The 130,527-nt window shown below is 37.7% G+C and overlaps 2 protein-coding genes across 2 annotated transcripts; both read left to right on the top strand.

Moving 5' to 3' along the window:
• The first annotated feature begins 28,176 nt into the window (after positions 1 to 28,176).
• Positions 28,177 to 114,509, top strand: LOC306862949 (myosin-IIIa-like). Its single transcript, XM_079406060.1, has 37 exons — positions 28,177 to 28,307; positions 33,191 to 33,374; positions 34,528 to 34,662; positions 46,837 to 46,941; positions 47,032 to 47,131; positions 61,366 to 61,442; positions 62,976 to 63,121; positions 69,072 to 69,137; positions 69,453 to 69,608; positions 71,657 to 71,756; positions 72,411 to 72,527; positions 72,873 to 72,977; positions 73,845 to 73,928; positions 74,318 to 74,520; positions 75,139 to 75,237; positions 75,336 to 75,450; positions 85,553 to 85,679; positions 86,872 to 87,088; positions 89,227 to 89,374; positions 91,488 to 91,641; positions 92,196 to 92,284; positions 93,915 to 94,044; positions 95,731 to 95,816; positions 97,674 to 97,715; positions 99,502 to 99,573; positions 99,737 to 99,817; positions 99,903 to 100,108; positions 100,539 to 100,650; positions 100,726 to 100,888; positions 100,965 to 101,051; positions 101,138 to 101,261; positions 102,981 to 104,106; positions 105,606 to 105,750; positions 109,049 to 109,140; positions 109,958 to 109,998; positions 113,209 to 113,394; positions 113,615 to 114,509. Coding segments are annotated over exons 1-37 (5,337 nt in total). The 5' UTR covers positions 28,177 to 28,305; the 3' UTR covers positions 113,730 to 114,509.
• Positions 114,510 to 115,360: 851 nt separating this feature from the next.
• On the top strand, positions 115,361 to 128,703 carry LOC306863636 (glutamate decarboxylase 2-like). The gene is made up of 16 exons (XM_079407126.1): positions 115,361 to 115,980; positions 116,243 to 116,305; positions 116,553 to 116,696; positions 117,188 to 117,421; positions 117,997 to 118,087; positions 118,709 to 118,821; positions 119,275 to 119,390; positions 119,998 to 120,077; positions 120,189 to 120,243; positions 120,366 to 120,482; positions 121,675 to 121,739; positions 122,345 to 122,423; positions 122,619 to 122,768; positions 123,311 to 123,418; positions 124,544 to 124,633; positions 127,304 to 128,703. Exons 1-16 carry the CDS (start codon positions 115,908 to 115,910, stop codon positions 127,475 to 127,477), a joined length of 1,752 nt encoding a protein of 583 aa, XP_079263252.1. The 5' UTR covers positions 115,361 to 115,907; the 3' UTR covers positions 127,478 to 128,703.
• Positions 128,704 to 130,527: the final 1,824 nt, after the last annotated feature.

Genomic DNA, 130,527 nt, shown 5'->3' with positions numbered 1-130,527 from the left:
AACCGCTCCATGATCCTGTTAATGGTCTTCGGAGGGCATAATCGCGCCCTTTGCAAGAAGAAGGGATAAGCAAATGCCATAGTCTTTATTTTCTCTCTCGGTTTGACCCTTTCGATAAGCCTGGTTAATGATGCGGCGATGGGCTCACCTGTTCAGCCACAAAGGAAACGTTTTTTTTTTTTTTTTTTTTTTAGGAAACATTTGGGTTTTTAGAGCATGTGTAAGTGCTGTGAGAGTATGTGCTCTGTGAGCCAAAGGAGATATTGAAAAGAAAACTACAGCATTACATTTTCTGTAGAAAATATGAGTGGTGCAAAATCCGCTATTCTGAGAGGGTGTTGCTATGTGGTTGCTAGGTGAGCCCATTGTCATGTCTCCATGATGTGTTATTTCCTAGATATGGTTTAGTTCCGTCCTTAAAGGGGTCATCGGATGCCCATTTTCCACAAGTTGATATGATTCTTTAGGGTCTTAATGAAAAGTATATAACATACTTTGGTTAAAATTTCTCAGTGGTAGTGCAAAAAAACACCTTTTTTACCCTGTCAAAATCAGCTCTATTTTGAGCAAGCCATTCTAGTCCATGTAGCTTTAAATGCTAATGAGCTGTGCTGACCCCGCCCCTCTCTTCTGTGGGGTGACAAGCAGTACTGTTTACTTTAGCCGCGAAACATTATTAGGAAAGGCGATTTGCAAAGATTCATTAAAAAAAAACCTTATACTCACTTCTTCTGTAGATGAGGCTGGATCACAAATGATTTGCGCGAACATAGACGCATTTAGGTAGATTGGGATCGGCGCACTCCCTTCAATAATGAAAGTAATGTTAATCCTCTGTGTCTTCAGCGGCTCAGATGTCGGGAGTAAATGACGACTGCTTTATTCATTATTACATCCAGCAACAAAACACCTCAATCACTTAATTGGAGACATTCTCGTCTTCCCCAGCACCAGTTGACACAATGGCAGACAGCTCTCAGCTCACTCAGGGCGGGCCTAAGGTAAGACGGTCTTGTCAATCAACTATCGCGGGAGCGGCCTGTACAGAACTACGTCATTCTGACAGGAATCTCAGAGCAGCCTGATTTGAGAAAGAGGATTTTAAAATAGGGATTTAAAAAAAAAACACTGGGTGGATTTTCATCATTATAGGATGGATGTGTACACACATTTTTGTTCAAACAACTTGTAAAGTGAATTTTGCATCCAGTGACCCCTTTAAGTGTAGGTTTCGCATTGACAAAAGTGAGCCACAAGCAGCAAAATGGAAAAAGGTCTCAATTTTTTTCATTTCAACTCCAATGCTAGAGGTCCAGAAAAACATGCCACCCCAATACAGACATTTTGATTGAAAATAATTTTGATTATTCTTAATTAATAGTGTTTGCTTAGACACATCATTGTCCTTTTGCTCATACTTAGGGTTAGATATTCTTTTCAAATCACTAACCTTGAGTACTAAACTTTTATGTGTAAATTGTCCTGTGATGTTGGTGCTACAGACATGAATGTTGTGTCAAATAATGCAGAGGTTTGCTATTACATTTCTGAGTGATCATGGTTGACAATAAAACTGGTGGAAAAAATGCCATAGACCAGGGGTGCCCAATCATGTTCCTGGAGATCTACTATCCAGTAATACTTCAATTCAATCACAAGAAGACAAGGGAGACACATTCCTGTTCACACCTGGGGCTTCATGTATAAAACTCTCCATAGATTTCATCCTAAAATTGTACGTACTAGATTTTGCGTACGCACGCTTTTATAAATCTGAAAACTTTTGTGCGTATGCAAAATCTAGCTTTTGTGCGTACATACACTTTTAGGATGAAATCTACGGAGAGTTTTATACATGAAGCCCCAGGTGTAAACGGGAATGTGTCTCCCTTGTCTTCTTGTGATTGAATTGACCAAAATAATATCAGGTGTAAACGGCTTTCAGATTTATAAAAGCATGCGTATGCCAGAACATACACAAAAATCCCTTTATAAATCCCAGTCAGGGGAAGATTGTGCGTATGTACATCTCCACCCCGTCTCCTCCCAGAAATCACCATATATGGAGCTTACAGCATGATACATGAGGCCCCTGGTGTTTAAATCCATCTCTTTAATCCATTTTTGACCACTTCTGTCCTGATTTTAAGGGGAGGATCTATGAGTGAGTATGTGCTTTTTCTGATCTTTCGATCTAACATTGTAAAATAAGCTTGAACAGTTTACATAAGAATGTGAAAGGAGACAATGGAAAACAGTATGAAGACCAGAAGTCAAACGCTTTGGGTTTTTTAGAATTAGGACTGGTGAGAGAACATTGACATTTTTTCACCGTTATTCCAAAGTTACAAAATTTAATTCCTGTCTGGCAAACACGCTTCAACAACATGTCCCGCAATGTTTCATAATTAGGTCACTAGGCAGAGAGGAGGCGGTTTTTGATGGCTGTTCGAAAGCATTTGATTATAGTGTCCACACTGAGAGCAATCCAATCAAATGTGTTTTCAACTACCTATGGAAGCTATCAAAAGTGGACAAGCTCAAAATGTTTTACACCATGTTTACACCTGTATTTAGCATCGTCCACTTGTAATCGGATCAACCAAAATGCATCTTAATAGCAGGGCCTTAAACGCCGCAGGAAGTTACATATCTGAGAACAGGATTGGGCACACCTGCCACAGACCCACAGGCTTTCACTGAAGGGAGGTCTAGGATCCCTGCTTCTGAAGTTTAGCTCCAACACACCTGCAAGTTCGTACAGCGGTGGTGGCAAATTTGTTCCCTGAGATCCACTTTCCCATAGAGCTTAGCTCCAACCAATTAAAATAACCAAACACACCTGGACAATCTAATCAATGTCTTCAGGATTACTGGAAAGCTACAGGCAGCTGAGTTTGATCGGGGTTGGACATAAACGAGAGGATCCAACTGGATCTCGAGGGTCAGAGTTGGCCAGTCCAGTTCTGCAGTGTGTTTAAAATGACAGGCTACAGTGTGTGTAGGTACTACACTCGATGAGGAGTAAACTTTGTGCCTATATAGTGAATATGAATAATGGGTAGTCTGAATTAAATCCAAACGTACTACATTTGTCATGTTGTCATTGCCAGTTGCCATTCACAACTCCTCTCCAGTGGCTTCATGGATAGGTGTCCATTGGTTGTGCACTTCAGAATCTGGGCGGAAATATTAGGTAATCTGGGTACCTTGTGAATACTATGAATTCAGGTAAACCACTCTTTTCACACATTTTTTAATATATATTTTTTAAACTAATTAGTTACATTTATATAGCGCTTTTCTGGGTACTCAAAGTGCTTTACATAGAAAGGGGGATCTCCTCAACCACCTCCAATGTGCAGCATCCAACTGGATGATGTGACGGCAGCCATAGTGCCCCAGAACGCCCACCACACACCAGCTTATTGGTGGAGAAGAGACAGAGGGATGAAGCCAATCAGTGTAAGGGGATGATTAGGACTACTATATAGTGGGGAAGTAGGCATACACAGGGCTAGTAATTCTGAAGACCTTAAACTAAGGTTGCCTTCCAGGAGCAAGACTGGGCTGGCATTGGGTACAGTTGATTTGGGCCAGTAAGCAACCACCAAGCATACCTTAGCAACAGCCCAGAACCACTCTATAAACAAAAAAAGCTATAGCAATCACACAAAATGCACTAAAACCACTTTAAACACCCTAACTGCATGACAATTCCCTGGAACCCACCTACACTGTAGCATCATGGTGGCAATTAATAAAATTATTAATGTACGACTGATGTTAGTCATATTGCAGTATTCTTAATGCTGGAGTAAGACTCATCCTTCTGGCAGTTAGATATGGATAAACTGTTATACAAGCCTCTGAAGGCTTGATGAGCCATTTGCTCTTTCTGTCAAAGGTCTCTTGCAGACACATAACATCATCTCCAGCTGTCTACTTAGTAGTCAGCCTAGAGGCTATGAAACGGCATAAATATTTTGGGATATGGTTTGAATTTTTTTTTTTTACTGTGAAAGGTATTTCATGAGAGCTCTTGTCTGACTTTGCAGTGACGTAGGTCAGGGATGGGCAACTTCAGTCCTGTAGGGCCACTGTCTTGCAGAGTTTAGCTCCTACCCAAATCAAACACACCTGAACAAGCTAATCAGTGACTACGTTTACATGGACATCAGTAATCTAATTATTTACCTTATTCTGAATAAAACAATATTATGATTAAGGTGTTTACATGAGTCGCTATTAGAATAATCCTTTCATGTTCCCGTTTTACATGTTAGAGTACATAGATCGATTAATGGCACACATCATTACATCACCACGCGACGCCATCCGACGTCCCTTACAGAATTAAACGTCCCTTAAACATATAGTTCGTCTTTGTGTTTCATTTTTAATTTTATGAAAGCTTCAAGTGCGTTTCATTATTTGTACGTGCATACAGATGACGGCGGTGTTGAAGTTTTTTTTATTTGCCGTCAAACGGTTGACCACTACTGTGTGTGTATCCTGTCGCGAAATGCGGCATAAAGTCCTACACGATGGTAATAGTTTGATTAAGGTGTTTACATGTCTGTACTGCACTTCAATAATGCGACTAAAATGGGAATACTCCACATGTCTTAATTTGATTTGTGTTTACTTCGATTATGAATTTAGCCAGATTAAGGTAAACAAAAATATCTGTTTACATGGTAGATTCTTAATCAGAGTATTGTCTTAATCATATTAAAATCGGAGTATTGATGTCCATGTAAACGTAGTCACTGTCTTCAAGATCAATAGAAAGCTACAGGCAGGTGAGTTTTTATCAGAGTTGGAGCTAAACTATGTAGGACAGTGGTCCTCCAGGACTGAAGTTGCCTGTCCCTGATGTAGGTTTAGTTATAGCAGAGTCTAGTCTAGTCCAGTCTTGAGGGCCACCTAGCTCTAATTAAACTATCAAGAACCAGCTCAAGGTCTACGGCAGGGGTTCTTAACTATGGCTCTCGGGGTCCACTTTCCTGCAGAGTTTAGCTCCAGCTCTGCAAATGCAAATGTCATTTATTTGTGGATATTACAGGTTTGATTAAATCATTAAAGAAATGAACCATTTCCTGTGGAGATTGAAGTTCACTTCATATGTAGATGAAATGTAGAATTCAATTTGTACATCAAAGACGTCTATAAATAGATTCAATCAAGGCACTGCATAATGACTTCAAACAAACCACATCAAATGCAGTAACATTCAGCAGCCGGTATTAACCAGCCTCAAAAATGAAGCACAGACCAAATATTTCACAGTATAATGTGTCTTTAAGTTGGATCCATATTATCCATATCCTATTCATGTGTAGTCCAAATACCCACACTTGCAGTCTTGGCCACTTGAGAGCGCGAGCGTCTGACAGGAAGTAAGTGCGCAAGACTGTCCCAGGTCTTAAAAACACCAAAGCGCAGTGCAAAATGCCTTAACGCACACTAAATGCACACTCCAGAGTTCATCGTGCATCATGTTCTGGAAAGAAATTGTGAGACTTTTTGCCGAGATTTTGCAAGAGGTCACGGAAACCTTTCCAGTGTAAGTTAAATATTAATATAATAGGCTAATTATATTGCATATAATTTGGTAGAAAAACAAAGTGTTGTATGTTTTATTGGAGCAAAGATGAGTAGTGGTGATATTTATTTTGTACAACATTTGCAACTGCTTTTTATCACTTAATTAGAAGCTCCACAAATTAAATTGTCATGTTATAGGGACTACTGAACAGACATTTAGAAGTTGATTTTAAAATACAAAGTATTGAAAATAAAAATAAAGCTATGTAACTTGCATTTTTACAACACTCTAAGTGTGTCCCATCAGGTAATGAAAAGTTCAACACACACTTCTTCTTCACTTGAACACTTAGGCCAAATATAGGAAATACGTCATAAGTAGTCAAGTGCAAAGACCGCAAGTGTGGGTATTTGGACAAGACATCAGTCTTTTACTTTCAGTCTCTCTGAAAAGCTTAATTTGAAAATGTAGTAAAGCAAACAGTGTTCCACCGACACAATCTGGAGCTCTTTCCTAATATTACCCCGTGTCTAAATCAAATCAGTGGGCGGGGCTAAAGAGCAGATAATGTAGAAGTAGGCGTTGATCTTCTTCTGCAGAGGCGTTTTTGATGCACTATGATGTCAAAACGAGTTGTTTTGGCAGCTTGCTGTCAATAGAAGTAGTTTTGAACAAGTAAGTTCTGAAACTTACACAATGACCATGATATGTCAAAATATCAAGGGCAATTTTTTTTCTCAGTTCATGACCCCTTTAAAAAATAAAACAAGTATAGATTAATCATTCACAATAATATCAATAGCATGCGTTTAGAAAATAGATGCAGTCTGCTTTGAATGATCAAACATTACGAAATTATATTTGTGCTGAGAAAACACTATCATCTGAGAAAAGGTAAAGAGACAGAAAAGGCAGATAGAAACCTGAAAGTAATGAGCTACTTGTGTGAATAAGGATCTTGTGCAGCAGTACATCTGCTATCTCTAGCAGCAGCTGGGGGAGTCATGCTCCAGTAGCCCCTCACAATGGTGAACAGATTTAGCGGCACTCCAACAGGAACACATTCAACTCACGTCTCCCCGCACGACAATGGCCTCATCATTGGCCGCATCAGTCTATTGACGCGTGCCTGCAACCCTCAGCGCCCATCAAACCTGCCAAGAGAATATATGGCTTTTCACAAATCTTTTTCAGAGATGCTGTCTCGCTCTCCCTCTCTTATAACAGTATTCATGTATTCAAGTATTCATTCCTCTAGAACGTTTTAGAATTTAGATGTTTTTGGTGGATGTTTTAGTTGTTTGGTACAGTATCGTAATGAAGACTCATCAGTTGATTGGCATGCATGAGTAATGAGTTTCAGGAGTGAATATATTGACTTCACAATGTCTGAATTGTATTGGTTACAATTGTGACTTTTATCAGAGAATTTTTCAGAGTCAGGTTTTTTTTTTTTTTTGACATGTCACTAAAATCATTAAATAATAGATCCCAAGTTAGATCTCAATCATGTCTCCTGTTTCTACTCCACAGAACATAGATTAAATGGCACATGTAATGTTTCCTTCTCAGATGTTTCTCCTGACAAAAAGATCCTATTTGTTTCAAATGTGTCTTCTCTAGTATTGAGTTTAAGAAGATATTTCTCAACAATGTTTCAAATAGTGTTTGGATTTGTCAAGCCTGCAATCTTTTGTCAATTAAATTCTCAATGATCAAACACAAGAGTCCCCAGACTCTTACTGTATGTCATTTGTGCCTTTCCGTGTAAGGAATTTTAGGAGAAACATCGTGAAAATGAAGCTGAAGCTTAAATGAAACATAACTGAACTCCATGAAGTATTTCACACTGTTAAAAAAACACATCTGCGCAATGTGTCACAATTTTTATTTTCCTTTTCAGATTTGTCATCCTTGTTTCCCAATGTGTAAACTCCTCATCCATTCCCACCGAGCTGACATTTTATGATGGAGCTGTTCTGAATGATGCTTATTATGATGATTATCTGGTCCTGAGTCCAGTGTGTGGGCAAAGATGCTTTCGCCCACTGAAGCCACTTCACTTTGGATGAGATAATTGTGTTAAAAGCAGCCTCATGTATCCAAATCGTTTGGTGCAGAACTATCCAACCATGTCTGGAGACAGCTGCATTCACCTCTGGTAAGAACAACTCTTATTTCCACCATACCTCCACTATAGTTGATATCTTTACAAGAATCCATCATTAAATCTAAAACGTTGTTCATTCAGTGTTCCTATGCAGTCATATACTGCAAAACATTGTTCATCTTTATTTCCACTGTTTGCGCTTAACTTTTATTAATGTCTTTCAGAACATTTTAATAGCTACATTAGTTGGTCTGAAAAAGGAAGTGACTTTTGAAGAAATGTGTATGGAATTTAGATTTTGTTTGTAGGATTAGGTTTGTAGGTGTGTTTTTAGCTAGATAACAGAATGTAAACAGTTGTTTAATTAGTTGACCATTGTTTCTGCTGATATTTTTGTTTGGACAAGTATAATAGTTTAGAACAATGAAAATAACAAATCACAGATTTTTGAGGGCAGACATTTCTCAGGAAATTTCTCAAAGCTGTACTTTGTATTTTTTTATTTCATAGCCCTAAATATTTATGTTTATTCTATTAACTATTTATAATTTATATTCTCCAAAGAAATATATTGACACTGCTGACTAAGGAAAGTCTTAATTTGCTGTCCATTTAATCTCAGTGATGTCATGAATAACCAATTTAAATAATTATATTATGAATTTTTTTCTCTTTATACTGGATGAATTTATATTATTTCATTGCCCTTTCGCTCTTTTTTATTTATTTATTTATTTTTTGGTCCACTGCTCTTGCTATGAATAGTAAATTAGTTTTTTGTAGGATTTCACAACCTTGTGAGGTTAATTATTGGACTTGGAAGTGATTGAAATGGGTAGGAGGAATGAAATACTAATTATAGTGTCTTTTTGCTTTGTTTTTTTTTTATTTTGGAGAAAGACATGAAGCCTCACTCTGATACAGCTTTACTCACAGTAATAAGCAATTAAAGCCATCATGCTACAGTAAATGTGTTAGACAAGCTGTTCCTCATGCATTTCTGCTTTCATATATACTGAATTACATGTCATTCCTTTTGCATTGTGCCTGACACATACTGTACATTATAAAAATTGTATCTCAATTAGAATTGCTACTCTTAAATGACAAGCAATTATTTAGTGCATAACTCAAATGCGTATAGAGCTGCTTTTCCAAAGTAAAGACAAATTATTAGATTGCTAAAGCTTGCTATTGCTATTTAAATCTTATTTTTTACAGTTAATTACATTGATTTAAATTCCATTTAACTGATTAGATATTAGGAAACCACAAAAAGTCAAATCTGGACTTTGAGTAAATTAACCTTGGTTGGCCCATCAGTGTTGAGGGATTTGATGAATTTGACATGCTTGTCACCCTGAGGCAAAGTCATTTGAATCAACACCTGCCTCACAACAGCCCAGACTCAAGTGTGTATGGAAACAATCACGATGACTGTTTAAATACACTGGATCTCCAGCAGTGATGTACTGATTGTGGAAAGAAGCTAAGAAAAAAAAAAAGACGAATATGAAGAGACAGCTGTGTGTCTTCAGCTGTTGAAGCTAATAGTTTACACAAACGGTGCATGACGAGACAAAGGTCAACTTTTTCCCATATGCATAAATAGACACTGTTTTTTCATAGTCAAAATTGCAGTCCATAAATTGTTTACTGAAAATTATACTGGTCAATTCTGTTGTGTAGTTCCTCTGGAATTCTGCATTTTCTCTGTAGATGTTTATGCTTGCATTGTAATTCAAGGGAATATTTCTATAAAAATTAATAGGATGGAAATAACAGCGTTGAAATTAGCCATTGCTTAGTGAGCATGGACTATTAGCTTATTTGACCAGATAAATATAAAGTATCATTTTTATAAAATAATTTTAAATCATATTTTAAAATCATATTGTCAGAACCCTCTCAGGCACAAGGAGCGCGGAGACAAGGAGATTCCAAATAATAGTCCTTTATTTAAATCCACATAGAGACGAGGAGCTTGGGGAGAGACGAACATGGATGACGTTCCGACTGGACACAGAGGCAGGGAAACACAGGGCTTATGAACACAGGGAAATCAATGAGGAAGAACAGAAACAGGTGCGGGGCAATTAAACACAGGGCTGGGAACAAATTAACTCATGATGACAGGGAACGAGGACAGGAACAGGAAGGCCAAATATGGACACGAGACGGGGAAACAAGACACATGACTGACATAACGCCCCCCCTCCGGAAGGCGTTTCCTCACGCCATACACTATCCAATGGGGGGGGGGGGGGGCGCTCTGGAGGCCTCCAGGGACCAGGGGGCAGGGCTACCAGCCTCCAGAGCGGGACCCGTTCCGGGAGCCACGGCGGGACAGGAGACACAGGAGGCCATGGCGGGTCAGGAGACTCGGGAGGCCATGGCGGGACTGGAGACTCGGAGAGCCACGGCCTTATTTTTTCAGGTTCCCAAAGAAAATTATTGGGGGAGTTCCAGCGCGGAGCTGGAAGGAACCAGCGGAGATGCAGGAGGGCACGTGCGAGGAGCCGGCACTTGGGGGCACGTGCGAGGAGCCTGCACTTGGGGGCGCTCTGGTAGCGCGGACACTGTGGGGCGCTCTTGAGGAGCTGAGCTGGACGGGGCCAGCGGAGACGCAGGAGAGCTGGACAGCCCCAGCGGAGACGCAGGAGAGCTGGGCGGCCCCAGCGGAGACGCAGGAGAGCTGGGCGGCCCCAGCGGAGACGCAGGAGAGCTGGACGGGACCAGCGGAGACGCAGGAGAGCTGGACGGGACCAGCGGAGACGCAGGAGAGCTGGATGGGACCAGCAGTGATGCAGGAGAGCACCTGCGAGGAGCAGGCACAGGAGGGCGCTCTGGAAGCGCGGATTCACAGGGGCGCTCTGGAAGCGCGGATTCTCGGGGGCGCTCTGGAAGCGCGGATTCGCGGGGGCGCTCTGGAAGCATGGATTCTCGGGGGCGTTCTGTAAGCGCGAACGGCGGCGGGCTCGGGAGAGCCGCGGACGACGGCGAGCTGGCTCGGGCCCGGACGCTTCCCAGACACCGGTAGATCCCTTCTCTCCAACTCAAGCCGGTAGTGTCTGGGAGGTCCACAGGACGGTGGTAGTTTGCCCCGAGCCAGAACAGCTTGTTAAGAGTGGTGTCATCCCACGCCGTCGCCACGGCGATCTTGCGGAATCCCTCCGCGTAATCATAAAAGGGATAATCCCCGCAGATCAGGGCGGCGAAGCGGGAGGCGTCGTCCATGCCGCGGAGGAAAACTGGGGAAATATTTTTTCAAAAAACGGAAAAAAATGTCGGACGCCGCTTACTGTGTTAGGTCCAGTCTTCTGTCAGAACCCTCTTGGGCACAAGGAGCGCGGAGACAAGGAGATTGCAATTAGTAATCTTTATTGAGATCCACATACAGACGAGGAGCTTGGGGAGAGACGAACATTGATGACGTTCGGACTGGACCCAGAGGCAGGGAAACACAGGGGCTGTATCCGAAATCGCCCCCTATACCCTCATTCATTATTCCCTACATTAGTCCACTCATATAGTTCACTGGAAGGAGTGAATGAAAACGAGTGAGTGAATTCGGACACTGAATGCACTGGAAGAACTGCCGCTTTTGCATAGTTTGCTTCCTGTTAAATAATCATTTGAAACGGGCAGCTCCAATAGTAACATTGAAGGATTTATCTTGAGAACTCTGTCACGGAAATTATGTATAAACCCTAATAGTCAATTTACAATTAATTTTGTACCTTTGTTGTATTCCACTGTATTACGCCGTGGACCAGCACTTCTAAAATCAATGAATGGATGATTCAGCTGCGGGCGCCATCTTCTGGTGAGACGCGGGAATTGACTCGGCGCGCGACTCTCGCAGTGCATTCTGGGGATTCTCTAGCCGTTGAGTGTACATCGGTTGTACACTCGTTTTTGCGGTGCATTGTGGGATTGAATGAGTGCACTCGGGCACATCCACTAAAGTTTCGAACACCACTTAAAATGGCCGTCCCCTCAAATAGTGCACTATTTGAGGGTATAGGGGGCGATTTCGGATACAGCCAGGGAAATCAACGAGGAAGAACAGAAACAGGTGCGGGGCAATTAAACGCAGGGCTGGGAACAAATTAACTCATGATGACAAGGAACAAGGACAGGAACAGGAAGGCCAAATATGGACACGAGAGGAGGGGGAAACAAGAGGACTGACACATATGATGATGATTATCGTATTTGATATCAAAATTTAATCATAACATCTATAATAGATTTTTGTACCTTTTTTCAAAAATCCATGATGTAATTGCTAATACAATACTGTTGTTTCTTTTCAACAAAAATTAATTAATAAGTAGCATAAATATTTAAACTTCATCCCATGAAAAAAAAATGTCCCTTTATTTGTTGCGATAAAGAAATTAACTAATGTGACTTCCATCTTTTCAAACTATATTTATTATATTAATAATTTCATATTTTATCTGATACATTTATTAAGTCATACATAATAATGTACTGCATGAGTCTGAGCAAGAATCTATTTCATATCTTAATAGCCATGAGCATCTTGCATTAGGCATCTGTCGGCAAGGCCTTTTTTCTCATTATGATCTTCATTGTCATTGTAAGGAAATGGCAAGCATAAAATGTCAAACAGTGAGTGAATAATATTCAGAGAGGGATGATGAACTGCAAATCTATGTAGAACATATGCCTAAAGCATCAGCCCACAGTCCATTGGAGAGCGATGTTTCTCTGAATTGATTAATTAAAGTACTTAATTCATCTTCATATCTTCATAACCTACTTTGACAAGGTCATGATGTTAATTTCATATGTTTGGCAATGCAACCTGCTAAGGATTATCATTGATACATTGCAGAATAACACACTGCCGGTCTGGTTCATTTTTGGTATTCACTTTACTTTTATTGTCTCACTAACAGCTGGTCAAAGCCAATCATTTCATTGAGTAGCTTATTAATGGGGAAGTTCATCAGACTGTAAGTGCAGTTATTCCGCTTTTTTCAAGGTCTCCGTAAATATTATTATTTGTTGTGTTTACTATCACTATTGCATAAGGAGGATTGTTGATTGGAACAAACTCCAAAGTATTAAACTGCCATATTAACCAGAATATCACAAGAGTGATCCAAATTCTGAGTATTTACTGGATACAGATGCACATTTCAGAATCATACTATTGAATGAATAATGTGTATTTGGACATACTACTTATTTAACATATTGCTTTTTGCATACTATAGGAAAGAAAGCATATTTAGATGGAGAGACTTGGGGGTGAACTCACCTACACTCTCAGAAAAAGGAACCAAAGTGGTACTCTTTCAGGAGGTAATAAAACAAGAATATGTACCATTTAGGTATTCATACGTACATTTAAGTTTTATACATGTAAACCTCATCTGAAAGCTGAATGAATAAATGTTACCCTGGACCACAAAACTGGGGTATATTTGTAGCAATAGCCGAACATACATTGTATGGGTCAAAATTATAGATTTTTCTTTTGCGCCAGAAATCATTAGGACATTAATAGCGCTTTTCCACTGCATGGTACGTCACGGTACGGTTCAGTACAGCTCACTTTAGTTTTTTTTTCCACTGGGTACGGTACCTGCTACTTTTTTAGTACCACCTCGAGCCGTACCGTTACTAAAACATGACGTGTAAACCCTGCTGATCACTGATTGGCTGGAGAAAATCATCACTGCCTGCGTCATTTGAACTTGCGGCATGAGACACAACAGACTCGCTAGATTTAAATCAGCACAGCCAGCGAAGGATCGAAAAAACCCCGGATGGGTTTTGGAGGCGCCAGGCGGGAAGGCTGAGCTGAACGCGACCCCGTGGGGAACAGTCTGCATTTAAGAGGACGGAGGAGGATGGAAGACCCCTATGACGCTCCAGCCGCGGTGACCCGAAGGCCCCGATTGATAGGAAAGTGCGTTCGAAGTGTCGATGATCAGTGTGTCCTGCAATTCACATTAGTTCTCGCAGCTAGCTGCGTTCTTCATCGACGCACGAGCCGAGTGATCCACCGCTAAGAGTTGTACTCTTTTGTTTTGAGGTAATAGGCGGATACAGACACGCAAAGGTTGGGAAGGGTGGGGACCGGTGCCTTGTCTTCGGGCGTCCACCCCGTCCCCGGGGGAGGACTCCACGTTTCAGGGTTTTTTTTGTTTTGTTTGTGCCGTGTTTGAGTCTTTGCTTCACGGTTTGAGCTTTTTGAACCTTCGCTGGGCCTTTTTGCGGTGCTTTGCCGTGTTTCTTTCGAGAGCATGAGCTCTCATGAGGGCTTCCCCCTCTGTCTTCGTTGGGTCTCGGACCTAAGGCAGCACCTCTTTGTTCGCTTGATTTATGATTTTTTGGCATAAAAGAAAAATCAATAATACATTTAACCCATAAACTGTATTGTTGCCTATTGCTACAAATATACCCGTGTGACTTATGACTGGTTTTGTGGCCCAGGGTCACAAATAAGGTACAAAAGTGTACCTTTTGAAAGGGTACCGCCCCAGTGACAGCTTTTGTACCTTTTTTTCGGAGAATGTAGCAACGACTTCAGAAATGCCCTAGCAATCATCCTTAATAACACCCAAACATCTGCATTGCTACACTCTAAAAAACATTCAGAACACTTCAACAACTGTATAGCAACACACTGGCAACACACTGGCAAGCACACCATAATGCATTAGTATTTTCTTTTTTCCATAGAGACTGTGATTTTCCACTTTGAATAAGAGCCCAGAACAGGTAATGTCTGTCTGGCTCATTGTCTGAAATGGGGGGCCGGCCTTTGTACAGAGATTCAGTCCAAGTAGGTTGTGGGCCCAGTGCCCACACTAATCATGGGGTCATTACGGCCACTGCTGTGTCTCCGCCTGTGGGTTGGACTGCACCATTTGTAACCCAACAGAGCAGGAAATGAGGCACTTTAGCTGAGGTAACTCAAGCCCGGGAGATCCAGTTGAGGGAGCACCACTTAAAGAGGCTGATCAAATTGGACCCCTTTAGAAATGAAGGCTGTCAGCGGCCAGGGAGACCTGAAGAGGGGGCGGGGAGGTGTCAGCGTGATGCATGACGAGGGGCCTCCTCATGGGCCGAGACGTGGACGACTTCATACAGAGTTATTGATTGCCTCTGGTCCTCCCATCAGCCTGTGATTGATTGATCCTCTTTCTAGAGGTTGAAACATCAGTGCTGGCTTTTTCTCACTGCTTCGAATTATGATGTTTGCCTGGGCTAGTCATATGAGAGAAAGTGCTAAAGAGAGAAAGCAAAGGAAGGAAAGTGACAGGGAGGGTAAAAAGCGATGATGAAGGTGCACAAGAAGAAGTAGCTGGATCTTCTGACAGAGTCTTACAGGGTACAGACAGCAAGCGAGCAGCATGGCATCTGGCGTCTCCTCCGGCTTGAAAACTGAACCTCGTGCAAGGGAGGGACCTAATGAACACCACGGGAGCTTCATAACAAACAAGAGAAACAGAGAAGCAGCCATGAATATTTCAGCTTTTTGCAGCTCTTCAGGTATGACGCTGGATCTCTGCAGGCTACACATATAAACAGGCACATAGTGATTGGGCAGCAGCCCCTGTTGGTGAGTGTTGTCACCAGTGAAGTGTGAAAGGCTGCTGAAATTGATTGACAGAGAAAAAGATGCTTGTCTATGCTTGCCAATAACTGGGTATTATAATGGGAGTTGAATGCTGTAACTTACTGGACATCCACTCAAGCAAAGAGAGGATGGAAGCTCAGGAAAGATTTTAAGTCAGTGTTGATTGATGCCGAGAAGGGTAGAATGGATTGATGACTTGCATTTATATGTGGCATGTAACAAATCTATGAACCGATACATTGTTATATGTCTAAACTGGGTCTTTGCAACACCTTAGGTTCAGCAAAGAACCATCTTCCTATAAAGATCTAGTTTTAGCGGTATAGAGTTCTTGAGGTGGTTCTTTGAAAATTAAAAAGTTAATGTTTTCATTTCTGGGTTTGTTAAACCTTATATAGGCTCAAACATATATACATGATTTTCTAAAACACTAGATGATAAAAAGTTATTTGTAGAACTTCAGTGTTTTCCAATGACATTTGGCTGTAAAAGCCATTGAACCCATCGTAAAACATTCACACTGTCAGAGTTTGGGATTGACAACTGCATTTACTTGAATGTGTGACTCTCGAAATGTGCTGTTAACACAGCAGTATTTCACATTTCAAAGGTCCTTGTAAAACAAGAAACCAAAACCCACAATGACAATGACCGAGCAAATAAATAGATTAAACAATAGGATTAAAATGACAAATTCTTTCCATGGCATTTGCCACAAATTTGTTTTATTATGTGCAGAAAGCACATACTGTCTTTCAAAAATGCACACAGAAACATACACACGCACAGAAATTATTGTCAGCGCTGCTCAGATGATTTTATCAGTAAAATAGTTTAGCAGTTAAAAGACTACTTGACATTTCTCACTCGTGATGTAATAACGGTGCTGTTATTGAAGCAGAAGCATTTACAGTTTCGCTATTAGAAGAGACGCTGCTGCTGAACAATGTCAAGAGATGCACAGACTCCGGTAATTCACACATACTTAATTTCTCTCTCTATCTCTCTTTCTCTCTGTAATAACTGCATTAGTCAGATGCTTTGCGTCGTGGCTGCATCACCACCCCGGATCATTATTTTCTAATAATTCAGCGGCCTGTCTTCAATTATTCCTTACTTAAATGAAACCTTTGTAATCCTGATAGTATTACTTTTTTTTTTTTTTTTTACAAAATTTAACTAATCTGACGTTTTATGTTTTTTAAATTTGAATAAAATGAAAACTAAAATAATTTCAAATCGCATGAGCCAATATTTTATTCACAATAGAACATAGCTAACATGACAAATGTTTAAACAGATAAATTTTACAATTTATTTTACAATTTCAAATTTGAGGCCTGCCACAGGTCTCAAAATAGTTGGGCATGTTTGCCATGGTGTAGCATCTCATCTCTTCAAAACAGTTTGACGTCTGGGCATCGAGATTATGAGTTTCTGGAGTTTTGGTGTTGGAATTTGGATACTATTCTTGCCTGATATAGGTTTCCAGCTACTGAAGAGTTTGTGGTCGTCTTTGATGTATTTTTTGTTTAATGATGTGCTAAATGTTCTCTATAGGTGAAAGATCTGGACTGCAGGCAGGCCAGTTCAGCACCCGGACTCTTCTACTATGAAACCATGCCGTCGTAATAGCTGCAGTATGTGGTTTTGCATTGTCCTGCTAAAATACACAAGGCCTTCCCTGAAATAGATGTCGTCTGGGGGGGAGCATATGTTGCACTAAAACCTTTTATATACCTTTCAGCATTCATAGTGCCTTCCAAAACATGCAAGCTACCTATACAAAATGCACTTATGCACCCCCATACCATCAGAGATGGTGGCTTTTGAACTGAACGCTGATAACACTCTGGAAGGTCTCCCTCCGGAGGACACGGCGTCTGTGATTTCCAACAAGAATGTAAAATTTGGACTCGTCTGACCATAGAACACTTTTCCACTTTGAAACAGTCCATTTTAAATGAGCCTTGGCCCACAGGACACCACGGCGCTTCTGGACCATGTTCACATATGGCTTGCTTTTTTGCATGATAGAGCTTTAGTTGGCATCTGCAGATGGCACGGCAGATTGTGTTTACCGACAGTGGTTTCAGGAATTATTCCTGGGCCCATTTAGTAATGTCAATGACAGAATCATGCCGATGAGTGATGCAATGTCGTCTGAGGACCCGAAGACCACGGGCATCCAACAAAGGTCTTCGGCCTTGTCCCTTACGCACAGAGATTTCTCCAGTTTCTCTGAATGCACTGTAGATGATAAGATTTGCAAAGCCTTTGCAATTTGAGGAACGTTGTTTTTAAAGTAGTCCGCAATCTTTTTATGCACTCTTTCACAGATTGGAGAACCTCTGCCCATCTTTACTTCTGAGAGACTCTGCCTCTCAAAGACATCCCTTTCATAGCTAATCATGTTACAGACCTGATGTCAATTAACTTAATTAGTTGCTAGATGTTCTCCCAGATTAATCTTTTCAAAAGGTCTAGCTTTTTCAGCCCTTTGTTGCCCCCGCGCCAACTTTTTTGAGACCTGTAGCAGGCATCAAATTTGAAATGAGCTCATTTAGTGGATAAAAGTGTAAAATTTCTCAGTTTGTTATGTTCTCTATGTTCTATTGTGAATAAAATATTGGCTCATGTAATTTTAAAGTCTTTTAGTTTTCATTTTATTCAAATTTTTTAAAAACGTCTCAACATTTCCGGAATTCAGGTTGTACTAACACTCTAGTGAGTCTTAGATATGTAGGTGCAACGCTATTTATAGTTATTTGACGGAATATGTTAAAGAGACCATCAAAATAAAGTGAAACCACATTTTCTTAAGAAAATGTCAAATTAAGTTGGTTTTGGTAGCAATATCTTAAGCTAAAATGTTGCTGCAGTTACATAATTTACAAGCTAAAGATGCTGCTCAGGGGAATAAGGTTTCTCAGTGGGTAAAAATGTTGGCTTGCAGCGAGAAGGTCTCTGGTTCGAGTCACAGGAGGTCTTCCTGTGTGAAGTTTGCATGTTTTTGCTCTGGTTTCTCCTATAATCCAAAAACATGCAGAACAGATAAATGTATGTATGTCTGTGTGTGTTAACCATGTGATGGGCTGGCCATCCACCCATCCAGATTGTTTCCAGCCCGAGACCCTGGAACAAGCTCCTACATACTCAACTCTACATAGAACAAGTAGTTTGGATACTTTTTATTACTTTAGCTTTAAAAAAAAAAAAAAAAAAAACCTTTTGGCCAAAAAGTTCTATGAAATGGTACAAATAAAATGTTACAAATGCAGCAACTAAATATATCTGTACTTACCATATTGATACTGAAATAGCCCTGTCTGTTTAGTAATGGTGCTGTCATTGCCAGAAGTGAAGACACTAGATGTCTCTCTAAGATAGATAAGTCACATTTAATCTTTTCAGCAGTGCAGCCTTGGATGTAGTAGCGATCACAGTACCATCTGTCGCACTGTTAGAGTCATTGTGGGTTGAGTCAGAACAGAACAATAGCATAACCGCAAAGAAATCAAACTGTCTGTCCTTACACTGCTCTTACCTAGTGCCTGCACTGTAGGTAGAAACTCTATCACACTGTTATATAGCCTGATGTCTGGTTTCATGGCCCATTGCACCTATTACAATATGGGTGTCCAAACATTTGCCTATTTTAATCTGTCATCTGCAAGTGATATTGCATGCCTTCGTCCATAGGTCACCTCAGCTTAGCAACAACATTGAGCTGACATTAAAGCAATGGTCAGAAGCCAAGCATGTTGGGATATTGTACAATATTGTGTTACTTTTTGTTGATGAATAATACATAATACAGAGAGATAACTTAACTGTAGGCAGTAACTAGCACAGTCTCCTTCCTCTGCGATGGGAGGCGATGACTGATTGATACCAGAGCATGTAGAAGCAGCGGCAAACTGTAAGTTAAAGTTTGTTTACTTGCATGGTGTGGGCTTTTACCTTTTGCTTGAATGTTTGGATCTTAAAGCAGGTGTTTCTAGGTTGTTGTAGAATTAGGGACATTGCAGTGTTAGTTAAACACATTGTAGTTCTTTGAAAAAGTTGATAAAAACATGGTCCGTTTTTACAAAAGGCAAACATTAGCGCTATCTGTGGAACTGGCTTTATCGCATTTGAGTTGTATTGCATTTATGTTGAATGCATTTCTTTTTAAAAATGTATTTGAGGAATTTATTAAGGGCAAGGCTAGATAACCAAAATTAGTGATTTGCTTATACCTTCAGGTGTGGGATTGGCTGTAATTCGGTGTTTTGAATATGTGCTTGTACATGTACCTTTGTGTACTATATGACTTAGCCACAATGAGACTTCATAGGGATGGGGTTTGATTTGCATCTAAAGTTTCAGGTAAACATCAGTTCAACTTTTTTATTCAATGATGATGAGTGACCTTGGGAAGCAGTTGGTAATTTTTGTTGACTTCTTAATGTGCATATTCATAAAACAATGCTTGGATTTTCTATTTCCTATTTTGATAGTTTAAGGATCATTTGTTGTCGCTGTAATGCTGTCTTAAAATGAGTCTTTCATCTTCTTTTTCCTCTGCATGCTTTGCTCTGCAAAGGTTAAACTGAAACTTCAATCAGCTAATTCAAATTAGCTCAGGTCTCCTTTCTTCTCCTGGCAGTCTTGGCTCCTGTTTCCTTACTCTCCTCAAGTTGCTTTGACTTTTGTTCTTTACAAAGGTGAAATAAGGCTACTTACCATAGTGCAAAATGTATTATCTTTAAATGTTTCAGAGTGCTGAGCACTTTCATAAAGTTGCTCTCTGGATGCAAAGCAGGCAGAGATGACATCTGGGCAAAACAGGTATGCAAATGGCCAGTGAATTCACTATTGCATTACATTTATAATTGACACTTTTATACACAGTATTTCATTGCAAAACTTTGCACCCTACAATACAGGAGGTAAATGCACTGAAACAGTGCAGCACCATATTTAAATTAAAGAGGCCAACACGCCTTCTTCATATGTAAATTAGCCTTCTTATTAAATTGTACCATTTTCACAAAAATCATAGTTATTTACCTTTCTTACAGAATTGTATAGATTTGTGTAGATTCTGTTGTGGTTATGGCTGCAATAATTCAGTAAATTATAGAGAAGATCATTATAACCGGGTATATCAGATGTGTTGTGCAGTGCAAAATTTTAGCATTTTTGCTTTACCTGATTTGCATCAATCCTTTACTGAACTGGATGCTAAACAACCACAGACAACATGTGCAAATAAAATAGTACCAGCTCTCGTTCTTTGTGAATTTTTCCATGTGTGTTTAGTGTCAAGTGTGGTGACCATATTTCTTTTTTCCCAGACATGTCCTGGCCGGGATTTTTAAATTACCTAAAATGATCAGATTTTGTATGGGTTTGTTTTGCTATTGTTTTCATACTTCCTGAAGGTAATGACTGAAAAGTAGTTTGACCCATAGTGTGCAAGCTTTGTACATAATTGGCGAATCGTGGTTTGCAAGAAGAGAACAGAATGCAAATGGACATACATATAATGTTTGAGGACTGTGTGTGTCAGTAAAAAAAATACTATAGAAGACCTTCACAAAAACTTGTCATAAAGTCCAGTTCAACTTGAAGAAATTATGACAGCGATATATTTTCAAGCTTTTTAAAAAAAATCTCATGCAACCAAGGTATTTTTCAGTTCTAATTTTTTTTTTGTATTAATTTATACAGTGTGCAACATCTTATTGGACAATAAAAATGCAATGATTTGTTGTTAAATTAATTTAATTTCCTTACATTTTAAAGGAATGATCAAACTGTCTTAAAGGGGTCATCGGATGCCCAATTTACACAATTTGATATGATTCTTTAGGGTCTTAATTCGACAGCTCCAGATACGTTGACGTGTCAGCCATCTCGCATTCACCGATAATCAATGAATATTCAAAGATATACAAGCATATAACTTGCTGTTGTAGACGCACACAGTCAATGCGCTCAAAGATTCACAGACCGTTCCAAAAATGGCGGATGGCTTACGTATCGCGGCCCATAGAAACAGTCCATAATGAGGCATCTAGGTATATATTTCTATGGAGCATCTAAACCTCAGCTGCGAAACTGGCTAACTAGCACATTATTAGGAAAGGCGATTTGCAAAGATTCATAAAAAGATTCATATACTCACTTCTTCTGTAGATAAAGCTGGATCACGAATGAATCGCGCAAGCATAGATGCATTTATGTAGATCGGGGATCGTCAGATTCACTTCAAAGCGAAACTAACGTTAATCCTCTGCGGCTTAGATGTCGGGAGTAAATGAAGACTGCTATATTCATTATTATATCCAACACCTAAATCGCTTAATTGGAGACATCTTGTCTTCCCCTGCACCGGAGACAGATAGCTCTCAGCTCACTCAGGGAGGGTCTAAGGTAAGACGCTAGTGTCAATCAACAATATTGTGGGAGCGGCCTGTGCAGAAATACGTCATTCTGACAGGAATCTCAGAACAGCCTGATTTGAGAGAGTATTTTAAAATAGGGATTTTAAAGAAACCACTGGGTGGATTTTTATCATTATAGGATGGATGTGTACACACACTTCTAACACACATTTATGTTCAAACAACTTGTAAAGTGAATTTAGCATCCGATGATGCCCTTTAACAGTTAATTTCATTAGACATAATTCGTATGATGTTTGTATTGAATCATAATACACAGAATCCAGAAAAAAATTAAATGGAAAAAAAGAATTTAGGGAAAAATAAAATGGATTTACGGAAGTTCTAAGTTCCATGCATTATTATAATTTTTCTGTCTTGTTTTCTCGTGATCACGACTTAATTTTCTTGTGATCTCGACATAACGAAAGTTGCTTTGGTCGTTATCACGACTTAATTTTCTCGTGATCTCGACATAACGAAAGTTGTTTTGTGGTTATCTGGACATAGCGAAAGTTGTTGATCTCAGCGTAAAAACCGTTTTCTCACGACGTAATTGTAGCTATCGTGAGAAAATCAGGGTTGCTATATTGTCTTCGACGATAAAGTTGCAGACCTGACAGCCTCCTTCTCAAGTGTCGAACACTTAAGTGTAAGTCGTCAATCACTGACAGACACAGAGCTAAAATGGCCGAGTATGAATATGCATGACAAGTATTCTATCATGGATCAATGTAGTCGGTCACACACACAACACCTTCAATATTTGGGATGGTACTTATACCATATTTTTATTTTTATTATTTCAGTTTGAGTGAATCCCTGATCAAAGTAAAAGCGAATACGATCATCCATGATGCTGCGATGATGCTGCTTCTATAGCATTTTCTCATGCCGAATACACAGAGAAAATTAAGTCGTGATAACGACAAAACAACTTTCGTTATGTCGAGGAGGTTTCCAGAATGTTTGGGTGTTTTATCTGGTTGCTTATTGGCCCAAATGAAGAGTCTGTTAACATTAATGCCTCAGACCTTAAGTATGAGCAGCAATAGTGATGCTTACTTGGCAAGGGCCACTTAAAATGCATACGCTAATGCACCTCATAACCTCTAAGTACCATAGGTAGGGGAGGTCATGTTACACACTCGCACCCGATGACTTGTAATTTGTGAGTGCTGAGGTGGGCTAGTCTTATCTTTCGGTTTCTCCTGTGTCTCTGTGTCATGGAGTTTTGTAACATAGAATCTCAATTCATTATTGAACATGTCTGGAAGATCCTTGGACACTTTACATTGAGCTCTACATGTGCTCAGTTACATGCTACGTGGCCTCACTGTTTAGAAGGCTAATCATTTGGCATAAGTAATGACCGATAATGTCCTGTCTTGCTTAGATGACGTTTTATAAGAGATTTGGTGTTAACTTTTGCATGTTTTTGCAAAAAACAGGAAGGCCGACTTGCTTCTTTGACTGCATCCTGAAACATAGTAACTTAATTGCCACTTTCTACAAATGAGTACAACATTTGGTTTGAAAATGAAGTCAGAGTTTTGTTCTTTGTACAGCAAAGGGTGAAAGGAACCACTGCAATATCCCTCAGTGGGGGGCTAGTCGGTATGGGAACAAATGTTGGTTTGTAGTTACTGATAAATGTATATTTCTGTTTAATTATTTTCTTAACACAGCATCTCTCGTAACAGGGTTGAATGATTGAGCTTGATGTATTCAGACAGCACTAAAATTTGTGTAAAAATGGAGAAAATGGAACAAGGTAATTTACTTGTCCTTCCACCATGGGAAAAATTAATGGAAAAGAAAAGATTAAGGAATCTTCCAAAATAGGGTAAGCATACCTATTAAGTTAACTTCCATTTTTGAGATCAGATTATAAAAAGAAAAAAATATATATTTATTATCCTACTTGATGTCTTAACCAATTGATGTGTTTGTTACTATATACCTCTTGTAATTTCAAGTCAATCAGATCATTGCACATAATTTTGAAAGCTGTCTAAAAACTTACGAGCCCCTTAAATGTGCATTTATTTTAGATGTTTAAGCCTTTATTTTGGGTGTGTCACTACTTATAAAATTAAGAGAAATAATTACATTAGATCCAAAAGATAGTTTTAGCAACATAGCGCAGATGCTACAGAATACATTTAGCTGACTAGCTGTATAAGATTGTGTGCTACGCTAACATATTACTTCACAGGCATTACTGGCTTGTACTTTTGCATCCATAATTTTTAAAGATTTCATATTATTTTAAGGTGAGCTTAAAGGGTGCACTACTATGAAAATCACACAGCTTCAGTGTGATATCAATAAGAAAAAGTTATTGATATATAATAGATATTGTTAATAATAGTTGTTCATATTAAAATATGTATGAACATAATACATGACCTAGACTATTTATTTAGCAAAAACCCTGTCATTTTAATAAATATTACATTCAATTTATAAAAAATTGTTGCTGCTCCAATTAAGCTCAGTGTGCTCTCTTTAAGCTCTTCCATATTGAACGTCTATATAATCACTTCATAAACGGACTTTAAATATAAACTGATGGTTGTCACTTTAAGTTAAGTTAATCCATTCTCCATGGATTGTCAACTAAAATCTGCAGACTGGCTCTGACCTTTGCCAAGTAGCATCAACCACTCCAGACTGAAAATCTATGGAAAATCGGGGCAAAAATAATGTAGTGTATTCCAGCCTTAAAAGACTATAGATAAGTTGACATCCATTTAAAAAGAGGTTTATAATGAGGCTACTTTCTGTGTTCGTCCCCATGAATTAAATGTTTTATTGGTTTGTTTTATTTGATTTCTGAATGTGTTACTTAGCTGAACGAGGGCTAGTCTAGATGTTGCAATGTGCTTTAATGACACTCGATTATGAATATATAACTGATCGACTTGAATGCCATGTTGCTTGATTTTAGTGTTCTGTTTTTTGTTTTTTTTTGTGATTGATTTTGTACCTTCAAAAACTTTTTTTTACAATTATTCTTTCAAAATTTTCCTTAAAATAAACAAGAATAAAACATGATGTGAGCTTAATGGGAACAGGGGTGTGCTTAAAGGGTACAAAAATGTACCCATTAAGCACAGCCAGACTTTTTGAATTCAATGATGTATATCTTAATTGAAATGCTTTTGTCATTTAAAATTAAATTAAACATTTTTGTTTGAGAGATTAATATTTTATTTTAACATAACTTTTAGTACTGAAACCAATATCTTGTGCACTAAAAATGTCTCAATGTAGATTTTGGTGAGCTTAATAGGTACGTTTACCCTACCTAATAGTTCTTGCTACTGAAACATTTTTTTTTTTCTTGCTATAAAAAAGTTATACTGCAGCAATTTGTACCATATTCATAGACAAAATGGCAATTTCAATAGAAAGTGTTGGCTTTTATAAATACTAAACTGCATGAAAGAGCTTTCTCTGGTGTAAAACCCCTAACAAAGGATACAGATGCTTCTTAAGCTACTCTGTCTGGTTACTTTCTTTGGGTTAGAGAGGTAGTCCTCCTAGAGTTACAGTGCCCTCCATAAGTATTGGAACAGTAAAGACAAAATTGCTCTGTTGGCTGTGGAGTCAAGACATTTGCAAATATGATTAAAAGATGAATATGAGACAAAACTACAGAATGTCACATTTTATTATTAGCCGTTTCAACACATATATGTTTTACCAAATAAAAAGAACAGCACTTTTAGAGTTCATCCCATTCATTGATGTGAGCGTAAGTATTGGGACAGTTGAACATAAGGCAGCTATAAAAGATTAAAAGCTATTATTTAGTTGCAGATCCCTTGCACACAATCACAGCAGTGAGTCTGTGACCCATAGACATCACCAGACTCTTGGTCTCATCCTTTGAAATACTTTTCCCAACCTTTAATGCAGCCAATTCCAATTGTTGCTTGTTTTGGGGAGTTTCTGCCTTTACTCTCCTCTCCAGCTGGTGAAATTCATGTTCAATCAGACTTAAATCTGGAGATTGACTTGGGCAATCTAAGACTTTCCATTTCTTTGCCCTTATAAATTCCTTGACTGAACTGGCAGGGTGTTTTGGGCCATTGTCCTGATGCAATATGAAGCACTTCTCAATGAATCTGGTGGCATTTTCTTGAATATTGTTAGGCAAGATGGTTTTGTACCCTTCCAAATTAATTCTGCTACTGTCATCATACATTAAGTCATCATACATAAGTAGGGCTGGGTATCGTTCAAAAATTTTCGATACCGGTACCGATACCGATACCTTGAGTTCGATACCGGTTCCTGAACGATACTTTTTTCGATACCAGTTTTATGAAATCAGTTTTAATAAGATTACATTATCTCAAAAAAATATTTTTTAATGTTGATATTTATACAGACTCAAAGCCTCATCTCCTGAGCCACTGCACAAAGGAACAAAATATATCCAACACAATAAATAAATAATTTTAATAAAGTTCAAATTGTTTTCAGTTTACACATCTGTTAGGCTACGTTTACATTAGTGTGTGTTCATTTTAAAACACATCATCACTTCTAGGTTGTTAAAGACTTCAAGAAATTTTAAATCTTCATCCACTTTCATAAGTGGGTGTTTTATTTTCTTTCACCATATGTTTTATTGTTATTAAATTCTGGTGTAGTATGTCTAATTATTTGAATGCATAAAACAACTTAGTTTATTTAAATTTATTCTTAAAATAGCCTAATGAAAGGTTTTATTTTTCCTCAGAAATTCTGTGTTCTGTATCTGGTTTTCAAATGAAGACATAAACATTAATTTAATTTCTTTAAATTATTGAAAATCAAAGTTTATTTATTTTGGCAAACAAAGGGGGTTTACTATTAAAATAAAAAAATGGAATAACTGTTGTGTGATAATTTCAAAAAAAAAAAGATAATAAAGTTTTAATTTTAATAGTAGCCTTAGTAGTAGCAGTATGTACTGTCCGCTGAACAATAATATTTCTGCCGCAGTGTCTTCCAAGTGAAACCGAACTTTTATTTTGACGGGTTTCCGGGAATACCTTTACAGTTCTGTGTGTATATGATATGACGTTAGTTTTACTCGAATCAAACGGTAAAATGCTCATTAATTGACTCTCACAGCAGTTCTGGAGATGTTGTTCATGTGTTTATGTCCTCATTTAGTTAGGCGGCAGACGCTCAAATCACCGCGAGGCGCGAGCGTCACGCGAGCTTCAGTCTGTGTATAGTAAACAAACCGCGCGATATAGAGAGCAGACTGCTCCGTGCGCTTTCGTAACGCTCTCGCAGATCAAACACTGATCAATCAGCGCCGCGCCGCTTCTAGTCAAACACACCTAGTGCTGCAGGATTATTGGCTCACTGACGGTGATGAGATTAACCCCTTAGGTATCGAAATTTGGTACCGAACGACAAGACGTTTTTCGATACTCGGTGGTATCGAGGCAATTCGGTCGGTGCCTAAAAAGTATCGAACTCGATACCCAGCCCTATACATAAGTTGAGAGGGCCTGTTCCAGAGACAGCCATGCATGCCCATGCCATGACACCACCTCCATCATGCTTTACAGATGAGGCTGTATGCTTGGGATCATTTGCAGTTCCCTTTTTTTTCTCCACATTTTTGCTTTCCCATCACTTAGATAAAGCTTCATCTCATCGGTCCATAAACACAGTTCCGAAACTATTCTGGCTCACCTTTATGCTATTTTGCAAACTCTAATCTTGCCTTTCTATTTTTGGTGCTGGTCAGAGGTTTGCATCTTGCTGTGTAGCATCTGTAATTCTGTGTCAAAGTCTCCTGAGGACAGTAAATTCTCAGAGCATCACCCCAGCTTTCTGGAAGTTGTTGCTGATTTTACAGACATGTCTTTTAGGATTCATTTTCACAGCTTTTATGATTTGTCTGTCATCAACTACTGTTGTTTTCTCTAATTCGTTGTTGGTTGCTGGTGTCGCTGGTGATTTCCAAACTCTTGATTTCTCCATACCCTTTGTTTTTGCTAGAGCTCTAACTGACTTCCTCTTTTCTTTTAGCATCCAAATTGCTTGCTTTTCTCTCAAAGCCAGCTCCCTCATCTTCATCGGTCCCAATACTTATGCTCACATCAGATAGAGGGATGAAACTCTAAAAGTGCTGAACTTCTTAGCTGGTAAAACATCTATGTGTTGAATTACCCAATAATAAAATGTGACCTTCTGTAGTTTTGTCTCATATTCATCTTTTAATCATATTTGTAAATGTCTTGACTCCACAGCCAACAGAGCAATTTTGTCTTTACTGTTCCAATACTTTTGGAGGGCATTGCATATTCTTAGTTGATCTAACTAGCTTTGGCACATGTATCAATGAGTATCTAAATGAGGAAAGGCTCATGGCGTAGTCGACTAATTCCGCTTAATCCTAACATATCTTCTGCTGCTTAGTGTTGTTTCTGGTGCCAGGCATGTCTCGCTGGGATTAGTTTTAGCTGTGGTTAACTCCTCCACAAGTGTTCACACGCCGCGACTGCTTCAACAGGGTCAATATGGACTTATTCAACAAAGTGTTCATCGACCATTTAAGAAAGGAATGTAAGTGACATGTTGAACTATACAGTTTTATCTTAAAAGTGGGTTTAGTTGCAGTTAGAGTAGAGAAAGAGCTGGTTGGACTTTCACCCGGTAGGTTACAAATGGTGAGTCTGGTAGAGAGACAGTATAATAAGTTGGTGATTACTAACATTAGTTACATAATTTCAAGCTTGATTAACTGTTGTTTGGAATTAATGTGTTTTTCTTTTTTTCTTTTAAACAACAGAAGTATTGTTGTTATGTGACTGGCATGGTTGCGCTGAAAAATAGTGTGTGTGTGTGTGTTTATTTATTTATTTATTACTATGTGACATATTATTTTTATTACTTTGCACTAGAGGGATAGTTCACTCAAACATGGAATTTTGCCATTTAGTCATTTTTATGACATTTCAAACCCATATGCAATTTTTCGTTCTGTAGAACACAATAGGACAACGTTTAAAGAATGTTTACATATTCCATTTTCACACAATTCTGCAAAGTATTGTTTACTCTAACACTTGTTTGTCATATTGAATGTGCACATAACTTTACTGCCTAGTGCTTAACGGCCATTAAAAGTTAACTTTGAGACTCTCCTAAAAGTGGATCCTCTACAATGCTCTACAACAACGATAAAAAAAAGAAAACTTGAGGTATAATTCTTAAGGTGAGTGATCTGATACCTGATATCGTGGAAGACAACAGGCAAATTCCTGAATGCTTGTAAGGCAAATTCAAGCAAACAATAAAGAATTTATTAGCTGAGCTCTAGAAAGTTAGTCTTCATTTTGAGACAATGAAAAAATTCCCTCCGAAATCCATTCAGTCTGGTGTGATAATTAATGGTCTCTGTGAAATTAGCTTACATGCTAAAATACACAATGCAACTTTTTCACTGTCCAAGCTAATGCTGGAGTTCATTAGGAATATCATTCTTCGCTGTTGTTTTATAGCTGGCACATCAGGTTATGGTAGCCAGAGCGGTTCGTAGTGTTTGACACATGCAGAGAACAAAAACGAGGTCATAAAAGCTGCTTGAATTAGGGTCTCCGTTATTCACTCACATTAAAGAGACATGCCCGCATTCTCCATCACAACAATATGAGACTCTTATGAGGCACTTAAACAACAGGGAGCAAGAGCTTTGTGGGAACTATTTAAATGAAAGCAAGGGATCAGAATCAGAATCAGAATCAGAATGAGCTTTATTGGCCAAGTATGTTTACACATACAAGGAATTTGTTATAGTGACAGAAGCTCCACAGTGCAACAGAAGGACAGTAACAGGACAGGACACAGGTAATGAAACAAAATAACAGGAAATAGCCAATGACCAATGTACAAAGCAGCAAAAAAAAAAAAAAAAAAAAATACACAATATATAATATAGGCGACTATGTATGTACAGGTCAAGTATGTGCAAATTAGAAATGAGAAAATAAAATAAAATAAGTGAGTGTGGTGAATGGATAATGTATTAGTTGTTTGTTCTATGTTTATTTATTGAGTGTTCATGAGATGTATCGACTGAGGGAAGAAACTGTTCCTGTGTCTGGTCGTTCTGGTGCTCAGAGCTCTGTAGCGTCAACCAGATGGTAAAAGTTCAAAGAGGTTGTGTGCTGGATGTGAGGTGTCCAGAGTGATTTTACCAGCCTTTTTGCTCACTCTGGATAAGTACAGTTCTTGGAGAGTGGGGAGGGTTGTACCAATGATTCGCTCAGCAGTCCGGACTACCCTCCGTAGTCTTCTGAGGTCAGATTTGGTAGCTGAGCTGAACCAGACAGTTATTGAGGTGCAGAGGATGGATTCAATGATGGCAGAGTAGAACTGTTTCAGTAAATCCTGTGGCAGGTTGAACTTTCTCAGCTGGTGAAGAAAGTACAACCTCTGCTGGGCCTTCCTGACAATGGAGTCAATATGAATATCCCACTTCAGGTCCTGAGAGATGGTGGTGCCCAGGAATCTGAATGACTCCACTGCAGTCACGATGCTGTTCATGATGGTGAGTGGGGGAGAGCAGGGGGGTTTCTCCTGAAGTCCACGATCATCTCCACCGTTTTGAGCGTGTTAAGCTCCAGGTTGTTGAGACTGCACCAGACAACCAGCTCCTTAACCTCCTGTCTGTAAGCAGACTCGTCACCGTCCTGGATGAGGCCGATCAGTGTGGTGTCGTCTGCGAACTTCAGGAGCTTGACAGAGGGGTCTTTAGATGTGCAGTCGTTGGTGTAGAGGGAGAAGAGCAGTGGGGAGAGTACGCAGCCCTGAGGAGCTCCAGTGCTGATGGTTCGAGTGCTGGATGTGAATTTGCCAAGCTTTACTAACTGCTGTCTGTCTGTCAGGAAGCTGTTGATCCACTGGCAGACGGAGGTGGGGACGGAGAGCTGAGTTAGTTTATTTTGAAGGGTTTCCGGGATAATGGTGTTAAAAGCAGAGCTGAAGTCCACAAACAGGATCCTCACATAAGTCCCTGGTCTGTCCAGATGCTGCAGGATGAAGTGCAGTCCCATGTTGACTGCATCATCCACAGACCCGTTTGCTCTGTAGGCAAACTGCAGGGGGTCCAGTAAGGGTCCAGTGATGTCCTTCAGATGAGCCAGAACCAGTCTTTCGAATGATTTCATGGCTACAGACGATAGTGCCACAGGTCTGTAGTCATTAAGTCCAGTAATTTTGTGTTTCTTTGGGACGGGGATGATGGTGGAGCGTTTGAAGCATGAGGGGACTTCACACAGCTGCAGTGATCTATTGAAGATCTGTGTGAAGATGGGGGCCAGCTGCTCAGCACAGATTTTTAGGCAGGCTGGTGACACACCATCTGGACCAGGTGCTTTCCTTCTTTTGTTCTTCCTGAAGACCTGGCACACATCGTCTTCGCTGATTTGAATTGTAGGTGTGGGGGAGAGAGGGGTTGCTGGAGGTGTGAATGGTTGTGTGGAGGGGTGTTCTGGGCGGGTGTGGGGTGATCGTTCAAAACGACAAAAGAGTCGTCTGCCAGGTGTTGATTCTCCAGAGTGCTGGGGGGTGGTGTTTTGTAGCTGGTGATATCCTTTAATCCTAGCCACACTGAAGCCGGATCGCTGGAAGAGAATTTGTTCCTGAGCTTGTCAGAATAATTCCTCTTTGCCACTCTGATCTCCTTTTCCAGTGTGTATTTGGCCTGTTTGTACAAGACTTTGTCCCCCTTTCTGTGAGCATCTTCTTTGGCCTGACGGAGCTGTCTGAGTTTGGCAGTGAACCATGGTTTGTCATTGTTGTAGAATAGATGAGTCCTGGTAGGAATGCACATGTCCTCACAGAAACTGATATAAGATGTTACAGTCTCTGTGAGCTCGTCCAGGTCATTTGATGCAACATTGGCAACAATCCTCTTATCTACTTCAGTTTTATTATTGAATGTTATAACAGAAACAGTTCCTCTCAGTTCAAGAGAACACAACTTTGTTCAAATGTATGCTATTCTTTGTTTAAGTGATCAGACATAAGATTTGCTTTTGGTCAGGTGCTGCAGCTGTAGTGTCCTCCAATCCATCCTTTGCAATGTTTGTGCATTTAATTAATTTGTAATGTTAGATATTTGATTGGTTTGAAACGCAATACTTATATTTAAAAGTGTAATCCGGCATTTCCTCTCAAAACAATCCTGTCGCCATTTACACAATGAATTTTGGGAAAGTCTGGGCCTTGAAGGGTCCATCTGTTGTATCTTTCATGTCCTGGGAATGGATGTGTTTCAAGGACCCATTTTAAGGAGACTTTGAGATGGGACAGTCTTTGCCGCACTGTTGTAATGCATTTAGTCTTCAAATGCAGCCTCTGTATTGGGAAAACAGTAACTTTTCTGCAGAGTTTAGCTTCAAGTGATCCTGATGACCTTGATTAGCTGGTTCATGTGTGTTTAGTTAGGGCTAGAGCTATGCATTGCTGGAAGTTAGCCTTCCAGGAGCAGGACTGGACACCCCTTTTCTCGGAGGAGAGGAAAATGGCAAAATTTGCATTGAACAAATGACCTCCAAGTCAAATCTAGAAATCAGAATTTCACAAACACTTGGCTCTTTTCATTTAGGACAGTGAACAACCACCTAGCAAATACCTAGAATAACCTCAACCACTACAAAGCAATCCCCTGGCAGCCACTCATAATACTCTAGCATAGTGCTTTGCACAGGCAAGCACCATTCCTGTTTCTTCAGAACTTGTAAAACTCTGCTACCAGGTTTCTTTAATGGGGTAAGTTTCTGTCAAAGTGTTTGCATTGTTCAAACCGAAATGTAATATTTTCTTTCACTATGTCATAGTTACTGCTAGGTTTTGTTGAGCAATCTCCACATAATGTTGTCTTTGAAGGAACACAACTTCTAAATTGGTTCACTGCATCCTCAGATCTTCCAGCCTTTGATCATATCTTCCTGCTTTACTCAGACATTGTTTTCTGAAGACGGATTCACAAATTCTGAGATCAAAACCCTTGAGACGTAAATTGAGCCAAAACATTTTAGTACAAAATTGTCTATCCCATCCTCAATGACAGGCAAAAGCCAACAGCTTTTGCAAAAAGTCTGAGGGATTCGCTAAGTCAGACATAATAAAGGGTGAGTTTATGAAGTAGGACATGTTTCTACTGTAAATATGTTGTTTTGTTTATCCTGGAGCAACATTGCTGTCATACAAAAATAGTCCTAGCTGTATCAAGACTAATTTTAAAGCCCATGTTTACATATTAGTGTGTATTTTCATGCAGAGGTTCTTTTACTCGTCGCATGGTTGTTTAAAGGTGTTATCTCCTGTGTACAGGCATCACAAGTGAAAAACAACTTCCAAGTTAACCACTTTAAGTCAAATGGAAAAACAGCGGGCCGCAGTCTATAACTCAAGACTCAATGTGTGCTCTTTCTCCTTAGGAGATCGTTCGGGAAGATGTTTCCTCGTTCAGGAAAATCCATCGTCTTTGACAGCTTTCCAGATCCATCTGACACCTGGGAGATCATTGAGACTATTGGGAAAGGGACTTATGGGAAAGTTTATAAAGTGCTTAACAGGGACAATGGCAGCAAAGCCGCCGTCAAAATACTGGATCCAATCCATGTGAGTAAAATCCGGCTAGATCAAACCTGTATGTGGTGTGTGGTTTTAGGTCACAAAGAGAGACAACAAGCATGCACATCTACAAATCCTGTTTTGCCAAACCCTGAGTCGTAATTTTTAAACGCAAAGCAAACTCAAGGTCAGATTTGCACAGAACTAAGATTAAAAGCAGAGTCATTGTAGGCCCTTCAGGTTCAATCAGTTCACATTTGTGTGTACCTGTGAGAGTGTTTACGCCTTAAGAGAGGCCTGTAGGCAATTACTGACCACTGAGAACATCTACTCGCCACTGTCATATTAAAAAAAAGAACATCTATGTCCTGCAGATAACGCCAAAAGGCTCTCTGTGTCTCCGTCTCTCTCATTATTTCTCTAGGCACACACTCTATCTTTTAGTGGCTGGGCAAATAAAAGGGCCCCTAACAGCACATACCCAGACTAATCGTGATGAGACGGCTTTTCAGAAAATGTGCAATTTGTGATCATTTACTTCACAAGGGTTTCTCCAGTTCACCCTTTCAAGGTAATGAAAGGAGGCTTGGAAGTATTTCAATGGCCTTTGGTTGCCAGTATATTTAAAATTACTCGTCTAGATCAAATACATCTAGGCTTAATTTAATAGACTGCAGCTGCCGTGGTCATTGTACCTCAGATATTCACAAATATTTATTTTCACCGCTTCCCAAGCACAGGAAATGCTGTAATCATGTGTAGTAATAGAAATATGGAGCACTTTTGAAGCCAAAAGGCATCACAGAAAAGACCTGTGCACCGAATCCATTAAATCTCTACAGTCAGAGGTTGTTTTTCCTCCAGTTTCAATCAGTAAACAGTAATTTGTTGGCTTCAACACTGGAGGACGTGGAAGACAACAAATATTTGTCAATATATCCCCCATGTGTAGTGTACCGCTGTGGCCTGTGGGGCTTTATTAATGCTGACATTTCATGGCCTTTGTAATTTTGCTAAATTCAATAGATAAAATGACCCACAAAAATAGTTTTTTTTTTGTTTTTGCATCAGTGACTCTCTTTGAAACATTAAACACTGAATAGTTTAAGAAATGTTTCGTTTTACTCAAAAATGAAAGTAGAAGTTTGAACCATTGCCCTGTGTCTCTTAAAAGTCAATTCGATTCATCTGTTTCTTTAAGGATATTGATGAGGAAATCGAAGCCGAGTATAACATCCTGAAAGCTCTCTCAGACCATCCCAATGTCGTCAAGTTCTTTGGAATGTTCTACAAGAAGGACATCAAGAACGGGGACCAGCTATGGCTAGTGCTAGAGGTAAAGTTAAATTTTATGTCATGCACGTGGGCCTTATTTATTTAATCTTGTTGTATATCACACACATGTTAAATTGGGCTAGTGACATTATCAGCAAAACACTTTTAAATGGCATAATCAATCACCTTTATTATATTTGCAGCTGGAAAACATGCATATGCGAATGTGTTTGTAAATCAAGGCAAAGTGTACTGCATGTTATATCATTATCACATTATGGATTTAATGCTGTCATCACAGTGTAGGCTGATGGGGTACGTATGAAAGCAGTGGAAATCTGTTTAAAGAGGATTAGCAAACTATGCTGCTAATAAAAGGTTATTAGTATCAACATCTCTGTATTTTTGGGAACATGTTTAAATTGGAACATAGAGAACATTTCTCAAATCTTATGGAAGGTCAGGATGAATCTTTTTTAGTTTTTAGAACAATCAAGATATTTTGCATATATGTATGTATTATTTTTAAAAACACATTAGACCTACAGTAAACATAGTGACCTTTTGTGTTGTTTGACTGCCAGAGAACAGACAGACAGGTATGGTGCATGTTGTGGAAATGGGATAAGATAAGTGTTACATAAGCGACTTTAGTTTCAGAAGTAGGTCTGGACAGGGTTTTTGTGGCAGGACAGGTATGGGGGTGTGGAGATGACTGTTAATGTGGACTGGCTGTGTCTGGCTAAGATGAGCATGTTTAGATACCAATTCTGCATTCAGACACACAGGCTTTAGCAGGAAAGAGATGCTCTATCACTGTAATGGATAACAGTATTTTGACAGTGAGGTTGCTTTATATTACGCAATTCTGTATCTATATATTGATGAATAATACTCAGTAGTTATGTCTTTCAGCAGTAATGATCCAGAAAAAATGTGTTCAAACAGCCCATGTTGTATTGAATTTACTAAAGAAGTTGTGTTATTACAGCTGAATTATACAGTAATTAGAATGTGCAAGAACATTAAATTACAAACACCTAGTATTTAATGTGTATCATTTGTATTCTTTAGTTTAATATGTAAAATTATAATAAGGTACTTCAAATTTAACTTTATGGTATTATTTAAGTATCCAAACATGGGTGGTGGAGGGAGTATATTTGTTGGGATTTGGGGGTTGACCAACTTGTATTAAGGTTTAAAAGAAGTCAAAATAATTTGTTTGTGCTTTCATTAAACCACAGCATTATATCTACCACTCTGCTTTCTGTACATAAGTCCAAGAATACTAAACAACCCATATTAGTCATAAACCACTACATTTTGTAGGGAGCTAATTATTTGCTGTTGGTTTTCAAATTTGTGTTGCATGAAAGCTTCAGATGTACAGATTTGGAAGTAATCTTCTCAGTGAGAGGTTTTGTCCTCGTGTCCTTTAAATGTACTTCCGATCTCAGACATTTATAAACATTGAAGTTCTTTGAAGCCATGAAGTTCAACATGTGCTCAGCAGAATATTTACAAGACGCTGTGTCCCTGAACATCTCCACCACTTATCTTTGTTCTCTGATGATCACAGTGCAAATAGACATTTCTGAGACCTTTTTGTTGACTCTAGAAGTCTTCATGGAGGGAATCGCTTGATCAAATGTCAGTTAGTGTTGTATATTATCTTTAAGCACAGTATCAATACTTTTACCCCAGGGAAGCAGATCGTAAGCGGGGCTTTTTTCTGCCATTGCACAGCTGAATCGGATCTTGGATCGTGTTCAGTATATTAGACCTGTCTGGAGAGATTATCTCATGTTTACCTGGTGTGAAACTTTACCTCAGTCTCAAGGTGTGTTGCTGAGGAGGGTTAGTTAACATGTCCCACATAGTTCCGTAACCTTATCTCAAAAGACAATACCATAACTTTCTGAGTCAATCATTGTAAATAAAATAGAATGAAAAATAATAATGAATGTATGGTATTGTCTGTGCATGATATAAAGTTGTTTTACTAATGTCAGACATCACACAGTCTTCCACATATGTCTGAAAGCAAGCAAATTTGGTATTAAAATGTTTACAAATCTAGCCTCAGGCAAATATGCATGTGACTATTCAACTGTTTTCTTTGTGATAAACATGTTTAGAATCAGAGATGCACTTAAAAATGTCTGAAAGTCATTGCATTGGATAACAAAATATTAAACAAAGTTGTTAAAAAAGTGTTTTAAGCAAATAAAAAAAGTTTCAAATCATAAAACGATAAAAAAATAATCTTTAAAAAATAATAAAAAATATTAAATCTCAGAGAATAGCTCTAGAATTATTGTTTACAGATGCCATATGGTTGAACTTTATAACAAAGCGATGATATTTGTTCAAATACTGGCACTGTCCAAAAAAAAAAAAAAAAGTATGTTTATAAAGATTCCTGCATATTTCAGCTGAATTGGAAAACGATTTTTGATGAAAATGTAAAAAAGCACGGTTTTCTCAGGCTCCATGAAGAAACCACATTCTATTTTTTTTCCAGACACAGTTACCACAAATTACAAAAGCTATTTTCTTCCTTTGCAAAGCATTAAGCAAGTTTCTTCTGCTGCAGTAAAGGGAATGATCTTTTTTCTTGTTCGTGTTTCCCTAAAGAGCTTTGCATTTCTGTATGCAAACTCCTGCATGCAAAATCCACAGTCAGCAATACAAATGTGGAAGTTAATCCTCTGGCTGGAATCACAGCCGAGCATTCAAGCTGTCAGCAGCAAGTCAAGGAGATGGGGAAAGGCAGGGGGGTTAAATTGTCATGGTTACAGTCGTCCCCTCTGAACTGTAATTTTCCGTATTTCAGTAGGATTCGGGAAGAAGGCTCCTCCACGTTGAGTGACCTCTGATTACAGAGAAGACTCACACAAATTGCGTCCTCCACTTTGCTGGCAGCTCATCAGGCCCGGTGCTTGTTCTGCCTCTCTTTTGTGTTGTGGGTTCTAATTATGGATATGAAGGGAACCGCTTTCATCTGTACTCACCGGTTCCTCATCGTATAAGGGGCCGACTCCGCTCCGTCATATTAAAACTTCAAAGATATCGGAAATGATCTCTATACGGTTTTGTTCAAGTTGGCTTGTAGGCTTCAGTTGGTGGTTGGTTAATGGCTGATAGGACTGACGACAGCGGTTCATTGTTGTAGTTTCAAATGAAACAGTACGTCTCTGTACCACTGTTATTCTTTCAGTTCATTTAAAATGCCTGGCTTTTTGCAGATATAGCTTGTAAAAGCCTGCTTGATGAAGTGGATTTATTGATTGGATTATTAAAAACTGGAGACAGTGAATATAACATGGTGCTTGCATCATTGCTCAAGATATTTGCAAAACCTTGTAACGTGATTCTGTAGGTAACATATGCAAAGGCTTACATGAAATAGGATTGCACAACATATGTAGTATTTATTCATCTCTGTTTGTTGTTTTTTGCGTTTTGCATTTTACACATTTTTATCTTAATCTGCCTAAATACATATTAATGTAAAATAAAACATTAATTAGCAATGGGCAAATCGGATATTTGCAAAAGTTCATTGTTGTTAATAATGTTAATGTTAATGTTAACTTTACTTTTTTTTTAAGAGCATTATACACTACTGTTCAAATGTCTGGAGTCAGTAAAATTACTGAAAGCAATACTATTGACAGCAAAGACTTATTCATTGTTACAAACAATAAATAAATAATAACAAAATATATATATACAACAAATTCTGTTCTTTTGAACGGATTCAGTTTACATAACATTTTGTAATTTTACACGTTTTCCTGTATTTTGGATCAAATAAATGCAGCCTTCCTGAGCATGAATGTTTTTTTCAAAAACATTAAAAAAAAACTTACTGACAGTAAAAGGATAAAGTTTCTTTGCATCCCATTTTTATGAAGTAGTTATTATTTCACAGGTACTATCCACTGTCCATCTCAATGATGCTTGTTAGGACAGCACGTCTATTAGTATGCCTCGTCCAGACACACACATTCATACACTTTCTTTACTCTCTGCCACAATGCTAAGGTATTGTGGGTGGTTGCCATGTGTTGTTATGCAATGTTCTGAGTGTTGAAATGGGCATTTGGGGTTGCTACTATACATATTGCTTGGGTACCTCCAATATATTTAGTAAAGTACTTGACAAATAAGCAGATTTCTGTGAAGTTCAAGCAACATTGACTCTTGGAACAACTCTAATGTAGTTACTATAGGTCAGTTTTATTGCAACACATTGTTTCAAACTGTTATTGTAAATGTCTTTATATGTAATTAAATACAACTTAACACATTGTGGTTAAAACAACAGATCAAATAGCGCATTGTCCTGCTGTTTAATTTCACTCATTCCCTCTAATATGGTCAAAGTGGTGGCTGTGGTTGTTGGCCTTGTTTCCTGTATTGAATGGCGGGTTCTTTGGCGCACCCTTTGAAACAAAGCCCTTTTCGAACCATGTCTGATGTGTCTAGCTTGTGCCCATCATTAATTCACAATGAGGTTTAAAATGCCATTGTTTGTCAGGGCTTTTTCATTAAACATTGTGGGAAAGCGGACACCTAGCTCATTATTTGAGTGCAAATGATAAGGTTGCTTGAACAAAAGAGGTGTTTTCCTATAAAGGTGTGAGGGCCACACACAGCTCAAAGAAAGGTAGTGATTTGATCATCTGCTGCACTTAACAAAACATTCAGCTCAAATTAAATATTCAAAGTCAGGAGGTCCAGGTAGGATACTCCAAGTAAATGAGGGCTTAAAGGGATAGTTCACCCAAAAATGACTTCTGTCATCATTTACTCACCCTCATGTCATTCCAACCCCATTAGACTTTTGTTCATCTTCAGAAAAAAAAATTAAGATATTTTAATGAAATATGAGAGATTTCTGTACCTCCATTGAGAGTCTATGCAACTAACTTTGACACTTGATAAAAAGATCATAAAAATCATTTAGTTTGGTTTAGTCGAAATTTCCCGAAGAGACTCGGTCACTTTATATGATGAACAGATTTAATTTAGGCTATTATTCACATATTTGCATTTATTAGCGAACATAAACAGAAGCTCAGCCGTAGGCTACTTGCTTGATGTGCAAGAACAAATCTCATCGGTTTTTACAGAAGCTCAAACGTGCTGCGTAACACACAAGAATCAACCTCATTGGTCCTCACGTCAAGCATGCGTTTTGGTATGCCATTACTTATGTGTGCATTGATGAATGTTTTTATGGAAATTACATGAAGGTGAGTAAATAATGACAGAATTTTCAATTTTGGGTGAACTATCCCTTAATGGGCCAGATTTACTAACAGCTTGCGCCAGTGCAAACCGTCTTTTGGCATTAAAATATTACTGTCGTGATTTACTAAAAGACATGGACACAGTTATTTTTGCGCTTGACCCTATTGAATATGCATTTGCAGGAGTTTCCCTTTCAGATGCAAAATTTATGGAAGGGGAGTATTAAAATTTATACTCACGGACCCCGCCGCTCGCGGGGTATCACGCCGCCGTCCGCGGCTCCCGGACCTCGCCGTTCGCGGGGTCTGCGGCCCCTCTAGTTGCTGTTTCGCGGGGAAGGCCAACCCACCGTCCTCGGTCACTCGGCCCGTCGCCGTGGTTGTTGTGGCAGCCGGCTGCCGCCGGATTGACCAGTGGCCAAGGTCTTTTTAACTTTCGATTTCGTTTGGTCCCGGGACCCTGATACCCCCGAGCTGCCCCATGGAAATTTTTGTTTTTGGGGGGCGGTAGAAGGGTTCCGGCTGGAGTGGCCGGGCCGAGGAACGAGGCCATGGACATGAAGACAACCTGCCATGGTCTCCTGAGCTACACCACGGCCTGCGGCCTTCTGTTCCGCGCTGGAGGCCCCGTTCGGTGTATGTTTCTGTGTCTGTCCTGAGGGGCCTCCAGAGCGCCCACCCCCCCTCCCTGATGGAACTGAGTAGGCTCGGGACAAGCCTTTCGGGAGGGGGGAGTAACGTCAGACCTCTGTCGTGTGTGTCATGTGTTCCTGCCTCTTGTGCCCTTATTTGGCTTGTTTCCTGTTCTCGTTTCATGTCATTAGTAGTTTATTCAAGTCTAGCCGTGTCCGTTAATTTACCTGTGTATTTATAGTCCTGTCTGTGTAGTGCCATTTCGTCTGGTCTACTCGTTACTCCCCGGTGTTTGATGTCTGCCTTGCCTTGTCCTGCCCTGTCTTGCCTTGATGTTGTCCAGTAAAAGTATGTTCTTTGAGTTTACCTCCTCGTATGCGTGTTCCTGTGTCCTCCCTCGTGTGTGCACCGTGACAGGCACCACAGAGAACAGAGAGTGTGTGGTAAAAGGGAGAGGATTTTTTCCACACATATTAATTTATTTGGAATGTCAGAAGAACACATTATCCAAATCCAAACATATCCTTACGCTAATTTGTGCTGAGCTTGGTAGATTGTGTTGGTGATTATGGAAATGAGATCTGTGTTCTTTAATTTGTGTGTTGTCAGTCAATCACCCGCAAAAAAATTCCACACCCATCTGGAATAATTTCCCCTGTTTAGTAAATCTGGCCCTAAGAGTGTATACCTGCAAGTTAAAGCTTCTTCTATTTCTTCTTCTTGTTCTTTTTTCCCCCTTTTTTAAGCCTGAATGTTAAGATTTTGAAAGGCATCAGCCATGCTGGCAGTGGGAGCTGAGGAAAGATGGCAGAATTAGTCTCGAGTCTTTTCATCCGTACGTGAGGAATTATGTTGATGACATGTCAGTAGATGACATTAATAACATGTCCTCTGCAGCCTGCGGTAATCCAGAGTGATACGGTCTAAAAATAAAACAATATCAGGAAGAAATTAAACTAATAGGTTTAATTTAAAAGGTTCCGCTTTTAATTCCTGTACAGAATTTATGATTTTATCACATCATTTCAAAACAACATGAATTTCTTTCTTCTGTGAAGCACAGCATAAGATTGTTTAGCAGAATGTTCATCCTCATATTTCCATACAATAGAAGTGAATGGGGGCTATTTAGCTCCAAAGTAGCCGTAAAATAGTCCATTTAACTCATGCACTCATGAAGTTCCAAGACTTTAAATACTTCATAACATATATATATATATATATATATATATATATATATAAGTGAAATTCTTCATATAAGAATGAACTGGCGTGATATAATCTTGAAAAAACAACAACAAGTGAACTGGTGTTCTTGGAGTTCTCTTTGGGAGTTCGAATTGGCTTGCCAATGTAAACTGTCTGTCTGTCCAGGTCAGACACGAGTAAAAACATGTATACACAGGAGACCTGCTTTATAGTACAAATTCAGAAACTTTTTTTTGTTTCATGTTTAATATTGTAAAGAAACTTATTGTATAAAGTGCTATATAATTAAACGTGACTTGACTTGACTGCCAAATTACTATGATCAGATGCTAAAGCTACTGATTCTCTCGTTGTCTCTGTTGGTAAAGCAAGAAAAAAAGTGTGGCACTTTTGATGACTTCACTGAATAGACCTGAACCTGGACGTTAATGTAATGTACCTGAAGGAAGTGTTTAGTAAAACATTCAAGTTGCTTGCTGTCTCTCTGTCTGTAGGTGTCAGGGTGAAATTTAATGATGGCAGGTGATCTCAGGCTGATATCATGACGTAATGAGGTCAGCTTTGCTCTTTACTCTTCATGGCACTCTGATACACTGAAGCACTGTACAAATTTAACAATAGCAACTGAGATTCAAACTAACTTTGGATGATTTATGTCTGTGATTTAGTGCTGGCAAAATAGTTTTCTTCTGTAATTGTGAATATTGTGAATTATTGTGATATAAGTGTGATATGTTGTGAGGTAAAACCAGTACAAATAAGACCAGGAGGGCATTAACACACACACAAAAAAATGCAGGTTCTTTATTAGTGCCTTTATCATCCATTGAACTTTTCCATTGCACTAAAGGTTCTTTATAGTTGAAAAAAAGGTTCATTAGATTATTAAAATATTCTTAATGCTAAGACAAATATGGCTCTTTTAAGAACTTGTTTACTGAAAGGTTCTTTTAAGGAACCCAAAATGGTATGTCTGCAGCATAACTATCAAAACCTTATTTTGGAACCTTCATTTTTAGGAGCGTAGGGTCCATTTTTGAATCCATATTGACTAACGGTTCGTTTTATTGTACAACCTGATAACCAATTACCTTCAGTCACTGCATCAGCAACTCAAATGAAGAACATGTTTGCTGCCGCCTCTGTACTTGACTCTGAAGCATGTACTGTAGCTATAAATGAAATGGGCAGCTCCCTGCAGTTAACTCAATTAACTTTGGTAAACAGTACTGAAACAGGAAGGTGTGCTACAATGCCAAAGGCCCCTCTGGCACAGTAATAATGAGATTTTAAAATGGGCCCGGAGCTGTGGGAATACTCCATTTCACACCCATGAACATACTTTTTTGTTCAAGTGTCCACGTTTCACCTTTCTTGTTCACCCCAATGACAAATAACCCTTTCAGCCCACCACTTACCAAACTTGGACGTCCAGAACAAGTTAAATTGAATGCTGTGTTGCCCTTTTTGAGAGGGGTTATAAAAGAAAAAAGACAGGAAAGAGGTAAACAACATTTAGTAGTGTTTCTAAATGTATTGTAGACAATGAAACAGAGCTTTGTTAAAGGTATAGCTCCCCCAAAAATTAGGCCATCCAAGATGTAGATGAGTTTGTTTCTTCATCAGAAAAGATTTGAAGAAATAGCATTATATCAGTTGCTCAGTAATGGATCCTCTGCAGTGAATGGAAAGCGAAGTGGTGTGTGGACAAGTATGGTGACCCACACTCGGAATTTGTACATTTAACCCATCCAAGTGTACACACAGTAATGAACATACACCCGGAGCAGTGGGCAGCCATTGCTGCGGCGCCCGGGGAGCAGTTGGGGGTTTGGTTGGTTACCTCAGTCGTGGTATTGAAGGTGGAGAGAGTGTTGGTTATTCACTCCTCCACCTACAATCCCTGCCGGACTCAAACCCACGACCTTCGGGTTACAAGTCCAACTGTCTATCCATTAGGCCACGATTGCCCCGGGTGCTGAATGGGGGCTGTCAGAGTCCAAACAGCTGATAAAAACATCACACACAAGTAATCCGCACGAGTCCAGTCCATCAATTAATGTCTTGTGAAGCAAAAAGTTGCATGTTTGTAAAAAATCATCCAAACATTGTTTTACTTCAAACAGACGCTTCCAGCTAAAATAACAAGTCCTCTATCCATAATATTGCGTTCTCCAGAGAAAAAGTTGTATAAATCAAGATAGAAAAATACACAGATCAAGCACCGTTTGCAAGCAAAAACTGTCCTAAACAAATATGTCTGTGGATTACAGGACAACAGGGGAGGGTCTTTTTCACTGGAGGAAGCATTGTTATGAATTATGGGTTCATATTTTGGCCAGAAGCTACAGTTTGGAGTTTAATTCCCTTAATGATAGATTTGTTTCTTACAAACATCCCATGGCACCCATGCAATGCCAAGGATCCACTGATGAGCAAGTGTCTTACTTTCTCAAAATCTTCTCAAAAAATCTTGTTTTGATTAAGAAATAAACTCATCTATGTCTTGCATGGCCTGAGGGTCAGTTCATTTTTAGCAAATATGCAGAGTATTTACCATTGCTCTTATTTTCTTGAAAACAATCCAGTCATTTCAATAGGAATCCAGGCATTCTGGACTGTGCGCAAAATATTTCCCCAAGTTGGTAGTTGTAGTAAGTGCATTTTGTGTTTTTTTTAATGACTCATTCTGATGGTTTCATCACTACACCAGTAGGTGGCGACAGATGCCTTTTTGAATGAGTCATTGAATCATTCAGCCGACTTGTTCAAAAACACTGATTCATTCTGGGCTGTAACTATCCTAGTGAGGGTTGCTCCGACACACGAAAACCTGTCTGCAGTGAGTTTGTTTTTGAAATATTTTCATTGACGAAACAAAAAGAGACAAAGTAACTCCCAATTATGAGTCGAAAATGTAAGTAATATTAGTGAATTTATTGAACAATCACAGTCACAATTGTTCTGTTAGTCTTTGTTTTTAACAAACAAAAAGTGTCCATTTACACAGACCACATTTTTGTGTTTCAATGCACTGATTTTCCGTTATTTTTTTATTTAAACATGCGCTACTAGACAGGTGTGTTTGACCACTGCACTTGTACGTCACATCTTCTTGTGCTTGACACAGCATTCTAAAAGCAATGTGCTCAAGTTCAAAGAAGTTCAATAAAAAAAAATGCATCTCTAGATCTTGCATTTCTTTCTGTTCCACTTCTCTTGAATGCTTTAAATGACCACCAAGTGCTACATTTTGAGATGTAAATCCCCACAGGTTTGTGCTACAGACATAAATGATACCTCATATTGGCTCAGTGGAGTGCTGTTACAAAAATTGGATCGAATACAGTTTTCCTCTGGCAGACAATATAAAATAGACATTGAAATCATATATATCATATATGACCTCCCACCTACAATCAGTGCAGAACACCCTAGCCTTCACATAGCAATGTGCTAAAACAGCTCAAAACACCATAGCAACTCCTTGCCAACACCCTCTCACATTTCAGAAAAGGCAGAAATGCAGTTATTGTTGCAGTTCCGTTTGGTGCCGCTATAGTGACACAGAAATGACACAATTCAGCTTTACATATTTTCAATTCTGCAGATGTTTGAGCTTTATGCATAATCAGGGAAATCAAGTCTATCCACCCACCCATCCGAACCCCTTGGGATGAATATTGGAAATAGCAGTAAATGTATCTGAAAATGTAAATGGCCTCTCGGGACATAAAGTGATATGAGTCATTGATGTTCCCTTTGAAGTGTTCAGTGTTCTGCTGAAAGGCCGGATCAAGCAGATTGTTTTCAAAGGATTTGTAATTGTTACATTAGCAATGTTAGAGGCAATTTGCTGTTTTTTTATTTTCTTTATTGGTTAGACATGTTTTTTTCTTAAACTACAAGGTGCACATCTCTTCCTCTGTATTTCTATTTCTTTCAGCAAAATAGAAGAGAATAGATTTTGGGATATTGTGAATAAGAGACTGTCAAAGCATTCATACAAACATTTTGTCCCATTACAATAGCAGCTGGCCGAAGACAGCAGTGTTTGCCTTTGGTCGATTTAAATGGCTCTAAATAAGATGGTATTGTTGTTGCCTTGGCAACATGCTAGACAATTTTATGTAATTTCAAGAGGGCTTGCCTCGGAAAAAAAGAACCATTTTCACCTCTGTGTCCTCTGACTGAAGGCAAGCATTTAGCATTGATCATAACCGCATCAACCCTGTTAGTTTTATAGGATTCTCAAACCGTGGGGTAGACTTTGGAATGTTGCAAAATTGCATTTTAAGCATGCGACCCTGCACTATTTAAAATCTCTCTGTACATTACAAACAGCTGTAAATATTCCTCTGTAAATTTCAGCATTTCCATGAGGAACCTATTATTTGACCTTCTTGGTCTGCATAATGAAAGGGGAAACTAGTTGTACTGTACTGTTGAATGTGTCATGAAAAATTAGAAACGTGAGGCCTTTTAAAAGCAAATGCTCTTTAGAATGTTTGTTTCACCTTTTTATTTTATTTATTTATTTATTTATTTATTGATTGATTGATTTACTTACCACAAACATGTTTTATTACCATAAATAGCTGGTTTCTCTTTATATGTTTGCATAAAAATGTTTTTAATGTTTCTTTCTTTATTTATTTATTTTGGTATTTATTTATTTATTTATTTTTTTATTTTTTTTTATTTTACTAGAAACAGCTTGTATTACCACATGACGTTTTTTAATTCATGTTTTTATTATTATTATTTTATTAGAAACAGATTGTATTATTATATTTAAGAACTTGATCTCTATATGTTTTCATAAAATGTTTTTTTTCTTTCTTTTACCAGAAATGTTTTGTTTGCTTTTTCTAGAAACCGCATATATTACCATATAAAATAGGTTTCTCTCCATTTGCATAAATACGTATTTTTAGTTTTATTTTATATGTATTCTTTTTTTTTTTTTTTTTTTTGCGGAATCAGGGTTTATTACCATATATAACTGGTTGATTGTTTTGAATTAATTCATGAATTTATTTATATGTTTTTATCTTATTTATTTATTTATTTATTTGTATGAATGTTGTATTTGAATTTATTTCATGTATTCGTGTATTTATTTGCAGTTGTGTAACGGAGGGTCTGTCACAGATCTGGCTAAAGGTATGCTGAAAAGAGGAGACCGCATGGAGGAACCCATCATAGCCTACATCCTACATGAAGCTCTCATGGTAAAATCCAAAACCAGTGCCGATCCTCTATATTTTAAAATGTTAACACAAATGTATTTAGGCCTGTAACATGTGCTCTTGTCTCTAAAGGGTCTCCAGCACTTACACATCAATAAAACCATCCATCGAGATGTCAAGGGCAACAACATCCTGCTCACCACAGGAGGAGGAATCAAGCTGGTTGACTTCGGTGAGGAAGTTGTTCTTCTATTGGGAAAGAACTGCTGGCTGTGAAAGAGAAAGCCTGAATGATTGAGTGTGTGTGCTTGTGTGCGAGTGAGAGACCGGCAGCTTGAAAACAATGTTTTATACATGGGTCAAAGCCATTACACATGAACTTTTCAGTGCTAATTGAATAGCACTTATTTCTTCTCATCAAGAGCAGTGCATTTACATGTACGGTAATGATGGATGTCTAACACACTTGCATTAAAGCCCCTGTCTGTCATCATGTCATTGGGACAGAGGATATTGTCTGCTTTCAGTTACTAATGATTTGCTTCTAGCTTTTCTTAACCAAAAGAAGCTCTCTTAAATAGAGTGTGTTAAAACAGAGCTGCATGATGAGGTGCAATCATACAGGATTTATTGATTCCAGTTCGCCTTAATGATTCTTCTTCTTTAACAGTTGCATTAAGAGTAATATTCACCACTCTAAGCTGCTTGTGTAAATGGTATCAAGTTGTGTACTGTGTGAAGGTAGAAATGTGGTAGCGATTTTGCTATACCACTACCGTACATTAAATATATTTGTTGGCAATCAGTGGGCAGGACTGTAGGGTACATATTATTTACAGAAGATAATGTGAAGAAATGTCAAGTAATGTGAAAATACAATGTTTACTTGTTTACTTGTCTATCATAGTATTGCTATTGTTGACTAAAACTATTAAAACATTTTTTAACAATTTAAATAAAGCTGAAATATATATATATATATATATATGTATGTATGTTATAAATATTACACATTTTCAACTTAAACTGATTAAACAAACATTAGAAATGGCAACTTGGCATCTAAATGAAATAAAACAAGTTGAAGTTGAAGTACTAAAATTACTACAAAAAAAAAACGAAATAAAATAAATATAAAATAAAGTTAAATAGAAGTATATATAAACAAAAAAAACACACACACACACACATATATATATATATATATATATATATATATATATAAATTAAAATGACAAAAACATAATCTTAATGTCAGTGAGTCTCAGTCACCCCAGTCATCAGCCACCACTTACCCACGATCTCAGTCACCTGTGTTCTAATCACCTGCACCTACCGAACTCCAATCAAGCCACCTACAAAACTACACTCCAGACACTCACTGATCGTCCGGTCTACCGTTCACTACAGGAACCAAACCAGACCCAATCTACTAACATTTGTGCTCTTATACCCAGATCTTCCTACGTGCCTCCACCGCTCCCTGGATTCCTCCTCGTGCCCGCCTTTCCTTCCCCGGCACCGGCTAGCCTGCCTCCCTGCCCTCAGTTCCCCGGCTCTGATCTCACGTAGCCCCTGGACTCTCTCATCCGATATCACTAATAAAGTCACTTGTTATCCTAACACTTTGTGTCTCCTAGCCTGTGTCCTGACACTTAATAACTGAAACTAAAATTAACACTAGTGAATTCAAAATATTAATATGTACTTAAGCATAACTTTATTACTAAAATAAATAAAATAGTTTACAGTGGCTTTGAATATGGTTCATCCAATCTTAGTCATTATTTGTGTTATAATGTAACTCAACGTAACTTAAGTGTTGCATAATGTAAAACTGTTTTAGCATTGGCACCATATTCATAATTTATTTGCTGTAAATAAACATTGTTTGGTTTGTGTCTAGATCCAAATAAAATGAGAAAAAAATGTTGTGGTACTGTAATACACACATTCATATGCCAACCGCTATAAATAAATAAAAAAAGTATTGTTGCACAATTCTAGCATGCACAAACAAACATAAAAATAACTGAATAAAATGTCCAAATTATATTTATTGGATCTAGAAGCTTTACTATATACCATATACTGTATAATATACTCGGGATTTAGTTTAGTTGTATACAATATGAAAAAAAAAAAATCTAAATGTATCTAAAAATCTAAATTAGCCTTTGACTTCGTGTCTCTTGATGAAATTGTTCTATAAAAAAAAAATGTTTTAATGAAATCACCTTTTCTGAGGCAGTATGATGTGCCTAACAACAACCTATGTTTCACTATATTCACAATACAACACTGCCTCTCTTAATTTATTACTTATGTAATAAATTAATCTGTCCTCATCTGTGAAAAACTGCAGATGTCCCGAAACTATTCATTGAATCAAATGTCATAAAAAAATGAAAATCAAACATTTATCCCCTCAAAAATCATACTAGCTCCAAATATAACCAGTTCCTGATTCCCAAGCATAAATACAACAGTGAATCAGACCATTCCTGGATGCCTCTTTCTGTTACTTATGAAAACATGTGGCCTTTTCATTGAGGCAGTAAGTGGAGTATTTTTAATAGCTTCTTCCAGAACAGCCATATACGAGAGCTTATAAATTTTTAGAAAGCCAGTAAATGCTTTACCTGGGAATAAACAGCCAATCGTAGGCTTTTGTGATGTGGCACAGACTAATGTTTGCTATGCTCCACACGTTCCCTTCACCCCCTTCACTATTAATTTCCAGCCTAAAATCCACTCTAAATGTAATCTCCTCTTATGTTATTCTCTAGGCCGCATTTAGCCCCTGAGAGGAGATAGTTGCCCCCCCCCCCCCCCCCCCCCCCCCCCATAGGGGTATCAGCCCCAGAGCAGAAACACATAAAGCCCGTAATTAGTCGACTGCATCCGAGGGACATCCTCCTCATTTTAGGGAGGGGAAGGGGGATGGGTGTATGGAGAGGTGGAGAGAGAAAAGAGAGAGCGTGATGAGTCATGCCAGAAACTCAAAACTGCTGTAGCAAAGTTGCTGTCAGCAGAAAGAGCTTTCTGTCAGAGTTTGTCAAGGACATTGACTGAGCTCCTCAGTGACATCACAGAAATGTGACCAATAGAATTGCAGGCAGTGAGTACAGAGCATCACTACGGATATTTAACCCCAAAATTAGAATGACTCCATGATTTACTCACTCTTGAGCCATCCTAGGTGTGTATGACTTTCTTCTTTTTGACAAATATAAGTGGAGTTATATTAAAATAATGTCCTGGCTCTTCCAAGCTTTATGTTGGCAATGAATGGTTGATGAGATTCAATAGTCCAATAAAGTGCATCCTTCCATCATAAAAAGTACTCCCCATGGCTCTGGTGGGTTAATAAAAATATCCATATATAAAACTTTATAAACCGTAATCTCTGGCTTCCGCTAACTGTCATATTTGCCTACATGAGAGAGTGGGTTTCAATTGAAACTTTTTACAGGCATCTCATGTATTTAAATTAGGGCTGTCAGTCGAATAACATTTTTTATCTAATTAATTACAGGGTGCTGTGATTAATTAATCTAATTAATCGCAAACTAAATTTGGCTGTGAAAATGCCCCAAAATATAATTTAAATATATTATTGTGTTAAATGTTTAGGCTACAATGGCCTAGCATAAAGTATGGAACATAAAAGAAGATAATTCGAGAAACATATCAGTAGTTTTTGTTCATGTAATGAAAGTCACTAGTGACCAAAACAGCTTAGTTACCAACAGTATTCACAATACCTTATTGTGCAAAAGAAAGTAAGTCATTCAGGTTTGAAACAACATGAGGATGAGTAAATTATGACAGAATTTATTTATTTATTTATTTTTGGTGAACTATCCCTTTAAGGCTTTTTTTTTTATATAAATGAAATGATACTCTACAGAAGAAACTAAAACTACCAGCAGACAGCGGTAAATGTATATGTGAGTTGATTCGTTCAAACGGCTAATTCATTCAGAAACTAAACACTGCTGTGTTGCTCGGAGATGCACAATGGTTCTGCTGTGGCTTAATAGGTAATATTTGTGTTGGCAAAATTGAACAAAATGCACAATATTATTTAAATTTTGCACAATATTAACTTTTTATTTACTGAACTGTTGTACAAAATCACATTTGCACTCGTGTTCTTTGTGACAAAAACAACACTCGTGTCATATTTGTCAACAGTCAACTGCATGAAATGTAAGATGATGCACAGGCTTGGGAGCGGGGTCAGTGCGTAAACTGCGTTAAAAATATTTTAATTACGTTATTCTTTCTTAACTAATTAAGTTAATGCTTTAAACTGACAGCCCAACTTTAAATATATTTGTAATTACACATATGTTAAGATGTAGTTGTGACACCAGCAAACGGGTATGGCACAGGCAAGACACAAGAGTAATCCTAAGGCATGCGTGGGTCTTCGATAGGTGAACAATATCCAGAGGGCTTGAGAAGAGGGGTAGTCCGATAACCTGAGCAATAATCCAAACGAGGTATACACAGAGTCCGAAACTGTGAGACAAGGGTAAATTCACGATACAAGGGCAGGAAACAGGAAACAAGACTATAAACAAAATAAAGTAAACTTAGACTTAGAGAACACCGAATGGCTCGGTAAGGCAGCTAACACTTAGAGAGTGCTAAACGCAGAACCAGACTCGGAGCTAAATATAAACACAGAATGGCTTGGTAAGGTAGCTAACACTTGAAAAGTGCTAAACGCAGAACAATACTCGGAGCTAAATATAAACACAGAATGGCTTGGTAAGGTAGCTAACACTTGAAGAGTGCTAAACGCAGAACAATACTCGGCAGAGAGGAAGAGGAAGTCCATGGTTTAAGTAGGGGGTTCGATTGTGTGATAATTCTCAGGTTTGAGCGTGATTAGTGCAATCAGCTGTATATGTGTCGTCAGTGCAATGGATGATGGGAATTATAGTCCGAGGGTGAAGTGCAACAGTAGTGGTGCAAGAGTCAATATGATGGAAGGGCGACCTCTGATAGTGAGTGTACGGAAGACCATGAACCGGATTCGTGACAATATGAGCTTGAATTTTTTTTACAGAACAAATAACGCACATGAAATGCTTTTAAATGGTGTAATTACTTTACTTAATTACTCCTTTGTTTGTTACTGGTCAAGTGAGCCGTCATTTTGCTGCACGTCTGTTTGTGGAATTAAGGTGCTGTGAAACATGAAGCTTCCAAAAATCATCATTCTCCGCTTTTTGGCTGCGCCACGCATTTGTACCGTAATTCCAAAAATAGACGAGCATTCAAATCCAGGCGGTGGCTCGCTTGACCAAGTGTTTGCAGATGACAGCTCACTTGACCGGGGCATTAACCCCATCCCTAAAAATTGCCATGTCACTCATGCTTATCACATTGGTCACATCACATTTTCTAAGTCAGCATAGTTTGTCAGTACAGTCAGTAACATAGCAGATTGAAAAATTTGTATCTCTCTGCAGTCCAATACACGGCATTGCAGTGGTGGCTTGAGTCTGTTGAATGGTGATTTAATGCTACGTTGTCACCAAGTCGGTGAGACGCAATGCTATAAAGTAAATAAATAATGTCCCCATCTTTTACTCTCACAATGAGCTTATCATACTCGTTTGCTACATTAGTACTACATTAGGGCGGAATCCAGCCATAAAAACAGAATTTACTGTCTAACGTGGATTTTCTCAGAGTTTGTCATATTTTTGATGAATAAATAAAAACCGTTCAGTACACTTAAATCAAATCGCGATATAGACTAGTGTCTGTGAATATTAAACTACAAAAAGACAATTTAAAAATGAATCCTCGTGTTCTCAATTCAGGTTATATACATTTTGTTCTAATTGCTTTTAAAGTTATTTATAATAAGTAAAGTGAAATTTACTGTTTAGTGCACTGAAGTTAGATTCATTTTGGATAATAAAGTTTACTGTTAAATACCCTGCCTCCATTACATATCTTTGTCCCATCATTATAAGTGTTTGATCACCACATTTGAGTGACCATTGCAAAAAATGTTTATTTATATATTTTCTGTTTATGTATATACTGTATTGGGAAGTGTGTCCAAACGTTTGACTGGTACTGTACTATAATATACACATAAAGAATATCAGCCGATATATCAATATTGGATTTCATTTTTACTCCCTAATATCGGTATTGTCATCGGCCACCAAAAACGCATATCGGTCGGGCTCTATTAATTTATATAGAAATCTAATATCAAACACACTACAGTTACTTTAGTGTACTTTAAAGTGTAACAAACACTAAAATGCAATGACTTAAAATGTATATTGATGTATTTACAAAATGTACTTTTTTAAAGTGTACTTAAATGTGTTAAGAAAAAGTAATAAATAGTTTATTATTTATTTATTTAATGAGGTTTGAAGCAGGGGCGCCGTAACGGGGGGAAAGGTTAGGATGATCCCAAGCACCCGGTGAGGGAGAGAGGGCCCGGGACGTGGTGATGTCATATAGCTGTCATACAATGTACAAGTACAAGTTTGGTTTTGTTTTTCTTTCTCTCTCTCTCTCTCTCTCTCTGTAGTGTTTGAATACACAAATGTATTGGACTTGTGAGTGTTTCAACATAGACTAAACATTCTCATAAACACCCCAGTGCGCAAACTATATGGTTTCAAATCTGCATAATTTAACATGAAGCATTTACATAAGCAGCGCAGGCAGAGTGGCTGATTAGTGTTAATGCAACCGCATAAATGTAAAATGGTAATGTGGCATTAGAGCATGACACAAAGACATGTTTCTGAAAGGTCTTTAAAGCTTTAAAGACCTCATGAAAAATCTTACATTTGTAGCTTTTAGTTGAGGCCATATGTTAGTGTATCCATAAAGGTTGACAAACTAAACAGATATACGTATTTAAAAAGTGCAATCTTTCTCTTGGACCAAAATTATTCATGACACATTCTCCCTCTCAAGGTTGAATACAAATGATGTATTCAAGTATCAATATAGTCCCAAGTCCTTCACTAGAAACTATCCTGAGCTGTGGCATTAAAGTATTCTAAGTAAATAAATTCTAAACATAAAGACCTTCAATATATCCTGCCACAGAAAGTCACGTTTGTCAAACCGTGGAGTGGTTTATTTCCTGATCCAAACAAATCATTCCCAATTTGCATATAATTTATGGAAGCTTAATAACACTATCTTCATTTCAGACAGAGCTTGAAGGATACTGCATTCATATGGAGTAGAACAATCAGATTTTATACTAATAGTAATAAAAAAATAGCAACAGATTTTTTTATTTCATACTGTGAAGTAGTAGTGAAATGGGTAATTGAGAAGATTGAGAAGGCAGATCTGAATATAACTTGCATACGACTATAGAAAGGGGCGGGGTTTAAGTAGATGATATGATTGGAGAAATTCTGCCTACATCTCCAGAGAGAAGTCTGTAATTTTCACTGGAAGGTTGAGTTATGACTTCTTGATTAAAAATTACAAGGTCAAAACATTATTTAAATTAAAGAAAGACATAAAATAGAAGGGATGAATTTTCATTTCATGATGCATAAAATTATGGTACACTGTATAAAACAATTTTTGATTAAAAAAATAAATAAATAAATAAAGATTATTGGAGTATGGTTGTTACAGATCGACCAGGCTCTCACCTCCACTAATCACAGCGAGCACCTTCACCAGAGTACTAATGGGCACACCTGCACTTCATCATTCTTCTACAATGCTCATTGAATATCGATATGCAACCGCATCTGTTCCCCACTGAAAAATCCAAGATAGAATTCATAGTATCTCTCCTTTCCGGTAAGGCACTACGGTGGGCTGAAACCATTTTCTCTCAGTCTGGTCCAGTAACTCAGTCATATCAAAGTTTCACCACCCACTTTCGGGAAGTGTTTGGAAGAGTAGAAGGGGACCCATCTATCAGCGATCAGCTCTATCACCTCCGCCAGGTTGCCAGCTCCATTTTTCGATTATACTCTCCAGTTCAGGACCCTGGTGGCGGCCAGTGGGTGGAATGAAAGAGCCCTACTCACCACTAACCGTCAAGGTCTAGAGCCCAGATTGCGATTGCAACTTGCCAGTTTAGATGATTCCTGTGGATTGGAGCGTTTCATTCAACAGACCATTCACTGTTCCACACGCATGCAATCCTGTTTTGCTGACCTTAACCCATTGCTCTCCTCCCTGTCACTACCCAGAGGCTAGCCTCCCTCCAGAACCAAACCCAGAACCCATGCAGACCGATCGATCTCACCGCACTGATCACGAGCGGCAGAGGCGACTAAAAAAAGGGCTCTGCCTGTATTGTGGAAAGGGTGGGCATATCAGGTCGACATGCCCCGTTCGCCCACCACAGCTTTTGGTGAGTGCAATTCAACCCATCTCTCAGAATATGAAGCCACTCACAGTTGAAGTCATGCTTACTGCCTCTAACGTCTCTATTCCAGTGCAAGCCCTTCTTGATACCGATTCTGGCGGTAACTTCATCTCCGGGAGCCTCTGCCGCCAACTCCACCTCCCGACTGTTGCCAACCAAACCATCTACCAGATCCATGTGATAACGGGAAGGCCCATCGGACGAACCACAGTCCGATACAGTGCGGGGCCCGTGCACCTAAGATTCGGTCACTTACATGAGGAATTCATCACCCTGTTGGTTCTGGAGGGAGCGCACACAGATATCGTCCTCTGGCGCCCCTGGTTCGTCCAGCATGAACCCCACATCTACTGGCGCACCGGGGAGGTCCTGAAGTGGGGCACTCAATGCTTTCCGGATTGTTTTCCTAACCTCCCACAACCACTCCACCAAACCATTTCCAAGATACCAGTGAACTCTACATCCATAGAGAGTCCAGTCGAGAAACAATCGTTGATATTCCATCCTGCTATGCCCCCTTCAGAGATGTGTTCAGCCTGGAGAAGGCCTCCAAATTACCTCCTCATCGGCCATGCAACGGTGCCAAAGATCTCCTGCCAGGTGAGCCAGTGCCCAAGGGTAGAATTTACCCTCTGTCAATCCCCGAACAGAAGGCCATGGAGGAATATATCGACGAGGCTTTAAAACAAGGTTACATCCGTCCGTCCACCTCCCCTGCTGCTTCGAGTTTTTTCTTCGTGGCCAAGAAGGACGGAGGCTTGCGGCCTTGCATTGACTACCGGGCTCTTAATAATATTACAGTGAAGTTTCGATATCCCCTTCCTCTCGTCCCAGCGGCCCTGGAACATCTTCATGGTGCCACCGTATTCACGAAGCTCGACCTCCGCAGCGCGTACAACCTCATCTTGGATACGCGAGGTGGACGAGTGGAAGACAGCGTGGACGAGTGGAAGACAGAAAGCCGAGAAATGCTCATTCCATCAGTCTTCAGTACACTTCCTCGGGTACATCATAGATAGTGGTGGCATCCGAATGGACAAGGGGAAGGTGGAGGCAATCCGAACTTGGCCGGCACCCTCCACCATCAAGGAGCTCCTGGGAAGATTCCTGGGCTTTGCAAACTTTTATAGGAGATTCATTCAGGATTATAGTGGTATTTCCAGTCCCCTCACCAACCTCCTCTGAAATAGGCCCAAGTCTGTCCTGGACCCCAGCTGCCACGGAGACCTTTGAGAAGTTGAAGGAAGCCTTTACTCACGCCCCTATCCTCGTTCATCCTGATCCCCAGAAACCCTTCGTGGTAGAGGTCGACGCTTCCACCTCAGGCGTGGGAGCTGTAATTTCTCAGCAGCAGGGGAGCCCGACCAAACTCCATCCATGTGCCTTCCTCTCCAAGAAGTTCAGCCCGGCGGAAAACTTGGCCATCAAGCTCGCCCTCGAGGAATGGAGGCATTGGCTGGAAGGTGCGCAACACCCATTCACCGTCCTGACAGACCATAAGAATCTACAATACCTAAGGGATGCCAAACGGCTCAATCCCCGTCAGGCACAATGGGCTCTCTTTTTCACCCGGTTCCATTTTACCATCTCATACCGTCCCGGGTCCAGAAACACCAAAGCCGATGCTCTCTCACGTATTCATGCCACAGAGGAAACCGACGAAACCCCTGAGTCAATCATTCCAGAAAAGATGTTCACCTGTCCTATCCAATGGATTGCCGAGCCGGTCACTCCTGCCAATGCCTCCACAGCTGCTCCGCCGGGCTGCCCTCCTGGTAAACAATATGTTCCTAGACAGCAACGCACTGCCACCATCCGCTCCGTTCACGATTATCAGGGCACTGGCCACCCAGGGACCGACAGAACCCTCTCGCTGGTAAGGGATCAATACTGGTGGCCCAGTATGGCCAGGGATGTGAGAATTCTCCAAGTCTTGTCGACTTCTCCCCCTAAGAGGTCTACCCACCGCTATGGAAACAGCGGAACAACTCTTCAATCATGTCTTCAGATATTTTGGCATCCTCGAAGATATAGTGTCGGATCGTCACACAATTTGTCTCCAGAGTCTGGAGGGGGTTCTTTAAGCTCCTAGATGTGACCGTGAGCCTCTCGTCAGGATACCATCCCCAGACGAACGGGCAGACGGAGAGGAAGATCCAGGAGATCGGTCGCTTCCTGCGAACCTTCTGCCATAGCCACCAGGACTCTTGGAACCAGTTCATTGGCTGGGCTGAGTACGCCCAGATCTCCCTACGTCAAGCTTCGACTGGACTCACTCCCTTCCAGTGCGTGCTCGGCTACCAGCCATCGTTTTTCCCCTGTCAGGGGAACCCTCGGAAGTACCTGCGGTGGATTACTGGGTCTGAGAGAGCGAGAGGGTCTGGGACGATGCTCATCAAACACTCCAGCGTGCAGTACGTAGACGCAGGATGACAGCCGACCTTCGCAGGTCAGAAGCCCCGCAATACCAACCAGGACAGAAGGTCTGGCTGTCAACTATGCCATCAAACACACATCAAATGGACATCAAACTGCGTCTGCCCTGCAAGAAGTTTAGTCCCAGATATGTCGGTCCCTTCACCATTCTCAAGCGAATCAACCCGGTCACCTTTCAGTTACAGTTACCCCCACATTACAGAATTAATTAAACCTTTCACATTTCACTCCTGAAGCCTTATCATTCTCCTGTTTCTCCCTCCACAGAGCCTGGTCCGAGCGAGGAACCCCCTCTCCCATTAATACTGGAGGACGGAGCCATATATAAGGTTAAGGAGATCTTGGACTCCCGGCGTCGTGGTGGCCGCCTGGAGTACTTAGTGGACTGGGAAGACTATGGGCCAGAGGAGAGATCATGGGTCCCCAGAGATGACAACTTAGATCCCACATTACTGGAGGAATTCCATGCGACCCATCCCAACCATCCAGAGGAAGAGGAAGGCCACCACGACGTCGGGGTTTTCGGCCCCCAGGAGCGGGCCGTGGAGAGGGGGGTAATGTTACAGATCGACCAGGCTCTCACCTCCACCAATCACAGCGAGCACCTTCACCAGAGTACTAATGGGCACACCTGCACTTCATCATCACCTCATTAAACCCCACTATAAAACCACACACCTCACCACAGTCAGACGTCCGGTCTCGTTTATTCGAAGTGGACTCCTACATGTTATCTCAGCGACCTACCTGCTACTTACCGTCCTGTGTACTAACCTCTTGTGTTTCCTTCAAGTGTTGTCCATCCGTGTCCTGGATCCCTGTTCGTCATTCCTGGAACTTTCCACAAAGCAAAGAGGTGTGTGGTCTCCCTATCCATCCACGAGCTCCTGCCAAGGAACAACACGGTTCAGTAATCCACTCTATTCATCCGCCAACGTCTCTACATCAGATACTCACCGCTGCTATATCCTGCCATTGCTCATCTGTCGAAATAAACCTTACCGCTTTTATATCTCCTGTGTGTCCGAATCCATCTTGTAACAATGGTTTACAAGAAAATGCTATTTCACTCTTCCTACTTCAAAATTTTACTTTTAATTCAGTGTGATAGTTACCATTCTTTTGTAATTATTGGTGAAATTTACTAGCGATTTAGGAGTGAAAAATGCTTCAAAGTAAATCCTATTATTTTATTTTATCGATCAGCATTCTGTATTACAACTATCCATTTTATAATTGGCTGTCTAATCTGTATAACCTTCTTAAAATAAAAAAAATATATATTTTTTACAAAATTAACTTTCATTCATTTATTTGAGAAGGTATTGCTTGATGCCTTAACCCAAACATATAGTGAAAGCAGGGAATTAATTATTTTCTATTCTCTGTCTGCATCAAACCACACAAACCTCACTTGAACGTCACTCCATTTACTCTGTCAACCTAATTTTTCCAAAAAGAGTGCATTTGTTGAGTGCTTGGTTGGAGACGTGCTGGGGGCGATATCTGTCTCTCACTGTCAGGAATGGAGCCACGGCGAGTGGGTGGCTGTCGGACCACGGCTGTATGCAGAGGTTCCACGTGCCCACGTCCAGAGCGCTCAGAGTCATGCAGGGATAATGCGTTATCCGTGTGAAGGGGCTTACACTATGCTGAGAAGATAAAGCCCCCACACTGATTCATCTGAACGAGAAAAAAAAGTGCATTATTAGACAAAAAGAGCGAGAGGAGGGGGGGGGGGGGGGGTGGAGGAGGACGCTTTAGTGGCTTTGTCATGAATATTCTAATTGGCAGTGTTATCTCTGATGATTATTAAGACTGGCCCCGGGGCCCTGTGCAGATCTAATGTAGCAGAAAGGGAGCAGCGGCAGGAGACTGTTTAGTGCTGTGTCTGTGTGTGTGTGTGTATGTTTGTGTGTCTAACTGTTATTCTTCAATACATCTATTGTCTGTTGTCCATTTACGGCCCACAGCATATGTGAATCCATGTTTCTGTATTTGTCTGTGGTGTAGTGGGGATTTAATGTGTTTGTGAGTCTTATGAATGCAACGAATCCTTTTTGATACTGCCAAGAATGGCTTGTTTCCTGGTGATTCAATAGCTCTAATCCGATCATAAACTGATGGAAGATTCCTTTAAAACATTCTAAATATGAATAATGTGTTCATAGTTAAATTTAGCAGCACAACATAATCTGCTCTTATCTAAACATTTCAGATTCTATGCGATTTACAGATTTGAAGTGAATTTGAGTTACTTCACAGCAGAAATCCAAATTTCTAATATCTTGTTTCCCAGAAAAATATATTTACATGTACTGAAGTTTGTGCTAAGAACAAATGGCACTAGATTTGCATTTTCTGAAGGAAAAGAATAGGGTTGGTTTTAAGTAAGTTTAGGTTTCAGGCTTTGCTTTAGCTATTTAGCTGTTGCTGACTATAGATATTTGCATAGACACAAAATAGAAGAGACCAGTCGCAATTCAGTATGCAAATAGATGTAAGAAAGACCAATCAGATTTAAGTATCATGACGATATCATTGATGTTGGTGAGATTTCTTTTAAAGTAAGCAAGTATGAGACTTTAAAAAATTCAGTCTTGAATTACTTAAAAATAATAGCATTTACAACTAATATCATTCATTTAATAATAAGAATAATAGTTAAACTAAAATGTAAAACTTATCTCAGTCAAATGTCAAATCGATCATATTCACATCAAGAAAATTAGGTTAGTAGATCGTGTGTTCTAATCCCTAAAGTTTTGGTCACATTTACTGTTGTTCTGCGCATTTTGGCAAACCAAATTCATTAGGAATCTACTTGAGGGTGCAGGATTTCCTCACATAGATTTCAACGTTTTTTTCACGCAAATTTGACCTCACCATAAAAGCAAAACTTACACTGTGAAAAGTGGGAACCTGCAATTGTTACTTTAAATTTGACTTCTACATGATTTATGTAGTTTTTTCTACATCCATATTATGTAGTTTTGGTGGTGCAAATTTATATGTTTAGGTTTTAAATTGTTAATCAGTTATAGTAAAAATATTTTTGACTTTAATAAATCAAGTTAATTTACTGTTACTTCTTTTAGTTTACCATTTTTCAGTGATATTTAACACCTAACCCCTGTCTTTTATAGTCTTGCAAGCTCCATTCTTTCCTTCAGTCAAGTAAGCTTCTCTGAAAATGAATATTAATATCTTACATAATTTAGCTTCTTATGTAAATTATACTCATTTAAAGGAATAGTTGACTTCCTTTACTCTCCATCATGTCTCCATCATATTCGTTCTGCTTTTACAGTGACAGTGAAGGGTGACCACAGCTCTTAAATAAGATTTTCAAGTCAAGATTTTATGTAAATAATGACTTCTGACTCTCAGTCAGAAGGCTCATGGGTCAGTGCTGGGTTACTATGATCACTGCATCCAAGACAACATGTCCTTTTTTTTTGTTGTGACCTTGTTTGATCTCTATTCAAATTGTGTTTCCATTGCCACTCAGCTAATCACATACAGACAAGCCAAAGACATTCCTTGAATCCAGAAGCCATCCATTGAATCTGTATGATAACTAGCTTACATGATGTGTTGTTGATGTTTCTTCCTCTGATTAGGGGTATCGGCCCAGCTTACAAACACCCGGCTGAGGAGGAACACTTCGGTCGGGACGCCCTTCTGGATGGCCCCTGAGGTAGGACCGTTGGCAAGTAGTTTGCAAAGCATGGAGGTGACTTTGTGGGCTGCAAATGTTTTTGTTTACTTAGTTTTTCCATAAGATTTCCATATGAGACCAGCGAGGAGGACTACGTCTCTGAAGTTGTTTTAAGAGTCGTAGCCAGAATTTTCATAAGACTCAAGGGCAGAGGCATACGTGCCTCAATTTGTTCTAGGTGTCAATACAATCAAAACACAAACAGAGATGTATTATTAGTGCACTTTTAGACTTCTAAACATCTGTGGGGAACATTCTAGGTTCATTTCTGGATTTATCGCATGGATTAAATACTAAAGACGCTGGACAGTTTATTTGTGTTTCTAATTCTGAGGTAAGACCACCTGTATTGCATTCTGTGGTTTTCTATCCACATAAAGTTTATGGTACAATAGTATAGGTTAATGTAGAGATCTAAATTGATCTAAACTAAACCATGATTTTTTTTTGTCACAAGAAGGCATTTTTTTTATTAGCAGCTCTTTTGCTTAGATTTATTGTAGCAGATGTATATTTCTCTCATCCCTGCTTAGTCTCTCTCTCTCTCTCTCTCTCTCTTAAATTACATCTTCTATATTTTTAAAAATATAAAATCAACATGCTTTTAGTGTGTTTAATATTATTATGTGTTTTCTGTATTATTAAACTATTATTATTCTGCACAATAAGGTCCCAGTTTCAGTTGCTTTTGTAGTATTACAACTAAAGATGCTCCAGTTGCAATTTTCTTGGCCAATTCCAAAGCAATGTTCTTGATTTTTAATTTTTTTCATTCTAAGAATTAAAACTGATAGCTTATACAAAACAAAAATCAGCTTTTTTTCAATCAATAATAAATAAATAAATAACAAAAAACTGCATAACAAAACAATTTCCCCAATCTGGACTAAGTTACATACATTATTTTCTCTCACTTAAACAACTCTGAAAATAAAGTACTCTGTGACTGGAAAGAGGTGGAAATGAGTTGCTGTATATGTTGTATATAACAAAACAGATGTAATTTCCCATGGTTTATAAATTTTCCCCCAACCTTATTACATTTTTTCAGTTAGTTTGAATAATAAGACACTGTAGAGTTGTTACCCTTCAAATGAAATCAGTATTAACAAAATCCATCTTTGTGTTGCAAAGCAAAACAAAAGCATTAGATGTATTTATACACACTGTTTGAGGAACCTGAGGTGTCATAAATAATGTGATAAGATTAATGTTTTAAATATTTTTTGAACATGCAAATAAGAAATGTTGGGAAAACTTCAATGATACATTAAATGTGAAACAACCAGTAGGTGGCGGCAAATGGTTGTTTTAATGAGTGAGTCATTTAGTCATTCATTCAACTGATTCATTCAAATGGCTGATTAATTCAGAAAAGAGGGTGAATGGGATACTGAATCATTGACTCACTCGATTCGTGGAATTTTTGTGCTCTGGTGACACTGTTCAGCAGTCAGTGTCTGTTATAAACATTTGCAGTTCAGTAATGACTGTGTTTGTGTATTTGACCAGGTCATCGCATGTGAGCAGCAGCTCGACTCCACGTATGACGAGCGCTGTGACGTGTGGTCTCTGGGTATCACGGCCATAGAGCTGGGTGATGGAGACCCGCCCCTTACTGATCTTCATCCAATGAGAGCTCTCTTCAAAATTCCAAGGTGACGCCCTCATTTTTGTTTGACACATGTTGTATGCAAACACTGATTTGCATGACTACTCTACAAAATATTCAAAAAGACCTCACAGTCCACAAGGTCAGGTTTGAGTCAGTACATGGAATAATTTGTGATGTTAGCATTGCTGCTTACTTGGGCCTTGTAGCTGTCAGAAGCCAGGCTGGTTTCATTCTTAGGTCTTTTTTAGTGCAGCTTAAATGTACTTCAGTTTCTTGAAATGCATGTATATTTGTGGACACAAGAAAGAGACAAAGCGATTTTTCTCTCCATCCACCTGTCTGAAGGGGAAATTTGATTGTTTACTGTTTTCAGGCTCAGAACAGAAACAGTTATCGCTAGTGTCATCTTGATGGTGCAGCACTTTTGTGCTCTAATATACCTCACACACACACACACACACACACAGACAGAGCATCCGTCCATTGAGTGCTGTGTTGTCAGAGCAGTGGCGTTCTGACTGCAGTCAATGGTGGGGGTTGTGGGTATAATCATAGAGCGGTGTGGTAATGTTTCTGACTGCTCATGTACGCACTGCAGGCTGTCTTTGTTGGGTCTCTCTCATGTTCTCTTTCCTTCTTATTTGAAAAAGCACACCTTACACCCCCCACGCCCATCCAGACTGAGAATGAGCAATGCAATGTGACAAAACTGGAACGTAGCCATTAGAATCTCAAATCTGAATGTTCTCAAAATATTTCACTCAAGATTTATTTTGAAACGTATTTTTATATTTAGATCTACATTATTATTAAAAAAGCGTGAGGTCGGTAAGATTTTTTATGTTTTTAAAAGTCTCACCAAAGCTGCATTTATTTGATCAAAATATATTTAAAATAGTCATTGTAAAATATTATTACAATTTAAAATAACTTTTAAATATATTTTAACATTTGATTCTTTGATAAACAGAAGCAAAAATATTTTGTAACATTATAAATGTATTTTTATTGTCACTTTTGATCATTAATGCATTCTTGCTGAATAAAAACATTTCAGGGTCAAATCTAACCTGAGTGTTATTCTATATTTAAGAATATTTTAGGTTAAAATGTATATAAAATATATTTATTTTAAAAATATGCATCAATTTATAAAATGAAATATTTGAGAATTTTTTATTGCAAAATCTGACAGTGTTTTGGTTGATAAATTACTCTCACAATTAGACAGATTTGAACTTGTCTCTCTTATGCTGAATGATTATGGCTTGGTTAGAATCAGAGGAGATCTGTTACGACTTTGCACAATCTGATTCTTCTTTAGCCTAGATTTAAACTGCTGATTTTTTCTGGCCAGAGGAGAATGACACTATTTCGACAAACTATTTCCCCGTCTAAATACTGTAAAACTGATATAAAGCCACCCAACTTTATATAAAGCAGATGTAAAGATGCTTTGACATAATTTGCATTGTTAAAAGCGCTATACAAATACAAATGACTTGACTTGACTCTGGCTCTGTAGGGATTGAGAGCTAGTATGTACTCAGTGAACAGTACTAGGCCAGTGGCACATGCTCATGGCATATTTGGTGTAACATTTGTGTGACCCAGATTAGGCCAGACTAAGAGCCCTGGGCACAATGTGTCTGCGTTCAGACAGGAATACACACATTTAGCCAGCGAACAGGAGCTGAGAACCAAAATAAACCAGAAATTAACACATTCAATGAGAGATGATACATAATCTGAATATGCTGCTGACATGTACATGGATGAAAATAGAGACCAAAAAATATATTTTTAACATATAACACTAAAGGCAGGGAAATTAAAATATAAATACTTTGTACTGTGGAAACCTGTTTCTACCCTGGAAGGAAGGAAGAAGGAAAGAAAGAATACAAATACATAATTGTGACTTTTTTATCTCACATTCCAAAACTTTTTCCTTGCAATTCTGAGAGATATAAACTTGCAAGAAAAAGTTATGAGATGAAAAAACAGTCAGAATGACCTTTTTTTTTTTTTTTTATATATATATATATATATATATATATATAATTATATTCCATAGTGGAAACAAATAAAAACAGAATTACAAGATGTAAACTCATAATTTTGTGGAAAAAAATTCAGAATTGTGAGATGTGAACTGAAAAAAATTAGAAAAAAAGTCAGCCGCAATTATGAGTTTATATCTTGCAATTCATATTTTTGTGAGATTAAAAATTCATTCATTTATTCATTCATTCAATTTAATTCCGTGCAATCAAAATGAAGTAAAAAATAATAACATTACAAGAGATTTATATTCCAAATAAATGCTGTTCCCTCTTTATACATCACAGAATCATGAAAATATGAATCATGGTTTCCACAAAAACATTCAAATTAAATAAAAAATTAAATTAAAATGTAATTTATTTTCCGTGATGCAAAGCAAAATTTTCAGCATCATTACTCCAGTCTTCAATGTCACATGATCCTTCAGAAATCATTCTAATATGTTGATTTTCTGCTCAAGAAAAAATATTATCAGGTTTGAAAACAGTGAGCATAAGAGACTTTCTTCAAAAACATTCAAAAATCTTACCAAACCCAGTCTTTTGAACGGTTGTCTACTTTGTTGATTATTTGGTGCTTTAATTAGTGACATAAGTTACCAGAACAAAACATATCCCAGCCCACGTTATTGTTGTTGTCTTGTGGTTTTCGAATCCTGTGCTCTTAATAATGTGCTTTAAATTGCAGAAGCCTTGTTGTTTTCCTCTGTAATCTTTTATTTTTTGCTGCTGCGTTTTCCGATAAGGATGCACTTTAATAGTCCAAGCGTTTCTCCAGCCGTTTCCATGAAAGCTGCTGTTTGTGTGGGGTGCAGCGTGTGATAAGCAGAGATGTATGCCCCCCCATTAGGGTAATCAATCGCTGTCAGAGGCACAGAGCGCGCTCCTGACACGCTAGCCGTTGGGCTGGAGTACACCTCCTCAACCCTGCTCTCCCTCTGCTAATAGCCCCCTTCACCAGGACACCAAATGATGGCTAATTAGCTCTATTGTTCCACAGCAGGGAACACTTGTCAGGTCCTCTGTGACACCGTTAAGTGTCTATCTGCTTACTTATCTACATTTACAGGAAAAAGCTTTTTGGCAGCATTCACAGACAAAGCTTTTTTACATGAGCACAAATTCACTGAAAATTTCACTTTCACTCATGCAACCTCAAACAAAAACAAAGGAGATCAGGGATAGCTGACGCTTTTTAGCTCGTTGAATATTTCTTAGCCTTTTATCTCTCTCTCTCTTTATAGTCAAAAACGTTAATATCTTCACTACAAAACCATGTTAAATATTGCAATGTTATTACCCAGGAAAAAAAGATACAGTTCATGTTGTTGTCATGTTATCACTCCATTTGAGATCAATTGTAAAAATGGCAACTGGCTGTTTATTGGCATGGATTTAATAATAATAATAATAATATAGTACCTAAAGTAATAAATAAGCCATCTTTCATAAGAAATACAGTGCCCTCCAAAAGTTTTGGAACAGTAAAGACAAAATTGCACTGTTGGCTGTGGAGTCAAGATATTTACAAATATGATTAAAATATGAATATGAGACAAAACTACAGAATGTCATATTTTATTATTAGCCGTTTCAATAAATAAAAAGAACAGCACTTTTAGAGTTCATCCCACTCATTGATGTGAGCATAAGTATTGGGACAGTTGAACATAAGGCAGATATAACATATTAAAAGCTATTATTTAGTTGCAGATCCCTTGCGCACAATCACAGCAGTGAGTCTGTGACCCATAGACATCACCAGACTCTTGGTCTCATCCTTTGAAATACTTTTCCCAGACTTTAATGCAGCCAATTCCAATTGTTGCTTGTTTTGGGGAGTTTCTGTCTTTACTCTCCTCTTCAGCTGGTGAAATTCATGTTCAATCAGACTTAAATCTGGAGATTGACTTGGGCAATCTAAGACTTTCCATTTCTTTGCCCTTATAAATTCCTTGACTGAACTGGCAGGGTGTTTTGGGTCATTGTCCTGATGCAATATGAAGCACTTCTCAATGAATCTGGTGGCATTTTCTTGAATATTGTTAGGCAAGATGGTTTGGTACCCTTCCAAATTAATTCTGCTACTGTCATCATACATTAAGTCATCAGTAAAGTTGAGAGGGCCTGTTCCAGAGACAGCCATGCATGCCCATGCCATGACACCACCTCCACCATGCTTTACAGATGAGGCTGTATGCTTGGGATCATTGCAGTTCCTTTTTTTTCTCCACATTTTTGCTTTCCCACCACTTAGATAAAGGTTCAACTTCATCTCATCGGTCCATAAACACAGTTCCGAAACTCTTCTGGCTCACCTTTGTGCTTTTTTGCAAACTCTAATCTTGCCTTTCTATTTTTGGTGCTGGTCAGAGGTTTGCATCTTGCTGTGTAGCATCTGTAATTCTGTGTCAAAGTCTCCTGAGGACAGTAGATTGTCAGAGTATCACCCCAGCTTTCTGGAAGTTGTTGGTGATTTTACAGATACGTCTTTTAGGATTCATTTTCACAGCTTTTATGATTTGTCTGTCATCAACTACTGTTGTTTTCTCAGCCGATCAGGTCGTTGTTGGTTGCTGGTGTTGCTGGTGGTTTCCAAACTCTTGATTTCTCCATGCCCTTTGTTTTTGCTAGAGCTCTAACTGACTTCCTCTTTTCTTTTAGCATCCAAATTGCATGCTTTTCTCTCAAAGTCATCTTCATCCTGGTTTGTGTGTGTCATCATTAAATGCAAGATTCAGAATGCAGAAGTACTGGATATAACTGATACGACACATTCCCTGCTTTTAATATCTGAAGAATTACTGCAACAGGACACAGCTGATCACTTAGAAAGACCTGTGAGGCAACTGTTCCAATACTTATGCTCACATCAGATAGAGGGATGAAACTCTAAAAGTGCTGAACTTCTTAGCTGGTAAAACATCTATGTGTTGAATCACCCAATAATAAAATGTGACATTCTGTAGTTTTGTCTCATATTCATCTTTTAATCATTTTTGTAAATGTCTTGACTCCACAGCCAACAGAGCAATTTTGTATTTACTGTTCCAATACTTTTGGAGGGCACTGTATCTGTTTAAAGTGTATTATGGGATATAGTGGCTTTCCAGCTACACCCCAAATTCCAGAAATGTTGGGATGTTTTTTTTAAATTTGAATAAAATGAAGACTAAAAGAATTTCAAATCACATGAGCCAATATTTTATTCACAACAGACCATAGATAACATAACAAATGTTTCAACTGATAAATTTTAAAATTTTATGCACAGAATGAGCTCATTTCAAATTTGATGCCTGCTACAGGTCTCACAATAGTTGGGACGGGGGCAAGTTTACCATGGTGTAGCATCTCCTCTTCCTTTCAAAACAGTTTGAAGACGTCTGGGCATCGAGATTATGAGTTTCTGGAGTCTTGGTGTTGGAATTTGGTCCCATTCTTCCCTGATATAGGTTTCCAGCTGCTGAAGAGTTTGTGGTCGTCTTTGATGTATTTTTAGTTTAATGATGTGCCAAATGTTCTCTATAGGTGAAAGATCTGGACTGCAGGCAGGCCAATTCAGCACCCGGACTTTTTAAATTAAATTAAATTATAAATACAAAATGCCTTGTTTTACAAAACAATAGTAGTATATATAGTAATATAATTCTATGTTGTTTTGTTTAATGTATATAATGTAATAAAAGCATATGCAGGTATGCATTTTGGTATATAGACATTTTTCTTTGTGCATGCTTTATATGGTCTGTGCTTATAAGGATTGTTGAAATGATTCATCTAAACAACAGACAATTTTTGGCAGTAATCTAATAATCTTATCAAGTGAGGAGTGCCTTTTTCCTTTGAAATTGGATCAATTTGCTGTGAGCGGTTGTCTCCTCATTGCTCTCTCACACTTATATGTATCTGTTTTTCTCTGAACAGAAATCCTCCACCCACCCTACACCAACCAGAGCTCTGGTCAAACGATTTTAACGATTTTATATGCAAGTGAGTAACGCAGGTTAAATGTATTTGTATTTATATGTATAGCATTGGCAAATATAAAGTTTGCTGGTTGTTAAAGTTTTGTTAGTTTTTCTTTTTGACACTGATTTTGTAGGTTAATTACTCTCATAAAGAGCTGTGTCTCATAATGCCTCATCATACTCTAATTATCCTCCTGCTGGTTTACCAGAACATTGTTTGTAACTGAATTCATCTCAACAACCTAGTGTTTTTCCCGAATCTGGTCCTTATCAGCTGCCATTTGATGTGGTATTTTGGACATTTTAGCACACATTCTCCCATTTTTGTCCTCTTCAGGTGTCTGATAAAGGATTTTGAGCTCAGGCCCAATGTGTTTGACCTTCTTCAGCATGTCTTCATCAAACAGATTGTGGGCCGAGAGAAGACGCTGCCCAAGCAGCTGATGGAGCTAATCGACCTCAACCAGCAAATCGGCGTTATCGAGAAAACAAGGTAATTAAACACAAATATAAGTGTTTAAAGCGTAACAAGTTTGAATTTGAACTTTCTAACTTTTACAATTTAAAGGCTACTTTTTCACTAAAACGTTTCACCCTTACAGAAATGAATAGTACTTTTGACAGATTTGTTTAAAACTATTTAATCACATGACATGAAGCCTCCAGCCATATTAAAGAAAGTACACTTTCATTACTATATTTCTTAAAAGTTTTATTTTAAAGTTGAAATCACTCTAAAGTTCAGCTAATTGCTTTAAATATATAAATTTAAACTGTTAGACATTTTTATTTTAAGTGCAATTAACATTAATCTGAACACATTACATTCAGTTCATAATTAAGTATATTATTTTAACGTATATTATTTCCGTAATGAATGCTATTTTTATTTTTACTATTCTTTTTCACAAGGAATGACTGGCCAAACTCTACCAGAGATTGTATAATGAGAAGCAATCCATTCATAAAAAAAAAAAAAAAACCTGATGCATTCTTATGTAGAATATGATGGCAGAATATTTGAAAGGCCCATCTTCCATTTAAAATATATTGTTTATTTACTCTAAAACATGCTTGAGTCTTAGCTGGACCGACTTGTAAAATATATGTTTTCCATTTTTTGTGCCATCTGTGCTTAATAAGCAAAGTTTATGATACTCCTGTTGTCAGATTTTATTTCAGTTTTATTGAAACATAATGCCGACAAATTATACTTAAAAATTAAACTATTATTGACTTGAAATGCCGTGTCCATCTAGAGCACGTTTAAACAGACAACACTTTATTAATAACTCAAAATGCAAGAATGAGTCCTCTGTAATCAGCCTTGAAAGCCAGAGATACATCAGAATTACTTATATTTTTAAAACTTACATAAACACGGTCATAAAAATACAAGGATCACATCAGATCACACTGCTAACTGCAGTGCTAGCCATTATAGCGGCGCCATCACAAACCCTGCTATGCTTCTAAGATATTAACTTTATTTTTATTGTTTAAGCCATCTTGGAATATCTGAAAGGAGAGACAGTGATTCCAGGTATGAGATATTGACTGTCAGTCACATGGGTTAGATCGAGTCTACTTTCTGTGGATGTAGCAGTAGCAGCTTCCTGTCTCTGATCATATTATGTTGTGGCGACTTCCCTTGCAGCTTTACCAAAAGTGTTGATTGTGTACCCAGTGTTTTTGTGATTCACAGAATGTGTTGTTAGGCAGCTTTACTGTATAATACCAATATCATTGAGAATATAGTGTGTGCTCATATGTTGTGCTTTTCTTGGCTCTGTAATTAATCATCTTAAGAGTGCTTAGGATGTTGGGTTTATTCAAGAGTTACTCTTTTAAATGTGTGAATACATAGTTTGGTCCAATGTGCTGGGCTTTCTTACTTTTACCTAACGTTTGTTCAATAACATCATAAATTCATAAAACAAATATTCAGTATAATGCGGCTATATTGTTAATAGGTAAAACAAGTTTGAAGTATTTCCATGTTTTTAGTGTTAAAAAAGGTGGTGCTCACACAGACTGCATTTATTTGATCAAAAATACAGCAAAAAACGAAATATTATTATATTATATATATATATATATATATTCTTCAGTCTTCAGTGTCACATAATCCTTCAGAAATCATTCTAATATGCTGATTTGTTGCTTAAATATTTCTTTATATTATCAATGATGAAAACAGTTTTTCAGTTTTTTTTATTTGGGCGGGTGGGGTGGGGGGGGAAATCTTACTAACCCCAACAAAAGTTTGTGAAAAAAATAAACAGGTAATGTATTTTGCATGCTTGTTACAGCACCTATGCTAATGTCATACTCAATCCACTGTGATAATTTTGCTGCATAGCTTTTGAAAAAATAATAAAACTATAGAATAAAATAACCTTGAAGTAAAAACTGACTTAGCAATTTTCTTATATAACTATTGATTTTTATTTCATCATTACCTTTAATGACTTTATCAGTAGTTTCAACAAAGGTCATTTGTGTGAGTAATTTCTGTGATTTTAACTTTCATGGTTGCAGGCATGAGCGGATCCACACCAAAAAAGGCAGCTACATGAAGTCTCAAAGTCAAAGTTGTGACGACGCGGATGATCTGGCAACCCTGGAGGTTCTAGATGAAGTAAGAATGAATACAGACCCCACAAGAGAAAGGCCAAAACACACACACACACGTTTTGATCATCAGTACAGACTAAGGAAAGGCTTCAGGAAATTTTCCATCCTTCTGTCAGACAGCCCATTCATTCCAGCAGGAATTCTTTTGTATTTCTTACATTTTCCAGCAGTGTTTTTCAGAGAGACTGTCAAGTGAACATAACTCATCCAAGCAGTCTCATATTTTATCTGTCAAGTGAATAAATAGACAGATTAGTGAACAATAACAGAGTTTGTATAGAAACACATTTAAGGTGATTTATCAATGCAGAGGGCTCTCATTGGCACTAGATATATTTTCTCATCCATTATGGTAGCAGTGCTGACAGGAAGCACTTGTATTATGCTTTTGTCCTTGGACTGATATCACCAGATGGAGACCTGTGATGTGTGTAACTGTCTTGTATGGCCATATTGGCTGCATATGGCAGCAAAATGTACATAGTGTGCAATAATCACTATGTAAAGAGCCATGAATGCAGTAGATAATGAATCATCTCACCGTGTCTAGGTTTGGTCATGCATGAAAATGTGGTATTAGATGGTTATATTGTTGTGTATCGGTGTGCAGTGGTTTGATGGGACGGCCATCTGTGATGTTTAATTGTCTCTCTGTTAGAACACAATCACTGAACAGCTACAGAAACGTTACGCAGAGGAGCAGATCTACACCTACGTTGGAGACATCCTCATAGCGGTTAATCCATTCCACAAAATGGAGCTGTACACGCCGGAGGTGTGTGTGTGTGTGTGTGTGCCACATCTCTCGTTCGCTTTCTTCCTCACCCATCAATCTGTATCTGTTTTGTGATATTGTACCATTTGCAGAAAGAGTGTATATATAATTCCCCTTTTTCTTTCATTCACATGTTCTCCTCTCTCTAAATAACCTTGTAAAAAAGAAGTACACTTTAGTTTACTTAAAAAAAAAGAGTGCTTATTATGGAAAAAATATACTTTAAGAATATACTTAAATGCAAAACTAAAAGAACACTTAATTACGTTACACTTTTGTTTCAGGAAATGTGAATTATCAATTTAGTCAAATACAGTTGTCTAATATTTTGTGATTCTCTGACAGCATTCTAAGGTTTACATTGGAGCCAAAAGAACGTCCAACCCTCCTCATATATATGCAGTTGCAGATATCGCATATCAGTCCATGGTGTCCTATAATGCTGATCAGGTAGACTATGTTCCTCTATGGTCCTACAGTATATTCCATCAACACATTGTAATCTGCTATTATTACTTTAAAGAGATATTTCTACCTGGTTTAATCCATATGAAGTAGTTTTGGTCATTTCAAGTAATGTGTTAGGTTGATTCAATGATAGTAAATAATATTTGGTAACACTTTAGTATAGGGACCGAGTCTCACTATTAAGTAGTTGCTTATAAGCATGCATATTAATAATATATTGGCTGTTTATTAGTACTTATAAAGCACATATTCTGCATGACCATATTCTACTTCCCTAACCCAATACCTAAACTTAAAGGGTTAGTTTACCCTTTCAGAAAATGATGTCATTAATTACTCACCCTCATATCTTTCCAAACCCGTAAGACCGTCATTCGGAAGACAAATTAAGATATTTTTGAGAACTCTCTGACCCTCCCATAGACAGCAAGGATACTACCACGGTCAAGGTCCAGAAACATAGCGAGGAGATCGGTAAAATAATCCATGTGACATCAGTGGTTCAACCGTAATTTTACGAAGCTGCGAGGATACTTTTTGTGCGCAAAGAAAACAAAAATAACAATTTTATTCAACAATTATACTCCTCGAGTTACCGTCATCCACCGTTTTGGAGAGTACCCCAGAACGTTTTAGGATCCTTGCTGTCTATGGAGGGTCAGAGAGTTCTCAAAAATATCTTAATTTGTGTTTTTGGGTGAACTAACCTTTTAATGGCTTGTTAATAGCGAAAATTAGACCTTAAAATAAAGTGTGACCTAATATTTAGATGTTGCCAATTTTAGGTTACCTTTTTTTTTTCTCAGTGTATCATCAGTCATGTTCTGAACTGCTTGTTTCTGTGTGCAGTGCATTGTCATTAGCGGAGAGAGCGGTGCTGGGAAAACAGAAAGTGCCCACTTATTAGTACAACAGCTGACCGTCCTCGGAAAGGTTCGGAGAGCGGCTTTATGTTCTCACTGTTGTGTTATGACATGTTTTTGTCATAGAATGTCTTTCATATCACTTAATGATTTATTCTTCTCACATAATAAAATAATTTCAACTTCAATCAATATTTTGATGTCTATTTATGGTGTTGGACGATTTTTATATATATCTAGATGTGAAATATGTGTGTTCAGTCCTAATCACTTTTATTTTGCAATAATGAGTTGATGACTATCTATCTATCTATCTATCTATCTATCTATCTATCTATCTATCTATCTATCTATCTATCTATCTATCTATCTATCTATCATCTATCTATCTATCTATCTATCTATCTATCTATCTATCTATCTATCTATCTATCTATCTATTCTTTTTTGTTTCTTCAGGCAAACAATCAAACCCTCCAAGAGAAGATTTTGCTGGTCAATAGTCTGGTGGAGGCCTTTGGAAATGCCTGCACTGTGATCAATGATAACTCCAGTCGTTTTGGGAAGTATCTGGAGATGAAGTTCACCTGTGGAGGGACCGTGGTGGGAGCTCAGATGTCAGATTACCTGCTGGAGAAGTCTCGGGTTGTACACCAGGCCGTGTAGGAGACCATCTCTCTCGTATTGCCTTAACCTTGAAGCTGCAGCTAAATTCAGCATGAATACAGAATTAAATATTGAATGACAAAGACTGACTGAAATGACCAAACACATTTTGATGTTTAATAATTATCCTGTTTTATCAAAGCACATTCAGTAAATAGGGTGAAAATAATTTGTTGAAAAAAATAAAGCACAATGAAAAAAGGAAATTGTTACAATGTCACATTTATTACAATTTTCAGAAATTCCAAGTGAATTTCAAAATTAACTATAAAGAAATGGCAGGTAACATTGTATTCAACATGAACTTTTGAAATAGAAAGACTGATAAAGTATTTTATTTTAAAACATATACAGTGCATTCAATACATTTTGTTCAACAAGTAATACTACTAATAATATTTTAAATTATACATATATATATATACACACACACATGTATGTATGCATCTGCATGTATATGTAAGCACTCAAATATTTAGTTTAAAATAAGAAAATGGAGAATGTACTTTTCTTTTTTAATAAGTTTACTTGCCATCATTTACAACCAAGACTTTTTTCTCAACTGCTTAGATGCTTAATTCCATCCTATAACCAAACATCTTTATTTTTTTCAGAGGGGAACGTAATTTCCACATCTTCTATTATATCTATGCTGGTCTGGCTGAGAGGAAGAAACTTGGCCACTACAAGCTGTCTGACAGCAAAACTCCAAAGTAAGTTCTTGAGCACCTGATAACAGCCTGCTGTTTTTATCTGGATCCTCATCTGACGTCCTTATTTCTGTTTTGCACTCTCTTTTTCTCAATTCCAGGTATCTCCACAATGAGAATGTTAAATTAGTGCCTGACATTGTGGGCAATGCCTTCTATAAGGAGCAGTTTGAGACAGTGGAGCAGTGCTTCAAAGTCATCGGCTTCTCCCTAGAGGTACACAAACCTATCGCAATAAAGTGTTTACAATCTTAAACAAAGGTTCAATACTAAAGCGATTTTTTGCTGCGTAGAACCTTTATTTTTAGAATTAAATTTCCAATAATAAGTGTCACTTAGAACATTTATTTACTTTTGGAGGTGATAGCACTGACTTTCATTATACTAAAATGCAAATGTTGTTTCTTTTGGACAAGAGGCTAAAATGTTGTTTGATTACTAAATAATGAGGTGTAATAGACAAGCGGAATGCTGATGTAAGTAATTATTCGAATTGTTCTAACTTTAGCTTTTAGGGAATCACTCTTAAGATTCGATATTTATATGATTAATTGAGATTAATCAGAACGTCCTACTTATACCTTGTTAACGATACCTTATTAACGACTTGTCCAGCAAGCATTAAAATCAGCCCGTTATCTTTTAACAATTGTGTTTATCTTATTCGCGGCCAACGATAAAACAAACCAAATAGTTAACTTTAGTTATCAAGCTCATGAGCACAGGTAAAACGTTATCTTTTTGGCAAGTAATTTAGACTTGGAAAATCACCTAGCAACAGATATGAGATTTCTTAATAGAATCAAAGTTTATTTCACTACTCTAACACAATACTAAGCTAAGCAACACAAAACAAAAGACGTAAACACACATTCGTTGCAATGGATTGTTTTGATCTGAAGAGAGTCTTAGGTTCTAATGCTCGTTTTCAACCTGAGGGAAATCACACACGCATGGAACTCTATCTTTACTCTTAAAAGATAAATACAACCAATTCAGCCAATTCAGGAGATTTTGTCTTACTGTCTTTTGCTTTCGGTCGAGTTCAGTCTTTTCCAGTTTGAGACGGACCGTTTTGTCTGGATGGCCACATCCAAGCTTATCAGTGAAATAAGATATCAGATATCCCAAAATCATGAAACAGTCACAATGGAGCGCAACGTCGGGTTCAGGAAGGAACCCGGTGAATTTTCTTTATAGAGGAATTTATTTTTAACATTTCAGTGTAGATATGAACAATGATAAAAACAATGTGTACCAATACTAATAAAAAAAGAAAATAATAATAATAATAAGTGTTTCTTATAGCAGTTAAAATATAGTCAATTTCTTTATTATTTATTTTCATTTTTAATTCAGTGATTTTTAACTTTTAATTTAGTTATTTTAATGCTTTAAAGAGCAATTTTAGATTGTAATGTTCTAATGTTCTGCTATCTGTTCTGCAAACTATAAAAGGTACAGCTGTCATAAAACCATGAGAGAAAGGCTGCATGGCACGAAACTGTAAAAAAAAATAGTATGTGAGAGAGTGGTAATATTATTGTGTTCCTATTGGTCAGTGTTAGAGGAGCTCAGCTTAGCCTGACAGTTGGCCTGGTTTAGACCAGGTTAGTTTCCCAGCATAAGTTGCAACAGTGACTAAGCTTGATCTAGGCCTACACTCAAAAAATTGATTTGTTGGACTTACATAAAAAAAGAGTGTCAAGTGGTTCCACGCAAGTGTGTTGAGTAGTTTCTACAAGTAATAATACAGTTGAATGAACTAAAGAAATTCAGGTAAAGTTGACACAATTTTCAGATGTGTCACGAATGCATTTTAGTTATGTTTATTTTATTTAGTAATATTATGTTAGACTTACGAACTTTCAATATGTAAGGTGAACACTTTATTTAGTTTTAAGTATTTGCTCTACAAGTGCAAAACTTAAATAATCAAACACATTTTTACAAACAAAATTAATTTATTTTCTTTGCAAGGTTTTGCAATATACAACTGCTAAAACCAATAAAACAATTAAAATTTCACAGGTCCTTTGAAACAAATACACTAAAACATCAATAATTTAACAGTAAACATTCTTTACAAATTCTTGAAGCCAGTTGCACTTTAAAAGACCTTGTAATGATCTTACTTAGAAAAATTAAATACATGGAATGTCTGTTGAAATTAGGCAGCATGCCCTAAAATACTGCAAAATTCCATTTCTGATATTTTTGATCTTTAGAATCAACAGTAAAAAAGTAACATTCAAACTGTCCTCTATTTTTGCAAACAACAACAAACAGCTTACATAATTTGTTTCAGAAAAAAAAAAAAAAAGGTAAAAACAACATTTTGGTCAATACTGAACATTCTTACAATGTGCAACTTCCTTCATATATTGCAATAAAAACATTTCTAAGAAATATAAAAAGGATTTTTTCAAGACAGGTAGCCTGTCAAAAAATGCTACAGTGCTCAATTTCTGATATTTCAAATATCCAATATTTAAGCCATTATATATATAAAAAAAAAATTAAACTGGCCTCTATTAGAAAACAACCACTAATGGCTTGATAACAGTTTGTCTCAAAAAGACAGAAAAAAAAAACAACTAAGAATGTTTACTATTGACCAAAATGTTGTTCTTTTACTTTTTGCAACTGCCTTCAAATATTGTAATACATTTTACTTAGAAAAATAAAAGGAAAGTTTGTTCAAGACAGACAGCATGTCACCAAATGCTACAGTGCTCAATTTTTGATATCTGAAATCGTTTGTCATTGGTAATGATAAGATTGAAACTGACCTCTAATCTTTGTAAATAACTGCAAACAATTTTAACTTCAGTTAAAGCTGCAGAACTCCATTTCAAATTGTGGCGCCATCAACAAAGATAACATTAAAACTGGCACATAATTTTAAAACCAGAAACAATTTAAATGTCCAAAAAAAAAAAAAACATCTTCACTTCTTTCATTTGTCCAGAATGATTTACTGGTTCAACCAACAAGTTTGTTCTTGAGAACCTGTATTTTCTGTGACAGTTTCTGTCCGTCAAGTCCCAGCAACACTTTTTGTAAAAACTCAAAAGTGTACTTCAGGTCTGAAGGATAACTGAGATTCAAGCTGTACGTATATGACTCCCAAAAGAAGAGCACAGGCCTTGGTGACGTCGCCAAGGTTCTGAAGCACTTTCACTCCCTCAACAATCAGTCCAACATCTGATGGTGGGTCACAGGCTTATGCATCTTCAGGTCTGGTTATGTAGATTCCAACTACAGTATTGGCCATGTCTCTCTCTGAATTGTCAAAGTCTGTGTCCTACAAAACACAAAAACAGTAACACTGTTCAGTCAGTTTAATTGCATCAAAAATACAGGTTGTAAATTTAGAGAATTTAGAAAATGTATCTACTGTACATTCCTTAATGTTTCACATGACTTACAAAACTACTCTAAGATGTTTGTTAGGGTTGTCAAAAGTACAGGCTTCTGGACTGAAATTAAAAAATGTGAAGAAACCAGCTTTTTTTCCCCAAAGGAAATCACTATGTATCAGAGTTTTCATGTGCTCAACAGATGTGACTGTAATTGGCAACAGTGATAATTGCTTAATGTGGTTCCTTAATATATCTGCTTAGAGACACGTCACTACCATGTGTGAACGTAACCTGTGTAAGAACTCGGTCAAGAGTGTGAAGCAATGATTGTAGCCAATCAGAGTCATCTGTCGAGCATGTGAACACTATGGCCAATCAGCGCTGTTTGAGAATCTGCACAACAGTGCTCAAAATTCCCACATCACAAGTTTTTTTTTATTTCAGTACTGAATGGTACCGAAGTTGGCACTTTTGACAACCCGAGTTAAATATACTTTGCGTATTTATATTTCATGACAATATTATATATATATATATATATATACACATACATACACTTTAAATATTCACTGCCTGAGAACACTTACTGCATACTCCTTCATGAGGTTTTCATAGTCTTCATTAAGATAACGTTACACAGAAAGTGCTCTGAGAATACAGGCTCTCCGAGTTGAGATGGTATCATTCTGTAGAAGAGTAGAAACAAAGTATAGACAATGATAAATCACAATAATAAAGTGGAAATTATTTACAAACATCATTAATAAATAAACAAACCTCATCGATGGTAGCCATCAGTTTGCAAATGTTACGTCCTGCAACTCCTCCTCTTTTCCGGTAACGTAGATGCTGGCCAGCTTGCTTGTGTAACCATCCAATTTTGACATAAAAGTTGGATTTAGTGGGACGGTACTGATTCGACTGAACTCAGCAGCAATCTGCAGATTTAAGACAAGATTATAGTAAGGATAGTTTTCATGTTTAAAAATATATTCAGGGTCATTCATTGACATCTGAACACTTAGCATTTAGGCTAACTCTGCATGTACATGAATAAAGCACAATTAGATTGAATTCGATAAATTAATTACTATTTGTTTCACCACTTAAAACTATGAAAGAAATAAATAGTTATTCCATCATATTTACCTCATGTTCACAAAACAGAGCTGGCCATCTGCTTTTGAAGTCAACAATTAAGATGGCTGTGTAAGTTAGCGCATTCCACGTTTTAAATCTACAGGGACACTCGGAGTAAGTGCACGGAAAACGATTACCGCGACCATAACGTCCATGCGCTAATCGATAGTGTTTCAACAACTATGATCTGGTAGAGACTGTTATTTTGCAGTCCTTGCACTGCCACATGCTTGCTTTGAGGAACAGGCCTAACTGGCTAAAAGACTCAAACACTTCGAAATACACCGATAACTTAAATTAACATAACTATGTGAACACTCGCATCACTTTTTCCTGGCGATATTTAACAGGATGGTAAAGAATTATGAAATATTCATACCTGACAAAATCACCATCTTCTTGTACTTCGCGCGTTCGTCTGTCTTCCGTCCCGTTGCTCCGCCTCCAGGTGAGCAGCTACGGTATCCGCAAAGATCCAAATTCATGGGGTTTTGCGTTTTACTCTACAATGTTAAGTTGGCCAGTCAAACTCTTACTAAGTAAAGCCAACAGTACTAAATTTCTGTAGAAATAACATAGTTAACTTGTGTTAATTTAGTTACTTTTATGTTTTATGTACTTTGAACAAGGGTGGGTGTAGTAAAACTAACAATAGTGAAAGTTCATTTTTTTGAGTGTATGTTAAATTTTCTTTATGGAACCAAATCATTTGACAATGAGTCAGACTAAAAGAAATACAATCAGTTTTACCAGGGATGACCTGCTGAACATTCGGCAGAACACACCACAAAATCTTTTACCAGATTTTGATTATTCGGACGTTTTGCTGGACATTGTAGTTGGGCCATAGCTCTGAAGCTCGTGAAGCTTCGTCATCGCGGATTTAGAACTGCGTTTCCTAGCATACATCTGGCGAATCTCCGCTCTCTACCCAAAAAAAACGGACAAACTCCTTCTACTCTCCCGGACAAACAAGGATTTTTCTAACTTTGCTGTTCTGTGTTTCATGGGAACCTGGCTGAATGGCGACATACTGGACAGCATACTACATCTGGCTAACTTCACGCTGATCAGAGCAGATCGCGATGCGGAATCAACGGGGAAATCGCGCGGCTTTTACATCAATGATAGGTGGTGTACAGATGTAACTGTGTTAAAGAAGTTCAGATCTAGAAATGCTTTTCATTAACTGCAAGCCGTTCTATTCACCGCGGGAGATTTGTTCGTTCATTCTCGTGAATGCCTACATTCCACCGCAAGCGCACATGAGCACAGCTTTACAGAAACTTGCTGATCTGATCACAGACACAGAACAACAACACCCAGACTCTGTTTTAATCATTCTCGGGGACTTTAATAAAGCAAATCTCTCCCGCTAACTGCCTAAATACAGACAGCACATCACATGCCCCATTAGAGAGCGTAATATATTGGATCACGGTTACACAGCAATAAAGGACGCATATCACTTGTATAAACAGGCCAAAAACACACTGGAACAGGAGATTAGAGTGCCAAAGAGGAATTATTCTGACAAGCTAAGGAACAAATTTTCTTCCAGTGATTCTGCTTCAGTGTGGAAAGATATGAACGATATCACCAATTACAAGACACCATCTCCCAGCACTTTGGAGAATCAACAACTGGCAGACGACCTGAATGAGTTCTACTGCAGGTTTGAAAAATCACCCCACACCCGCCCTGAACACCTCTCCACACGACCATTCACACCTCCAGCAACCCCCCCTCCCCCACACCTACAATTCAGATCAGAGAAGATGACATGTGCCAGGTCTTCAGAAAGAACAAAAGAAGGAAAGCACCAGGCCCAGACGGTGTGTCACCAGCCTGCCTAAAAATCTGTGCTGACCAGTTGGCCCCCATCTTCACACAGATCTTCAACAGGTCACTGGAGCTGTGCGAAGTCCCCTCATGCTTCAAACGCTCCACCATCATCCTCGTCCCAAAGAAACCCAAAATTACTGGACTTAATGACTACAGACCTGTGGCTCTAACGGACAGCCTTCAGAATAAACTGACACAGCTCTCCGTCCCCACCTCTGTCTGTCAGTGGATCACCGGCTTCCTGACAGACAGGCAGCAGCTAGTGAGGCTGGGAAAATTCACATCCAACACCCGCACCATCAGCACTGGAGCTCCTCAGGGCTGCGTTCTCTCCCCACTGCTCTTCTCCCTCTACACGAATGACTGCACATCTAAAGACCCCTCTGTCAAGCTCCTAAAGTTTGCAGATGACACCACACTGATCGGCCTCATTCAGGACAGTGACGAGTCTGCTTACAGACAGGAGCTGGTTGTCTGGTGCAGTCTTAACAACCTGGAGCTTAACACGCTCAAAACTGTGGAGATGATCGTGGACTTAATGAGAAACCCCCCTGCTCTCCCTCCACTCACCATCATGAACAGCACTGTGACTGCAGTGAAGTCATTCAGATTCCTGGGCACCACAATTTCTGAGGACCTGAAGTGGGACAATCACATTGAGTCCATTGTGAAAAAGGCCCAGCAGAGGTTGTACTTCCTTCGCCAGCTGAGGAAATTCAACCTGCCACAGAACTTGCTGAAACAGCTCTACTCTGCCATCATTGAATCCATCCTCTGCACTTCAATAACTGTCTGGTTCAGCTCAGCTACCAAATCTGACCTCAGAAGACTACGGAGGATAGTCCGGACTGCTGAGAGAATCATTGGTTCAACCATCCCCACTCTTCAAGAACTGTACTTATCCAGAGTGAGCAAAAGGGCTGGTAAAATCACTCTGGACCCCTCACATCCAGCACACTCCCTCTTTGAACTGTTACCGTCTGGTCGACGCTACAGAGCTCTGAGAACCAGAACGAACAGACCCAGAAACAGTTTCTTCCTTTAGCCAATCCATCTCATGAACACTTGACAATAAACGTGGAACACACAACTCTATTATGCATTGTTTATTCACCACACATACGTATTTTTTCATTTCAAATTTGCACATATCAGACCTGTACACACATAATTTGTCTATATTATATATTGTGTTTTTGCTGTTTTGTACATTGCCTATTTGGTATATTTGTATATTATTCTTTTATTATCTGTGTCCTGTCCAGTTGCTGTGTTTCTGTTGCACTGTGGAGCTTCTATCACTATAACAAATTCCTTGTATGTGTAAACACACCTGGCCAATAAAGCTCATTCTGATTCTGATTCTGAAATAAGCCAGGCTTATTTGGTTAACTTGTTTAATGAAACAGGCCTCAAGGCATTAAAAGTGGTCATATTTTCTCCATTGCATCTTATTGCATCAAATCGCATTGTGTTGAATAGAATTGAATCGAAATCGGATTGCACTGCATCGTAAAATGTGGTAAATCGTATCGCATCGCATCGGTACCTGCTTCATATGTATCTTTAATGTATCGTATAGTTGGCTATGCATCGAGATGCGTATCGTATCGGCCTCAGTCATTAGATGCACATCCCTAATATATATATATATATATATATATATATATACAGCGCCCTTCACTAATACTGGCACCCTTGATAAATATGAGCAAAGGCAGCTGTGAAAATAAATATGCACCGTTTACCCTTTTGATCTTTCACTCAAAAAATTCACAAAATTCTAACCTATCATTGAAGTAAAAAAATTGAAAGTGGGGATAAAATCTCATGATAAAATAAATGTATTCTCCAATGAATTTTGGCCACAATTATTGGCACCCCTAGAAATTATTATGAGTAAAATATTTCTGAAGTATATTCCCATTCATATTTACATTTTTTAGCACACCAGGGTGACTAGGAGCCTGAAATTGTCCAGCCATGACATCCTGTTCCACAGGATTATAAATATGAGGAACACAAAGGACAAATTCCCTTAATCATCCATCACAAGTAAAACCTAAGAATATAGTTCTGATGTGCAGAACAAGATAGTTGAGCAGAACAAGATAGTTGAGCATCACAAAATAGAAAATGGCAGTAAGAAAAGAGTTAAAGCATTGAAAATCCCCATTCCCACCATCAGGGTAATAATTAAGAGGTTCCAATCAACTAAAGATGTTAAAAATCTGCCTGGAAGAGGACATGTGTCTATATGCACGGTGAAGAGGAGAGTTTGAGTCGCTAAAGACTCTCCAAGGATCACAGCTGGAGAATTGTAGAGATTAGTTGAGTCTTGGGATCAGAAACATAAACACACACATATATATATATATATATATATATATATATATATATATCAAACATCCCCTACATCACCACATGATGTTCAGGAGTGTTTCAAGGAAAATTCTCCTCACTCATCCAAAAACTAACTCCAGCAAATTCAGTTATCAGACACGACTGGAACTTCAAATGGCACTGGCTTCTATGGTCAGATGAAACTGAAAAAAGAGCTTTTTGGCAGCAAACCCACCAGATGAGTTTAGTACAAACAGGAATAAAAAAGTACCCCATGTCCACGGTTAAATATACTGCTGGATCATTAATGTTGTGGCCCTGTTTTTCTGCCAGAGGTCCTGAACATCTTGTTCAGATGCATGGCATCATGGATTCTATCAAATACCAACAGATAAAAAATCAAAACCTGACTGCCTCTGTTAGAAATCTTATAATGGGCCGTGTTTGGATCTTCCACCAGGACAAAAATCCAAAACATACATCAAAATAAACACAACATGGGTCACTGAGCACAAAATAAATTTGTTACCATGGCTGTCCCTGTCCTCTGACCTGAACCCGAAAATGAGCAGGGTGAACTGAAGAGAAGAAGTACTAACATGGAGCTGTGAATCTAAAGGATCTGGAGAGATTCTGTATGAAGAAAATGGTCTCTGATCTCTTATCAGGTGTTCTCCAAACTCTTCAGGCATTATAGGAGAGCTGTTACCCTGGGAAAAGGACGTTGCAATAATTGGGTGCCATTAATTGTGGCCAACATGAACTAGAGAAAGCATTTATTTCACAATGAGATTTTCACCACATTTTCAGTTATTTTACTTCAATGATAGGATGTAATTTTGTGAAATTTTTGAATGAAAGATAAAAAGGATAAACAATGCAGATTTATTTTCACAGCCACCTTTGCTCATATTTACCAAAGGTGCCGATATACATATACGTTTTCATTTTTGGTGAACTATTTCTCAAATTATAATTGAAGATGTAGTGTACTTCTAATCTTTAATAAAGATATAATATTAATGAAATAAAAAGCCTTATAAGTGTTCTTAAAGTGAGTACACTTTCATCACAAATTTTCACTATTACATTACATTTTTAATAAAAAAAGTATGTTATTTTCCAAATAAATATTCCTTTTAATAGAATGCTTAGGTGTGCTAAGAACCTTAGTTCTGGAATTACTAAAGAAGTGGACAGTCACTGTTATACCACTCTTTATACCACTGAAATACCACCAGGCCAACATCTAAATCTTCTTAGAGAACTTACTCTGTGTCTGTAATGTCAGTTTAGTTTTCTATTTCTCGAGGGAGACATGAGTAATCACAGGCCTGTGAGTGACTTGGCTATGACATTACGGAGCACTGTATTCTTAAGGGAATCCATATAATCGAATAGACAGACATGTCAGTGTGCCACTAGATATTAGCTGTTATGCTACATTTGCAGAAATATGTAGCAGATTCGTTCCTCTGAGCTGGGGTGTTTAAACATAGATGTGATGTCATGTAATAAATCATGTTATTTATGCCTGGCGTCTCTTCTGTGGAATTTTTAATTGAATGCATTTTGTTTATTTATTAATATGAACCGTGGTAAATTTTTTGTCATAATCTTATTAGGAGCTCGGGAGTGTTTACAGTATCTTAGCTGGGATCCTAAATGCAGGAGATGTCGAGTTCACATCAGTCGCTTCCGAACATCAGCCGGACAAAAGCAACATTTCCAACATGGCAGTACTAGAGAGTGGTAAGAACTGTCACATATTCCAGGTTTTCAAGTCTGACCTTTCACTCTGTACAGCACAACCTTTTGATCTGAGCCCGAGCACAGTTATATAATCAGTCATGAGCGTTGTGGGTTTATGTAATTCTTAAGAGCTGCTAGAAACCCTAAGTAAACCCCTATTTGCATCCTTTTAGAAAAAAAAAAAATCTCCATAAACAAGCCTAAGGTGGTTTGTTTCTCTTAGCTGACTTAATAGATTTAGACAGGTTTAGGGCAATTTTCACCAGCTTGTCCAGACCAGTTTATCAAACTCAAACTAGTAAACCACATTTGACTATTTTAAGTTCAAGTTAATAGTAATGGGCCATTGTAGGGTTTTAGTGCATCTGTAATTACACTATGATGATTTCATAAAGGGTCTAGGCTAATATTTCCCACAAGCCCTTGCAGAAGGTGTTCACGTGGTTCACCACTGATGTTTCTATTGCCGAAAAAAAAAAAACGAGGCAGGAGACAGCAATTAGAAAAATGCACAATTACTGATTAGTGTAAATATGTAAAAATATGAAAGTTGGGATATATATAGCAAACTAATTTCCTATAGTTGCAGAGGGTTTTCAAATGAATGAAACCCTCTGGTAAAGCTAACTGTATGTAGAAGAAGTTAATTTCTCGCACTATTACTTTAGTTTATATTGATATATTTAATTAGTTTTTATTAATATATTTAATTCATTTATATTTTAGTTAAAATTTTTAGTAATTTGTAGTGTGTCATTTTTATTAGATTTTGTAATATGTCTATAATATTCATTTTTATTTGAGTTTGAGTTCTATTCATTTTAGTACATCAGGTTAAATTAAATGAAAATGAGAAATGTTGTCTTGGTAACTTGCTGATGTAACACGCATTTATTTTTATTGATCACTTTTAAGTTGTTTGTATTTTATTCTAAGTAACAAAAGTTTTTATTGTTGTTGTTTTCTATGGTTTTAGTTTTAGTTAACTGTAGTTTGTGGTTTACAATTTGATTGTATACTGTAATTTTACCATCATTTTTCATGATGACAGCATGTCCCAAAACTCATGTTACATGTACTTGTAAGTATGTACCCACTGCAATAGTACTTTTTGTACTGTGTAGAAGTGGCAAGAATCTATATAAATAAATCGGCACATTGTTGCTATGTTTCTGTGTGTTTGTATGTTCAGCTGCATCGCTGTTGTGTATCCGTGCGGATGAGCTCCAGGAAGCGCTGACCTCTCACTGTGTGGTCACACGGGGAGAAACCATCGTCAGATCAAACACAGTGGAGAAGGCCACTGAAGTACGGGACGCCATGGGCAAAGCCCTCTATGGACGCCTGTTCAGCTGGATCGTCAACCGCATCAACTCTCTCCTGAAACCAGACAACGACAACCAGTCAGGGTAAGAGGACAGAGTATTCTCAGTCTGTGCTCAGGTTTGCCACTATTTCAACAGTTGCAATCAAATTCTTTCAATGCCACCATCCAGGAGAAATACAACTTTAGAATATCTCCTAATTGAGCAGAAACTAGAAAGATATACTTCCATTCTATATGTATTTTGCATATAGAAAAAGAAAGAAGTGAAAACGAAGCCCGTGCATCACTTCATAATCCTGTGAAACTTTTTTGGCTGTTGACGTGTTTTAATGTCTGAAATAATTTCACCTCCACCAACGCATCTGATATTCTCTCTGAGTTTCCATGTTCCCTTACAGAAATTAGCCATGGTTTTAATAGGCATAAAACCAAAAATCATTGTTCTTGTAGCTACTGTAACAGGAAATTGACCGTGGTTTTATTACTTCAAATAATAATTTACCAAGAAGTATTAAGATAATAATTTGTGTGGTTATAAAAACAGACCTAAGCCTTTAAAATGACTTAAAGGGAAAGGGAAGTGGTGCGTGCCCAAGTATGGTGAGACTCTGCATCTAACCCATCCAAGTGTACACACAGTAGTGAACATACACCCAGAGCAGTGGGCAGCCAATGCTGTGGCGCCCGGGGAGCAGTTGGGGGTTTGGTGCCTTGCTCAAGGGTCTCACCTCAGTCATAGTATTGAGGGTGGAGAGAGTGTTGGTTACTCACTCCCTGCTGGACATGAGACTCGAACCCACGACCTTCAGGTTACAAGATCAACTCTCTATCCATTAGGCCACGACTGCCCTATAAAAATGCCTTATAAAAGCAATGAGTCAATAATGATTGGTTAATTAATAATTATAATATTATGGTTTCATAGAATAACACTTTTAAAATACATTATGTAGGCTAATACAAAATAAACAATTTATATTACATGACTGCAAAGGGAGCCTGGTAATTGTCGCTGCTACACTTACAGGACGATCAAATCCTTGTTTAGGCTATTGACCAAAACGTAAATTAAAATATCCACTTAATCTTTCATTTTTGCCCACCTTTTTGCTATAGATGACACAGCCTCTGTAATTTCTTCAACAAAAAACATGTGGACATCACAACCATTACAAAAATTAACCATGGTTTAATCGTAGTAAAACTGCTTAATTTTCTTTTGCATGATTTCTGAATGCTGGAGACTATAAAATCATTCAGACAACTGTATTAATAAAGTCATAGCCATAGGTAACTGTCTAGATCTACAATTGTAATTTGTAAATAATACAATTTATTTATTTGTATATTTTATTAAAGTTCTATTTTGACCCCTATAGTAGGTGTTTTTTTGTTTGTTTGTTTTTAACATCCATAATATTTGAGGGAGGGGGGCACAACAATGCAATCCTGCTTAGGGCACCCATTTGGCCAGCAGCGGCCCTGATCATAAGATCAGTAGCCTACTAACAGTTCGCAATTAAATCCTTATCCTACCTTTTCTTGTAACCAGATAAAATCAATCCATGGTGATGAACGTCGTCGGAGATGTTTAATCCACAATCATTCTGGGCATTATTCCTGCTTGCTGGCATTCACATAAATCCACAAGTCGTTCTTTAGGCTATTTCATTCAAGTCAAAATAAAAGCAATTATGCTATATCTAGCATTGTTTTACATTACTGAGCATAGCAAATAAATTGTTTGCAAAACGGTCACATTTTTACTTTTAGTCTGCTTGTTACGGTCAAAAAAAACAAACAACTTTAATACAGTTACATTACATAGCCTATATGAGACAGTTCATGATCACTAGATTTTATACAGGTGTTACTGTAACGTTTTTCTAAATGGTGATCAGCAAACAAATATTGATAATGTGGAAGTTACTGCCTTTTGCCTTGGAAGCCTTACAATGCAAAAGCAGAGTACAGTAACTTCAAAATAGGGGTAAAAAACTAGTTTGAGCCCACAATTTTTTAATGTAGATAATTGTCATCAATGAAACATCTAATTGCCAAATTTCCAGTGTCCTATCTATAATTAATTTGGCTGGACAAATAAAAAACTTTAAGTTAAGGTCTTTTGCCTTTGTAGGGCAGTATTAATGTGTGAATAACAAACATTTTTTAAATTCCATATCTATTTTATTTTAATTCTATCCTTGAATTTCTCTCCAGGGAGGAAGACAAAGGTCTAAACATCGGTATTCTGGACATCTTTGGCTTTGAAAACTTTAAGAGGAACTCTTTTGAGCAGCTCTGCATCAACATCGCCAATGAGCAGATCCAGTTCTACTTCAACCAGCACATCTTCGCCTGGGAACAGGTACATCCTGCCTCTAATAAAGTCATTTTATCCAGTATTGAATTGTTTGGGAGCTTTTCTATGCCTTTTGGGAGCATTTTTAGTTGTTTTTTCTCGGCATAACCTTATTTCCATCTAAATGGTGGTAACACCTCATCATTTATCGTATCACAGTATAGTGAGAAATGGAGGGGAGTGGAATATTCCGTTTTCTTTTGACGCAGACAAGCGTGGCAACTCCCCAGACTGACTGTAGCCTTGAGGGTGAAAGTGATTTGGTGCCTCTAAACGTTTGCGACTAACCTACATTAGTGCCTTCATAAATCATCTGAAACAAGGGTTACGTCAGGAGCCGCTGACTTTGCTTGTGCTTCTGTAAACGGACAGAAACTGCTGCTTTAGGTAAATGTGTGGATGTGATGGCCACATTTCTGTGGTTGATGCATAATTCATTAGTATTTATACGGATAAATCTCACAAATATATTTATTTGCTAGGCAGTTGCTAGGGTGTTCAAGGAGGATGCTAGGGCATTGCGATTTGGCTTCTAGGCATTGCTAAAATAATAATATTAATTATTATTATTATAAAATATTATAATAAAGTATAGTGCTTTGCAATGGCAAGCACCACTCACATTTTGTGTAAAAAAATTTACATCCAGTTATTATTATTATTTAAAAAAAAATATCCATGATGATTCTCATAAATTTTCAAAGATTATTATTTCTGCAATACAGTATTACACAGACTTATTAATACAATTTTTAGTTGTTTTTGGATTTTTTTTATTTAAATCAGTATAAATAAAAGGCAGTATAAAAAACAATATGAAATATAGATTCTTTACCTATAGTATAAATAAATAAATGTATTCATTCATTCATTCAATGAGATTTTGGGCGAAAATGTACATAATTTAAAAAAAAAAATCTTTACTGTATACAGTAAAAACATTGTAATATTATTTTTGCTTCATTTATGCATCATAAATAATATACACAGAACTGACATTTAGATTTTTATTACACCGATGAGAGTGTGGGGGGGGGAAATGCAATTAAAATAATTTCAAAAACAAAATAAAGTCCAAAAATATACTTAATTATCTTACAATAGAAAAATAAATAAATAATAATAATACATTTTAGTGGAATTCGACCCAGGCATTGCTTTTTGAGCTTTACCTGTAAAAATTGATTCATAACCATCATATTTGTTGATGTGTGTTCTCCATATTATTATTTCTACTCAGAGTACTCAGTAGTATGTAGCCTGAAGTAAACATTGAAGAGTGTGTTTTCTGTTATTTTTTGCACCGTGTTGCTTCAAATCTCTGTTGTTTTTGCATCCCTGAGGCTTGTATGTCAGCAGCAGTCTTACTCTCCCAAAAAATGAGGTTGTTCCCTGTTCGCAGGATGACTTTACCCGCGGATAAAAGCTCTAATCCACACCAGAGATTGGATTTCTTGGACAAGCTTCTGTATGTGTGTTGATGCGTTTCGCCAGTGAATAATTTAGGTCCATGTGTGTATTGTAATTTATCAACATGGCAGTCTAGAGACAAGACAGACATGACATGGGTTGAGTGCTCTGCTCACAGGAAGTCATCATGTAGTAGCAGGAAAGGCCTGACGCACAGTGTAGCTACAGTACAGAGCTCCAGGCATCAGCTAGCAGAAGTCTGCAGTGTTGTTGGAAGCTTACAAACATTAGTGGATAGATGAACAGAAGTACGTTCCCCGAGGAGAAATTCAGGTGCAAAACAATAGCAGCATCAAGCGGAAAGGTCACAGACAACATCAAATTCAGAGACATAGTATAATCAAACAAGACATTTCAAAATATGAATGCATTGTCTTATAATAAAGAGTTTTCTTTTGACATTTTATGTAGAATTAGTCTTGCATGACCAGAATATTTACTATCAGCATGAAGTCTTGTGCACTTGCTGCTCATTCTGGCAGAAAAAAAGCCCAGTTAGACAGGAACGTGGATAGTGACCAGTCATGGTTTATTTAGTTTTTTTTTTCATACTGTTTTGGGGGCGAGGAATGAAAGAAACAGCAGTGTTAGTCTGGACCAAATTAAGAAATGTTCTCAATATTGTGTACTTGTTGTCTATTTTTTTCAGGATGAGTATCTGAATGAAGACGTGGACGCTCGAGTGATTGAATATGAAAATAACCGGCCGCTGTTGGACCTGTTCCTTCAGAAGCCCATGGGCATGTTATCGCTACTGGATGAGGAGAGTCGCTTTCCTCAGGCAACTGACCAGACCCTCGTCGGCAAGTTCCTCTCAACATCTGACCTTCTCCCTGAAACATAAGAGAGCTTTTAGCTTTAGTTGGGTTCGCCTGGTGTCTTATGACCAGGGACACTTGCACTCTCTCTCTCACACACACACACACACACACGTACGCTCAGACCAACAAGAACAGGGGAGAGGCTGTCATCAAACATTTACTGGCATGCTAAGTTTTCATCTGCTTTCTCCAGAGGATGCTCTCAATGAAGTCTTTGACTGACAGATGAATAATTCAACATGCCAAGACTAGACGCCTAGCTGTTTTTCTATGATACTGATGGATGAATTCATGTGTATCTCATGGTATCTTGAATGGATGAATGAATTTAATGAGGGTCGGCTCAGTGAACGAACAAATGTATGAACATATGAGCAAATGAATGAATGAACTGCATGTTGAATGGTTAAATGTACACAACAACAACAACAAACAAGTAAATGACCAAATGAATTATTGAACTAATTAACTTTGAATGGATGGCTGTGTGAATTAATCCATTGTAATTAACAAGCAGTTGTCTTTTGTTCATTCAGAGAAATTTGAGGACAACCTAAAGTCCAAAAGCTTCTGGAGACCAAAGAGGGTTGATCTGGGCTTTGGAATCCATCACTACGCAGGCAAGGTAGAAATATTATATTTATCAATATTTATTTCTGCATTTTTTATAAACACACCACAGAAACAAAGATATGAAAGAGAATTAATGGATTGTTTACACAAAAAGGACAATTCTGTCATCATTCACATTTCTATAAAGGATCCAAATTGGAGTTTTCACAGCAGTGCCATTAAATAATCATTTTGGATTCCCAAAACAAGAGTTTTTATACAAACAGTTCTTCTTTTATATACACTCACTGGCCACTTTATTAGGTACACCTTACTAGTATCGGGTTGGATCCCCTTTTGCCTTCAGAACTGCCTTAATTCTTCGTGGCATAGATTCAACAAGGTGTTGGGAACATCCCTCAGGGATTTTGGTCCATATTGACACGATAGCATCACGCAGTTGCTGCAGATTTGTCGTCTGCACATCCATGATGCGAATCTCCCGTTCCACCACATCCCAAAGGTGCTCTATTGGATTGAGATCTGGTGACTGTGGAGGCCATTTGAGTAAAGTGAACTCATTGTCATGTTCAAGAAACCAGTCTGAGATGATTTGAGCTTTGTGACGTGGTGCATTATCCTGCTGGAATTAGCCATCAGAAGATGGGTACACTGTAGTCATAAAGGGATGGACATGGTCAGCAACAATACTCAGGTAGGCTGTGGTGTTTAAACGATGCTCAATTGGTACTAAGGGTGCCAAGAAAATATCCCCCACACCATTACACCACCACCACCAGTCTGAACCGTTGAGACAAGGCAGGATGGATCCATGCTTTATGTTCTTTACGGCAAATTCTAACCCTACCATCTGAATGTAGCAGCAGAAATCGAGACTCATCAGACCAGTCAACGCTTTTCCAATCTTTTATTGTCCAATTTTGGTGAGCCTGTGCGAATTGTAGCCTCCGTTTCCTGTTCTTAGCTGACAGGAGCAGCACCCGGTGTGGTCTTCTGCTGCTGTAGCCCATCTGCTTCAGGGTTCGATGCGTTCAGAGATGGTATTCTGCATACCTTGGTTGTAACGAGTGGTTATTTGAGTTACTGTTGCCTTTCTATCATCTCTAACCAGTCTGCCCATTCTCCTCTGACCTCTGACATCAAGGCATTTTCGTCCACACAACTGCCACTCACTGGATATTTTCTCTTTTTCGAACCATTCTCTGTAAACCCTAGAGATGGTTGTGTGTGAAAACCCCAGTAGATCAGCCGTTTTTGAAATACTCAGACCAGCCCATCTGGCACCAACAACCATTCCACGTTCAAAGTCACTTAAATCCCCTTTCTTCCCCATTCTGTTGCTCGGTTTGAACTTCAGCAAGTCGTCTTCACCACATCTAGATGCCTAAATGCATTGAGTTGCTGCCATGTGATTGGCTGATTAGCAATTTGTGTTCCCAAGCAATTGAACAGGTGTATCTAATAAAGTGGCCGGTGAGTGTATATATAGTGTGAAGAACTTGTCCATTCTGCTGTATAGAAAATGAAAACACATTTGTTAAAATAGCTTCTTTTGTGTATGTAAGGGTGAGAAAATGATAACAGAATGTGTATTTTTGGGTGAACTAACCCTCTAAGCCAAGTTCATCTGTGAGAATAATAGTCTATTAGATGTAAATGCATCTTTTTTCTCATGTGGTTAGGTGATCTATAATGCCGGTGGTTTTCTGGCTAAGAACAGAGATGCTCTGCCTGCTGATATTGTTCTTCTGCTGAGGTCCTCAGAGAATGAACTGATCCGTAAACTGGTTACTCACCCGCTCACTAAAACAGGTTTGCTTTACTCTTTAGAAACATTGAAAGCCTTTAGTATGTGTGCTGTTTAGATGCTTAATTCTCTGTTCTTTTTTATACAGATATAATTATGTTATGTTGCTAAAGAACCCACAAATCCACAAACATTCATCTAGACATACGCTTATAAAGCTTTTGGTGTGTGTGTGTTTCATTTGTCCTCTCTGTATGAGAGAGATCTTCTAAACAGTGACCTCTAACAATGTGTCAGTCAATCCAATCATTGTGTAATTACCTCGTTCAATTACTTTTTTTTTTTTTCATTGTGCTGCCAGAAAAAAAAATGGGAACATTTTGTTGCTTTGATTACATCCACCAGTTTCCAGTACTTTAGTTGTCTGCAGTGTGATTACTTGTCACAAATCACAAATTAATTGCACGTCAAAATTGGAAGAGAAATCACCCCCAAAAGATAGTTTATAGCCATTAGTGTGGCTACACTTAATATAATACTAATATAATATAATACAAAGTATTAAACCATTAAATGGGTGTTATTTATTATTAGTAGTAGTAATATCACATTATCACATCACAATATCACAGTTATTTTTATCTGTGTAGCACCTTGTTTGATATAAAATGCAATGTTGTCCATTAATTGGTATAGTTTAATTACATTTTTAAATTAATTGATTAAATTGTTAAAAGTTTAATTCATTAATTTGTTAGACAGTATTTTTGATGTTACATTTGTAACAAATTATAAAGTACAGAATCCAGAAACAAATTAAATAAAACAATTTACTATCAAGACCTGTTTACTTGGAGCAAATGCCACATCATCTAAAGTTCATCCATATAGAAAAGTAATCACACTTATAAATGCAACTTTACAGCTCAAACAACACTTTTTAGTATAGACTAATTTTATTTTAATTAAAAAAAAAAAAAAAAAAATTATATATATATATATATTTTAAACCCTCCAATATGGCCCATTGACTTTTATTATAAACACACAAACTTGTCCTTTTAAAGGGACGAGTGACAAGGTTTGCTAATAGTATGACACAGATGCTGTTGGTAGATGCAGTATTTAAACCAAACAGTTTGTCTAATTGGTGCTTCTTTATGTGACCCACTAGAAAAAGCAATACTACTGTAGTGTAATTTAGAATAGCATGAGCAGCCAAATTGTAAGTATAGTCACATTCTATTAGATTACACTACATTAGGCCACACCACAATCTCACAGGATAGAAGCAACAGTGCAAACACCATCCTGTCTGAAACGTTAAACAGGGAGTTTGATCTATTGGTCTGAAAGAATGAGTGTAGCACTCGCTCTAGAAAAGAAAATGTGCTCACTCCCATGTGATCTGATGTGATGAATGGAGGTCGTCTGACTGACACAGTCGATTGCGTCCTGTGAGATTCACTGGGGATTGTTTCCAGGAAGTCTGCTGGGATTTCAAACCTAGGCTTCATACATAAGGCTTTTGTTAGCTACTTGACCATTGTGAAGCTTATTTATCTGTCACAGCACTGACCTCTAAAGACCATATATCCCAGTGCCCTTGAAATGGGTAACCTTGCAATAACTGGTGGATTATCTTTGAAGAACATGTGATCTAATCTAATGAAGTATCAACAGCAGATTTCTAATGTGTTTGGTTATCGCAGTGAAAGCAGATATATCCCCTGACCTCTCTCTTTGTGCAGGTAACCTGGCTCACACTAAAGGCAAGGCTGCGGGCTCTGCTTGTATGGGCACACAACAATCACAATGCACAATTAACTTTGCCAAGGTACTCATTTTGACCTCCTCTCTGTACTATAGAGCTCCTAAAGCAAGGGTGCCCAAACTCAGTCCTGGAGGGCCGGTGTCCTGCAGAGTTTAGCTCCAACTTGCCTCAACACACCTGCTGGGAAGTTTCTAGTATGTCTAGTAAGAGCTTGATTAGCTGGTTCAGGTGTGTTTAATTGGGGTTGGAGCTAAACTCTGCAGGGCACCGGCCCTCCAAGACAGAGTTTGGGCATCCCTGCCCTAAAGGGACATGGTGATGGTAAAAAAAAAAAAATACACAATAGTTTTGCAAGAGATTTCAAATGGTTGCTAGCGAATGTAAATGTTTTGTGAGTGAACACAACATTTCTTGGGGAAACAAAATAGTTTTGCAAGAAATCGTGAATGTTTTGCGAGCGAATGCAAAGTTTTTGGGAATGCAATAGCTGTGCAATAGATTGCAAATGTTTTGAGAGCAAACAGAGAGTTTCTCAGGGGAACGCAGTAGTTTTGCGAGAGGTTGCAAATGTTTTATGAGCAAATGTAACATTTCTTGAAACGCAACGTTTTGTGAGTGAACAAAGTTTCTTGGGGGAACACAATAGTTTTGAGAGAGATCATAAAAATGTATAAGATATTATAATAATATAATATTATTTATTATATATATATATATATATATATACAAATACAAAATGTGTATATATATATATATACAAAACAACCCAACTGCAGTTTGATTGATATTACTTTGAATGCGCCAAAAAAAAAAAAAAAAAACGTGATTTCTGAAAAAAAAAATATATATATATATATATATATATATATATATATATATATATATATAATATTATTATTTTTTTTATTTATTTATTTTTTTTTTTTGCGCATTCAAAGTAATATCAATCAAACTGCAGTTGGGTTGTTTGATTCAGTAATAATAACTTAAACAAATACAGGTAATTTACAAAATTAAAGTTAATTGAAAGTATGTTTTTTTTACATATTAAAAGTTTGTTTTATAGCATAAGCAGATAACTCCAACAGTCGTTTTTGGCAAAAGCATTAGTTAGCATGTAGTTATAAAGTTACTTATAGTTAGTAGAATGTCTAAAGTGGACTGTCGAAATGGTGTAGCCAATGTTGTTGTTGTTGTGATCATAAACTGTATGGATGTGATTACACACAATACACGGAGCTTTGCCCTCACCATTGTAAAGCGTTGCTTTTGCAAGGCTCCGTGAAAACGTTTCAGCTTTTATTTTCCTTTTTCACCCTGAAGAAGATATCACAGGTTCAAGTTCATCTAAATTATCCATCCTCGATCACTTTTAGTCAGCTTTGACAAAACTCTTCTCAGCCAGTGCGTCTTTACCTGACCTGAATACAGCACGCTGATTCGCTAGAATGGACTTATCGGCTTCTGTTCAAAAACAACAAGAGCGCTTCTGCAGTAAAATGTGAACTCGCGATGCCTTGAAAGTGGACAATACCGGCTTTTTTAACAAAACGTGTTTAGGGTTCAGATCGCGAATAATGTGTGGAGAATAATGCGTGGGATATATATATCCCATCACCATGTCCTCTTAGGGGCTCAATATTTTTCTGTTATTTATACTCTACCTTTAAGACTTCTGTATGTAAATGATCTGTGTTATGATTGGCTAACCTCAAAAAATTGCTGAGGTTGCTAGGTGTTGATGTTTAAATGTGGGCATTCATATGGTAGTGGGCTTATGAGCTAGGAGCTTCAGTGGTTTCACTTTTTGGATTGTACTAACTTTCTGTCCACTTCTATTTTTGTCTCTCTGTCTTTCCACACTCCATACCCATCAATGACATTTCCATTCTTCCTTCCTTTAATGTCTTCTGTCTAAAGCTGGAGGGTCTTATGTTGTTCAGTATTGTATCATTCAGTGAGGTAATGATCCTGTAGTATTTGTGCTGTACTTTAGAGACGTGCTCATAGAGGGTATGCGCCTTTTGCCAGCCGGCAGTGTGCTCACGGTTTTGGGTGTCTGTTTGTATATATGTGGGTCTTTCTCAGAAAACTGTGCTTTTTTATCATTGTATTTGAGAAAGTTACTTCTGAACTTTCAAGAAATCATTGTTTCCCACCTCAGGCACAAATTACCAGGACAGAACTACCTTAGATATTAGCTGATCACCTTAGGTTGATGCATCCTTCCAATTTTCAGATGTATGGTGCACAAATTTAAAAAAATATTTTTCCCCTTCTAGTTACTATACTGTTAATCCCAATATTGGAGGGAAAAAAGTAAAACAAAAGTCAGATGTGCCAGAAATTCACTGTAAAAAAATACGTTGTCTATGTTTCTGGAATGGCATATCTGTGCCCAAATTATTACAAATTTAAACGCATTTAATTATAAATGTGATATAATGCTAAAATTCTAACCTACCTAACTATCAAAATCAGTATATTATTTAAACCCTTTAGAAATTTACATTTGAATTATAAATCTATAATAAATTATAATTCTATTGGTTGAATGAAAGTCATTAATAAAACATAAAATATGATAATGTTAACTAGCCATTTATCATTAATATACACCAAATTACATGATTTACAGGGATTATACTCAATATTTGTACCAAGAATATTTTTTTCTGTAAAGTTCTGTAAAGCAAAATACTGAAAAGATATTGAAATGAGTTTGATGTGGCCAATAAACATAATGAAATACCGATAAAGACTAAAAGAGAAATTCACCATGTGAATTTATGATTATGATTTCAAAAAGAAATTAAAAGGGCTAATGTCAGTATACCCAAAGTGGCAAATGAGGTCATGCACATTGATGTGTTTTATGAAAATGAAACCATAACAAGTCAAATTTTGTTTAATTTAAAAGTTCAGTCAGTCCGATATATCAAATATTGCAACAAAGGTCTGTTAATTGCCTCAGTAATCATGGAGACATGCTTGACACTATTTCCTGAAAATGACCCATGTCTGTGAGAGTGAATGAGTACCTTCTCACGTGACCCTACCAGCTGTCTAATAGCTAATGCATTTGTAGATTGACTGATTTACAGCTTGATTAGTTCAAATAATACACATAAGTGCCCCTGTGGAATTAAGAATTGCCTTCATGTGTTTGTGCAGTCACATTTTAAAAACATCTACTTGTGTTTGAGTTTCATGTTTTTTAGTATTTAATTTATTATTCCCAAGATAATATTAAGAGAACACATGAGCTACTTAGACCTCACATTCAGGTTGCACTCTGAAATGAATGAGGGTTTTAAACATATTGAAATTATGTCTTTGATGAAGACCTGTATTCATTACCATTAATTTGCATATTTAAGCATGCTGTCTTTAGAAAATTTCACATGAAAGATTTCATCCATTTTAGCCCACGTAAAATAAAAGCACCTGTGTCAGTGTGTGATTCTGCTTTGTGTTCAACACTGAAACACCTTGATAATATAGCCTGGTGAAATATTCATGGCCCTTTCAAACAAGGAATTTGGCCTTATTGATGATAGTCATAAGCAATTAATGCTTGTTAGATCGCTTTGCAAATGAATCCTGCAGTTAATTTCATTATTTCTTATATCATATATATATATATATATATATATATATATATATATATATATATATATATATATATAAAAAGATTTGGATTCAAATCAGACTGTCTTATCACAATTTGTATGCATTTCTTTTTCAGTCTTCCTCTCGGAAATTAACTCCCACCCATGACAAATCAATGCTTGCCTTGCCTGTTGACACTGTACAAACGGTGATTGTGTGTTTACCCTGACCTTTGGCTTTATAGTATAAGAGTTTCCAAGAGGAGACATGCATAAATTTATTATAAACAGATAATTTTATCCCCAATATCCCTTCTGTAGATTTTCTTGACCACATGTTTTCACCATGCTGAATATTTTGTGTTTGCAAAGGCGGAGAGCACAGGAGACACCACACATCACCCCAGAGAGACCACCAACATGAAGACTCAAACTGTGGCCTCTTACTTCAGAGTAAGACTTTTGAAGACCTAATGATAAGAACCAATAAAATCGTCACTTGTGATCACAGTCTTTGTTTATTCAATGTACTTTGCAGTATTCTCTAATGGACCTGTTATCAAAGATGGTGGCAGGCCAGCCTCACTTTGTGCGTTGCATAAAACCAAACAATGATCGCCAAGCCCATAAGTTTGACAGGGAGAAGGTTCTAATCCAATTACGCTACACTGGTATTCTAGAGACGGCCAAGATACGCAGACAGGGCTACTCTCATCGTATTCTCTTCAACAACTTCGTTGAAAGGTTGGACTGATACTACATTTTACTGTGTGTCAAGTGCAAAAACCCCTTTTCCACCTAAATGGTGTTTATGTTGGTGCTGGAGACAATACTCTGCCAAGGGACCCGTCCCATATCTGGCCTGTGTTTCAAATGACTTTAGAAATGAAAAATGACATGGTGTGACTATATAACCCCCTTTCAAACTAAGCCATCATGGAAATCCATTATACCTCATTGTAGTCTTTGGTCTTAGTTTTGAAAACGTATTTTAACATCCAAAGTAACAGCCATCAAAACTGGCGAGAACCACCATTTAACAACCAATAATGGACCACCACTTCCGATACCGGCACTAGCACATTGCTGGTGGAAAAGGATTGCCTGTTTAGTCTATAATTTCTCACTTTTTTTATGTTCAGAGTTGCCTTTTACTAACCATTGGTCTTTTCAGATACTCTATATTAGCATTTAGAGCCAATGAGGAGCCAGCAATGAATCCTGAGACATGTTCTGTTATTTTGGAGAAGGCCAAATTAGAGAACTGGGTTCTGGGAAAAACGAAGGTTTGTGAGTCAATGGCATTAATAACTGCCGTGGTTGTTCAACCGAGCTCATAAGTCTGATGGTTATGTGTTCAGGTTTTTCTTAAATACTATCATGCGGAGCAACTGAATCTGATGGTGAGGCAGACCACAGACCGGATTGTTCTGGTCCAAGCATATGTACGGGGCTGGTTGGCATTTAAACAATATCGTTTGATCCTGGAAAAGCGAGAACAAAGTGCCGTGGTGTTGCAGTCAGGTGTGCTCATGTTGTTGACTAATGTTAAAATGCTGAATACTCTGCTGAACAAGCTCTAAAATCTCCTTTCTTCTAGCATACAGAGGACACAAAGTTAGGAAAAGAGTGGCTGATGACAAAAGCAAAGCAAAGTCAGAAGCGTTTATCACACAATTCCAAGCAGGTAAGACAAAAAAAAGTATTGAAGAAACTGAATTAAATGAGTTTAGAAGGAAAAGACTTGCACTAAATCACGGCATCTTCAAACAGTTTGCAGAGGATATCTGGCAAGGCAGAAATACAAGGAGTTGCTAGATGAGAAGAACAAAGCTGCTGTGAAGATCCAGGCCCATTACAGGGGGCACAAAGAGAGGAAAAGCTTCAAGAGGAAAAAGTAAGTCCTGTTCTCATTCCAGATGGTTTTATCCTCCTACTTGTAGATTATCTTAGAAATAAAATCCAACATTTTCAATTAAAGGTTCATCAGTTCAGTTTAAATTCTATCTCATCAATCTCTTTGTCCTACTGGTTCCTTGTTCTTCCCAAGTGTTGTCTTCATTTTCTTGGTTTAAGTCTCTGAGTCTCTAGCTGTCTAACAAAAGGTATGTGCTAACCATAAAATAAATACTGAAGTCCTGCAAGGCCATTTTACCAAATTTGCAAGATAATATCATTTGCAACAGCTATACCAACTTGTGTTGGTACGAAAAGAGAGAAGGGGTGAAGTGAAACAAGCGACACCCAGTAATACCGGGATATTGACAACCTTGAAGGGTCATGAAGGTCATTGGTTTAAGTCCTGGCTGAGTTAGGATGTCTTTCTCTGTGTAGCATGCATGTTCTGCCCTGAAACCTCTGGGTGCTCTGGTTTCCCTAATAGTGCGATACATGCGGGATAGGTGAACTGGAGACAATATATTGTCTGTAGATGTGAATGTATTTCCCTGGGATGGGCTCCAAGCATCCCAGCAACCCTATATTTGACAAGTGGTTTGGAAGATGGATGGATGAATACTAAAATCTTAGACTGCTTAATGCTGCAATTGACCAGTTAGAGCAAGGTACACACAAGCTGCTTTTCCACCGAAATTACCTGGAACAATTTGTCACAGGAACTTTTTTTTTTTTCTCCGGACCTGTTGCTGTCTGCGTTTCCATCGCGATCTAAAGTACCGTGAAAATTAGGCAAATAGTCTGGTGAAGTAAGACTCTGCGCGACTGCTCCTCCCAGTCCAGGGCCTTTTCCCAGTACGCAAATTTTGGACTTGCATCCTCGGTAGTTCGGACTTCGCAAGTTCAACTCAGGAGTGTGAAGTCCCAGGGATGGGACGACGCAAGTCCGTTAATCCTGCAAATGGAACTTGATAACGTCAGTCAGCTCGCCTTGGCTGCTGCAATTTCCTTTGCTGTACTTACAATAAAACAAAATATGATATCAAATGCTACTGCCTATTTTCATTTAAACATAGGCTATTAATAGCCGCATAAATGTAGTTCAGGGAACGTACATACATACCATATTAATAGAATAAAGACCAAAGATTACCTGTTAGTTTTACCCAAAATGAATTATATCTCATGTTTTACCACTATAGAGGCATCGGAGCTAACGGCAAATGTCAGAAGGACTAGCCGAGTTGAGGCTGCTCTTGCCAGTATACATGAGCACTGAGCGCCCGGTAATCGCGTTGACCTCACGTCTCCGAAATCAGAGAAGCAAATTTTCGAATAGGTGCCGTCTTTACAAATAAACCACGCAGATTTGAGTTTTAAACAAGTACATTCTTGCCTGAAATACTCTTAAAACTACATTTCAAGACACAATATCATTAATTTTTTTTTTTAATTATGCGAATAAATGTTGGTTAAAATAATGTTGCGTGAACTCAACCAATCAGCTTGTTCAGCGCCTAAGTCCCAGCCCTGAAAGTTCCGGGCCTTTTGAAAAAGTACTACCTTGCGAGCAGGGACATTCTGAGGGGCAAATTTTTACCCGGAACTTTATTTAGATCCTGGTTCCTTCGGTGGAAACACACTGAGTACAGGCCCAAAGTCCCTAGTTCCTAAAAGAATTCAACAGTTATGGTAGTATAAACTGATTTATTTTACACAGGGAGGCCATGCAGAAGGAAAACGCTGAGAAGACAGAGGAAGTGACGGAGGCCCCATCAGAATCAAAAGGTCCAGTTACAGAGGAACATTCACAGGAAGGAGGTGAAGTGGTAATGGATGAAGCTGATGAAAAGGCTGCTGTGGTCCTCCAGAGCAACTACCGAGGTTACAGGGAAAGAAAGAAATACAAGGAGCGCCGGGAACGTAACAAGACTTTAACAGGGGATGAACTGGCCATTTCCTCATCCACCGTTGAAGAAGTCACTTCTGGAGAAGATTTGGATGCTATACAAGAGGAAGTACAGGAGAATATGGAAGAAGGGAAGGAAGCGGAAGAAGGGAAGGAGGCTGAAGAAGAGGCTGCAAGTGGAGGAGATGAGAACAATGAACAGGAAACCAAGGCAGCCACTGTTATCCAGAGCAACTTCAGAGGTCATAAAGAACGTAAAAGACTTCAAGAGGAGGGGAAGATGCCGGTTAGAGGGAAGGAGACAATGAGTCCTCCAGTTGAAGAGGAGCCTCCTATTCCAGATCCACCACCTCCAGAAGAACTGATGGAATTCACTGAGGACATGGAACAGGAGGATGAGACTCCAGCTGAACCACCAGGAGAAGATGAAGAGGCCAAAGCCGCTGTGGTTCTTCAGAGTAACTTCCGTGGCCACAAAGAGCGTAAAAGGCTCCAAGAGGAAGGGAAAATCCCCAAGAAAAAACCAAAAGAAGATATGGCTAATCCAGGCACTTCAGAACCAGACATTTCTCTTGAGGAACTCCCTCCACCTCCGTTAGAATTCGAGCAAGACCAAGAGCTAAATTTCAGTCAGTCTCCAGGGGAAGATGAAGAACATGCCGCAACTGTTTTACAGAGCAATTTCAGAGGAAAAGAGCAAGAAATGTTTGAAGAGGTGGAGGAGCAGGAGAATGGGGAAGCTCTGGACATCACAGATGTTCAGCTGGAACGGAAGGGGGTAGAAGAAGAGGAGGATGCTCAGGCAGAGGAAGCCCAATATGATGAGGAGCAGGCAGCCATTAAAATCCAGAGCAATTTTAGAGGTTACAAAGACCGAAAGAACCTTAAAGCTACATCACAAAAACAGGATGAGGACGTGGAGTTGCTCTGCAAAGAGGTGATTAATTTTTTGTGTTTGTGTAAGTTTACCCACAAATGACAAATCTGTCTTCATTTAGTCACCCTGATTATCAATCCAAACCTGTATTTCTTCTGTGGAACATAAAGAAATTGAGATGCTCCAACCATGGGAAATAGTTATATTTGTTGGCTACTTTTGTGATGCTTTTTGTAATTTTCAATGTATGGAACAGAACATTCTGCCAAATTCTGCTAATTTGTGTGAAAGAATGTATACGGATAAATATGAAGGTGTGTAAATGATTACCTTTTTATTTTCCCATGGACTAATCTATAGAGTAGCACCCTAAATATGAGACTTGATTTAAAGGGGTCATATGACGTTGCTAAGAAGAACATTATTTTGTGTATTTGGTGTAATGCAATGTTTTTATGTGGTTTAAGGTTCAAAAAACACATTATTTTCCACATACTGTATATAATTTTTGCTCCTCTATGCCCCACCTTTCTGAAACACGCCGATTTTTACAAAGCTCATCATTCTGAGAAGTGAGGCGTGCTCTGATTGACCAGCTATACAGTGCGTTGATTGGTTGGCTGAATACCTCAAGTGTGAGACATAAATGTTACACCCCCTTACCGTATTGTGATGCCGTGTCCCGGCGCGACGACACAAATAAAATAAAACCCATTATAAACAAGGCATTTGTTGCATCCATTGGGGACATAATTACTGATTATAATGACTTATACTGTCTTTTTACGTGTCATGTTGCATCGCCGCGTAAACATTACCATGTCTGAATTTGTGATCGGAGAAATGCACTGCTCAAAACTCACATTTGAATCGTTAGTGGCAAATTCTTGAAATAAGAAAACGTACTTACAGGCTGTGATTCAGAAGCGCCAGACTCTCCTTTCAAAGTTGGAATTGCCCCACTTTATAGAAACAGCCTTTGTGCAAGCCAGCATTGTTGGCTACTCTTCCAGGTTCAGGAAATAGTCCTCCGTAAAATGCGCTGCACACACTCTAATATTTGGGTTGAACTGTTCTGGAACAGTGTTGTAAATACAACTTAACCACTGATTTCTAGTGTTGTCCTCTGTTGGAAATCCAAACAAAGTACTTTCGCTTTCACAATGAAACACAGCGTCTCCAGGACATGGAACCGGCGGCAGCAAAAATACTACCGCGAGAATAATAGTTCTGTCTTCTTTCACTATGTGTGCATTTGGGCGTTGTTTTGCAAATCTCCCCACACCGTGATGTAGACATGTGGGGGCGTGTTTGAATGAGCCATTTTAGGGGGGCGTGGTAGAGTCTTAATTTTATAAAGAATATCTCTTTGGTTTTGAGACTTTAGTCTTTGCAACTCCAGGGATCTTATCTATGCACAAACAGCTTGTAACACTCCAAAGAGAAAGGAAAGTTTGAAATCGCATCATATGACCCCTTTAAGATATACATTCTTTGCCCCATGAATTTTGAGGCTTTGCACAAAATTCAGTTGATGACATTCTTTGTAACCTGATCAGGTAACCAGGGTCTCTGAAGATTTCTTATCACTGCAGAAGAAGTTAAATGAAATCATACTTGCCCATCAGCTCAACCCCAACGAAAATGGGATGTTTGTGAAAGGACAACCTATGAATGTCTACATGGGCTACTCCCAGACACCAGGTAAACGTCCTTCATAGATTTTGTCCAGTCATGTCTGACATCTTTGTAAATATAATGATTTTTGTGTTTGGTGACACTTAAGTATAGTTTTAAAAAGTGCACTTTGGAATAATGTCAAATTAAAAGTTTTACTACATTTTAAATCGTTTTAATAATCTTACAGTTATTTTGATGCACATGTAAAGTACTGATTATCATTTTAACTGTTGTGTTAAATAGTTTTACATTCAATTAATATATTTTAAATGTTCTAATCAACAAATGTGTAATTACAATATATTTAAATGCATGACTTAACAGTTTCAGTAGAAATGACTAATGTATGCTTGTCCGTACATTGGGCAGTACACTTAATAAATTCAGAGAAAATATAATTAAATAAAGACAATAATGATGTACTTATAATGAAAAAAAATGTTTTTCTTCAAGAATAGCTTTGATTATTTTAACTGAAAACAAATGTGGAGAAATATAGCTGTTTTTTTCCCCTTAAGATTAAAATAGCTTAAAAATAAGAAAACTCTACCTTAATTAAACCCCTGCATTATACTTGTTTGCTGTAAATTTTATCATAACAAGAAGTTTAATTTTCTCTAACAGAGATTGATCTTATCAAAAATTGGATGTCTAATGCCACAACATGCAAATTGGGCTCAACAAGATATGTCATCAGAAATTTCCCCCCATCTGTGCAAATCCACTGTTCATTTGATTTTTGTTGCGATATGTCTAATTACATTTGGAAGGATAATTCTTGCAGATTCTATTATTTCTGACATGCACCTTGTGTCTAAATGAAACCAGATTATTCTGTCAGCAGTGATTATGGTTTCTGTGTTGACAGATATGGCCTCCTGATCTGTTTTCCTCTGTCACATAGTCTTAATCTCATCTGTGAAAGCTGAACTTCTACAAAAATCTTGCTAAAGGGATTACATTTGCTTCATAAATACTGTGGTCATCCGTCACATGTTTATTAATGTTTTATTGTGATTGGAGCTTCCAAAGACATTTTACATAGTCAAAATAAATAATCTAAACCAGAGTCTTTCTGTGTGGAAACAATTATTATTGCGCAAGTATTATTGTTTCCACATAGAAGTGCCCTTTGAATTGCAGTCATATTTCCATGTACATGAAAGGTCTTTAAATGCTAATCGCATTGCATGCGAAAGTGCCCTGCAATTACAGCAAGCATTAATATAAGAGCTGCAAATTGGATTTATAACTCTGAGCAATCAAGAGTTGCTGATGACCTTTTAAGTGACACATTCAATAAATATGACAAACTCTCCAGCCTGTGCCCGCTGGTCCTGGTGGACATTGATTAATTTTCTTTACACCAGACCTATCTACATGATAAACAGTGCTTGAGTTAGCAGATGCTATTCAAATAAACCAAAGGTCATTTTTGTACCTTTTGGTGTTGATTGCAAAAAAAATCATATTTGATGAAGTATTCTGTATCAAAGGCTTTTTTTTATGAGTGTTACACTTTTTTTGACATTGCACTTTTTGACAGTACTTGTGCTTACAGTGTACTTACCTAAGAAAGTACTGGTAACATAAGGTAGGTACATGGATTAATGATAGTTTTACTGGCAGGTTCAGGGTTAGTACGTACTTGCCTGTTATTGCAAGTACTATAATACATTAAAATACATTTAATACATATTTAAGGACCAACTTTATATTAAGTGGCCTTAAATGAATAATTTGCTACTATACACTTATTGTGTATGTACATCTTTTTACATTGTACTTGTTTTAAAAAAATATCTGCATGTAATTACATCTGTACTTAATTTCTGTAATTGCATTTAATTACACTGTTGACCTATCTCTTACACCTTAACCCACCCTTAAATCTACTCATACCACCAAACCTGTCCCTAACTTTACCAGTATCTCACCTCAATAGCACAAAAAGTGTTTTAGTAATACTATACTTTACGCTGTAGTTGTTACATGTACTTACTATTATAATAACAACAAATTATGCATAATTACATGCAAGTAACCCTAAAATAAACCCTAATCCTTAACCTACCCATGTACATGTAATTAATTAATATTACTCAGTACTTAAATATACAATTACACTGTAACAAGGACACCTTAAACTAAAGTATAACCGTGTTTTGCAATACAATATGAACACAATAAGTACAATTTAATGAAAGTATATAGTAGTTAAGGCCACCTAATACATATAAAGTATTATTTTATGAATTATCCATAGTTTAAACTCATCATACTTATTAACTGAATTAATTGAAAGTATTTGTGCTGATTATTAGTCATTTTAATAGTAATTTAACTATTAAATAGTAATTTGAAAATATTATTTGTATTTTAGATACAATCAAATAGATGCAAATAGTTAATAAACTATGACATTATTATTTTATTTATTTTGTGTATAGAAATTTTACCCATTTCATTTGTGAAAATATGCATATCATTAAGTTTATTAGTCAGTTTATGTGTATTCAAACGAATGAGCTTTTTATACGCAATTCAAATGAATAAATCTTAAATTTAGGCCTAAATAATTTTTGAGTGGATGATGGACGAAGGAAGACAAATGAGAGAAATTATAAATGTATTTCCTTCAGTAATGAAAGCTAATAATAGAAATAGTCTAATAATCATTGTAACTAAAGGTTCACTATTTTACCCAGTTTGTGCAATATGTATTTTTTTATGCTCAGAACAAGTTGCATTGTTAACTTTGCAACTTGCTAACATCAAACTCTGTTGGAGTCAATTTGAGCCTCCTGCACAGTTCAAGTGAGGCCCATGTTGAGCGTTTCAAATCAGGGATTTATGAGGTTCGGTATCAGCTAGGATTCTGCCTGCTTTAGAAGGGAGCTGCCTATGTAGGCAGTAGACAACAAGAAGGCTTACTAGGGTTTAGAACAAAGCTTCATTCTCATTCTTACTTTTACTTGTCTGTGTCAGTGTTGGAACATGTTGTGAATGGAAAGCATTTCTGATTGATTGTTAGTGGATAATTACAAATAGCGAGCCCCAAGGGTTAAACCATGCCGTATGGTTTGTTCGATAAGAACAAAGGGGTCAAAGGTCAGCTGGATGTTGTGTGCTGATCCTATTCTTCTATGTAGCAATGGGGCTCGCCACCAGGGAATTAGTTGTTCTCTTTGCTCCTCATTCACACAGGAGACCTATAACACTAGACATAAGATCACATCTTGAACGGGTTTAAAAGTATTGACTTCAAGGTCAAATATGACATTTTCTGTTGTTTTCACCCCTTATTTTTTCTGATCCACAGCCGACACAATGCAGTCACGAACGCCTCGCCGCACACAGCAACCAAAGACCCTGAACACGCCAGAGGACTCCACATACTACACACTAATTCATGTGAGTCCGCATCACACAATCGGCCCTATTTTAACGATCTAAGCTCGATCTAAGGTGCAGGTGCACTTAGGGTGTTTCCGAATCCACTTTTTGCTAGTTTAACGACAGGAAAAACAGTCGGTGCATGGTCTAAAAGGGTTGTTTCTATTATCTTAATGAGTAATGGGTATGTTTTGGGCATAACGTGCAATAAACCAATCAGAGTCTCATCTGCCATTCCCTTTAAGAGCCAGTTTGCTTGCGCCATGGCAGATTCGCTATTTACACGGCGGAATTTAAAAGTGCAAAGACTGAACGAATCTCCAGAGAGGAAATGGAGCTGCTCTTGCACGAGCAAATAGGTAGCCTAATTCTGATACATGCAATGACTATCCAATATGACATGTAGGCATTTTTATATTGCTGCGCGTCCCTGAGTGTGTAATAAGCAGAGTGTACGCGCGTTGTGGACCTGCCTATAGGTGCATATTACTACGTGCTCTTTAAATAACAAAAAAATACTGTGACTTTAGACCAGATTTTAGTTGGTCAATGGCGCGGTCTATTTCAGTTGCCTCAAAATAGCAAAGCGCCAACAATGCGCCTGAACACACCTTGTTTTCAGACCAGCACGCCGATGAGCACACAAATGGGCGCAAATGCATTTGCTACTTAAACAACGTGGCGCTGGATGAGAAAATGATAACTGCGTTGGGCTAAGCAAAACACTCTTGTTGCGCCTGACGCTGCATTGCGCCGGGTGTAAAATAGGGCCCAATGACTCCGATTATCTGGGCTTCAGCTTTAATGATCTTTCTCACACTTTTGTCTTTTCCAGAGGTCTGTCCAGGACGATAAAAGGAGGCCAAGAAAACAAAGGTAAATCAATTAGCAGAAGTGTTATACTAAACAAAGAGTTTGCCCTCTCCTTAGAAGCTGCTGCTTTGCAGACAGTGACAAAAGCTTTGTTTGCAATAGAATACTAGTGCACCGCACACTACATACGATACACTGTATACTGACATTTTTTTTATTTTTAAATGGTATATGAAATAACATGTGGTGTGCAGTGAAGTCATACCCGTTTATTGTCTCAAAAATACACTTCGTTCAACCTTACAATTGAAATCTCATAACCAAGCATGTATTTGATCAAAACAGTAATATTGTGAAATATTATTACAAATTTAAAAACTGTTTTCTATTGTAATATATTTTGAAATGTAAAGTATTCTTGTGATGCAGCGCTGAATTTTCAGTATCATTACTCCAGTCTTCAGTGTCACATGATCCTTCAGAAATCTTTCTGATAGCTGATTTGCTGCTCAAAAACATTTCTTAATATAACAGTTGTGCAGCTTAATATTTTTTGTAGAAGCCGTTATGCATTATTTCAGGACTTTTTGATGATTAGAAATGTCAAAAGAACAATATTTATTTGAAATATTTTTATAACAATGTAAAAGTCTTCACTGTCATTTTTTTTATCAGTTTAATGCATCCTTGCTAAATAAGTTCTAATTTCTTAAAAAATCTGACCCCTAAAATATTGAAAGATTTGCATTTCATTTTTGTATTTTTTTTATTTAATTTTGTTCAATCCAGTAATCCAGTAAAATGGATATAAAGCTAAATCTAAAACCCACATGAATTAAAAACAATAATAATAATAATTATCAGTGTTGCCTCCTGTTCACTTTTTAATGTGTTCATATCTTAATTGCTGTTAAAATATCTAGTCTAACTAATATATAATGCAGCTATATTTTTCTGTAGGTAAAGCATAAAGAATCTGATATAAAATCAATAAAAACGGATTTGTTAACCATATAGTCATTTGTAACGCTGATGCTAATAGCTTGCATATTACGGCTAGTTCCTGCAGCATTTGGCTGCCAGCGTGACATATCTGCTGTGTCACAGCATGTGTGAAATAATATTTTGTGTGTGAACATGAATCCGGACCTCATGAGCGCCGCTGACAGGAGATTTCCCAGGCCAGCTGAGTGACAAACATCTCTGACAGACAGACAGGGTGCCGAACACTAGAACAACACTTACAGAGACACGCATCATTAAAAACCAGTCGTTTTTGCAAGTCAGAGATTGGCAGCAACATGCATCATTTTAGTATTCATGAAATCAGCTTATATAATATATCTATGTTTCTGGTCTTGTTGCGAAATATTGATCAGAACATGTATATTTTTTCTCATTGAATATCCTGTTTCACTTGTAAATGCTATATGTCAATTGAGCGTTTTGTGTTGACTTTAAGAGTTAGAAGGTCAGTAGGACAGACAAATCTCTGGCTCTCTGATAACTGGCCCATGTCCTGTCAGAGAGAAATAGAGGAAGAGATTGGCAGAGGAAAGAGAGAAAGCAGAGAGAGATAGGGTACCAATAAGGTATCTTGGGAGAAAAAAGGGCCAGCTGAGGACATGCAGGTAATGAAGGTGCACTGCAGTACAAATGTGCAGAACTAGAGAGACCGAGCAAACCGATGTAGCAGAACACTCTGTTTTCCTGCACTGTGTAGCTGCCACATGAAGGAATCCCTCAAACCTTGTCCAAGTCCCATTTTACCAATCTAAAGAAAACAAAAAGAAATTGTACTCTTCTCCAAGAAAATAAGCATATTTTTGATTAGGGTTTTTGCCATTTCATGATGTTATTCATACAAGTTCTTTAATATGAATATATTTTAAATGTTAATTTGGGATTTTTCATGACATTTCTTAAGTTTAAAACAATAAACATTTAAAAAATAAACTTTTATTTTAAGTATGAAAATATTACATTATTATTATTATTATTATTATATTTAAGACTTGCATTAAGTATTACCTTTTTTTATCATTTTTATATTAATATGTTTTGTATTAATGTTTTGTTTTTGGCATTTTTTATTCATTTGAGGTTTTCTACACATGTGGAATAATATATTAAGTTTATAATAAATAGAATTAATTCAGCACACAGTCAGAACACCAAATATTACTACAATTTAAAAAACGTAAATACTTTATTTTAATAATGATGATGATGGTGATTATTATTATCATCATTATTATTATTATTATTATTTTGTTTTTATGGTAATAATTCATCTTAATATTATTAATATAATTAATTTCATGATGTTTCTTAAATTTAGAGCAACAAAAAAATACGTATTATTAATTTAAGTATCATCAAAGTATTACATTATTATTATTATTATTATTACAATTATCATTATTATCTTTAAGACCATCTTATGGTAATACAAAAATACAAGTATTATTTTTTTTCTATCATTTTTGTATTATGATTTATAGTAATGTTTTATTTTTGGCATTTTGACATTCATATTGTTTGTATTTATTTATATATAACCAATCATTGTTGCCTCATTGTTTTATATATGCATTTTAAGTCATTTTAAATATATTAATATATTTTATATTAATACTTTACTACTTCAAGTATAATGTTATACAAATAATAATAAATTATATTAAAATAATAATAGTTTTTTTTGTTCAGTGCATCAGTAGGCCAGTGGGGCTGACTGATATAATTGCATCAGTGGTCTGGTTGGCAGGCCGTAGGCTCTTGGCTTCAGTGGTTTCATAGATCTCTGTTTTCATTACATTACTCATTGTCTCAGGGCTTATCAGCAGCGTTAAGTCCACTGAAAGAACATTTCCATTTGAGTCCATCACTGCTGAAAAGCCAGTCATGAATCAGAGCCTGTCCTAAAGGCCATCGCTTACATACTGAAGAACAGCCATGAAATACACTCAATATGGCATAATGGCCACCCATTAATAGCAGCCTGCTATGGCAAAATAGATGTTATTTATGATTGGGAGTAATGAACTTTGGCTGAAGGCGAGGGGGGATTTGGGGGGGGGGGGGGGGGGGGTAACAAAGAATTCACTAAAACTTATGTCATTCCAAAGTAGATGGAAATTAGTTCTGCCGATCTCCAAAATTAAAAGTAGTTCATGATTATTCTTCTGAAGGAACACAACAATGACTTTGGTCTGTTCCCCACATGAAGCTAATAGTTACAAATTCATCTATTTTCTCTGCACCCACCAGCCCCAAAAGGCTGGACAATGATGACCAGTACTACCAGGGTTTGTCCAGCACAAAGTCCACAAGCCTGCCCAGTGTCAGATGCCACTCGAGCAGACGGAGATCTTCCACTGAAAGACGATGCTCTTCTGAGAGATCACTGTCTGATGTCCCCAAATCTGATCTCCCTAAGGACCCAATGGAGAACAGGTGAAAGAACATTAAACATTTGCATCATTCTGTCTGTTTAACCAATACCATCCTCGAAACGTTGACCTCAGTGCAGCACACAGCACTGCACATGATAAATGTGTCTGAGCTGAAGATGCAGATATCAAGACGTGAAAACCTCCCCGCTTTCTTTCCCTTTCTCGTTTGCGTCTTCATTTCCGTGTGAAGTCACACTTTATCTGCCCCTCTCTGTCCACAGGCACTCGTTCTCTAGAATGCCCTCTACAGAGAGTCAAAGTGAGGACAACCCTTATGACTACAGAAAGATACTGAGGAAGACTTCCCAGAGACGAAGGCTATTAACACAGCCCTAACCATCAAGCTTCAGAACGTCTGTAAATACTGTCAGTGACTGATGAAGTTGTCCTTAAAGGAAGGGTTCACCTGAAAATGAAATTTCTGGCATTTACTCACCGTTCCAAACCCATATGGTTTTCTTTCTTGTGTGAAACACAAAAGGAGAATTTTTGAATAATGTACCACCTGCTCTTTTCCATGCAGTTTCCATGAGTCAGATCTCAATCAATTGAGATGATTCGTTCATAAATCGGACTGATCCGGTTCAACTCACTGCTCACTCACAGGGGAAGATTGTCTTTTTTGGGTGACCTGTTTCTTTAAGTAATACGCCATGTTTTCAGTCCATTTATTGTTACTTTGTTTGGTTTTCCATGAAAGCGCTGGCTTTAGTTTAAGTAGTTATATAAATAATGACTACTTCATGCTGTACAGAATGCAATGCTACTTGACTAATCAGAGACTTAAATGAATAGAAATTATGTTTTTATGGATAGAGCCAAGGAGCTGATGTTTTGACAAGACATTTGTGCTGCTCTTGCTTGATTTTTAACTGATGATGTTTTCTGTTCGTTGATGCATGTGTTGATGCAAGATTTGTTCTTAAAGATAAATCATAAATTGACCTTTATATTCTTCGATAATACATACATATAGATATGTGTATTCTTGGAATGTCACTTATTTGTAAATATGATTTTCTAAATGTTTAATTGATAAATGATCAAATGTAGATGATAGCTGATGCTAAACCCTGAGCAGACTAAAGTTACTATAAATACTATTAATACTAAATCAGCTCATTCTGTTTGTGTCATTTTTCATGTGAAATACATTATATGGTATTAAAAGATTCTGGATCTCATGTTTAGGTAACAGTGATGAAATAAAAATATGGTTTAGGGATTAAATTAGAATATTAAACACAGGTTCCTACCATTCTTATAACATAAATTACTAATTTAATTTCATAACTGATCAAATAAATCAATATATTTTTGTTTGTATTTTAGCGTGATGCTCATTTTTTTAGAGTATCTACATGGATTGCAATTGAACAATTTATTTTTATTTTTTTCCCGATGTTAAATGCTTTTCTATGTGTTTTTTTTTTTTTTTTTTTTTCTCGTATTCTCCACATCAACCTCATGTGAGTGGTCAAAATTATTTTATTTTGCTTAACCTGTTATTTTCCAGATCCCATAATATAATTATAATTTATTTCTGCTTTATTTAGGGATTTAATTTTATTATATGCATGCGGAATAAATGGCCCGTGTGCCATTGCGCACGATCGCCGCACACAAGTGAGAATGGTACTGAAAATAATTAAATTCACAGTAATGCTTTTTTTATTACTTCTAGGTTTTCCTGTTCATATTTGAAACTGGGTCTCCAATTTCCTTACTAATAAGAAATGGTTTGATGATTTAAAAAAAGGGGGGGGGGGGGCATAGATATAGACCGCAGATCTGAATGTCATGGTCCATGGTCCTGCTCCTCCTGCTTCTGATGAAGTCTGCTCAATGCTGGAGTAAAGCAATTACAGAATCTAAAAAAAAAAAAAAAAACTGTTGTGCCTTCAGCACAGATGCGGGTGGTGCGCCAGGAGGGGCATAAACTAGTGTGTGTGGTCACGATTAACGACGCAAAATAGTTCGTCATGACCCGAATCGCGTCGGAATTTCTCTGGTGACGTGAAGCGGATTATTTTTACGCCACAAAAAGCTTTTATTGCCTCTGAAGTTGCAAGTTTGCACGTTGGAGAGCCGGCGCAACGGATTGCAAGAAGTGTTTTTTTCAAATATGTACTGTGCACCCTTAACTTGCGATTGCAGCTGAGGCATGTGAAAGAGAATGAGAGCTATTGGATGCCTGCGTCTCCATCAGTGCCAGCGTTTCTCCATGAGTTCAGTGACGGTCTCCGGCTGCTCCAAATCATTGCGCACGGCGCACCAACTGAATCTAGACGCTCAGTCTTGGCTGATCTCCATCTCAGGGCTTTAAACATCTTTTATGAGCACTTTAACAATTAAAGCACTTGATTTGACGCGTTTGGACAGGTGTGATTGTAAATACAGCTGGATTTTGGATTCAGCACCACGGCTGCGGACAGCTCCCGTTCCCCCGTGACGCGCGTCTGGATGGCTGCTGCTCGCGTTTCTCTGTCGCTGCTCTGATCCGCTCTGTTCGCGATGGCATCTCACGGGTTTTGGTTTCTGGGTGCTGAAAATGCGACTGGAAACGGCAGTCAAAGCCCGAACACTCGTAAGTGACACGGCGTTCAAAAGGAAGCTTGAAAATATGCTGCATGGTTGTGTTTATGTCTTGGTGGGGGTTTGAGACAAAGAAATGCGACATTTGTTGTGTCAAGGTTAATATAAAACCTTGAAATCTCATGTCAGCTGTGTCATATGATAATAAACAACAGAATTTAGCTCGGTATTTTAAGGCCATTGATTATTGATGTTATTAATGGAAGTTTTATGACGGATATGGTGTTCAAATCGCACGCATGTGATCGTTTCAGCCAGAGCATGGTGTCAGGCGGCGGCCCAGAAATTCCCCGGAGGCATCGGCTCCAAATTATGTGGTACGTTTATTTTTAACACGAGGTTTACATTTGTATCTCATCTACGTTCGTAAAAAAGGTTTACGAACAGCGCGAGGTTAGAATATATATTTCATGCTTTCATACTGAACTGTTCAATATTATTAAGAACATTTTATATTCTTCTTTAGAGTCTGAAACGAATTGGGTGCAGTTAAAAAAGTAACTCTTTCCTAGTGTGAGATGCTGTTGTTTTATTCAGTTAACAGAGAAATCGTTTCTTCTGTAGCTCTGTTAAATGTCGGGGAGGCTGAGAAAGCAGCTCAAGCCCCAGTTAAAGCAGAAGATGGGTCTACAGCCGAGAGCTGCGGCTGTAATAAACCCTGTAACTGCCCCAAAGCCGCCGCGTGCTTCTCGGATCTCTATTCAACAGGTAAACCACACATCGCCATCGCAACAAAAAAGGCAAAATTGCTTTGATAAACTGATTGCATGGTTGGTTATACTGATTACATGGTTTTATTCGATTTAAATATATTTCCTTTTATTTTTGTGTGTTATATGTTCGCGTTTTTTCGTTAAAAAGCGTTTGTTTGTTTTTAAATATAGGCTTATATATATTTTATTTTTATCTGTTTCTTAATTTTTCACGTCGTCTGTATAATACTCATTTTTAAATGTCATTTCCGATATTTATGTGAGTTAAAATAATTAATATAAAAAAAAATGAAACCCTGCCTGTGCATTGTTGGGTAAATTAGTGGATAAAAAAAAAATGTCTTTGTACATAAAAATATAACAATGCATTTCAGAGATCTTGTCCTTTGTTTCTTTCTCAAGGTTAAATGAAGCTATTTTACTCTTGACTCTTGCTCTACATGCAATCATCTGTTATTTTAATGCAATCATGTTATCATTTTACAGATCTGTTACCTGCACTGAATGGGGACGCCAAGACTATGAATTTTCTGCAGGAGGTTGTGGATATATTGCTGGCTTATATAGTGGAATCTTTTGACAGGTCAACGAAAGTGATTGATTTTCACTATCCAAATGAATTGCTCCAAAGGAATAATTGGGAGCTTTCGGACGAACCCGAGACTCTAGATGATATTCTCATCAGCTGTCGCGCCACGCTAAAATACGCCATAAAAACTGGTAAGCGCTTTCATTTGTAATTTGTAAATAATAGCCTGTATCCTGTAAAAAGTGATAACCTTAAAAGTGTTATTTCTATTGGATCTAAACCATAAAAATTAGTTTTGTTGATATAAATAGGTATTCTTGACTTCATAGGATATATTTTATTGTGTATTCAGGTATTCATATTCATTAGATCTATATATAATCTAACATAAATACTCCTATTGATTGTCTCGGTTATAAAACAGTTTTCAGCTGACAGAACCATCAGTGTGTGTTTGTGCCTGAAGGCGATCAGAACATGGCTTGATATTAAATGAATGCGTCTAGGGACGATTTTATTTTCTCTGGTGGCATTTTATCTGACAGGCATTATTTCGAAAAGTGATTTTTGTTTTGTGAATAATTATGAGTGATCATAAAGATTGATTGATTCTTGCTGTCTGCGCCGGTCAGCTCCATCTGAAGTGTTTTACTCCAAGCGACTATTAATAGAGGGCCGTAAATAGATTATAGTGGGACATGAGATTTTTTTTTGTAAGTTAACTGATTAATTTTGTATTTTCCCTCTGTGTTATCTCTATCTTCAGCACACCCCAGATATTTCAACCAGCTCTCCACTGGGTTAGACATGGTTGGCTTGGCTGCCGATTGGCTAACGTCCACCGCCAACACCAATATGTGAGTGTGGGTCTCCTTCCATTAAAATACAAAGCAGGTTGAGATAATTTCCGTTTTCTCTGCCTTCATAAGCATTATTTTGGCCTGGTCTTTGTGTTGGCTGGCTTAACCTCACAGATATCCGTTGAAATGAATAAAGTGAAAAGCTAATTAATTCAGACAAGCAAATATAACCTCCACTCTCTCATCAGAGAAAATGAGATGGGAATTTAAATTACATTCGGAAATTAAAGTTTTAATTGATCAGATGCTTAATAAAACAATAACAATGTAGTAACAATGTAATAACGATGTAATAACAATGTAATAACAGTATAACTTTTTTTTCTTTTGAAGGGGGGGGGGAGGTAAAACGAAATTCAGTTTTGTGTATTTGGTTGTATTAGAAATCAAATGTTAAACATTTTAGAAAGTATAAAAAAAAAAAATCACATCTTGCCAGAAAATGTACATTTCCATCATTGTCTTAAGCTTATTGCAGTGACACACTGCTGTAGAACCTGCAGACTGTTGCAAAATCCTCTCAAGCATCAGTTTTGAAACAGGTTGTCGTGATGTTTGCTTGTCGTGACATTTTTTTCTGGCTTGTGTAACTGGGTCATGTGATCTCCGTGCAAACAGGTTCACCTATGAGGTGGCTCCTGTCTTCGTGCTGTTGGAATACGTCACGCTGAAGAAGATGAGGGAGATCATTGGCTGGCAGGACGGCCGCGGTGATGGAATATTCTCCCCGGGTAAGCAGCTGTCAATCTGCGTGACCTGACATAATATATGCACTGTTGCGACATGAGTGCAAGGACAGGAATTGGCTAAAAGTATGAAATTGTTAGGAGACGATGTCTCCATTAGTCTTAGAGTTTTTTTTGTTGTTGTTTTTTAACGACGAAAGTTATTTGTGTTCGTGGGTTGTAATATTAGTATCCAACAGTGAATGTATGATTCCAATTAAGAAAAAATGATATGAGGTGAATGATGCAAATAATTGCAATCTCTGCACTGTCATTATCTGCCCCACTTTGCAAAAAGAAAAAAAAAATGGATCAGCAAAAATGTATTTTAGGTACAAATCACAACTGGGATATGATGTGGACAGTTACATCAGAGTAAATGACATTCAGAGTCCAAGTAAAAACCGGCTGAGGTCAAGCTTTACCTGAGTTATGGAATGAAAGGATATTGTCCTCTAGGTGGCGCCATTTCCAACATGTATGCCATGCTGCTGGCTCGCTATAAAATGTTCCCTGAGGTGAAGGAGAAAGGAATGTCATCCGTACCGAGACTGGTGGCCTTCACATCTGAACATGTACGCCTGTGCATTTATTTTCTGTATCAAAAGAGTGAAATAATAATGTACTGTAAATAATAGTCAAAATAGTCATTTTAAGTCATTTGTTGAAAACACTCCCCAATTACATAATGCTAATATATTACATTACACTAAACTGTATTTATGTCCACATTTTGAGAATTTTGTATTTCAGTTATTAAGAGAGAGAGAGAGAGAGAGAGAGAGAGAGAGAGAGCAGTCAGAGGATAATTCCCACATTTTACTTAAAATAAAAAAAAAAATGTTTTCTGTATTGCCCAGTGAAATTAATTTCTAAGAGTAAAAAAGGAATGGAAAAAGAAAAGAGAGAAATGGAAAAGAAGAAATATTTTTCTTGCAAGACAGCAAAACTGCATGTCATATCAATTTATATATGATTTCACAAAATAGACATTATAGAACATATTCATATATGCTTATAACGGTTATTGTTATTAAATAATAACTTATTATTATTATTATTTCAGCAAATAAAGACACTAATCACTATTATATATATTTTTTTTTGTAAGGACATTTCAAATGTTTATAGATTTATGTTTCTATGCAATTTAGTGCATTAATGACTGATTATGCTTTTCAGAGCCATTTTTCAATTAAGAAAGGAGCAGCCGCACTTGGAATCGGTACAGAAAGTGTCATCTGTATTAAAGCAGATGAAAGGTTAGTCTGGATTATCACTACTGATGCATTACTTCATGAGAAGCAATTGAGAAATGCACGTCTTATAATCACTAAACCATATGACATCTTTTCTGCTCTCATTTCTTCCAGGGGTAAGATGATTCCTTCCGACCTTGAGAGGAGGATTATTGAAGCCAAGCAGAAGGTAATTTCAATGACCGTGTCTCCATGACCTTCTCGTGTGTCTCTTTTGGGTCTGTTTAAATAATCTGAGTGGTTCTTTGGCAAAATGGGCCCTTGAATAACGCATTGATTTCTTTCTCACAGGGATACGTGCCGTTCTTTGTCAGCGCCACAGCCGGCACCACGGTTTATGGAGCCTTTGATCCTCTCATGGCTATAGCAGACATCTGTAAGAAGCATGATGTCTGGATGCATGTGGATGTGAGTAGATCTGCTTCCCTGAACTTAAGTGAACTTCCTGAAAGTTTCACCTGTGAAATACTGACAGTGTACTGGGATCCAAGAGTGATCTCAGTGTTGGCACATCCGAAGTAACGTTCTCTGGATGCAGAACTGAGGCTTTTTCAATTGTACTGCATTATAGATCTTAAAAGGATAGTTCACCCAAAAGTGAAAATTCAGTCATCATTTTACTCACCCTCAAGTTATTCCAAACCTGTATGAGTTTCTTTCTTTTTTTTCTGTTGAAGTCAAAAGACGATATTTTGAAGAATATGGTAACCAAACAGTTGATGGTCCCCAATAACTTCCATTGTATGTACAAACACAATGGAAGTCAATGGGGGCTATTAACTTTTTTTTCCCCAAAATACTTATTTTGTGTTCAGCAGAAGAAATAAACTTATACAGGGTTGAAACAACTTGAGGGTGAGTACATGATGACAGGATTTTCATTTTTGGGTGAACTATCCCTTTAAATATGCCCTTTATCAAAGTCTTGATTTGGTTTTTGGGGTGTACTAGAATAGGTTTTCAGGCTTGATTGTTCCAAAAACACTGTTTTTTTTCACAGAATTTACATTATTGCAGCACCTCTCTTCCCAGTCTGTCTCAAAGTTTCTGTTTAGCTCCTGTTTCGATGAAACCCCTCCTTCTGAAATATAAATTGTGCTGTGATTGATTAGCTGGACCAGTGTGTCATGATTGGCGAACCGCTTAAAGCAGCCCTTAGACACTCCCCTTATCATAATCACAAGTTGCATCTGCTCAGCTATACATCTTAACAATGGCATCCATTTTGTCAAACCAGTATGAGTCCGATTCAGACCCTGACATGTTTATGAACAAGATAATTGTAGAAGCATGCTGAAGTCCGAATGAGACATTTTTTGTAGTTCTTGAAAAGTGTTTTCTGTTAAAGAGAATAACTCCTTTTAGAGTGGACTTTGAGCTTTGTAGATCATTGTTCTGCAGAATAAATACAATATATGCTTATATATTTTATATAATAAAGATCAGTATTAAGTTTTTTGTCAGAGCTCAAACATCTCTATATGTCAAGATTAAGCATCCTTCAAAAAAAAAAAACAAGTGAAAGACAAGCATGTTTCTATTACCACATAGTGCATTGCAGTTTGCTTTTAAAACAACTTCTGTTTCTGTATTCATACAGGGAGCATGGGGCGGAAGTTTGCTAATGTCCCGGAAACACCGGTGGAAGCTGAATGGAGTTGAGAGGTCAGTGCAATCTGCATTTCCTATGGATTAAATGTCTTGTTCAGTCATGAAACTCTATCTATTCACTGATTGGTTCTCTCGATGCTAGTGCAACAGCTGCTGCACTTCATCTTCTGAGTATCTCTTTAGTCAGTATCCTGACTAAACTATAGCCAATGCATGGTCTCTGAGAATTCAAATTTTTAGGCCTCCTCCTCCCCAGCTCCACCTGTCTAGATCTGCAATGAGGGGTTCTTCTTTACCTTTTGCAGCTGCATGTTTCCTAACATCTTAATGTCTGAGCAGGTTTATCAGAGCAAGTCTTCATACTTGCTCAGCAGTGTAGCATATCTAGTCAGCCAATATCAAACTTACTTACTATAAACCTTATTCTTATCAACAAATGCTTGTTAAATTCATTCAAAGAGTTGAAATATGTGAAAAGTTTACCCTTGTGAAATGAAATGGATTTGATCGTTTTTCTTTTGACTTGTTTCACTGCACAGCACGGTGCCTCAGGGAGAAATCTTGTCTGAATCAAAATAAATGATTATATAGCTATTCATTCATTTCAAGGACAATGACTTGGTATTTCAATTATTTTCTGTTTAAATTGACAATTTTAGGGCTAATTCTATGACCTGGAACCCTCATAAAATGATGGCTGTGCCCTTGCAATGCTCAGCTCTGCTGGTCCGAGAGGAGGTGAGACTGTCTGCTGTCTTCATCAAAACCAAAACATATTATCACATCATATTATTACTGAGGCCAGTATTAAACCACTAAGTCAAGCTTAAAAAATTGTGATCAAGTGACATCTGCCAGTGAATGCTACAAAAGTCATTTATTTATTTTTTTTATTGTAATTTTTTTCCCTTCTCTTCATGTTATCTGTTCCAGGGTCTGATGCAGAGCTGCAATCAGATGCAGGCCTGTTATCTGTTCCAGCAGGACAAGCATTATGATCTGTCCTATGACACAGGGGACAAGGCCCTGCAGTGCGGCCGCCATGTGGACATCTTCAAACTATGGCTAATGTGGAGAGCTAAGGTATTAAGAGATTTATGTTAACTTCAAAACATAACATTTCAGAATGTTAAGTTATTTCGCAATTCCAAGTTTGTGCAATATGATATTGTTCTGCTTTATTTAGTAGTACGCTATTATGAACATTATTTTTTTATTATTGTGAAAGTATGTGTTCTATGCACAGTATGTGATTTTTTTCTTTTTTTGTATGAATGGAATTTCCAGATATGTAGTATACAACACAATGCTCCCAACTTGACTGTTTCTAGTGTAATGAATGAGCTGAAAGTAATTACAGCCGACTGTCAAGTCTTAAGACATTTACACAAAAGTGGATTAAAAATGCTAAATAACCAAGATAAGTGGTTGCCATTTAGTGAATTAACCTAGTAAATTAGTATTCCATTCCCATGAAAAGTGAACATTTACTATCAGCACATTTACTGGGCAGCTGGCCTGCCTTCAACGACCCTTTTCAAAGACATTAGGGACAGTCGTTCATCCAAATTGGACAGTTGTGTAGTGAGGTTTATTGTGTTATTATTTTTATTTCTACTCTGTAGGGCACTATTGGATTTGAGGCTCAGATTGACAAATGTCTGGAGCTTTCAGAGTATCTCTACAACAAGATCAAGGACAGGGAAGGATATGATATGGTGTTTGATGGAAAGGTAAGTCTGATTAGATGCATTTAATTCTTTTGGACAACTGCTGCATCTTGTCATCAGTGCCTTTCATTCGGAAGAGATTGAGAAATTAGAAAGGACAGGAATTAGGAAGAATGTTCAAAGGAGTAAACTATATAACAGCAGGCCTTTTCTAATGACATAAATTCTCTGCTGTTATTTAGTCTGAGCAAACAGAACATGTTATCTCAGACATAAACGGACCACAGATAGTCTGTGCATTGATCGCCTTCTGCATATTATCCACAATAATGCCAATAATAATGTCACAATATAGCCACAAATAATAATCGACAGACAGAAATTCTGACATTTTCTGCTTTTGTTAGAGTGAGGTTGCTGTAGCACAAATTGATGTCATTTTCTGTGGCAGTCTACTATTGTGATATAATCACAAAGTATTATATAAACCACCGCTATATGGCATGTATTAATGTGTGGGCTCTTCCTATATATAATGCTAATTCATCTAACATGAAATGTTTCACCCTTGAAATGACTGAGCGGTTGTTCGAGGCTCATTTAAATGTAAATTGTGCCTGGTGCTAATGTGACAAAATGATTTGGCTGGAGGCTCCTTGCTAAAGTGCAGGGTGAGGAGTGTTCCAGTGTTGCAGTATGATCGAATGACATTTAACAAAATATTTCAGCTCTCGATTTCATGTTTAGCAAGCTCTTTTTGGTTTTACCATGCTTAGGTATGACTCGATCTGTGTTTTGTCTGTACCATTTGAATGGATAATGAGTCCTTTTCACTGGTGCATGGAGGCATTCTTCTCTAGCATGGCCCCTGGAGCCTCACAATGAGGACGAGGGCCTCTAATGGACTGTATAGTGTCTGTCTATCTACTACCTGCTCAAGCGCTCCAAGCCCTCACAGCAAAGCCTTTTGATTGAATAAATTACATGTCTGCTTCCAAACTGACAGCGACAAAAAATTCCCATTATGGCCCTAGACAGCCCCTAATCACATATTCCGTCACAGATCTTTAATGGACTCTCCAGAGTGCTCTATTTATGCAAACGTGTGTTGTACGTTAAATTGAGTGATAGCTGTGTGTATTGAGTGAACGTACGCTGATGCTATCTGCTGGTCTCGTGTCCTTGCAGCCTCAGCATACCAATGTGTGTTTCTGGTACCTTCCACCGGGCGTACGCTACCTGGAGGACAAAGTGGAGAAAATGAAGCGTCTGCACAAGGTGAGAAAAATTGGATTCGATCAATTGATGTGAACTGAGCTTTGACGTTTCAGACGATGACATATTGCTTTTGCAGCAGCGGTACAATGAAAGAGTAACAAAAACGTAAATTAATCTTCATGCTCTGTTTTGGGGGTTTGAAAGACCCTATGGGCATTTTATTAACCCAAAAGCATATTTAACATTGAATTATCACAGATATATTTCATGATACTGTCTTATAAGATTGAATTATGAGCAAAATAGCAAACAATCCTCAAATGTGCTCAATTGCAACTTCATCATTATAAATATGTCATTACAAATATATGACATAACAGTTTCAAAACAAATTTTGTTTTAGTTTAAGTTAAGCTTATTTTATCTTAAATTATGAAATTATATAAATATGCCCTAGTCCTGTTTAAGTTGGACAAAAAGCACTCTAAAGTTTAGATAATTGCATTTAATATCCATTCAAACTATAATACGTTTTCATTTAATTGCAGTTAGCATGCAGTTAAGTGTCCAAAAATACCACATTCAGTTCACACTTAAGTATATTCTGTAATAAGCACTCTTTCTAAAAGTATAAGGACGTGTATTTCTTTTTCACAATATTGAATTTTAAGTTTTATTATAGCATTGGGGTCTCAGGGACCCAAACACATAACAGTACAATGTCTGTTTGTAATGTCTAGATGCTTCAAACCAGAAAAATATCTAAAATGACATCCCTGCAGTGATCAGTGCACCTGCATCAGGTGTCCTTTTATTGGCTGGCTGCTCTTCAGTCACTCCCATGCCAGCAAAGCTCTAATCGGCTATTAGTCTGAACAGATGGTGCTCATGCTAGTCATACAAAGAGTCTCTATCTAACCCTACCCACAAACCCCTCCTGATCTACCTGAAACTAAAACACTTATTCTTTGTCCTTTACAAAGGATAAAATTGGTTTCCAGAGACTCTTGAGTAACAGGATAGTCACATAGGTGTTTGTATTTATGGTGCAGGGACAATGCAATGCAGCATTTAATATATATATATATGTATATGAAAAGACACTGGACAAGTTCCAGTACATCAAGGCTCGTTTAGATGGACGTGGTTATATCAGCTGGATACAGGCCACTGCTGATAATAGCTGGACACCTGCAAAAGATTTTAGGGGAAGTGAGCGTAATTATGTGGTTATGAGCGGCTGTGTGTCTTTTATTCAGATTACAGTCCCACACACTGTCCAAAGCTACTGCTCTAATCAAGTCAGTTCTGCTCAGGTTAAGTCAAGGACAGAACATCATGCTCACAAGGAAACACTGGATTGATATTACTGGTTGACATTCTGGTTAGGTTTTAAGGCCAAAGTATACTTTTTTGTTTGTTTTTTACGAGTACGTTAGTGTACGCATACAGTCGTATGCACAGCCTTGCAAAGTATACTTCATTTTCTTCGGCTACCTTGTGAATCGATACCCAAACGGTTAGAAAATATCCTCATTTGTACAACTGTAGCATGAAAGAATACAAAGATATTTATATGGGTTTTAACTCATGGCGAGAGATTGCGCAAACACTGGCCCCGATAGGTCAGGAGAGGTATTGCAATTTGGAGCAAAGCGCATGCGTCGAACGTCTGTGTATGCGTACGACTGTAAAAAAGAAGTATACTTTGGCCTTTGGTCTAAAGTATTACAATTCTGCAATTAATTTAGCTGGAACTGGTTAACGTAAAGACTCTGTTAAGATACTTTGAGTCTTTATATTTAAAAATACTCTTCAATTTCACATCCAAATAAATGCAAAATTAAGCATCTTATACTTTGTATTATTTAAACAATTCTCAAAGATGTAAAGAAACAATTGACCCAAAAACGCTTACAAACCTTACTTTATTTCTTCTGTGGAAAGCAAAAGAAGATATTTGCAAAATGGTACTGTGTTATTTTGTCCATACAATGGAAGTAAATGGGGTCCAGTGTTGTTTTTAGACCCCATAGACATTCATTGTATAGAAAAAAAATAGTTTAAATAATCGTGGTACATGTGGGTGAGTAAATAATGACAGAATTTGGCTGATCTTGTAGTTCTCCATTTGCTTTCTAAATGAAAGAAGGATTTTTTAAATATTTTAGTTTTTTGAGAAAGAAAGAAATTACTATTACTCAGCAAGGGTTCAATTGATGTTAAATTGGTCTAAAGTGTCAGTTAAGACACTTAAATTGTTACAAAAGATTTCAGATAAATGCTGTTCCTTTAAACTTTCTGTTCAGCAAAGAATCCTGGAAAATATAACATGATTTCCACAAAAACGTAAGCAGCGCATTTCAAAGTTTATAATAAGAAATGTTTCTTTAGCAGCAAATCAGCATATTAGAATGATTCCTGAAGTATCATGTGACACTGAAGACTGGAGTAATGGATGCGGAAAATTCAGATTTGCCATCATAGAATTATAGAAAAAAAAACATACATAAAGGAGGGTCATAAACACCAGAATATCAACGAGGCTCTTTTGACTTGGACCAGTTAAAAACCACACATTAGCAACCTGCCAGTACACCCTGGTAACCACACAGATGTTAAAAAAAAAACCTTATAGCAAAGCCTTGACAATCACCAACAGCACCCCAAAAATTTTGCAAGGACACATTTTTAAGAAAATGTGAAAACTAATCAAATGTTCTCTCACAGGTTGCCCCTGTAATCAAAGCCAGAATGATGGAGTACGGAACGACCATGGTGAGCTATCAGCCGCAGGGAGACAAGGTCAACTTCTTCCGTATGGTCATCTCCAACCCAGCTGCTACCTTTGAAGACATTGACTTCCTCATTGAAGAGATTGAGCGACTGGGACAGGATCTTTAAAAACTTAAGATGCCAAAACCTGTTATTCTTGTGTCCCTGGATGGATCGAATAATTGTTGTGAATGTAACGGTAAATCTTTAATTCCTCTTCTCCAAAGTCATATAAAGATAGTATAATTTAAAAAAAGACTATATGAAAATATCTAGACTTTAGTATTGTAGCGTTGTTGTGGGCTTCGTGGTCCAAAGCCCTGTAAAAGTGTTACCGTCTGCTTTTACTGTCTATCTTAGTGTCTTTGACATGACTTTGTTTGTTTATTGAGAATATGAAGAGTTCCTTGCTTTTTATTCAGTGCAGCTCCCAAGTTTCTATTTGAACAGCTATTCAAAGGATTACAGACTATATTATAATAGTACAGACTTATTATCTAAAACCTTCATCGTAAACCACTTCATCGTACCTAAAGCTTTTGTATTCAGAGACAATGTGTGACTTATGTTTTATCAATTTCTCAAGATACAGAACCATAGGAAGAGTTTTCGACGAACTGTATTGAGTGTGGACATGAAGTTCATATATAGTTTAAATGAATTAACGTATACTCAAAAAACAAGCACAAATATAATGTTGCGCTCTAAAATATTTACAGGAGGCTGCCGGTGTCTATAGTGAACAGCAGTGTTATATAAACATGTCTATATAGTTGCATATTATATGCTACTGTACTTCTCAAATTTGACCAAATTAAAATGATAATAATAAACAAGAAAATTTAAAAAATGATCTTACTATAAAAACAAAATAATCCTATTTGCAGGATAAAATCCTCTTTAAAATGGGAATTTCCCTTCCCCCTAATAACATGTGCAATTATTTAACAATATTCTTTATTTCTTTACTTGGAAATTCAAAATTTTCAACTTAATACTTGGAAAAGTGCAATAGAGTGGCATTTGAATGGCAGTTGGTCTTGGAAACGTTTAGGTAGATGTTCACTTTTAAGCAAACAAAATAATAATAATAATAAAAAAATCTAATATTATTTTTTTTCCACAATGTCCCCTGAAATGAAACAATAGCACATGCATATTATGTACTGTATTAAAAAACATGGATTTAAATGACACATTTAGTCTATATATGTAGTAAAACACCTTCCTACATAATAGCAATAGATTTCTTAATGCACTGACCCATTCATGTACTTATTTAGCTTTCTTATACAAAATTATAGATATTTCAGGGTATATTAACAGAGCTAAATTTAATGTTATATATAAACTCCAAAAAGAAAATAACACTTAAGCATAATTAGGGTTCTTCCCTATGATAGTATGTAAATAATCTTTTAAGATGTTCTTGATCAAGTACATATCTATGTGAATACATAATTGTATTGTATATAAGGCAGAGTCTATTTGTGTGGTAAATAATATTATTTTCTCTATTCAACAGATATTTAATCATAAATGGTAGATACATTCTGCTTGTGTGTGTGCGTGTGTCAGATGTATTGAATATGATGACTTATGTAACTGCAAAGATGAAGGATCTGGCTTTAAATCCACTTGAAGCCTCTGCATTTTAACGTACTAACTCAAAATGATTATTATAGCACATTTGGGTGGTTATGAAAGCCATTTCTGAACCAGTGCTGGTTGTATTTGTGCCCAAGTGATAAACTTGACATCCTGTGCCGAATTGTATTTTTGTGTGTTTGTAACTGTATTGCCTTAGTATTAATTGCCAGTATTGTCTAGTTCTCCTAAAGAGTAGCTTGTGCACTTTAGCTTATATGTATGATGATCTGTCCAATAGATGTTCTTAGTTTGATGTTTTATGAAACTGAGCGTTGTCTGAATGTGTCTGGACGTCGATTCGAGATGAGAGTTGCTTATAGCTGAAATCCTTTGTAGATTTGCTAATGCTACATTACTGCCTGTATCCTGTAATAGTCAGCCCTGCTGAAAAACACAGCTGAACCCCGTCGAATCTGGTTTTAGATTGGTCTTAGAGTGTGTTTCCCAAAAGTATCTACCTATTTTGTCGCGACCAACAGTTTGGTGCTTCCTGAATCCGTAGTTCCAACAAGCATTTGCAAACATTCGACTTTCTTTTTTTTTTTGCATACATGCTCTAGTACCACGAAGGAAAACGCAAAATAACAGAAAACAAAAGTAGTCCTCAGCTGCCATGTGCATTATTTACAGCAATAATGGCTTTAATTTGTTTAATTACCACCTGCTTGACGTCGTGTACAACAGTTCTAATCAATGTGGTTCAAAAACTAATGTGCGACAAAGTTCCTACATTTTCGAAAAACAGCCATGGCTAGCTAGTTTCTACAACATTGCATCAAGCTAAGGTGGTTAAGCAAAAATGTCATTGTACGGGAAACGCACCCCTGGTCAGGCAGGAAGACCGACTTAAACCAGCTAATCCGGCTAATTATGAAAATTAACCATGGTTTAATTGTAGTAAAAGAGTAGTAACCATGTTTTTGGCAGATTGATTGCCAATTGTATAACCACAGTTTTAGTACCATGGTAAATACCATGGTTAAACCATGGTTAGTGTAGCAAACCCATGGTTAATTTGTGGTTACCATGGTTTAACTATATTGACTGTGGGGCTTTTTTATAGCTAATTCTCATAAGGGTAAAGCTGCTTTTTCAGCATGGAAGGAATGCTAAGTTCGTAATTTTGGAGATTTGAGTGTTCTTCTGTCCCTTTTCAGGATCGACAAACTGTGTCACATGGTTTATGTATTTTAAGCTCTTGTATTCATGACAAATGCATCGACATCCTCACCATGGTAGTCTTAGAATGCCCACTGTGCCGTCTTTCCCTGCTGCTGCTACAAAACTGCTCTCTTTGCACGTGCATGAACGCCTTGCCTTCCGAGCTTGTGAAATACAATCCCAGATATGCAACCTGGTGTTAGTTTTAGTGGCAATATGGATAGCTTAGCTTCAAATATATAGTACACTGTCGCTAGCTTGCTCACTCTGTGTTAGCATAATCCAATGTATTTATCTGCTAAGCAAGCATGTTCTGTATGGCTAGAAGTTGTATGCTTTCGCTACCGTATATCTCTATCTTTCTCTCT

This window comes from Barbus barbus (genome assembly GCF_936440315.1).
Source record: "Barbus barbus genome assembly, chromosome: 44".
Classification (NCBI taxonomy): Eukaryota; Metazoa; Chordata; class Actinopteri; order Cypriniformes; family Cyprinidae; genus Barbus; species Barbus barbus.
Note: the sequence above shows the minus strand (reverse complement) of the source record. Positions and strands in the feature narration are given on the sequence as shown.

What these genes read in the sequence shown, in the direction of transcription:
- LOC306862949 (XM_079406060.1), top strand. An exon ending in AAATACTGGATCCAATCCAT is followed by an intron (nt 33,375 to 34,527) that starts GTGAGTAAAATC and finishes TGTTTCTTTAAG; the next exon opens with GATATTGATGAGGAAATCGA. An exon ending in TGCCGTGGTGTTGCAGTCAG is followed by an intron (nt 100,889 to 100,964) that starts GTGTGCTCATGT and finishes CCTTTCTTCTAG; the next exon opens with CATACAGAGGACACAAAGTT.
- LOC306863636 (XM_079407126.1), top strand. Translation starts at nt 115,908, where the DNA reads ATGGCATCTCACGGGTTTTGGTTTCTGGGTGCTGAAAATGCGACTGGA. An exon ending in CATCGGCTCCAAATTATGTG is followed by an intron (nt 116,306 to 116,552) that starts GTACGTTTATTT and finishes TTTCTTCTGTAG; the next exon opens with CTCTGTTAAATGTCGGGGAG. An exon ending in AAATGAAGCGTCTGCACAAG is followed by an intron (nt 124,634 to 127,303) that starts GTGAGAAAAATT and finishes GTTCTCTCACAG; the next exon opens with GTTGCCCCTGTAATCAAAGC.